The sequence below is a fragment of the Micromys minutus genome (genome assembly GCF_963924665.1).
Source record: "Micromys minutus genome assembly, chromosome: 2".
NCBI lineage: Eukaryota > Metazoa > Chordata > Mammalia > Rodentia > Muridae > Micromys > Micromys minutus.
Genome location: NC_137971.1, coordinates 21,192,680 through 21,299,240, shown reverse-complemented (window position 1 = coordinate 21,299,240; position 106,561 = coordinate 21,192,680). Strand labels below are relative to the sequence as shown.

Sequence of the window (106,561 nt, the reverse complement as noted above, 5' to 3'; positions counted from 1 at the left end):
TTTGTATAGAATCGACATAATGATTTTAATACCAAAATTTGCCACAGGGCTATCTTCTTACAATCTTAACTCTCCTTCACATGCTCTAAATAGACTATTTTATACTATACAAGTTCTGTGGCAGACCCTAAGGGGGAGGGATTCCCAATGTGGGTCCCACAGAGGCATCCGCATGCCTCAGCACATTTCAATGGAGCTTATCCCCTCCCTCTCTGTTCATCTTTTTCGTAACATTGGTGCCAAAACCTATGACATCTTATTTCTTTTTTATATATGCATCATTGGCCATGACTTGGACATCTCTTTTCTTTCATTTAGTGTCTGTATGTGGGTTGGATCCATAGCAAGGGCTGTCTCTGAATGGCCTTTCCTCAGTCTCACTATGGATTTCTACTCAAAATCAACTGCGTGGGTTATCAAAAGGTATATTGTGAATTAATACTTCATATTAATATATTTGGAATAATTTTTGTGAGATCAACACATAGGGCAGGTGAATAGGGATGTTGTAAAGAAGTTTATACCTTGCTTTTTCATACAACACATTTTGGACAAAACATAAAGCAACATTCTTAGAAAAGATGTCTAACTTCCTCAAATATATTCAAAAAGTGCCTGGAGTTCATAAAGATTTAAAGACCGGTGAGTAGGTGATCTAGGCAGCCAGGGAGCATAGAGATCTCTGCAGAATGTGCACGGAAAGTGCACCCCCATCCTGCCTGCTCCAGGGACCAGGAACACAACTCTGGAACCTCTGTTTCCACTCAGCAGCGACTTCCGGGCATAGAACAGAGCTCGGCCCATCTGCCACAAGGACCAGCAGTTCCTGAAGGTTTAAAGACTGGTGAGTAGGAGATCTAGGCAGTCAGGGAGCAGAGAGTTTTCTGCAGATTTCACATGGAAAGCACGCCCCCGCCCTGCCCGAAAGAAGGGACCAGGAACACAACATTGTAACTTCTTTTCCTACCCGGCAACTCTGAGGCGAAGAACAGGGCTCAGCCCATTTTCCACCTGGACTAGTGGAGATCCAGGGACACAGACCAGATACAAGGGAAAGGCAAGAACATATCACTGTCAACAAAATGGCAAGAGGAAAGCAAAAGAGTATATTCCATGGAAACCAAGACAACCTGGCAACAACAGAACCCAGCTCTCCCATAACAGCAAACATTGGAATGACAAACACTCCAGAAAAAGAAGACAAAGACCTGAAATCATACCTCAATAGATACGTAAACAAGAATGGGAGGAAAAGCAAAAATATTCAGAAGCTTTTAAAGAGGAAAGGAGAAAAACACTCAAAGAACTCAAAGAACTAGTTGAAAACACAACCAAAGAGACGAAGAAATGGAAGAGGGAATTTAAAACAGAAATTGACACCATAAAGAAAACACTAAAAGAGATAACCCTAGAGTCAGAACACTAAAAAAAGAAATCAGGAGTCAAAGAAGCAAGCATTTCCAATAGATTACAAGAGATGGAAGAGAGAATCTCAGGGGCAGAAGACAACATTGTAAACATAGACAAAACAGCCAGAGAAGATGCAAAAAACAAAAAGATCCTAACCCAAAATGTCCAGGAAATCTAGAACACAATGAGAAGACCAAACCTAAGAATAATAGGAATAGAAGAGGGAGAAGAGTATCAATTAAGAGGCACAGTACATATCTTCAACAAAATCGTAGAAGAAAACTTCCCTACCTTCAAGAATGAAATGACCATGAGCACAAAAGAAGCCTTCAGAACTTTAAATAGGTTGGACCAGAAAAGAAATACATATCGACACATAATAGTGAAAACAACAAGTGCGCAAAGCAAAGAAACAATACTAAAAGCAGTAAGGGAAAAAGGCAGACCAATCAGAATTATACCCGATTTCTCAACAGAGACTATGAAAGCTAAAAGAGCCTGCACAGAATTTATGAACACCCTAAGAGAGCACAAGTGCCAGCCTAAGCTGCTATACCCAGGAAAACTATCAATCACCATAGATGAAGAGATGAAGATATTTCAAGACAAATCAAATATACACAATATCTGACTACAAACCCAACACTACAATGAATTATAGGTGGAAAACACAATACAATGAGAGAAAATACATCCTAGTAAAAACAAGAAAACTCCTAAACAAGAAAACTAAATGAAGTAAAAGACAGAGTCACAACACAACCCACAAAAGCAATAATAGCAGGAAACAGAAACAACTATTCTTAAATATCTATTAATATATTGGACTCAACTCCCCAATAAAGAGACATAGGCTTTCAGACTGGATAAATAAACAAAATCTAGCATTTGGCTGCATATAGGAAACTCATCTCAGAGACAAAGACAGACACTATCTCAGAGTAAAACTGTGGGAAAAAAATGTCCAACCAAACAGCCCCAAGAAGCAATCTGGAGTGGCTATTCTATATCGAATAATGTAAATTTCCAACCAAAAGTTATCAAAAAAGATAAGGAAGGACACTTTTAACTCATTACCGGGGAAATCTGTCAGGAGGAACTCTCAATCATTAACATATATTCTCCAAATAAAAAAGCACCCACATTCAAAAAAGAAACCCAAATAAAGCTCAAAAATACATTTCACCCCTCACAATAACAGTGGGAGACTTTAATACCCCACTCTCACCAATGGACAGATCATGGTAACAGAAACTGAACAAAGACACTGCAGAACTAGCAGAGACTTTGAACCAACTAGAATTAATAGATATAAACAGAACATATCATCCTAAAGTAAAAGAATACACCTTCTTCTCATCACCCCATGGCACCTTCTCGAAAATTGATCACATAATTGGACACAGAACGAACCTCAAACGATATAAGAAGATTGAAATACGCCCATGCATCCTCTAAGATTACCATGGTCTACAGCCGCTCTGTAACAACAACAAACACAACAAAAAGCCCACATACACATGGAAACTAAACAATGCTCTGTTAAAAGATAGCAGGGTCAAAGAAGAAATAAAGAAAGTAATTAAAATTTTCTAGAATTCAATGAAAATGAAAACATAACATACCCAAACCTATGGGATGCAATGAAAGCAGTACGGAGAGGAAAACTTATAGCCCTAGGTGCTTCCAAAAAGAAACTGGAGAGAGCTTACATCAGCAACCTGACAGCACAGCTAAAAGGCCCAGACAAAAAAGAAGCAGATATACCCAAGAAGAGTAGATGGCAGTAAATAATCAAAATTAGGGCAGAAATAGACCAAATAGAAACAAAAAGAACCATTGAAAAAATCAACAAAACCAAGATTTTGTTCTATGAGTAAATCAACAAGATTGATAAACCCGTAGCCAGACTAACTAGATGGCAAAGAGAGAGAATACAAATTAACAAAATCAAAAGGAAAGTGGGGACATAACAACTGAAACTGAGGAAATTCAAGAAATCATCAGATCCTACTCCAAAAATTTATTTTCCACAAAATTGGAGAATTTTGAGGAAATGGACGAATTCCTAGACAGATACAAGATCCTAAAGTTAAACCACGACCAAGTAAACCAACTAAATTATCCTATAACACCTAAAGAAATAGAAGAAGTCATCAAAAGCCTCCCAACCAAAAAAAGCCCAGATACAGACGGGTTCAAAGCAGAATTTTATCAGACATTTATTGTGGATATAACACCAATACTCTCCGAACTAATCCAAAAGATAGAATCAGATGAAATACTACCTAACTCATTTTTTGAGGCGACAATAACATTCGTACCTAAACCACACAAAGACCGTACAAGGAAAGAGAACTTCAGAACAATCTCATTTATAAACATTGACGCATAAATATTCAACAAAATCCTTGCAAACAGAATCCAAGAACACATCAAAATGATCATTCGATCATTCATCATGACCAAGTAGGCTTCATCCCTGGGATGCAGGGATGGTTTAACATAAAGAAATCAATCAATGTAATCCACCATATAATCAAATTGAAATAACAAAATCACATTGTCATCTCACTTGTTGCTGAGTAAACATTTGACAGAATTCAACACCCCTTCATGTTAAAAGTCCTGGAAAGAAAAGGAATCCAAGGTCCATATTTAAACATAATAAAAGCAATATAGAGCAAACTAACAGCCAACAGTAAACTTAATGGTGGGAGACTTGAAGCAATCCCACTAAAATAAAAAACTCAACAAGGCTGGCAACTCTCCCCCAACTTATTGACCATAGTACTGAAAGTCCTGGCTGGAGCAATTAGAGAGCAAAAAAAGAGCAAGGGGATACAAATCGGAAAGTAAGAGATAAAAACATCACTCTTTGCAGATGACATGATAGTGTACTTTAGTGACCCCAATAATTCCACACAGAAATAGGCACGTTGATCAATGGAATAGAAGATCCAGAAATGAGCCCTCATGTATATGGTCACCTGATTTTTGACAAAGGAGCCATAAACATTCAATGGAAAAAGGACAGCCTATTCAACAATTGGTGCTGGTCCAACTGGCACTCAGCATGAAAAAGAATTAAAATAGACCCTTTCTTATCTCTTTGCACAAAGAACAAGTGTAAGTGGATCAAAGATGTCCACATTAAACCAGATACACTGAAACTATTAGCTGAGAAAGTAAGAAAAACCTTAGAACACATAGGCACAGGAGAAAATTTCCTGAACAAAACACCAATGGCTCAAGCTCTAAGGTCATAGATTAACAAATGGGAATTAATGAGATTGCAAAGTTTCTGCAAGGCTAAGGACATTGTCAAGAAATCATAATGGCAACCAACAGAATGGGAAAAGTTCTTTACACACTCCACATCAGATAGAGGCCTAATAGCCAAGGTATACAAAGAACACAAAAAGCTAGACACCAGAGAATAAAATAACCCTATTAAAAATGGGGTACAGAGCTTAACAAAATGTTCTCAGTTGACGAACATAGAATGGCTGAGAAACATCTGAGGAAGTGCTCGACATCCTTAGCCATCAGGGAAATGCAAATCAAAACAACCCTGCGATTCCAACTCACCAGTCAGATTGGCCAAGATCCAAAACTCAGAAGACAGCAGATGCTGGAGAGGTTGCAGAGAAAGAGGAAAGCTTCTCCACTCTTTGTGGGGTTGCAATCTAATACAACCACTCTAGAAGTCAGTCTGGCGATACCTCAGAAAATTAGATATTGTACTCCCTGAAGACCCAGCTATTTCACTTCTGGACATATACACCAGAGACACTTTAGTACACAACAAAGATACATGCACCACAATGTTCATAGCAGCTCTATTTATAACAGCCAGAAGCTGGAAAAAACTCAGATGTCCTTTAGAAGATGAATTGATACAAAAATTTTGTTACATTTACACAATGGAATACTACTCAGCCACAAGAAACAATGATTTAATCATATTCTTAAGAAAATGGATGCATCTAGAGAATATCATCCTGAGTGAGATAACCCAGTCACAAAAGAACAGACATAATATGCAGTCACTGATTGAGGGATGCTAACCCCAGAGGCTTGCACTCTTCCAGAAAGAATTCACAGACTCTTTGAAGACCAAGAAACAAAGAAAACAAAACAAAGCAAAAAAATCATTAAACAACAAGAAAACGTTGACTATTTACATGTTATATTTTGTTTTTCATGTAATTTATGCTCATTGTAACTATTAAGTAAACAATGCATACTTTAAAAACTTTAAAATAATCAAGTACTGACTAAAAATATATATTCATATAGTTTTATATAAAAATTATCTTAAATTCTGAAAAAAAAGTACTGAGAAAAATGTATTGTATAATTTTATGCAAAAATGCTTAAAATCTGTACATTTATCTTTGTTTTGTAAAATAAAGTTGTAAAAGAAAAAAAAAGAAAAAAATTCCACCAGAGAACTCCTACAGCTGATAAACAAGGTCAGCAAAGGGGCTGGATACAAAATTAAATCAAACAAATCAGTCGCCTTCCTACAATCAAAGGACAAATATGTGGAGAAAGAAATTAGGGAACAGGTACACTTCACAATTGTCACAAAAACTATGAAATACGTTGGTGTGACTCTAACTAAAAAAGTGAAAGACCTAACTCAGATGGAAATTGAGGATGATCTCAGAAAATGGAAAGATCTCCCATGCTCATGGATTGAAAGGATCAACATTTTAAAAATGGACATCTTACCCAAAGCAATCTACAGATTCAATGCAATCCCCATCAATATTCCAACCCAGTTCTTCATGGAATTGGAAAGACCAATGTGCAATTTCATATGGAATAACAAAAGACCTAGAATAGAGAAATTCATCCTCAACAACAAGAAAACATCCACGGGAATCACTATCCCTGACCTCAAGCTATATTACAAGGCAATTGTGTTGAAAACTGCATGGTACTGGTACAGAAATAGGCATGTGGATCAATGCAATAGAATAGAAGATCCAGAAATGAGCCCTCTGTATATGGTCACCTGATTTTTGACAAAGGAGCCGTAAACATTCAATGGAAAAAGAACAGCTTATTCAACAAATGGTGCTGGTCTAACTGGCACTCAGCATGAAAAGAATGGAATAGACTCTTTCTTATCTCCTTGTACAAAGCTCAAGTGTAAGTGGATCAAAGATCCACACATTAAACTAGATAAACTGAAACTATTAGATGAGAATGTAGGGAAAACCTTAGAACACATAGGCACAGGAGAAAATTTTCTGAACAAAACAGCAATCGCTCAAGCTCTAATTTGACTTAACAAATGGGACTTAATTAATTTGCAAAGTTTCTGCAAGGCTAAGGACATTGTCAAGAAACAAAAAGGAAGCCAACAGAATGGGAAAAGATCTTTACCAACTCCACATCAGATAGAGGACTAATATCCAATGTTTACAAAGAACTCAAAAAGCTAGACACCAGAGAATCAAATAACCCTATTAAAAATGGGGTACAGAGCTAAACAAAACGTTCTCAGTTGAGGAATATTGAATGGATGAGAAACATCTGAGGAAGTGCTCGACATCCTTAGCCATCAGGGAAATGCAAATCAAAACAACCCTGAGATTCCACCTCACACCAGTCTGATTGGCCAAGATCCAAATCTCAGATGACAACAGATGCTGGCAATGTAGCAGAGAAAGAGGAAGACTTCTTCACTGTTGGTGGGGTTGCAAGCTAATACAACCACTCTGGAAGTCTGTCTGGCGATACCTCAGAAAATTGGATATAGTACTACCTGAAGACCCAGCTATTCCACTTCTGGGCATATACCCCAAAGATACTTTAATACACAACCAAGATATATACACCACAATGTTCATTTCAGCTCTATTTATAATAGCCAGATGCTGGAAAGAGACCCAGGTGTCCTTCAGAAGATGAATGGATACAAAAATTGTGGTACATTTACACAATGAAATATTACTCAGCCTCCAGAAACAATGACTTCACCAAATTTTTAAGAAAATGGCTGCATCTAGAGAATATCATCCTGAGTCACATAAGAACAGACATAATATGCCATCACTGATAGTGGGATGCTAACCCCAGAGGCTCGCACTGTCCCAGAAACATCCCAAAGACTGTATGAACTCCAAGAAAAAAAACAAAACAAAACAAAAAAAAAATAGTCATGCTCAATCTTTACTCACCAAGAACACATTGACAAATTCCGGGTTGTACCCTGTGCTACATGTACGGTCTGCTTATTGTAAAAAAAAAAAAAAAAAAATTACACACCAAGAAAACTTTGACTATTCACAGGTTGCACCTTATTTTACGTGTACTTCATGCTCATTATTACTTTAGAGATCTTTTTCACACTATCAAAACTTAAAAAAAAATGTACTGACAAATATGTACTGTATAATTTTATGCAAAAAATGCTTAAAATCTGTACATTGTTCTTTCTTTTGTTAAAGTTGTTAAATAAAAAATAATAAAAATAATAAAAAAGAATAAAAAAGAAAAGTGCCTGAACATTTCTTTCTGTTAAGAAATTTCCAGATCAACATGGGTTGGTGAAAATATTGTATATATGCCATTTGCCCTGCAGTGACCCCAGGGAACCCCCTGCCAAATGTAGAGCATTAGCAAGGGATATTGGATGCATATGTGAAATATTTATGCTAACTGGAGACAGAGCTCCATTTCTTAGCTTTATCATCTTTATGAAAAATTAATAATATTCCTGGTTCTTTGAACACAGGTGTGATCAAACCTATTCAACTGGCAAGTATTTTAAATGATATGTCCTTTAATACCATATGTTAGATGAAAATATGTATGTCTTTGTCTTTTTCTTACAAGTTTTTCTTCACTCATCCATTTGTCTAACCACCTACACATTATCTAATCACAGCACCCAAGTTTTACCTCTGACCTAGGAATGCACACACTGTCTTCCTCTTTCCCAACACAAAAGAGAATGTGAAAGGAGCATGGTAACACTTTTACTGAGTGTTAACTATAGTCACTTACAGTATTTGTATTTGAAACATATGAACAGTGACCATTACCAGAGGCAGTCTATAGAAACACAGTGAAGACAAGTAACAGGGAGGAATAGACATGTAGATTGGGAGTAGTGCTAAGGTTTGATGTAAAAAACAACAAAAAGCTTTTTAATAATTCTTCTTTTTGTTTAATCATTTCTCTTGCAATACATTCTGACTGCAGCCTTTCCCCATTCCACTTCTTCCAATGCCTCTATGACCACTCTTCTTTTCTAGATCCATTGCTTCTCCACATCCCTACAGAGAATAGAAGGCCTCCCAGGGATATGGACCGAATATTGCATAAGAAGATATGATAAGACTAGGCACAAACCTCATATAAAGTTTAGACTTGGAAACCAAGAAGAAAAATAAAGGTCCAAAGACAGACAAAATATTCAGAGACACCCAGACTCTCACTGTTAGGAGTCCTCCAGAAAACACTATTCGAACCAACCACATCATATGTGCAGAGGACCTAATGCAGACTCATGCAGCATCTGTAACTGTGGCTTCAGTTTATATGAGCCTCTCTGAGCCCCAATGCGTTGATTCAGTAGGCTTTTGTATCATGATGATCTCAACACCTCTGGCTACTACAAATGAGAGAACTATTGAACATTACTCTCTGATTTTTGGTGGCTGTGGTTTTTTTTTTTTTTTTTTTTTTGCCATTGCCTGGAACATTATTGAATATAAAGTGGCATCACTCATACACACTTCTTGTTAACTCATACAATAAAAGAAATCACATGCTCTGACATTTTTTTCTTTTTACATCCAGTGTTTTTATTTTATTTTATTAATTTATTTTTCTTATGAATGTTTTGACAGAATGTATCTATGCACCAGAAAAGAACATTAGATTTCCAGACATCATGTATGTTCTGGAAGATAAGCTAGTGCTCTTAACTGTTAAAGCCATTTCTCCAGGGAGTTAGAGCACTATGATATAGAAACAATAAATCACTTCTTTCTCTGATGTAAATAATGAGCTTAATCATGACATTAGAAAACTGAAGTTCAGAACATCAGAGAACAAGCAAACTTCCTTGACATCAAAGTTAAATTGATGATATAATTATTAACTAGAGATTCATGTTTACTTTTAGTGATAGTGGTAGGTTATCATCAATATAGTACATAGTCATTCAATTGTGGATATAATTGTTATGAATGCTTCTGTGCAGAGAAGGGCAGAAAAGGCAAGAGCTGTAGTTTAAGATAGAAATATCTCCCTTAGTCTCAGGCACTTGAACACTAAGCATACAGTTGGTGCTGCTATTTCGGGAGATTTAGCTAGTATCAATTATTGTTATTTTCTCTGTACAAAATTGTGCTTAGCCATTTTCACATCTGCATTAGTGAAGATGGATAATTCTAACACTTTCCTTAAGAATCTATAGTAAAATCAGAGTAGTAAGCATGCTCAGTAGAGAGTCACAGTGAATTTTAACTTTCTCCAGCTATGAGCAGTGAGACACTGACAGGTCTTTTTGTTTCACCACCTTTAGAAAAAGAATAATGGCCTTTCATGGTTGAGGAAAATGTGTGACTGATATGTATACTTTATTTCCTTTGTTTTATATTGGCCAAGAGGATCTATAAAGCATACATTATTTAACAAGGTATGTTAGACTGTTTAACACAGAAAATAAATATTTTAATGAATGCATGATCTTTGTTGTGCATAAGAATATTTCTAGCTATTGAGACAATGTTGCAGAAGAATATTCATTTTGAGACCTACCTATGTTATACAATATGACTTGTTAAAATAAACATATTTCATAGAGTATACAAATATTCATAAGTTATATATGACATAACTCAAATATGATACCAGCTACTAACCCTAGTATTTAAAGTTTGAGGAGTTTTCTTGAATCTCAAAACAATATATTAATTTTGAAGACTCACTTAACATTACAATCTTGTTTGTTTATTTTACTATCAGTACTTGGACACCAATCTGTACTGTTCACCAGAAATTTAAATGGACATCCTGTAAAGATCAAAAGTAAAAACATCTTATTTTTGGCTCTATCAAATGATCAAAGTTTACTTGAGAGAGTGACATCAACAATTTTATAATCGATTAGTTAATGTTGCTCAAAGAGGAGCATGCTTTTTCAGTGTTATAAAAGCTCTGTGCTGCCTGATCATAACTTTATTTGTAAGAAGAGTCTCCATGGATTTTGTTACATTCCTGGTGCTTACTCTCTCCTCTCTCATTCTCTTCTCCCTATGGAGACAGAACACTGTGAGAGGGAAGCTCCCTCCTGGCCCCACTCCTCTCCCAATTATTGGAATTTTTTTTCCAAAAAAAATGTGAAGAACATCAGCCAATCCTTTACCAATGTAAGTATTCTATGTGCTTTTCTAATACCTTCATAGCAAAGATAAAATGGGAGTTGCTTTAAATGAAAATGTAGTACTGGAATTATTAAAGTTACAGATAACCAGAAAGTTATAACTCTTGCCAAGTTGCATATCTTATGCCCTTTACAGCTGGGGCTTGTCATGAATTAAGTAACAAGCATTATTTCATGTTGTGGAAATTTAGGTTATTTCATTTATTGCATTAATTATTTTAGTAACTGACATCCTGACTGAAGCTTCTTATTAGCTCTTCCAAATGTTTGGCTGTGAACTTCCATCTGTTTCAAACAGCACCTTATTAAATTACATCATATGACAGTTATGCTAGTCTCCTCTCTGTAAGTATAGCAGAAGATCATTAATAGTGTCAGGGATGGGCTCTCTTTTGAGGTATGGAACTCAAGTTTGGCAGGTTTTATTTGGTCATTCTTTCAAATTTTGTTTGAGCTTTTAACACCTAGTAGGCATGAGAAACTGGGTTTTGAAGATTTTGTGACTGGGTTAATTGTCACTGCCCCTCCACTAGAAGTCTTTTCTGGTCCTAGCAAGTGGCCATTTCATGTTCTATATCCCTTAATGTGGACAGTTTGGGCTGTGATCACCCTCACAGATTCCTGGGAGTTTCTATTTAATAGGTTTCTTGCTTTTCTCAGAAGGATTTCTTCTATTTTTTATTAGAAATTTAAATAAAAGAATCTTAGTTGTAAAGTGTAAGTAACACAGTAAATAATGTGAAAAATTAATACCATAAATTTCTGCGACTAATAATTACTGAGAATGGTGTTGTTGGTGTGATAACCCTGATTATTTGCCACATGGATGAATTTCCACCCTCTGTTACCAGGTCTAGGTGCAGCCTGGCCTCCAAGCACCACAGTTGCAGCATTGTCTATCTATAGTTGCCTTTTGTTGTAGTCGTTTATTACATCAACAGAAAAGTACAATCTTGGTCAAGATTGTTTTAGCTAACTAGCTCATTTTCATGTCCATACAGTTATTAAGATTATTTTTTTCCATTTAAAGTAGCATCAGGATTTAAAATATATATATATATATATATTGGTTATTTTGTTTATTTACATTTCAAATGTTATCCCCCTCTTTGGTTTTCCCTGCAATTTCTCAACATTCCAACCTTCTACCCCTTGCTTACATGAGTGTGTTATCCCAACCATCCCAATCCCTTCTGCTCCATCACCCTAGCATTACTCTATATTTGGTCATCAAGCCTTCACAGGACCCTTACCCACTGATCCAGACAAGGTCATCCTCTGTTTAACATGCAGCTGGAACCATTGTTCTGTTTGTTTGCATTCTTTGGTTGGTTGTTTAATCTCTAGGAGCTCTGAGGGGCGTCTGATTGGTTGATATTTTTGTTCTTCATAAGGGAATACAAACTCTTTCATCTCCTTCAGTCCTTACCCTAACTCCTTCATTGGTGTCCCCATGCTCAGTATAATGGTTCACTGAAAGCATCCACAACTATATTTTTAAGGCTCTGGCAGAGCCTCTCTTGAGAAATTCATGTTAAGCTCCTGTCAGCATGAACTTCTTGCCATCAGTAAGTGCCTGGGTTTGGAGTCTGTATATGGGATGGATCCCCAGGTTGAACAGTCTTTGGATGGCCTTTGCTCAATCTCTGCTCCACTCTTTGTCCCTGTACTTCCTGTAAGTAGAAGCTATTCTGGGCTAAACTTTTGAGAAGCGTGGGTGGCAACATCCCTCATCTGGGAACCTTGCCTAACCTCTAGATATGGTCTCTACATATTCTCTCTCCCCTCTGTTTGGTATTTCAGCTAATATTTTCCTCACTGGGTTCTGGGACCCCCTTGATGTTTTGCCATCTGTGACTTTCTGGTGGCTATTCCCTGTTCCCCATTCCCCATTCATTGCTACACACTTTTGTTCAGATTTCTGTCTGTCTGTACTTCTCTCCTATCTCTTCCCACACCAAATCAAACCCCTAAATTTTCTCTTTCCCTCCTCTCTTCTCCCTAAGTTCCTCCAACCCTCAACCTTCTGTGAGTATTTTGTTCTCTCTTGTAGGTAGGACTTATGCACCCACATTATGTTTTTTTCTTTTTTGACTTCATATGGTCTGTAAGTTATCTCATAAGTTTTCTGAGATTTTTTCTAATATCCACTTACCACTGAATACATCCTATGTGTGTTCTAATATCCAAAATATTCAATAAACTCAAAAAGCTACACTCTAGAGAATCAAATATACTTACTAAAAATAGGGTACAGAACTAAACATAAAATTCTCAATTGAGGAATCTGGTATGGCTGATAAACACTAAAAAAAAAATTTCAACATCATTAGCCATCAAGGAAATGCACATCAATAAGACCCTGAGATGGTACCTCACACCAGTCAGAATGGCTAAGATCAAAAACTCAGGTGGTAACAGATGCTGGCAAGGATGTTGATAAAGAGAACACTCCTCCATTGCTGGTGCAATTGCAAGCTGGTACAACCATTCTGGATATCAGTCTGATGATTTCTCAGAAAATTGGGCATAGGTCTACCTAAGGACCCAGTTATACTAGTCCTGGGAATATACCAAAAGATGTTCCAACATTGAACAATGACTGAGTCTCCACTATGTTCATAGCAGCCTTAGTTATAATAGCCAGAGGCTGGAAATAACCCAGATGTTCCTCAGCAGAGGGATGGAGAAAGAAAATGTGGTATATTTACACAATGAAAAACTACTCAGCTTAAAAAAAAATAACTTCATGAAATACCTAGGAAATGGATGGAACTATAAAATATAATCCTGTGTGAGGTAGCTGAATCACTAAAGAACACACACAGCATCGAGATTTTTCTTGTAACAATTTTTATTGGATATTTTTCATAGTTACATTTCAAACGCTATCTGTTTTTCCAATTTTCCATTCAGCTCTTTCAGTCTTTATTTCAGCTCATCCATTGCGGACCCCATTTTTAGTCTAATAGTTGGTTGAGAGCATCCGACTCAGTATTTCTCCGGCTCTAGCATTGAGATTTTAAATTGAAGTTGCTTTGGATATCTAGATTGTTTTTGGTAGGATGCCTATTTTCAAAATATAAAATTTTCTGAACTGTGATCATGGATTGCTCTAGTTCTGAACACATACTCATTTATTTGTTATGACTTTAATCGTAAAACAGCTTTAGTAGCATGTAAATCACAACTGGCAATAACCACGGTTGCATGTTACCATAATAGTCAAAAATGTTCTGGGCTTTAATTATATGGCTGAGAATTAATTAGAAGGATGATGCCATGATGAGAGACAGGTTTGTTAAAAAATTCTGACAGAAATGAATTTCAATGTCAATTAAAAAAACTTAGCTGCTACCATTACATCCTGGAGACTGCAGATGACATGAATTTGATCTCTGGGAACCCAAGTTAGAAGGTGAGTCACTCTTGAAAGATGTTTACACACCCTCACACACATACTGTGACATGCAGATTTGTGTGTTCATGCATGCACTTTGGTGTGCAAACACACACAGAGAAACAGACATATGTGTGTGCATATATATATGTATATATATATATGTATGTATATATTACATATAATGAATATTCTAATATAAAATGATTTTCACATAAGATTGGGTTTGATAGCAATATGATTTTTCTGTCTTATACATTAATAAATGGCATGTTTCTGATGTAGTCTAAACCAAGCACATGTACTAAATGGATTTAGCATTCTGTGAACATCTCTTCCTGGTGACTGTGGAAAAAATAATTGTAAGTGTAGTGTTTTTCTGTTAAACCTGTTGTCAAAAATAGGAGTAACTGCCTGTATATACTTTCTAATATGTGCGCAGGTGTGCACGCACACACACACACACACTCACCAAACGCATGGGGCCAAACACCTCCAGCAACATCTCTGTGTCCATAATACTAACCTTGGCTGAGAAGTACAGCTTCTTAGGAGACATAATTGTAACTGGTTAGGCTCTGATTTTAGCTGCATCTCTTGTTGAATGTTCAGAAAAAATAATTTTTTCCAACTTATTTTTTTCCCTTCCAATCAAACTGATATTCTCTCTCTTTTTTTTTTTTTTTTAGTTTATAGAATTTTTTTCCTTAGGTTGGGAAAGTTTTGTTTTATGATTAAAGTGAAAATATTATAATGTAATATTTAGGACTTAGAACTGACAGTTTAACTCTCTCTTGCTCTCTAGGGCTAGAGGCTGATAGCTTCTGGCAATTCATTCTTGCTGATAGCAGCAGGAGATAAAGAGACTTAAGTTACTTGGGCCTTTTACACTTTTTTGTGTTTTCAATAATGTTTATTTATTTATATTTACTTATGGTCTCTTTATGAAGCAGGGTTTCACAGAGCCTAGTTAGGCTTTTTTTTTTTCATCACTTTAATTTTTTTTCTCTTTTAGCTTTATTTTTTTAAAAAAGATACATGTACAGATTTTTAAAGGAATTTTGGCATAACACCATATGAATATATTTTTTCAGTACTTAATTCTTTCAAAAGTTTGATAGTATGCATTGAAATCTACTAGTTATCATAAGCACAAAGTACAAGTAGAACAGAGCGTAAAATGGAAACTTCTTGGTGTGTATAGATTAAACATAATAATTTTTGAATACCAAATATTTCCACAAGGCTATATATTATTAGCTCTTGGATTATTAATGATTTAAGGTCCAGGAGTAACATATTCCAAGAGGGTACTATATACTTATTTTTTTTCTAAGAAGGATTGAGGCTTTCTGTTTTGGCCTTTGTTTTTCTAGAGCTTCATATGGCTGGTGAGTTGTTTATGAGGTTTTCAGAGCTTTTTAGGGCTACTATCCAATTATCATTGACTACATATTATGTCTGTTCTTTTTGGACTGGGGCTCTTTTCACTTTATATTAGGTGCATTTCTTTGGTCATGTGATAGGCTAGCAATTCATTAGTTATTGGCTGGTTTTCAGTAGATGTAGGTAGCCTATGATTGATTGGAGCATTTCTGCTCAAGTTAGGAACTTGGACAATGTGAGGTGATTGAGCAGGGTGATTGTAGTTTGAGTGGGAAAGCACTAAGAATGTTACAACAAATGTTACCAGGGGGAGCAGTGGTGGTTCTTGTCCTCCTGAATGTCTTGTTATAAAAATTCATTGTAATCTTTGTGTAACAACTGCCTAAACTCTGAACCATTTGTGGTTCACTGCAGGCATTACCAATAATCTCTGTAATGTTATATAAATAGGCTTTAGAACTAGTTGAACTTATTTGCCATATAAGAATATTAAAATAGAGAGATAATATCAGTGTTAATGGGGTTTACACTATGTAGATTAAGGTTAAATATATTTGCTAGTATTTGTATTTTCTTTCCTGTTTCCAGTTCTCAAAAGCCTATGGCCCTGTGTTCACTCTGTATTTGGGCTCACAACCCACTGTCGTATTGCATGGGTATGAAGCAGTAAAGGAAGCTCTGATTGATCATGGTGGGGAGTTTTCTGGTCGGGGAAGATTTCCTGTAGTTGACAAAATTTGTAAAGGTCGTGGTAAGTGCACGTATTCATGTGTGTGTTGCATATTGTTTATGGTGATATAAGATTGAAAGAAACAGACAGGCATTGTTATTAGATACAGTGTGTCCTCTTTATGGTGTTATTTTTCATATGTTCCTACCACCTATGTCTTGTATCTTCTCCATTCTGTAGGCATTTTTTTAGCAATGGAAGATGATGGAAAGAAATACGGCGCTTCTCACTTGCAACTCTGCGGAATTTGGGCATGGGGAAAAGAAATATTGAGGACCGTGTTCAAGAGCAAGCACAGTGCCTTTTGGAGGAGCTGAGGAATACCAAAGGTAAATACAAGTCATACATTTGCATCTTAATTTAGATGTATATGCTTAAGTCATGGTGAGAATGTTCTATCTAAAACATTTTCATTATTTTTAATCAGAAATAGTAATATAGGTTTCATGTTAACTTTTTGCTGTTAGTTGTGAAATAATGCATTCTCATTAGCACAAATGTAGTATCTTCTTTTGGATCAATTCACCAGAGAATACTTGCTACTTATAAAGATGACTGAGGATATTTGTGTCCATTTTCTTTAACTACATATGTTTTCCTACATTATGGGGCACTATAGTTTTTTGCATTCATATTTATATTTCTGAGTATCAATGAGGTAGTTCATGCTTACCATTTTATAACAGAGGATATGGAATATTCATTATTTTGTCTGTTATAGCATGATATAAAATGCATAGGTTTTTATTTGAAAATTATTACAGCTTTGAAAATCTTGTATATGTGTTGATTGTGATCTCCCCTACTCTCCTATCCACCCAACTTTATGTTCATCAAATCCAGTTTCTGATAACATAAATGCTATTTTAGCTGAATTTATTAGTGGTTTTAGAATTTTGTACTTACTTTAAACATATTTTTAACTGAAATAGAATTATATACTTCATTTATTTTCTTTTTTCATTCCTTTCCAGATGTCTCCTTTTTCCAACCTCATGCCTCTCCCATCCTATAGTTGACAGCCTCTTTTTATTCATTATAGTGTACATGTACTTTCATGCTTACATACACATCTTCTTGAGCAGATCTTTCTTGTCGAATTTATAATATATGATTTCATGGCAGATTAACTCTGCCAAGGGCCAATATTGGAGGAAGGACCAATGGCTTTGGAACTTATGGAATGCAGCCCAACAGTTATCACAGCTATATAGGTGGAACTCTGCTGCAGTAAATATTAAAAAGAATTGGCTTAACCTTTTATTCACTCTGTGAATGCCACTAGAGAATGGAGCCAGGTACATGGACTAGGTCACAGGGTCTGCAGGTTGAACTCTCTACCCTATTTCCTTCCCAGGTGGTTCACATTGCCCACCCAGTTGCTGCTGTCGTGGGTGAATACAAATGCCCTGCACCTTCATTTTTCTTTCTTCCACTGCCTGACACAAACCTGGCATTAAAACTGGTAGCTTTTCAAGCAGGTTTATATGTTAAATTCTCAATCCACAAACCTTTTTAAAATAAGATTGCATTCAGTGGACAAAGATACAAGATGCCCTCCTATATGAGAAAAAATGACCTACAGAGACCCTTAAAATATGGATATTTACCTACTGCCCATTACGACCATTTGGATCTAAATCCTCCATTATGATTAACCCCTCAGCCTCCTGCCTCCACTTCCAATTCTCAACTTTTCCCTGTCATTTCACTCATGTACAATCATGTATGGCATTAACATAAATCTACAGGCCTCAGTGTGACATAGCCTTGAGGACTATGTGACCTAAGGCCTTTATACTCTTACGTGGTTGTTCTCTGCCTGCTGCATTCTTAATCTAAGAGTTACATGAAAATTTTAAAGGGGCTTTTTGTCCCTCAATATGGGGTCTTGGAAGTGATCAATATATTAGTGCTTGATCTCATTTGGGCATTGCTGCTGGAGCAGAGTATAATACTATCATTTCCTAATAAAAGAACTTAGAGATTTAGATTGTCAACAATAACTACCTCCCTTAATAAATGTTGGGAAAAATAAAGTTGTTAGTTAAGCTATGTTGAGGTGTTTTTTAATCTGATGTAAAAATCATAGGAAACAATATAAATTTCAGAAAGATACAGTCTTCTTTATGCTAGGGACCTTTTATGTTCAGGAAACAGGAACAGTGGCACTACTCTCTGTTGTGACTCTCACTGAGGCTACACAGGTGATAATTGATACTTTATACCCATTTTTCCCTCAGCTTCCTGAGATGATTTATTAAGAATTTTTGACACATAGATGTGCATTTTGAGGAACCAAGATTGATATGACTGAATTTTATATAAAGTTAAGATTTGTGATTAGGAATTTTACAAGATTACTTGTAAATAATATTATAATTACTTTCTTTCTAAAAACAAATTGCTGCCTGCCAGTAAAAGAAACAGCCTGAGAAAACTCTCTTGCTTCCTCCCACTTTGTTAATCTATAGAAGTTACATGCTTATGAATATATGTGGGCTTTTTAGAATAATTTGTCTTCTTTACCTGTACTATGTAATGTTCTTTTTTGCTAAAGGTATGGGAAAACATACTGTTTCCTCATAATCATTCATTTGAAGAAAACTAACATGTAATCACATTATAATTGTAAACTGTTTAAAGATTATGCTGGGATGTATTATTTGTGGAAGAAATAACAAAGTATAATATAGTGTGGCTGGTACATTATTTGTCCCATCCATCAACTATATTTGTGTGTGAATCGTTTTGCTGTGACATTGTCTTATCCATCCATTACTCTAAGTGTGTGTGCGTGTGTGTGTGTGTGTGCATATTTATTTATATATGTATGTGTGGAACACTTGAAGCCTGCTTGCTGGAGCTTTGTTCTTATCATTCTATGAGGGATTATGTATGTGTGTTCCTTATATCTGTATGCATGTGTGTATAGGTATATATATATATGCATGCATATTTGTGTTTATGAGGTTGGTGGATTCTGGCTTTTGTTTCTTCCATTCAAAGAGAGAGGGAGAGAACATTCTCTCTTTTTTTACTTTCTCTCTGTCACCAAAGAGTTAAGATTTCATAGTTTTTGTTTGTTTTTCTTTTGTTTTGTTTGATATTTTGCTGGCCACACAGAGTGCCAGTTCCAGTAATTAAGCTTTCTTCCTTTTCTCAGAAAATATGCTGAGTAACTTTTCTAATTTGCCTTTGCATTGCCCTAGTAGGTATCTGGAAACATCCTGGTCAGACACTTTAAGCACTGATTTGTAATGACTGTATGTCTCAGTTTACCCACTATGTGGATGTCAAATCCAGGTATTGACAATTAACCACATATAAAACCAATAAATAAACTCTTCACTGGCCAAGTATAAATATTCCAAATGTCATATGTAGCTCTCTGTGTATGGTAGCCTCTGAATATTTTATCTTCTCACATTAGCTTATATAATGATTAAGTAATTTTCCCAATCATGTTTGTAGCCATTTTTAGGAAAGGATTTTTCACTATATATTTCTAGATATTCTTATTCTTACAGTTTTGTTACCTCTGCTTCTGCATATTTCCTGAGATATGCATGCAGTTGTGATTTATATGAGTTTGCTGAGGCTTAGTATCCCCAAAATTTGTTGTTATAAACATTGTGGCTTTCTATGATGGATCCCCATTTGCTGTAAGAAGAGACATATTTAATAAAGGATGGCAGCTATACTTACTTTTACAGGAAATTGATCGTGCCCCTTCCAGAAACTAATAATTACAAATAATTCCTTCACCACCAATTTAGATTATTTTTTGACTTTGGCTTACACAGGTTTTGCTCATCCTGTCCATTTTGCTCTGAGTTCATATGAGTAGCTGTCCTGCTGTGCCCAGAACACATTGTTTTCTTGTAGTCATTTATTACTTTTCTCTTCCCTCAATCTCAATGGTCCCTGAGTCTTTCAAGGAAGGAGATATTACAAAAGTTAGATTCAGGTCTAACCATTTTGAAGTCTCTTATTCTCTGCAGTTTATCCTCAGTATTGTCTTAATGTTGCTCATCATCTACTGTAAGCAGAACATTATCTAATAGTGGGTAAGAAATATCCTGTATGTGTGGCTTTCTTCTGAAATATGGTTGACATATCATAGGCTATACTCTTAATGGAAACCAAATAATTCTGCCTTAAGAACAAAGAAGTGCCAGTATGCTGTTGACACTGTAGCTATCTCCCCTCTCCATACTGGAATTAGGTCTGGCTTTACCTTGGTTTGGTCTTATGAATGTTGTCACAGCCCTGGTAAATTTCACAATTTTCCTGTGTAAGAAGGCACAATTTTCATCACATTTCCCCCCTCATATGTAAACTTACCTGCAGTGTTTCCCTTTCCTCTTTCTTTGGATCAATAGTTACGTTTTTGGTTTATTGATTGTAGATACAGAACTTCCAGATATATACTTTTCTTTTTCCTTCTGTGTATCATATAGCACATAAGCAATGCAATAAGATATAATTCTTCCCTGAATTTCTTACATTTTATGATTATAATTTTTGTTTTGATTTCTTTCAATAAAAAACAAAGCTAAAACTGTTGAAGTGGTTTAATAGATATGCTCCCCATGAAGTTTAAATATGTCAGATTATACACATCAATATGATGCTACATATTAAGCATTATAGCAGCATAGAAATTTGATAATGATGATTTTGCAAAAGGTTTACAAATCTATAAATCTTGGTTTTCCTCAGAAAATCACAAGTTTAAGATCAAAATGATTTATCAATTTTATATAAAGCAAATGCTGAGCTGTTAGAAAAATTGTAGACAAGATATAGTTTAAAACTCCAAAAAAATTACCTGTTAACAGAAGCCTTGTGTGTCTTTTTTTTTCATTTATTTGTATTTTCCTAATTGTTTTCTAAATCTTCAGGCTCACCTTGTGACCCCACCTTCATCCTGAGCTGTTCTCCATGCAATGTCATCTGCTTTATTATTTTGCAGAATCGTTTTGATTATAAGAATAAAGAATTTATCACCTTGATGAAAAAAATAAATGAGAATGTCAAGATTCTGAGCTCCCCATGGTTACAGGTGAAGTCAGGATGTTTTCCATTTGTGAGAACACATATGGTGCTTTGTGGTCACAGATTAAATTTAATATGAACCAAACAGTGAGGTTAAAAAAGATACCTTAGTTCTGACCAATATATAATGGAAAGAGTATCTAGAAGGGAGGCTGAAGCTCACTGTTAGGACAATGGCTAAACAGAAGTACAAAGGCTAGGTTGGCTCAATCCTTCTAGCACCCTATTCATTGACCTTCCTAATGGTGTACACATAATTGTTGATAAAATGTACAGTATTTGCATCTAGAGGTATGAACAATCACTCACAAGACATTTTTCTATGCTATATTCTTGTTCTCTTTAAACTACTAAGCAATGGTCAACATATTTCTTGGCAGGTATATATTAGTTTTGAAGGAATATTCTCATAGTTTAAAAAATATTAGTGGTAATGAAATCTCTATTGAAATCCTGAGTATTTTCAGTGATTTTATATTTGAGTCACAATCCTAGTAGTGAGGTGACAAGTAGAAATGAGAATGTGGTGTCTGGAGCATAGATATTCTTACATGGTTGACCTAAGCTAAATTGGTATCTCCTGAACTTTGATTAATAACTGTGTCATCACTGAGAAACCTATAAGGGGTAAGACTTGACTTACATTTATATTCAAAGTCCTTAGAAGCCCCACCAACTTCTGAATATTCACTCTATTCTGAGGCTAATTTTCCAAAGTTAAATGTACCTTCTGGCTGCAGATCAAGTCACTCAACACTTCTCTTCTGCTATCACCACAAAACTGTAAATGACAATTATTTACATCATATCATATTTACAATAATTAATGTTGAAAACTTGTGATCTTTAATCAATTGGTGAGGAATTTTTCCACCAATATTTTCTACCATCACAGAGCAATACATTACTCCATGCAGAAATTAAAACATATTTTTTTCATATTAGATACAATTTTTATTAATGTCTGAATGTCTAAAACCTAGGTAGACATTGCAAAAATATTAGATATGTGATTTCTTCACATCTGTCCATTTATAAAGTTTTTTGGCAGATGTACAATGAATATTAATATCTATTTAAGCAGTAACATAGCACAGAGATGCTTTTTACTTATCCTAGCTAGTCCACCAATAATGACACAGAGAGATCAAGATAATTTCCAAGTTATACCACAATATCTAGGCATTACTTTCTATTCTCATTCTCTAATCGAATCTGGTTGCCTACCAGGAAAATCAAAAACATTTTCATTTTTGGGTTGGTCTTGGTCTCAGGACTTCAGATTTATAATGCTTTCAGGTCTCACTTGGTTCCTTCCTCATGTTGAATCCTCTCTATCTTTTTATTAATTATCCACTGGCTGGGGAAGTCCTGTTCTATACTTTCTATTGTCTAGTTATTTGGTTTTCTGCCTTCATGGACAAGTCAGCAAATAAATGGTAAACCTTGTTTACACAAACCTCATACAAGCGATTCTTAACATATGTGTTGCAATGCTGTGTCGCGGTGAAACTGAGAGTTGAATAGAAAAATCAGCATTTGAATAAAACAAAAATACATTTTACAGCATACAGAATATATTATCCCTACAGTCAGAAATTGGAGAGATACATCAGTGGTTAATTGTATTTGTTATATTCCAAAGGACCTGTGTCCAAACTTCTGCACCCATATCCGGTGGCTAACAATTTCTAGCTACAGAAAATCTGACATGTCTGTCCTTCAAAGGCAGGCCACACATATATAACGTGCATGCATGGGTATGTATACACACACAGAGATACACAAAAACAGACAATGTCACACAGAGACAGACACACACATTCACACACACGTACACAACTAAAATTAAAGCAACATGTCTTAACAAAATAAATTCTTGGTCTGATTGTAGGTCTGTAATCATTTCTCTTCACTCATTGATGATTGTCCTGGAAGTCATCAAAAGATAGCAAAAAATATTAATTATATAAAAAGTTTCCTGATGGAGAAAATAAAAGAACACCAGGAATCATTGGATGTTACAAACCTTCGGGACTTTGTTGATTATTACCTGATTAAGCAAAAGCAGGCAAAATTTCAATATAGACTACTTTATTGTTCCAGCATTTTATAGTTTGTTGAACATTGAAATGTTTGTCAGAGATGCTTCAAGTCATAATACTTTGAAATACACTTCTGTATATGTTAATGTTGGAATAAGCCACACAGATACCTGTAACATAAAGGGTATTTGTCAACCAGGTCACATTGATTTAACTGTAGTTGAGGAGAAAACAACCCAAAGTGTAAATAAGATGAGAAAAAATTAAAGTTTGGATACTACATTCCTACTCAGTAGAGAGAAGAATAATTGGTGGGAAGCAAAGGTAGAGAGGAACTTGGCGGGGGATGGGGGAGAGGAGAGTTAGGGAAATGTAATGGCAGTTCAGATATGGGAGGATATGGGAGAGAAATACAGAAGGTCAGGAATTGGAAAATATTTGTGTAGCAGTGGGGTAGGGTGAACTGGGGATAGCCATGACCCAAGAGATTTCCAGGACCAAACACAGAGAACATTACATGAGATACCCAAAAAGAGGAGATAGAATGTATAGAAACCATATCCAATGTACAAACACAACCCTCAGTTGAGTGATGAAGATAACCAGCCATCTCAGTAATATTTACTCAAAATTTCTCTTGCCAAAATAAAATGCCTAGACAAAGGGTGGACCAGAAACTGAAGGAATGGCCATCCAGATACTGCCCCACCTAAGAACTATCCTATCTGCTGACACCAAACCCAGGCACAATTGCTGCTTCTCCATCCTTTCCAATATTTTTTTCCAGGATTCTTGTTGTTTGGTGTGATTGTTATTTTGTTAATTTTTTTTTTTATTTTTTAAGGTTTGATATTCTGCATTAAGAACTTACAAGTTACAATGAGTAAAATGTACATGTAAACCAGGAGGTAACACAGAATTATTCAAAGTCTTCTTGGTGTGTAAGGATTGAGTATGTTTTTTTTTTTAAGTTCACACAGTCTGTGAGTTGATCTGGGGAAGTCCCAGCCTCTGAGGTTATCATCCCACTATCAGTGACTGCATATTATGTCTGTTCTTTTGCGACTGCTTTATCTCACTCAGGATGATCTTCTCTAGATGCAACCTTTATATTAAGAATTTGGTTAAGTCATTGTTTCTGATAGTTGAGAAGTACTCCACCGTGTAAATGTACCACAATATGTGTATACATTCATCTACTAAAGGACATCTGGGTTCTTTCCAGCTTCTGGCTATTATAAATAGAGCTGCTATAAACATTGGGTGCATGTATCTTTGTTGAATATTGGAGAGGCTCTGGGGTATATGCACAGAAGTGGAATAGCTGGATCTTCAGGTAGCACTATGTCCAATTTTCTGTGGAACTGCCAGAATGATTTCCAGAGTGGTTGTATCAGTTTACAAACCCACCAACAGTGGAGAAGTGTTCCTCTTTTTCCACAATCTCACCAGCATCTGCTGTTATCTGTGTTTTGGATCTTAGCCAATCTGACTGGTGTGAGGTGGAATCTCAGGGTTGTTTTGATTTGCTTTTCCCTGATGGCTAAGGATGTAGAGAACTTCCTTAGATGTTTCCCAGCCATTCCATATTCCGCAATTGAGAACGTTTTGTTTATCTCTGTACCCCATTTATTAATAGGGTTGTTTGATTCTCTGGTGTCTAGCTTTTTGAGTTCTGTGTATACCTTGGATATTAGGCCTCTATCTTATGATTAGATGTTAAAGACCTTTACCTATTATGTTGGCTGCTGTTTTGTTTTCTTGACGATATCCTTAGCATTACAGAAACTCTGCAATCTCATTAAGTCCCATTTGTTAGTCTTTGACCTTAGAGCTTGACAAATTGGTGTTTTGTTCATAAATTTTCTCCTGTGCCTATGTGTTCTCAGGTTTTCCCTACTTTCTTATCTAATAATTTCAGTGTATTTGGTTTAATATGGAGATCTTTGATCCACTTACACGTGAGCTTTGTACAAGGAGATAAGAAAGGGTCTGTTTTCATTCTTTTGCATGCTGCATGCCAGTTGGAACAAAACCATTTGTTGAATAGGCTGTCCTTTTTCCACTGAATGTTTACATCTCCTTTGTCAAAAATCAGGTGACCATATACTTGAGGGCTCATTTCTGGATCATATATTCTATTCCATTTATCCACGTGCCTATTTCTGTACCAGTACCATGCAGTGTTTAGCACAATTGCCTTGTAATATAGCTTGATATCAGAAATAGTGATTCCCGCGGATGTTTTCTTGTTGTTGAGAATGGATTTAACTATTATAGGTCTTTTGTCATTTGAGATAAAATTATGTATGGATCTTTCCAACTCAATGAAAACTGGATTGTAATTTTGATGGGGATTGCATTGAGACTGTAGATTGCTTTTGGTAAGATGGCCATTTTTAAAACGTTGATCCTTCTGATCCTTGAGGATTGGAGATGTTTCCATTTTCTGAGATCTTCCTTGATTTCCTTTTTTAGAGGTTTGAATTTCTTGTCATACAGGTTCTTCACTTGCTTAGTTAGAGTCACACCAATATATATCATAATTTTTGTGGCTATTGTGAAGGGTATCTTTTCCCTAATTTCTTTCTCCACCTGTTTGTCCTTTGAATATAGGAAGGCTACTGATTTGTTTGAGTTAATTTTATATCCAGCCACTTTTCTGAACTTGCTAATCAGTTGTAGGAGTTCTCTAGTGGAATTTGTGGGGTCACTTAAGAACACTATCATGTCATCTGCAAAGAGTAAAGTTTTTACTTCTTCCTTCCCGATTTGTATCCCTTTGATTTCTTTTTTCTGTCTAATTGTTCCAGGCAGGACTTCCAGTACTATCTTGGATAGGTAGGGGGGAGTGGGCAACCCTGTTGAGTCCCTGATTTTAGTGGGATTGCATCAAGTTTCCCACTGCAAAAATTGATGTTGTGTGTTGGTTTGCTGTATATTGCTTTTATGTTTAGGTATGGAACTGGGATTTCTGTTCTTCCCTGGACTTTTAACCTGAAGGGGTGTTGAATTTTGTCAAATGCTTTCTCAGCATCTAGTGAGATGATCATGTGATTTTTTCTTTTCCTCTACTTTTCTTGGGTGTATTTGTTACCTTTTCTTCTAGAGCTTTTAGCTGTGCTGTCAAGTTGCTGACGGATACTCTCTCCATTTTCTTTTTGGAAGCACACAGAGCTATGAGTTTTCCTCTCAGTACTGCTGTCATTGCATCCCATAGGTATGGGTATGTTGTGTTCTCGTTGTCTTTGAATTCTAGAAAATCCTTAATTTCTTTCTTTATTTCTTCTTTGACCCTGCTATCATTTAACAGAGCGTTGTTTAGTTTCCATGTGTATGTGGGGTTTTTGTTGTCTTTGTTGTTGTTAAAGACCATTCTTACACCATGGTGATCTGAGAAGATGCATGGGAATAATTTAGTCTTCTCATATTGATTGAGTCTCGTTCTGTGTCCAATTTTGTGGTCAGTTATCGAGGAGGTGCCATGGGATGCTGATAAGAAGGTGTATTATTTTACTTTAGGAGGATATGTTCGGTAGATATCTATTAATTCCAGTTGGTTTATAGTCTCTGCTAGTTTTAAAGTGTCCTTGTTCAGTTCCTGTTTCCATGATCAGTCCATTGGTGAGAGTAAGGTATTAAAGACTCCCACTATTATTGTGTGGGGTGAAATGTATTTTTTGAACTTTAGTAGGGTTTCTTATATGAATGTGTAAAAAGTGTCTTTCCTCATTTTTTTGATAACTTTTGGTTGGAAATTTACTGTATTCAATATTAGAATCGCCACTCCAGCTTGCCTCTTGGGGCTGTTTGCTTGGAAGTTTTTTTTCCCCACCTTTTACTCTGAGATAGTGTCTGTCTTTGTCTCTGAGATGAGTTTCCTATATGCAGCAAAATGCTGAATTTTGTTTATGTATCCAGTCTGATAGCCTATGTCTCTTTATTGGTGAGTTGAGTCCATTTATGTTAATAGATATCACGGAATAGTGGTTGCTGTTTTCTGCTATCATTGCTTTTGTTGGTTGAGTTGTGCCTGTGTCTCTTTCTTCTTTTGCTTTTCTTGCTTAGGAGTTTTGTTGTTTTTACTAGGATGTAGTTCCCCTAATTGTATTGGGTTTTTCACCTATAATTGGTTATAGTGCTGGGTTTGTGGTCAGATAGTGTGTAAATTTAGATTTGTCTTGAAATATCTTCATCTCTCCATCTATGGTGATTGATAGTATTGCTGGTTATAGCAGCTTGGGCTGGTACTTTTACTTTCTTAGTGTCTGCATGATGTCTTTCCAGGCTCATCTAGCTTTCATAGTCTCTGTTGAGAAATCGGGTGTGATTCTGATTGGTCTGACTTTATATGTTACCTGACCCTTTTCCCTTACTGCTTTTAGTATACTTTTTTTTTTTTTTTTTTTTTTTTTTTTTTTTGCTTTGGGCAATTGGTGTTTTGACTATTATGTGTCCGGAGGAATTTATTTTCTGGTCCAACCTATTTGGAGTTCTGAAGGCTTCTTTTATGCTCTTGGTCATCTTATTCTTAAGGGTAAGGATAAAACTCTGTTGAAGATATTTACTGTGCTTCTTAGTTGATATTCTTCTCCCTCTTCTATTCCTATTATCCTTAGGTTTGGTCTTCTCATTGTGTCCTGGATCTCCTGGATATTTTGGGTTAAGAGCTTTTTGGTTTTTGCATCTTCTCTGGCTGTTTTGTCTATGTTTACAAAGTTGTCTTCAGCCCCTGAGATTCCCTCCTTCATCTCTTGTAGTCTGTTGGAAATGCTTCCATCTGTGACTCCTGATTGCTTTTTTAGGTGTTCTACCTCTAGGGTTATCTCTTTTAGTGATTTCTTTATTTTGTCAATTTCAGATTTAAATTCCTTCTTCCATCCCTTCATCTCTTTGGTTCTGTTTTCCTCTAGTTCTTTGAGTGTTTTTCTTCTTTCCTCTTCAATAGCTTCTGATTATTTTTGCTTTTCCTTCTGTTATTGTTTACGGATCTCTATCATCATCTTGAGGTATGATTATAGGTCTGTGTCTTTATTTTCTGGAGTGTTTGACATTCTACTGTTTGTTGTGATGGGAGATCTTGGTATTGGTGTTGCCAGGTTGTCTTGGTTTCCTTGGGATATACTCTTTCGCTTTCCTCTTCCTATTTTGTTGTCAGTGATATGTTCTTGCCTTTCTTTTGTACCTGGCCTGTATCCCTGGATCTCTGCTGTTCCAGGTGGCAGATGGTCCGAGCCCTGTTCTATGCCTCAAAGCCACCCGGTGGGATCAGAGGTCCCAATACTGGGTTCCTGGTCCCTGGGTCAGGCAGGGCAGGGGCATGCTTCCAGTATGCACTCACCTCTGACTTCTGGCTACTCGGATCTCCTTCTCACCAGGTCTTTAATTTTGGGAACTGCTGGTACAGGTGGCAGATGGGCCGAGCCCTGTTCTGTACCCCAAAGCCACTGGGTGGGAACAGAGGTCCCAATGCTGGGTTCCTGGTCCCTGGATCAGGCAGGGCAGAGGTGTGCTCCCTGTGTGCATTCAGCAGAGATCTCTCTGCCCCCGTCTACTCGGATCAACTTCTCACCAGGCCTTTACCTTTGGTAACTGCTGTTTCAGGGCAACCGTTTTCTTAAGAATTTCATGAAGTCATTGTTTCAGGTAACTGAGTAACAGTCCATTGTGTAAATAAATAACAAATTTTCTATCCTTTCATCTACTGAAGGACATCTGGGTTCTTTCCAACTTCTGGCTATTATAAATAGGGCTTTTATGAATAATGTGGTTAATGTGTCTTTGTGGTATGTTGGAGCTTTTCTGGGGTATATGCCCAGAAGTGTAATAACTAGGTCTTCATGTTATACTATGTTCAATTTTATAAAAAATCTCCAGACTAATTTCCAATGTGGTTGTACCTCTTTAAAACCCCACTAACAGTGGAGAAATGTTCCTCTTTTTCTAATTCCTCCTCAGCATCTGCTTTCATCTGAATTTTTGATCTAAGCCATTTTGACTAGTGTGAGACAGAATCTTAGGCTTAATTTGATTTGCATTTTTCTGATGGCTAATGATGTCAAGCACTTCTTTAGATGCTTCTCAGCCATTCGATTTTTCTCAATTGAGAACTCTTTGTTTAGCTCTGGACCCCATTTTAAATAGGATTACTTGATTATCTTGTTTCTAACTTCTTAAGTTCTTAGTATACCTTAGATATTAAGCCTTATCACATGTGGGGTTGGTAAAAATCTTTTCCCAATCTGTTGGTTGCTGTTTGTTTTCTTGACAGTGTCCTTAGCCTTACAGAAACTTTGCAATCTCATTAAGTCCAATTTGTCAATACTTGAGTTTAGAGCAAGAGCCGTTTGTGTTCTGTTCAGGAAAATTTCCCCTGTTCTAATGTTTTCCCTACTTTCTTTTCTAATAATTTCAGTGTACATGGTTTAATGTGAATATCTTTGACCCACTTACATTAGAGCTTTGTACAATGAGGTAAGAAAGGGTCTATTTTCATTCTTCTGCATGCTGAGTGCCACTTGGACCAAAACCATTTGTAGAAGAGGCTTTTCTTTTTCTATTTAATGTTTGTATCTCTGTGGGGCGCCGCCTGCACATTCTCCATTACAAGATGGCACTGACATCCGGCTGGAGTTAGCAGTAAACAAGTCATGTGCGCATGTGTTGGGTAACTTTCCACTCCTTGAGCTCCGCCTCTCCTGTGGCATCATGGGGCCTGATGAGTTTCAACCAATCAGGGGGCTCCACGTCCAAGGTGAGGACTGATCCCTTTATAAGGGGATGGGCGAGACAGTTCGTGGTCTTCACTTCTACTTGATGTAAGCTTATGCTCTGCCTCTCGAGAGCATTAAAGCTTTAACGCAGAAGAATCCTATTTTTTGTGCTGCGTCATTCTTGCTGGCGAGACATTTGTGCGGGACATCTGGTGCCTGAACCCGGGAACTCGACCACTCCATCGTCTGCACCACAGAAGACACCCTGTCTCCGGGCAGGGAGAATCCAGAACTGCTGGGAGATAAGTTCGGCAAGATATGTCTAACCCTGGATCTTTCTTTAAAATTGGTTTAAATCTTCCACGGCCTGGGAAGGGTCTGTAGAGGCTCTGGTCTTTGTCAGTGCAGTTTTTATTCTCTTCCTCTTAATTTCCTCTTGTGTCCATCGGGGCTAGGGTTAGTTTTGTGCTTACTCGCCTTTCAGTTTCACTTTGAGCCTCAACGTAAATAAGCCTCAGCATCACATCACTGTGATGGGCCCTTCACACTCGACTGTTACAGCCCTGCAGTCAATTCTTAAGCAGAGAGATCAAAAATTGCCCACCCTCATCTTACAGCATTTTGTAAAAGAGGTAGAGTATGCTACCCCTTGGTTTGTGGTCTCTGGGTCTCTCTCACCAGCCTCATGGAAGCAATTGGGTAGAGATTTAGACTGTGTGCTGACTGCCAGAGACCTCGGGCCTAGGACCATGGCCATTTGGAGAATGGCAAAAAATTGTTTAAAAGATGATAGTTGTAGGCCCGCTATCGCTGCGGGGCAAGAGGCATTGAGTGAAGTCCAGGATAGACTATCAGAAGCTGAACAGAGCGAGAGGATGGGAGCACACAGAAAAAGATATTCCCCCCCCCTAAGGAAAAAGGACCTCCAGGTATGCTGCACAGCGGGAGAGTTGTTACCCACAAACATTCAGATTTTCATTCCCTTATGCCCTCTAATATTAAGAAAAGGGGAGCAAGCTTGTACCATGTAGAAGACTTTGAGGCTCATAACATTGATAGCCCTGAGATTTCAGATGATGATGATGAGTGAGAAGGCTTAGATCTAAAAGAAGCAGAGCTAGATAAAAAAAGCTGCTAGATATGAGGAAGAAAAGTATTACCCTGATGAGCGGTGCAGCCCTCTGAATGTGCCATTAGCCATTTCAACAGCACCTCCTTTACCGACAGCCCCTCCTCCTTATGAGACACGCTAACCTTTAAAAGACTTCTCATTCCTGCCAGAGAGTGTAAAGAGACATGTGTGTCTTGCATTATGCCACAAAAATTTGATGATTTGAAAAGAGGCATTTCCTATATTGTTACAGACCCTAAAAAGAAAGGGCCTATATATTGCAACAGAAAAGGTCCAGATTTCTGATACCAGCCAATTCCTTGGGTCTGTGGTATTCAGTGATAAGATTGTCCCTCAAAAGCTCGAGATAAGAAGAGATCACATCCACACTCTTAATGATTTTCAAAAATTACTGGGAGACATCAATTGGCTTAGACCTTTTCTTAAGATTCCTTCTGCTGAACTTAAACCCTTATTTGATATTCTAGAAGGAGATCCTCATGTCTCCTCACCTAGAAGTTTGACCCCGCAAGCAGAAAGGGCATTACAGTTGGTAGAAGAGGCTATACAAGTTGCACAATTGGCTCACATAGATTATGATAAACCTTTTTCATTATGTGTTTTTAAAAGGAACAGACTCCTACTGCTGTGCTTTGGCAGCAAGGACCATTATTGTGGGTCCATCAAATGCCTCGCCAGCTAAAATAATTGACTGGTATCCAGATGCTGTGACACAACTGGTGCTGAGGTGACTAAAATCTGCCATCACACATTTTGGCACTGAACCACATTTGCTAATTGTTCCCTATAATTCTATACAGGTTTCCACTCTTGCTGCTACTTCGAATGATTGGGCTATCTTAGTCACCTCCTTTTTGGGAAAAATAGATAATCATTACCCAAAAAATCCAATTTTACAGTTTGCTTTAACCCAACCTGTAGTTTTTCATAAAGTAACATCCTGTAGTCCCCTAAAAGAAGGGTTAGTGATTTATACTGACGGTTCCAAGACCGGACTGTGGTCTTTTGTGGTTAATGGACAGGTCTATTTGAGGCAGTATACAGAAGCCTCTCCACAGGTGGTAGAATTTCTAGTGGTTCTTGAGGTCTTACAACATTTCTCAGAACCTATAAATATAGTGTCTGATTCATCTTATGTTTTTAATGCTGTCAATCTGCTTGAGGAGGCTGGCATTATTAAACCGTCTAGCAGAGTTGCCTCAATTTTTGCACAAATTCAAAACTCCCTTCTAGTCAGAAGATCACCCTTTTATATTACTCACATTAGAGCTCATTCTAGATATCCAGGACCTATGACTCAAGGCAATGATTTGGCAGACAGGGCTACAAAAATGATTGTTATAGACATGTCTTCACCTCTAGAGGCTGCTAAAAGTTTTCACAAAGACTTTTATGTAACTTCTGAAACTCTGAGACGTCACTTTTTTATTTCCCAAAACAGGCTCGTGATATTGTTGTTAATTGCCAAAATTGCAGTCAGTTTCTGCCTGCTCCCCAGTCTGGAGTTAATCCTCGGGGCATCCAACCACTTCAAATATGGCAAATGGATGTTACCCATGTCTCCTTCTTTGGTAAGCTGCAATATGTACATGTATCCATTGACACCTCTTCAGGTGTAATTGCAGCCACTCCCTTATCTGGAGAGAAGGCCTCACATGCCATCCAACATTGTTTGGAGGCTTGGAGTGCATGGGGTAAACCAACGTTCTTAAAGACAAATAATGGACCTGCTTATACCTCACAAAAATTTCAACAATTTTGTAGCCAGATGGCTGTGACTCATCTTACAGGTTTGCCTTACAACTCACAATGGCAAGGCATCGTCGAGCGTGCTCACCGCACCCTTAAATCATATCTAATAAAACAAAAAGGGGGAATTATGCAGGCTTTTCCCCCTGTGCCTAGGACCGCAGTATCCATGGCACTATTCACCTTAAATTTTTTAAATCTTGATGACCACGGCCATACGGCGGCTGAAAGGCATAGCCTACCCATGGACAAACTAAGAGAGATGGTGAAATGGAAAGATGTCATAACTAATAAATGGAAAGGACCGGATCTTGAGTTGATCAGATCCAGGGGAGCTGTTTGTGTTTTCCCTCAGGATGAAAATAATCCCTTCTGGGTCCCCGAGAGGCTCACTCGAAAAATGGTCGAGACTCCTGATGACAGCCCTGCTCCTGATGCTTTGGAACCAGAGAGTCAGAGGAGAGGCAAGATGGGCGATTCTGTCAGCATTCCTGAAACCAATTCCAGTGGAACATGATGCTACAGTCTTCCCTAAGTTTTTCACCACTGATATCAACTTGGGTGGGGATTGGACTCTCTGGAGCAATCCTTTGCTGCGGATTTGTGTTGCTTCTCTGGCTGGTTTGTAAGCTCAAGGCCCAAACAAAAAGAGAGACAAGGTGGTTATTGCCCAAGCGCTTGTCGCTCTAGAACATAAAGCATCAGCCGGTATCTGGTTGTCTATGGTTAAGCAGTAGGTCGCCGGCCAGGCAGCTCTTGCACTCCTAGAACTTCGGTTCATTGCCCAGGATTAGAGTGTCTGGTTTGAGCAGCCCATGAGGGATGCTGAGCAAAGCATCGCACTGAGAGCCCCTTGTCACGGGGTATCTCTGGGAGATATATCATCTTGCGTGAGGGTTGCCTGTCCCAGTGTCCCTCCCTCAGAAAAATGGCAGAGTGACAGGTCAAGAGTACTACGGGCTACAAAAAGCCTAGCGGTTACTCCTGTACATGGTCTTTATACACCTTAATGAGGTTTTGACTTCTATCTCCGCCCTTTTAATATGGGTGTCCTACTTTGCTTAAAGAATAAAAGATAGGGGGAGATGTGGGGCACCACCTGTACATTCTCTATTACAAGCTGGCGCTGACATCCGGCTGGAGTTAGCAGTAAACAAGTTATTTGCACATGTGCTGGGTAACTTTCCACTCCTTGAGTTCTGCCTCTCCCATGGCGTCTTAGGGCCTGATGAGTTTCAACCAGGCTCCATGTCCAAGGCGAGGACTGATCCCTTTATAAGGGAATGGGCTAGATAGTTCGTGGTCTTCGCTTCTACTTGATGTAAGCTTATGTTTTGCCTCTCGAGAGCATTAAAGCTTTACCACAGAAGAATCCTATTTGTGTGCCGTGTCGTTCTTGCTGGCGAGATGGTTGCGCGGGACACATCTCCTTTGTCAAAAATCAAGGGACCACATATGTGAGTGTTCATTTCTTGATCTTTTCTTCTCTTCCATTGATCCACGTTCCTATTTCTTTACCAGTACCATGCAGTTTTTAGCACAATTGCCTTGTAATATAGATTGAAGCTAGGGTATAGTTATTCCTGCAGATGTTTTCTTGTTGTGGATGAAAGATTTCTCTTTTCTAGGTCTTTTGTTATTTCAGATGAAATTGTACATTTCTCTTTCCAACTCTATGAAGAATTGGGTTGGAATTTTAATGGGGATTGCATTGAATATGTAGATTGCATTTGGTAAGATGTCCATTTTTACAATGTTGTTCATTCCAATCCATGAGCTTGGGAGATCTTTCTATTTTCTGAGATCTTCCTCGATTTTCTTCTTTAGAGATTTGAAATTCTTGTCATACAGGTTCGTCTCTTGCAGAGTTAGAGTCACAGCAAGGTATTTCATATTGTTTGAGACAGTTTTGAAGGGAATATATTCCCTAATTTCTTTCTCAGCTTGTTTGTTCTTTGAGTAGAAGAAGGCTACTGATTTGTTTCTGTTAATTTTATATCCAGCCACTTTGCTGAAGTTGTTTATCTGTTTTTAAAGGACTCTCATGGAATTTTTGTGGTCACTTAAGTATTCAATTATGTCATATGAAAATTCTGATATCTTTACTTTTTCCTTTGCAATTTGTATCCCTTCGATTTCCTTTTGCTGTCTCATTTTTACAGCCAGGAATTCCAGTACTGTGTTTAATATGTATTCAAGAGTGGGCAGCCATGTCAATTGCCTGATTTAGGGAATAACTCAAGGGATAACTTCAGGTTTCCTACAATTACATTTGATGTTGGCTGTTAGTTTGCTGTATATTGCTTCTATTATCTATATGTATGAGAGTTGGATTCCTGCTCTTTCAAAGACTTTTAACATGAAGGGGTGTTGAATTTTGTCAAATGCTTTCTCAGCATCTAGTGAGATGATAATGTGTGTTTTTTTTTTAAGTTTGTTTATATGGTAGATTACATTGATGGTTTTTTGTATATTGAACCATCCCTGTATCTCAGGAATGAAACCTACTTGATCGTGGTGAATGATCATTTTGATGTGTTCTTGGTTTTGGTTTGCAAGTATTTTGTTGTGTGTTTTGCATCAATGTTCATAAGGGAGATTGGTCTGAAGTTCTCTTTCCTTGTAGGGTCTTTGTGTGGTTTAGGAACGAGGGTTATTGTAGCCTCGAAATATGAGTTAAGTAGTGTTACATCTGACTTGATTTTGTGGAATAGTTTAGAGAGTATTGGTATTAGGTTGTCAATAATGTCAGATAAAATTCTCCAATGAACCCATTTTGCTGGATATGGGCTTTTTTTGGTTAGGAGGCTTTTGATGACTGCTTCAATTTCTTTAGTGATATGGGATTATTTAGATAGTTTACATAGTACTGGTTTAACTTTATTGTGGTATCAGTCTAGGAATTCATCCATTTCCTCCAGAGTTTGTAACATTGTTGAGTATAGACTTTTGTAGTAGGATCTGATGATTTCTTGAATTTCCCCACTTTCAGTTGCTGTGTCTTCACTTTCCTTTCTGATTTTATTAATTTGTATACTCTCTCTTTGAACTCTAGTTAGTCTGGGTAAGGGTGTATCAATCTTGTTAATTTTCTCAAAGAACCAGCTCTTAGTTTTGTTGAATCTTTAAATGGTCCTTTTTGTTTGTATTTTGTCAATTTCTGCTCTGAGTGTGATTAATTCTTGCTGTCTACTCCTCTTTAATGTATCTGCTTCCTTTTGTTCTATTGCTTTCACTGTGCTGTCACATTGCTAATGAATGCTTTCTCCAGTTTCTTTTTGGAAGCACTCAGAACTATGAGTTTTTTCTCTCAGTACTGCTTTCATTGCATCCTGTAGATATGGGTTGTTACATTTTAATTTTAATTAAATTTTAGAAAATTCTTAATTATTTCTTGTTTTCTTCTTTGATCATGCTCTCTTTTAATAGAGCATTGTTTAGTTTCTTGTATTCATGGGCTTTTTGTTGTCTTTTATTAAAAACCTGCCTTAGAACATGGTCATCTTATAGGACACATTGAAGTATGTAAATCTTATTATATCTACTGAGCCTTATTTCGTCACCGATTATATGATCAGTTTTGGAGAAGGTGTCATGAGGTGCTGAGAAGAAGGTGTATTCTTTTGTTTTATAATGGTATGTTCTCTAGATGTCTATTAATTTTAATTGGTTCATAAAATCTGCTAGTTTCACTCTGTTCTTGTTCAGTTTCTGTTTCAATGATCTGTCCGTTGATGAGAGTGGGGTACTGAGGTCTCCCACTATTATTTTGTGGGGTGCAATGCATTTTTTGTGCTTTAGTAGGGTTTCTTTAATTAATATTGGTGCTCCAGTATTTGGAACATATATGTTAAGGATTGAGAGTTCCTCCTGACAAATTTTCGCTGTAATTAGTAAAAAGTGTCCTTACTTATATTTTTGATAACTTTCTGTTGAATATCTACTTTATTTGATATTGAAATGGCTATTCCAGCTTAATTCTTCAGGCTATATGCTTGGACATTTTTCCCCCAACCTTTTACTCTGAGATAGTGGTTTTTTTTTTTTTTTTTGTCTCTGAGATAAGGTTTAGGTGTGCAGCAAAATTGTGGATTCTGTTTATATATTCAGTCTGACCACCTATATCTTTTTATTGGGTAATTGAGTGCATTTATGTTAACAGATATTAAGAAATAGTGGTTGCTTTTTCCTGCTATTTTTGCTTTTAGAGGTAGAATTGTGCCTGTTTGTCTTTTTTATTTTAGATTTTTGCTTAGGTATTTTCTTGTTTTTATTAGAATGTAGTTTCTCTCCTTGTATTGGGTTTTCCACCTATAGTTTGTTGTAGTGCTGGGTTTGTGTCTAGATATTGTGTAAATTTAGTTTTGTCTTGGAATATCTTGGTGTCTTAATCTATGGTGATTGAGCATTTTGCTGGGTATAGCAGCTTGGGCTGGCACTTGTGCTCTCTTTGTGTCTGCATAATGTCTGTCCAGGATCTTCTAGCTCTCACAGTCTCCACTGAGAATTTGGGGTGATTCTGATGTATCTGCCTTTATATGTTACATGACCTTTTCCCTTACTGCTGTTAGTATTCTTTCTTTGCTTTGGGCACTTGGAATTTTGACAGTTATGTGTCGGGAGGAATTTCTTTTCTGGTCCAATCTATTTGGAGTTCTGTAGGCTTCTTTTAGTCTTTTGGTCATCTCATCCATAAGTATAGGGAAGTTTTCTTCTACAATTTTGTTGAAGATACATACTGTGCATCTTAGTTGATATTCTTCTCCCTCTTATATTCCTATTATCTTTAGATTTGGTCTTCTCATTATGTCCTGGATATCCTGGACATTTTCAGTTAGGAGTTTTTGGTTTTTGCATGTTTTCTGACTGTTTTGACTATGTTTTCAATGTAGTCTTCGGTCCCCGAGATTCTCTTTTTCATCTTTTGAAGTCTGTTGGAAATGCTTGCATCTGTGACTCCTGATTTCTTTTTTAGGTTTTTCTTTTTAAAAGTTTCTACTTCTTTATGCTTTTCCTCCTGTTCTTGTTAATTATCGCTATCATCATCTTGAGGTATGATTACCGTTCTGAGTCTTCTTTTTCTGGAGTGTTTGTCATTCTCCTGTTTGCTTTGATGGGAGAGCTGGGTTCTGCTATTTCCAGGTTGTTTAGGTTTCTCTGGGGTAAATTCTTTTGCTTTTCTCTTTCTTTCTTGGTGTCTGTGAATATTCATCATCTTGTTGTCAGTCATTGGTTTCTGTCTCTCCCCTGTACCTGGCCTGAGTCCCTGGATCTCCAGTGTTCCAGGTTTCAGATGGCCTGAGTGTTTGTTCTGCATGCAAGGGCCCTCCGGGTGGAAACTGAGTCCCTTTGAAAGATTTCTGCTTCCCTGGACCAATCAGGGAGAGTGCTTTTCGGGCAATCCACCCAGACCTCTCTGCACCCTGGCTATTAGCAGCACAGTCTCACCAGGCCTGTGTTTCTGGATCTCACCTGTTCCTTTTCTTTCCAATTTGTATCTCCTTGATTTTCTATTGCTGTCTGATTGCTCTGGCCATGATATCCAGTACTATGTTGAGTAGGTAGGGAGAGATTGGGTAGCCTTGTCTAGTTTCTGATTTTAGTGGTATTGCTTCAGGTTTCTCACCATTAATTTTGATATTGGCTATTTTTTGCTGTATATTGCTTTTATTATGTGTAATGTGGGCCTTGGATTCCTGCCTTTTCTGAGACTTTTAAGATAAAGGGGTGTTGAAATTTGTCATATGCTTTCTCAGTATCTAGTGATATGACCATATGGTTTGTTTTCTTTGAGTTTGTTTATATGGTAGATTACATTGATGGATTTTTGTATATTAAACCATCCCTGCATCCCAGGGATGAAGCCTAGTGGACCATGGTGAATGACTATTTTGATGTGTTCTTGGTTCAGTTTCCAAAAATTTTGTTGTGTATTTTTGCATCATTGCTCTATGGGAGTTTGGCATGAAATTTTCTTTACTTGTAGGGTCTTAGTGTGGTTTAGGAATGAGAGTTATTGTGGCTTCAAAGAACAAATTGGTTATTGTTCATTCTGACTTTATTTTGTGGAATAGTTTGGAGTTTATTTGTATTAGTTTGTCAATAAATATCTGATAGAATTCTGCCCTGAATTCATCTGGTGCTGATCTTTTTTGGTTGGTATGCTTTTGATGACTGCTACTATTTCTATAAGTTTTATGGGATTATTTAGATGGTTTATCTGGTCCTGATTTAACTTTGTTATCTGGTATCTGTTTAGGAATTTATCCATTTCTTCCAGTTTTTCCAGTTTTGTTTAGTATAGTATTTTGTATTTGGATCTGATGATTTTTTTGAATTTTTTCAGTTTCAATTGCTATATTTCCACTTTCTTTTCTGATTCTGTTAATTTGGATACTCTCTCTTTGACCTCTTGTGTCTGACTAAGGGTTTATAGATCTTGTTAATTTTCTCAAAGTACAAGCTCTTTGTTTCTTGATTTTTTGAATGGTTTTTATTGGTTTAATTTGGTTAATTTCTGCTCTGAGTTTGCTTATTTCTTGCCATCTTCTCCTCTTCGGTGTACATACTTCTTTTTGTTCTAATGCTTTCAGCTGTGCTGTCAAGTTGCTAGTGAATGCTCTCTCCAATTTGTTTTTGGAGGCACTCAGTGCTATGAGTTTTCCTCTTAGTACTGTTGTCATTGCTTCCCAAAGTTTTGTGTATTTTTTTGCTTTAAATTTATTAAATTCTAGAAAATCCTTAATTCCTTTCTGGATTTCCACCTGTTCATTTTTATAGTTACTCAGAAAGTCTTTCTTCTGATTCCACCCATATCTTTGCAGTTGTTTCTTCAGAGTTTTATAAGATTAATAGCCCAATTGAGGCAAAGAAGAGAACAAAGACTGCTGCTAAAAATTATGTGAGGCTCATCCCAACAACCTCAACAGACAACATCCTCTTTGATTTCAGATTGTTATTTTCTGATGAATAATTTTTTAACTGGATTAATTTTTTCCCTAAAATTTTGCTGAAATAATTCATCAGATTGGATTAATTTTTCTGTCTAGATTGCATATGCTTTTTTACATGTTTCATCATCCCTTTTTCATAAATTTCAGTGTATTGAATACTTCCCTATTTGGGTTCTTTATTTTGTAAGGTTTTTTGTTCAGATTAATATTTCTAGCAGTGTGGAAACTAGTTGAGAACATTTATTCTTAGATTTTATTTTCCTAATAAATTTAGTATAAACATTTTTCACATTATATGCCATTCATTATTTTCTTTTTTTTTTGAACAACTTTATTTTAAAAATGCAAAGATAAAAGAACAAATTTTAAGTGTTTTGCACTAAAGTATATGAAAATATTTTAGTCAGTGCTTGGCCTTTTGTTTAAAGGTTTGATCGTGTGCATTAAAGTCTTACAGTGTCAATGAGCAAAATGTACACCTAAAACAGGATGTAACCTGGAATTAATCAAAGTTTTCTTGGTGTGTAAGGATTAAGCATAATGTTGGTTTTTTTTTTTTTTTTTTTTTCTTTTTTTTTTTTTTTTTTTTTTTTTGAACTTCACACAGTCTGTGAGTTGTTTCTGAGGTGTTCAGAGATTTCTGGTGTTAGTATACCATTATCAGTGACTGCATATTATGTATGTTCTTTTGTGACTCCTTTATCTCACTCAGGATGATATTCTCTAGATTCAACCATTTTCGTAAAAATTAGGTTAAGTCATTGTTTCTGATAGCTGAGTAGTATTCCATTGTGTAAATGTGTCACAATTTTTGTATCCATTAATCTACTGAATGACATCTGGGTTCTTTCTAGATTCGGGCTATTATAAAAAGAGCTGCAATGAATGTTGTGGTGCATGTGTCTTTGTTGTATATTGGAGTGTCTCTGGGATATATGCCCAGAAGTAGAATAGCTGGATCTTCAAATAGTACTATGTCCAATTTTCTGAGGAACTGCCAGAATGATGGGCAATGTGGTAGTATTAAGCCAACAGTGAAATATGTGTTCTTCTTTTTCCAAAACCTCGCCAGCATCTGCTGCAATCTGAGTTTTGGATCTTGGCCAATCTGACTGGTGTGAGGTGGAATCACAAGTTTGTTTTGACTTGCATTTCCCTCATGGCTAAGGATGTTGAGCACTTCATTAGATGTTTCTCAGCCATTTGATATTCCTCAATTGAGAACATTTTGTTTATCTCTATACCCCAAGTTTTAATAGGTTTTTTGATTCTCTGGTGTCTAGCCTTTTGTGTTCTATGTATACTTTGGATATTAGGCCTCTATCTGATCTTGGGTTGATAAAGATCCTTTTCCACTCTGTTGGCTGCCACTTTGTTTTCTTGACAGTGTCCTTAGCCTTTCAGAAACTTTGCAATCTCATTAAGTCCCATTTATAGATTTTTGAACTTAGGGCAGGAGCCATTGGTGTTTTGTTCAGGATATTTTATCCCGTGCCTATGTGTTCAAAGGTTCTCCCTACTTTCTCATCTAATAGTTTCAGTGTAGCTGGTTTAATGTGGAGATCATTGATCCACTTACATTTGAGCTTTGTATAAGAAGATAAGATAGGGTCTATTTTCATTCTTCTGCTTGCTGAGTGCCAGTTGGGCCAACCCCATTTATTGAATAGGCTTTCCTTCTTCCATTGAATGTTTACAGCTCCTTTGTCCAAAATCAGGTGACCATATATGTGAGTGCTAATTTCTGGAACTTCTATTCTATTCCATTGATCCACGAGCCTATTTCTGTACCAGCACCACATTGTTTTTAGCACAATTTGTAATATAGCTTGAGGTCATGAATGGTGATTCCTCCAAGAAGTTTTCTTGTTAAGGATGAATTTCGCTATTCTAGGTCATTTGTTTTTCCAGATAAAATTGCACATTGCTCTTGTCAACTCAATGAATAATTTGGTTGGAATTTTATAGGGATTGCATTGAATGTATAGATTGCTTTTGGTAAGATGGCCATTTCAAAAATGTTGATCCTTCTAATTCATGAGCATGGGAGATATTTACATTTTCTGAGATCTTCATCAATTTCTTTTTTTAGAGGTTTGAAGTTCTTGTCATACAGGTCCTTCACTTGCTTAGTTACAGTCAAATCAAGGTATATCATAGTTTTTGAACTATTGTGAAGGGTATCTTTTCTCTAATTTCTTTCTCCACATGTTTGTCCTCAGAATATAGTAAGGCTACTGATTTGTTTGAGTTAATATTTTATCCAGCGACTTTGCTAAACTTGTTTGTCAGTTTTAGGAGTTCTCTGGTTAAATTTGTGTGGTCGCTTAAGTACACTATAATGTCATCTGCAAAAAGTGATGTTTTTAATTCTTCATTTCCAATTTGTATCATTTTGATTTCCTCTTTCTGTCTAATTACTCCAGCCAGGATTTCCAGTACTATTTTGAAAAGTTAGGGGGAGAGTGGGCAGCCTTGTCAAGTCTGTTTTTATTGGGATTGCTTCACATTAATGACCATTAAGTTTGATGTTGGCTTTTGGTTTGCTTTATATTGCTTTTATTATTTTTAGGTATGGTCCTTAGAGTCCTGTTCTTTCCAAGACTTTTAACATGAAGGGGTGTTGAATTTTGTCAAATGCTTTCTCAGCATCTCGTGTGATGACCATGTTGGTTTTTTCTTTGAGTTTGTTTATATTGTGGATTACATTGATGGATTTCCGTACATTAAATCATTCTTGCATCCCAGGGATGAAGCCTACTTGATCATGATGAATGATCATTTAGGTGTGTTCTTGGATTTGGTTTGCAAGTATTTTGTTGAATGTTTTTGCATCAATGTTCATAAGTGAGATTGTTCTGAAGTTCTATTTTTTTGCAGTGTCTTTGGGTGGATTGTGAACAATGGTTATTGTGGCCTCAAAAATGAGTTAGGTAGTATTTCTTTTATTTTGTGGAAAAGTTTGGAGAGTATTGGTATTATGTCATCAATAAATGTCTGATAAAATTCTACACTGAACCCACCTGGGCCTGGCCTTTTTGGGTTGGGAGGTTTTTGATGACTGCTTCTATTTTTTTTTTTTAGGTGTTATGAGATTATTTAGATGGTTTATCTGGTCCTGGTTTAACTTTATCTTTTATCTGCCTTGTAATTCATCCATTTCTTCCAGATTTTCCAGCTTTTTGAGTATAGGCTTTTGTAGTAAGATCTGATGATTTCTTGAATTTCCTCACTTTCAGTCATTATTTCTCCAATTTTCTTTCTAATTTTGTTAATTTGTATACTTTCTTTTTGCTCTCTAGTTAGTCTGGCTAAGGGTTTATTGATCTTGTTAATTTTCTCAAAGAACCAGCTTTTTGTTTTGATGATCTTTTGGATGGTCATTTTTGTTTTTAATTTAGTCTATTTCTTCCCTAAGTTAGATTATTTCTTGCCGTCTACTTCACTTGGGTGTATCTGCTTCATTTTGTTCTTTAGCTTTCAATTTTGCTGTCATGATGCTAGTGTATGTTCTCTCCAGTTTCTTTTTGAAAGCACTCAGAATATGAGTTTTCCTCTCAGTTGTGCTTTCTTTGCATTCTATAGGTTTGGGTATGTCCTGTTTTCATTTTCATTGAATTCTAGAAAATCCTTAATTTCTTTCTTTATTTCTTTTTTGACACTGCTATCTTTTAATAGAGCAGTGTTTAGTTTCCATGTGTATATGGGCTTTTTGTTGTCTTTGTTGTTATTAAAGACCAGTCTTAGAACATGGTGATCTCAAAGGATGCAAGGGAGTATTTCACTCTTCTTATATCGATTGAGGCTCTTTCTGTGTGCAATTATGTGGTCATTTTTTGAGGAGGTGCTGTGAGTTGCTGAGAATAAGGTATATTCTTTTGTTTTAGGATGATATGTTCTGTATATTAATTCCAGTTGTTTCATAGTCTGTGTTAGTTTTACAGTGTCCTTGTAAAGTTTCAGTTTCCATTATCTGTCCATTGGTGTGAGTGTGGTATTAAAGTCTTCCACTATTGGTGTGTGGGGTGAATGTTGTTTGGGGTGAATTTATGAATATGGGTGCTTTTGTATTTGGAGCATAAATGTTAAGGATTGAGGGTACCTCCTGACAGATTTCCCTGTAATGTGTAAAAAGTGTCCTTCCTTATCTTTTTTGACATGTTTTGGTTGGAAATTCACTTTATTTGATATTAGAATAGCCACGCCAGCTTGCTTCTTGGGAACGTTTGCTTGAAAGTGTTTTTCCCATCCTTTTACTCTGAGATAGTGTCTGTCTTTTTCTCTGAGTTGAATTTCCTGCATGCAACAAAATGTTGGGTTTTGTTTATGTATCCTGTCTGATAACCTATATATTTATTGGGGAGTTGAGTCCATTTATGTTAATAGATATCAAGGAATAGTGGTTGCTCTTTCCTGCTATTATTGCTTTTGCAGGTTGAATTGTGCCTGTGTCTCTTTGTCCTTTTTGTTTTCTTTCTTAGGAATGTTTTTGTTTGTTTGTTTGTTTGTTTTTACTAGGATGTAGTTACCCACATTGTATGGGGTTTTCCACCTGTAACTTGTTGTATTTCTGGGTTTGTGGTCAAATATTGTGCAAATTAAGTTTTGTCTTGGAATTTCTTCATCTCTCCGTCTATGGTGATTGATAGTTTTGCTGGGTATAGCAGCTTCGGCTGGCACTTGTGCTCTCTTAGTGTCTGCCCGATGTCTGTCTAGGCTCTTCTAGCTTTCATAGACTCTGTTGAGAAATTAGGTGTGATTCTGATTGGATTGCCTTTATATGTTACATGACCACTTTCCCTTACTGCTTTTAGTATTCTTTCTTTGCTTTTGGCACTTGGCATTTTGACTATTATGTGTCAGGAGGAATTTCTTTTCTGGTCCAATCTATTTGGAGTTATGAAGGCTTCTTTTATGCTCGTAGCCATCTCATTCTTAAGGGTAGGGATGCTTTCTTTTACAATTTTGTTGAAGATATTTACGGTCCCTCTTAATTGATATTCTTCTCCCTCTTCTATTCCTATTATCCTTAAGTTTAGTCTTCTCATTATGTCCTAGATCTCCTGGAAAATTTGGGTTAGGAGCTCTTTGGTTTTTACATGTTCTTTGACTGTTTTGTCTATGTTTTCAATGTTGTCTTCAGCCCCTGAGATTCTCTCTTCCATCTCTTGTAGTCTATTGGAAATGCTTGCATCTGTGATTACTGATTTCTTTTTTTTGGGGGGGGGAGTTTTCTACTTCTAGTGATGTCTCTTTTAGTGTTTTCTTTATTGTGTCAATTTCCATTTAAAATTCCTTCTACCATTCCTTCTTCTCTTTTGTTCTGTTTTCTTCTAGTTCCTTGAGATCTTTGAGTTTTTTTCTTGTTTCTTCGTTAAAAGCTTCTAATTATTTATGCTTTTCCTCCTGTTCTTGTTTAAGGATCTCTATCATCATTCTGAGGTAGGATTTCTTGTCTGATCTTCTTTTTCTGAGGTGTTTGGCATTCTGATGTTTGCTGTGATGGGAGAGTTGGGTTCTAGTGTTGCCAGGTTTTCTTGGTTTCCCTGTGGTATACTCTTTCACTTTTATCTTGCCATCTTGTTTTCAGTCATTTGTTCTTCCGTTTCCCTTGTACCTGGTCTGTGTCCCTCGATCTCCACTCTTCTTGGTGGCGGATGGTCTGAGTCATGTTCTGTGTCTCAAAGCTGCTGGCCGGCTGGAAACAGAGTGTCCTATTCTGGGTTCCTTGTCCCTGGATGAGGAAGTTTGGTGGTGCACTTTTTGTGCATGCCTGGGAGAGATCTCTCTGTCCCCTGGCTAGTTGGAACACCTTTTCACCAGGCTGAATACCTGGGTCTCTGCTGGTCTATAATGAAACTTTAATCTTTGGTAATAGGGTGTACTTTAAATTCTCACTTTTCCAAGATGGTCCTCCACATAGAATATGCATTATCTTCTGTCTTCATGTTCTAAGTATGTATGCTATCAAAGTTTGCATACACAATTTCAGCTTTAATTTTGTGTCTAATAGAATTTGCCATGTATTTTTGTTTGATGTAATCTAATAATGTGTTACATCATGGTGGCTGATTTTTTTAAAGTAAGTATTGAATTTGGGGATTATTCCTATTTGACCATAGTTTTTAACTCTTAAAGTATTTTACATTGTGCTGTTTACATATATTTTTTATTCTTTCATAAAGTTATCACATACTTTTATATTATATGCTTGGAAATATCAGTTCAACACAATTATGCATAAATGATTTACTAGGGAAGCACAACTGATATTACAGTGAGATTTAATGCTACCACAATCATTATGGCAGTTTATCAAAGAAGAACCTACTAGCCATAATCTCATGGAACACATATAAATCTAATATTGACAGAAATATCAATTATTACCAAAATTATGGAGAACAATGTCAGAGGTCATCTTGAAACTTTATTTCTCTCATAGTATACATGTACTTTACATTCTAGGTTCTATTCCAAGAAAATTAGCATATGTACAGCACATCTGCAGGTTCATGTGTCTTTCTTACTTTGGCTTTCACAATAGTTGAGATAATCAACCCAGAACTAACCAAAGATTAGACAGATAAGAAATGTGGTGTGCACACGCAATGATAGGTTACATTCTAAAAATAAGAGAAACTCTAATTATTAATGGATTAAGAAAGAATGGATTTATGTTACTCAGTAGTAAAAAATTATTACAGACATGACTTAGTTTGGCAGAAAGTCCCAAGAAAATAAGAGTCACATACCTTATATGGCAGTTCACTATACAGAGACTACAAGTAATTTTTATGGATGAATTTTCATATCCAAAAATCAAACTTAGCACACATTTTTCTTCATATTAATATGATAGCAGAAAATCGATAATGAATCAAATGTTTCATTTAGGTGTTTTTCAGGCATAAACCTACAAATACTTAAATACCTATAAGTAGATAATAACACCAATGGAAGACTCAGGTTAGTAAGAATTAGGATGAAATTGAAATTATGTATAACCCATAAATTTCTTTATTGGAGAATACAAATTAATGGAATTCATTGCTTACTGTAATACTTTCTCATTTAAGTCTGACCTATTATTTTTTCTATTGAAATTGTTTCTTAATTTTTTTCTTAGAAATTATATTCTTGCTAATTTTGTCCAGTTAGATCAGTTCTAAAAGTCAGAGCTTCATTTATAATTCTCTGCATCTCCCATTAAAAATGGCCATATTTTGAACATGTAATGAGAAATCAACAGATATTTGCTAATTTTTTCCTTCATTTCTGTCTCATTACATTGGCAGCTGCTGTTTATTAAGTTTCCAAGATGAAATCTCTTTAGAAATAGGAAAAAGAATATCACGAAATCTGGACCATCATCTCTGAAATGACACATTTGTTTTTCTCTTTACTCTAAATTCTAGGATTATTGTTACCAACAAAATAAAATTTAAAAAATTGTATAAGGTTTATTACAAACTAACATTGTAAATTAATATTTATATCATGTGAAAAACTATACTCAATGTCAATTCAACTCAGTTAATTTCTATGCAGTTATAACTGCTATTTGAAATGGAAGCTAGGTAGTTTCTCCTTAATTTTACAATTTCAATATCAAATATTCAACTATACTACTTGTAAAAACATACACAAGTCAACTGTAGATTCATTGTCATAAAATGTGTTTACCATAAATGGTAAATATTTAATTATTTTTCTCCATCAAATTATTTATAGGCAAACCATATTGAACAATCGGAATTTTCACTTGAAAATCTGGCACTCACTGCCGTTGATCTCTTCGGTTTAGGGACAGAGACAACAAGCACAACACTGAAATATGCTCTCCTGCTTCTTCTGAAAAACCCTCAAGTGACAGGTGAGGGCACAGGAGGTAGACCAAAGTGGTCATGTAAGATGCTTGAAAGATGATATCAGTGTCCTAAATACTGTTATTCTTGGAGCAGTCTCTGTTCTTCATCATCTGTGCTATTGATTGTAATGAATAGCATGACACATAAATAAACTCTGGTTACAGGATGACTACTCAAATCCTAATCAATGTCTGGGCTCCCTGGGAGAAATATTTTGGACAACATATATTGCTTGTGGATACATATTCTTTCTTTTTATTTTTACTTTCTTTTAGTTTTAATGCTGTAGTTTTTTTCCCTCCCAGTCCACACTCCGATTATTCCATATTCCATACACCCTTTCTTACTCCATCCCTTTTTTTATGAGGATGTCTCTACTTCACCCTCACCCCATCAGATTTTTAAAATCCCAGGAGCCTTTGGTCTTTTGACATTAAGTGCATCTTCTCTGCCTGAACCCAGACCTGGTAGTCCTCAGCTGTATAAGTAATGGGGGCCTCTTTCAGCTAGTGTATGTTGCTTTATTGGTTATCCATTGTCTGAGAGATTTCAGGGGTCCAGAATAAATTGAGATTTCTGGTCTTTCTACAAAGTTTTTTTTTCTTCATGTTCTTCAAAATTTCCCCAAATTGAACTACAGGGTTTAGCAGCTTTTCTGTTTATTAGTTGGATGCAAACATCTGTATTTGACTTTTTCGGCTGCTTGTTGGGTTTTTCAGAGGACATCCATAACAGGTCCATTTTTTTTGTGAATATTCCATAGCCTCAGTCTTAGGCCTTGAGCATCACTTTGATCTGGATACCCCGTTGGGCCTTTTGGTGGACCTTTTTTTCCTTCAGGTTTCACTCCATTTCCATCTCTGCAGTTCCTTCAGACAGGAACTATTATGTGTCAGAGTTCTGACATTTGAATAGCAACCCCATTCCTAAGTTGATATCCTGTCTTTCTCCTGGAGGTGGGCTGTACAAGTTCTCTCTTCTCAACATATGGCATTTCGTCTATGGTCCTCTCTTTTGAGTTTTGATACTCTAAGTTCCCAGTTCTCTGGTGCATTCTGGAGAGTTCTCTCAATCTCCTACCTCCTGAGTTCACCTTTTTCCATTCTTTTTCCTGGTCTACAGGTCTAAAATTTTTTTTCCCACTCAATTCAAAATCATGTTTTCTTAGTATCCTCTGTCCTTTTCCCTCGCTGTTCCCTCTACTCCTCTTCCCTTGTGGTTTCATTCTTCTGTCTTAGTTTGGACTGAGGCCCTTTATCTCGTTGACCTTTGAGGTTCTGTGGATTGTATCTTGGGTATTCAGCTCCAACTCCCAAACACCCACCTACACCTCAGCACCTTGGCATTCCTCCTACACTGGGAAATTAGCCCTCACAATCTGCTGTTATTCCATTTATTGAAAATAGTTTTTTCTTATATACTGTATCATGATTAGGATTTCTTCTCCTTCTACTCTTTTCTACTCCTCCTTACCTCCCTCAACATTAAGATCTACTTTTTTTCTACTTCTCATTAGAAAAGAAACAGACTTGTAAAGAACAATAATAATAAAGTAAAAGTATACTAAAATACAATTTAATAAGATTCAATGAATATTAAATAACACACTAGTATTGGCCAAAACAAAAGAAGGAAATGAGTCTAACCAAAGGCTCAAAAAGCAGAGACCTATTTATTTTCACACCAAGAATTCCATAAAAACACTAAACTTTAAGCCACAATATATATCAAAGGACATAGAACAGACTTGTGCTTACTGTTTCACTCTGTCTGATTTTATATGTCTTTTGGCTATATTGATTTCATAGTCTTGTTTTTAGTGTGTTCTCAGCTCTGGCTCTATGCTGGTTTCTTTGGAGATTTTCCTGGGAATTCTATTGCTACCCACTCAAATAGATGTACTGTAGCCCTGGAACTGGAAGTTTAATTTGGTGACAACAGATATATAATAGTTTTTCTGCTTCCCCATTGTTTTTGGAAATTTTACTTATATAATCTTCCTATATATTTTATGTATATTAAAAAAGTTTCTATCGTACCTTCATTCCATACCATCCTTCAACTGCTTCCTAAATTTAGCTTTAGCTTTCTGTATTTCCTTCCTTATCTGCCTTTTCCCTCCTTATCTGATGCCTGATTTTCTGCTCCCAACCATTTTATAACGTTTTATAAATTTCTATTTCTATAATTTCTGCATAATCTTTGTATTTCTATAGATTTTTTTAACTTAGTTATCATTTATTTGACAGATAATAACCACATATTAGGAAATAATCGAATATTTGCATTTTGGAATCAGGATTATACAATGATGATTTTCTATGTCCAATAATTTACCATTGAAACTATTTCATAATTTCACTACCTTTTTAATGGATGAGTAGTACACAATAGAGTTATTGTGTAAATGTTTCACTTTATAAAATTTATACTTTAGAGAATTCTACTTTGTTTCCAAAATCTGGCTATTATGAATGAAGTAGCAATGAACATGTTTGTGCATGTGTATTTATGTAGGAGAAAAAAAGTATTATACATATACAGAAGAGTAGAAGAGTAGGATCTCATAGAAGATAGACATTAATCTCTCTTAACTTATTAAAGTGCTATCTAACTGATATATATATATATATATATATATATATCATGGTCAAGTCTGCATTCCCAGTGTCAGTGGATAAGTGGTCCCTTTAATCAAATCTTCAACAGCATGAGGTGTCATTTTTATTGAACAAATTCATTTTAAAAAACAAAGATAAATGTACAAGTTTTAAGCATTTTTGCATAAAAGTATATGAATACATTTTTGTCAGTGCTTGGATTTTTTTTAAGGTTTGATAGCATGCATTAAAATCTTACCTGTTATACAGAGAAAAAAGTACATGTAAAACAAGATGTGACCTAGAATTAATTGAAGTTTTCGTGGTGTGTAAGGATTAAGCATAATGGTTTATTCTCTTTTTCTATTCTTGAATGTCACACAGTCTTTCAGTTGTTTCTGGGTTGTTCAGAGCTTTCTCGGGTTTGTATCCCATTAACAGTGATTGTATATTATTCTGTTCTTCTGTGACTGAGTTATCTCACTCAGGAATAGGTTCTTTAGATACCTCTATTTCCTAGGAATTTAATAACATCATTGTTTCTAATAGCTGAGCAGTACTTCATTGTGTAAATATACTACAATTTCTGTAATCATTCATATACTGATAAACATCTGAGTTTTTTCAGCATCTGGATATAATAAGGAAGGCTGCTATGAACATTGTGGTACATGTGTCCTTATTTTATGTTTTAGCAACTCTGAAGGATTTACCCAGAATTTGGGTAACAGGGTCATAAGGTATGACTATGTTCAGTTTTCTGAGGAACTGCCAGACAGAATTCCGCAGTGGTTGGAACCCCTTTCCAGCTTACAACCCCACGAGCAGTTGAGGAGTGTTCCTGTTTCTCCACATCCTCGCCAGCATCTGCTGTCATCTGAACTTTTGTTCTTGGCCAATCTGACTGGTGTGAGGTAGGATCACAAGGTTGTTTTGATTTGCATTTCCCTGATGGATAATGGTGATGAGCACTTCCTTAAATGTTTTTCAGCCATTCAATATTTTTCATTTGAAAACATTTGTTTAGCGCTGTACCCCATTTTTTAGTAGAGTTGTTAGATTCTCTGGTGTCTAGCTTCTTGAGTTCTTTGTATATATTGTATATTAGACATCTATCAGATATGGTGTTGAGAAAGATCTTTTGTATACTTTAGATATTAAGCCTCTATCTGATGTGTGATGGGTTATGGCTTTTCCCACTAAGTGGCTGCCATTTTTTTTTTTTTTGACAGTGTCCTTAGTCTTACAGAAACTTTACAATCTCATTAGGTCCCATTTCTTGATTCTTGGTCTTAGGACACAAGCCATTGGTGTTCTGTTCAGAAAAATTTTTCTAGTGCCTATGTGTTCTAAAATTTTCCTCACTTCCTCTTCTAATAGTTTCAGTGTACCTGGTTTTATGTGAAGATCTTCGATCAACTTGCACTTGTGCTTTGTACAAGGAGATAAGAAAGGGGCTATTTTCATTCTTTTGGATGTTGAGTGCCTGTTGAGTCAACACAATTTGTAGAAGAGGCTGGTTTTTTTTTTCATTGACTGTTTACAGCTCCTTTGTCAAAAATAAAGTGACCATATCTGAGAGTTTATTTTGGGATTATCAATAGATAATAATAGTTATTCTATTGATAATAGTTGTTCTATTGATCAACCTGCCTATCTCTGTAATAGTACCATGTGGATCTTTTTACACATTTTTCTTGTAATATAGCATGAGATCATGGATAGTGATTGCTGCAGATATTTTCTTGTTGTTGAGGGTGGATTTTTATATTCTAGTTTTTTTTTGTTATTCCAGATGAATTTGCAAATTACTCTTTCAGCTCTATGAAGAATTAAGTTTAAATTTTGATGGGGATTACATTGAATCTGTAGATTGCTTTTTTGTAAGATGATCATATTTACAATGTTGATTTTTCCAATCCATGAGCCTGGAATATCTTTCCATTTTCTTAGAACTTCTTCATTTTCTGTCTTCCGAGATTTGAAGTTCTTATCTTACAGGCCCTTCACTTGCTTAGTTAGAGTCACAACAAGTTATTTCCTATTGTTTGTGACTATTGTGAAGGGAATATTTTCCTTAATTTCTTTCTCAGCTTGTTTGTTCTTTGAGTAGAAGAAGGCTACAGATTTGTTTGAGTTAATTTTATATCCATCCACTTTGCTTATGTTGTTTTTCACCTTTACAGGTCTCTGATGGAATTTTGGGGTTCCTTAAGTATACTATCATGTCATTTGAATATAATGATAGTTTTACTTTTTCCTTTCAGATTTGTATCCAATTGATTTCCTTTTGCTACCTAATTAATCCGACCGGGACGTCCAATAGTATTTTGAATAGGTAGGGGAGATTGGGCAGCCTTGTCTTGTCTCTGATTTTAGTGGAATTGTTATAAGTTTTTTTAAGTTAAGTTTGATGGTGGCTATTGGTTTTCTGTATATTGCTTTTTTGTGTTTAGGTATGGGGCTTGGATTCCTGTTCTTTAACATGAAGGGGTGTTGAATTTTGTCAAATACTTTCTCAGCATCTAGTGAGATTATCATGTGGTTTCATTCTTTGAATTTATTTCTATTGTGAATTACATTGATTGATTTTGATATATTAAACCAGGAAGCCTATGTGATCATAGTGAATGATTGTTTGGTGTGTTCTTGAATTTGTTTTGCAAAAATTTTTTGAGTCATTTTGCATCAGTGTTCATAAGTGAGATTGATCTGAAGTTCTCATTCCTTTTACAGTCTTTGTGTGGTTTAGGAATGTCGGTTATTTTGGCCTGGAAAGGTGAGTTGGGTAGTGTTACATCTCACAATACTTTGTGGAATATTTTGGAGAGTGTTGGTATTAGATCATCAATATCTATCTGATAGAATTCTGCACTGAATTCATCTTTTCCTGAGCTTTTTTAGATTTCGAGGCTTTTGGTGTCTGCTTCTATTTTTTAGGTTTAATGGGATTATTCAGATGGTTTTCTGGTCCTAAATTAACTTTGGTATCTGGTATCTGGCTAGGTGTTCATCCATTTCTTCCAGTTTTATCAGTTGTGTTAAGTATAGGTTTTCGTAGTAGGATCTGATGATTTTTTGAATTTCCTAAGTTTCAGTTGTTATGTTTCTACTTTCATTTCTGATTTTGTTAATTTGGATACTCTCTCTTTACCTCTATTTAATCTGACTAAGGTTTCATAGATCTTGTTAATTATCTCAAAGAACCAGCTCTTGGTTTTGTTGATTCTTTGAATGGTCCTTTTTGTTTATATTTTGTTAATTTCTAGTTAGAATTTGATTATTTCTTGATGTCTACTCCTCTTGAGTGTATTTGCTTCTTTTTCTTTAAGAGCTTTCAACCGTGCTGTCAAGTTGCTTGTGTATGCCCTCTCCAGTTATTTTTGTAGGTACTCAGACCTATGAGTTTTCCTCTTACTACTTCTTTCATTGTATCTCACATGTTTGGTTATGATCTACTTTCATTTTCAGTAAATTTTGGAAAATCCTTAATTTTTTTCTTTACTTCTCCTTTGATTATGCTATTATTGAGTAGAACATTGTTCAGCCTGCATGGGTATATGGACTTTTTTATTGTCTTTGTTGTTATTAAAGACCATGTTGATCTGATTGGATGCATGGGAGTAATTAAATCTTTGTTTATTTATTGAGGCTTGTTTTGTCACTGACTATATGGTCAGTTTTGGATAAGGCTCAGAGAGGTGCTGATAAGAAGGTGTATTCTTTTATTTTAGGGTTATATGTTCTGTAGAGGTCTATTAATCTCAATTGGTTCATAACCTCTAGTAGTTTTCCCATGTCTTTATTCAGTTTCAGTTTCCTTGATATGTCTATTGATGAGAGTTAGGTGTTTACATCTCCCAAAATTATTGTGTGTGCTGCAATGTTTGTTTAGCACTTTAGGAAGGTTTTTTTTTTTTATGAGTATGGGTGCTCTTGTATTTGGAGCATATATTTTAAGAATTGAGAATTCCTCCTGACAAATTTTCCTGTAATGAGTAAACAGCGATTTTCCCTAACTTTTCTGATAAATTTTGTTTGAAACTCTACTATATTTGACATCAGAATGGCTACTCAAGCTTGTTTCTTGGATCTGTTTTTTGGAAGTTTTCTTCCCAGCTCTTTACTCTGAGATAGTGTTTGTCTTTGTCCTTTAGATGAGTTTCCTGTATGCAGCAAAAGGTTGGATTCTGTTTATGTATCCAGTCTGATAGTCTATGTCTCTTTATTGGGGGCATTGAGTCCATTTATGTTAAGTGATAGTAGGGAATAGTGGTTGTTGTTTGCTGCTCTTTTTTGCTTTTAGAGGTAGAATTATGTCTGTCTTTCTTCTTTTGGTTTTATTAATTAGTTATTTTCTTTCTTTTTCTAAAATGTAGTTTACCTCCTTGTGTTGTGTTTTCTATCTTATTTTTTTAGGGTTGGATTTGTGATCAGGTGTTGTGTAAATTTATTTTTGTCCTGGAATATATTGGTCTCTTTTTCTATGGTGTTTGAGAGTTGTGCTGGGTATAGTATACTGTGCTGATATTCTTTATCCCTTAGGGTCTGTATGATGGCTCTTCAGGATCTTCTAGCTTTCATAGTCTCTTTTGAGAAGTAGGGTGTAATTCTGATTGGTCTGCCTTTACATGTTACATGACCTTTTATACTTACTGCTTTTACTATTTTTTCTTTGTTTTGAATACTCGACGTTCTGACTATTATGTGTTGGGAGAAATTTCTTTTCTGGTTCATTCTATTTGGAGTTCTGTAGGCTTCCTTTATGCACATGGTCATCTCATTCTTAAGGGTAAGGGAGTTTTCTTCTACAATTTTGTTGAAGATATGTACTGTGCCTCTTAGTTGATATTCTTCTTTCTCTTCTATTCCTATTATCCTTAGGTTTGGTCTTCTCATTGTGTCCTGGATCTCCTGAACATTTTGGGTTAGGGGATTTTTTGTTCTTGCACTATCTCTAAATGTCTAGTCTATATTTTCATTGTTGTCTCCGGCTCCTAAGATTTTTTCTTCCATCTCTTTTATTCTTTTGGAGATGCTTGCATCTGTGACTCCTTATTTATTTTTTAGGTTTTCTATCTCCAGGGATGCCTTCTTTTCTGTTTCATTTATTATTTCTATTTCCATTTTCAAATATTTCATCTTTTTGCTTATGTTTTCCTGAAGAAAACTGCTTCCAAGTCTTTGGCTTTTAATGGGTAAGATTTGAGTTCTGTAATAAAGACTAAGCTCTGTCTTTGTGGGCTCTGGTGTGGGAGCTCTTGTGAGGCTCTTCTGGTAGCTCAGGCCTGTTCCCACAGGTCCTGTGCACTACTGGCAGGGACCTGTATCTTTCCCTAGGCCAAAATGTTCCCTTTTTTGATAGCAAAGTATTTTCAGATCTCTGCAAACTCCTGGTGTGCTCTGCATGGGCCTATATGCCAGACTCCCCACTGTTCCAGGTGTATGACAGTCTGTAGAGTTGACCTTCAAGCACTGCCTTTTCAGGGCAGATCCCAGCTCCCACTGACAAGGTCCTGTGCCTTACTGTGGTCTTGTGTGTCTAGTCTGTGAGCCCATGTTTTTTGGGTGAATTTCAGGTCCCAATGTCAGAGGATTGTCCTGACCCTGGGTGGCAGGGGACACATTTACTGCGTGCTCGGCTTAACTCTCTCTGATCTTTGGTCATTTACTATGTAGTATCACCAGGCCTATGTCTCTAGATCTCTTCTGCTCAGGTGGCAAAGGGTTCGAGAGTTTGGTTTGTTGCCATGTCTTTCCATGCAGAAACCAAGTCCCTATCCAAGAGGTCCAGCACAATGTGGGCTGCAGCAGCAAGTTTTCCGCATGCTCTGCCTAGCCCTCTCTGCACCTTAATTACTCACAGTGCAGTATCACTAGGCCTGTGTCCCTGGACCTCTGCTGTTCCAGGTGGCCTATACTTCATTTTTTAATAGTATTATTTGAATCTCTAGAGTCTAACTTCTTTAGTTTTTGTACATATTGGATATAAGACCTCTTTCAGATGTGGAATTGGTAAAGATTTTTTCCCAATCTATTGGTTGTCATTTATTTTCTTAACACTGTTCATAGCCTTATAGAAACTTTGCAATCTCATTAAGTCCCATTTATCGATTCTTGATTTTAGAGCACAAGCCATAGGTTTTGTGTTCAGGAAAATATTCCTGTGCCTATGTGTTCAAAAGTTTTCCCTACTTCCTCTTCTAATAGTTTTAGTTTACCTGGTTTTATGTGGAGACTGAATGTGATTTTAGAAGAATGTTGTATTTGGATACAGATTTAGTGTCTGAGATCACTTTAAACTTTTCAAAATATGATAGATGAGAAATGTTTAGAGTTACATATAAGTTTTATATTAGAAATATATACTCCATAGCCTGTTGTAATTTTTTTGTAATGACATTAATCTTCTTTTTATTATTTTATTCATAATTTTCTCTTGAATAATTTTAACATGTGACTATGAGGTTTTATTTTTTAGAAGAGAAAACATTCTGTAAGTGTATGAAAAGGAGTTAAGAGAAGATATGCCACTAAAGCTTGCCCTTGCTTCAAGGATTCTTTTTGTGTGTGAATGTTTGATCTCTCTAACTACAATAGACATTGTAAATATCTTGATCCACATACATCAGTTGCTAACAACACTGACCTCTCATCAACTGCCTTTCTCAGTTTATACTCTGGTGTCAAAGTTATTGTTTGACAAGGCAGAGTCAACAACACAGAGGGATAGAAACAAACAGACAACACAGACACACAGTGAGATACAGGCACACACACACACACACACACACACACACACACACAGAGGGAGAAAAAGAAAGATCTAAAATGACTAGATGGTTCTTTTATCTGATGCATACTCCTGTGTAACCTAGAGAAGGCATATGCTGACATAGCAATTGCTAGGTTTTTGAGTGCAAGGTGATGGAATGGTTTCTTAAAACACACTAAGAAAATGAGTTTTTCTTTTTTTTTCTTCACAAGAGATTTTAAAAAATCATTTATTTAATAAACTTTTTCTATGAGCCAAACTCTGTAATACTTATATAGTTATGTGAAGCACTGAAAGGTACCAGATATAGAGAACACATGGCAAAAAAAATGCACTAGTTATCATAGGAACCTAGGGATAATCCTAGAGTTTTTCTACCCTAGGGACAGCCTGAAGAGAAACTTTTCTTCTAGAGAATTTATATAGTTGTACCAGATTTTGATAGATAACCTTGCATGGGGGACTAGAGATAAGAAAACGGCGGTTTAATGTTGCAGCACAGTTTGAACAGGTCACTTAAACTATGCATATTTTTTCATTTACATAAATATAAGACGTGCCAGAACCCAAAATGTTGACTTGAGGTAACAGTCAATGGACCTTTGTTTTTTCCAAGCATTTTTATTTATTGGTGGAAGGAGGTTAGTATCCATGCTTTTTTGGAGTTTTTTTCAATATAGACACATTGGATAAATCTGCCTTTAATACCACCTATTATATTTTTGCTTGCTTAATGTAAAACACTGAAGATGCTTCAAACAAGTGGATAAATTTGGCTTATTAAGTCTGAACCCACGTTTTAACACTAACACTAGTTACAGCTCTAATAAGTGTTTTAATAAGAAAAGAATATAAATAGTTATGTATGAAAAATTGGAATAACACACAAATTTAAATAGGAAAAATGATGAGATATTGGCCTCCAAAACCTTTATTTACAATATATGTATTATCGACATCTATCTATTTTTGTATCTATCTTTTCATTTATCTATCTATCTATCTCTATCTCTATATCATTTGTCTATACATATGTGTGTGTGTGTGTGTGTGTGTGTGTGATGATCGTGTGTATATGTAATCCCAGTGTGTCATGCATGATAAGTATGTACTCTAACACTGAACTAATTCCTCAACAAAGTCCATGTTCACATTTAGAAACAAATTACATTTTTGTAAATGTCTCTAGCAATGAAACCAACTTTAAGGGAGAAGCATACAAGCAACAGCCATAGTGGGGTTCAGTCTGCCCTTGTCTTTTTAGAAAAGTTGAACTGTCCCTATCTATCTCTTAATTAATTATTTCATCAGTCATGTCATTCATTTACATCTCAAACCATATCCCAATCCCCAGTTACCCTTCCACAAGTCCCCATCCTACAAACTACCTCTCTTTCTTCCCCTTTGCCTCTTTGAGATTACTCCCACACCAACCCACACTCTCCTGCCTCACCCCTACAGCAGGACTAAGGGTCTCCCCTCCAATTGATGTCAGACAGGCCATCCTTTGTTACATATGCATCTGGATGCATGTATTTGTCTGTTTAAACTCCTTAAATGGTGATCTAGTCCCAGTGACCACTGGGTGTTCTGTCCAGCTGATATTGTTCTCTCTGTGGGGTTGCAATCCTCCTCATCTCATACAGTTCTTCAACTAGATCCCCACATGTGCCCCTGTGCACATTCTGATCCCTGGCTCCAAGCATCTACATTTGCAGTGATCAGCTGCTGGCTGTACTACCCAAGGAACAACTTCACCAGGTACCTCTTGATAATAGCAACAATGTCAGGTTTGGTGTAGACAATTAAAATGAGGTCCCTGGTTAGCCCTTCCTTTAGTCTCTATTCACTTTTTGCCCCTGTTCTTCTTTGGAAAGGAACATTTTTGGATTAAAGACCTTGAGATGTGTAGGTGGCCTAATTCCTCGACTGGGAGTTGTGCCTATCTACTGGAGGTGACTCTAGAGGTTATATCTTCCATTTTCTGCTAAAATCATTCTCATTGAGTCCTGGGAGTCTCTCATTTCCCTGGAAGCTGGGATACTCCAGTAGCTACCACATTTCCTCCTTCCCTCAAACTACATCATTTTTATTTGACCTTCTGTTCTTCTGCATTGCTCTTCTGTTCCCTCTTGTGAGATACTGGCTCTTCTATTTTCTCCTCCTTCTCTGTCCTAAACAGATTCACTCTCTCTTCACCTCCCACTATAATGCTATTCACCCTTCAATGCAGGACTGAAATATTCATACCCCGGTCTTCCTTCCTACTGAGTTCCATATAGTTTGTGGATTATATCCTTGGCATTGTGAGTTTTTAGACTAATATCCAATTATCAGTGTGTATATACCAAGTGTGTTCTTTTGTATCTGTGTTTAATCACTCAGGATATTTTTTACTTCCATCCAACTGCCTGCAAATTTCATGAAGTCATTGTTTTTAATATCTGAGAAGTAGTTCTGTCATTCTGATGAGGGACATCTGGGTGGTTTTCAGTTTCTTGCTACTTTGTATAAAGCTGTTATGTACATACTGAAAAAATGTGTCTTTATTATATATTGGAGCCCAGTAGTGGTACAACTGGGTCATCAGGAAGAACTATTACCAATTGTTTTGAGGAACTGACAAACTGATTTCTAGAGTGGTTGCAGCAACTTGGAATCTCACAAGCAATAGAGGATTAATTCTCTTTCTTCACATCCTTGCTGATATCTACTGTTACCTGAGATTTTTTATCTTAGCCATTCTGATTGATAACAGGTGAGATGGCAGGATTATTTTGATTTGCATTTCTCTGAAAACTTAGTAAGATCAACATATCTTTAAATGCTTCTCAGCCATTTGAGACTCTAGTTGAGGATTCTTTGTTTTGCGTTATTCGCCATTTTAATAGGAGTATTTGATTCTCTGGAGTCTATATTCTTAAGTTCTTAGTAAATTTTTGATATTAGCCCCATATCTGAGGTATAGTTGGTCAAGATCTTTTCCCAACCTATTGGTTGCCTTTTTGTTCTATTGATAGTGTTGTGTTTCTTACAGAAGCTTTGAAATTTTATGAGGGCCCATTTGTTGATTCTTTGTATTAGAGCATAAGCGATAGTTGTTCTGTTTAAGAATTTTTCTTCTGTACCTATGTGTTAAATGCTCTTTACCACTTCATGTTCTATTCGTTTCAGTTTATCTGGTTTTATGTAGAGCTTTTTGATCTACTTGGACTTGAGCCTTTTACAAGGAGATATGAAAAAAAACAACTTTCATTATTCTACATGCTGAGCTCCAGTTGACAATTGATTCAAAACCATTTATTGAAAATACTGTTTTTGCTTCAATGGATGGTTTTACAACCTTTTGAAAGTTCAAGGAACCATAGGTGTTTGGGTTCTTTTTTGGTTCTCCAATCTATTCAATTGATTATATTTCCTTTTTCTTTACTAATACCATGCAATTTTTATCGGTATTACAGGTTGAGGTCAGAAATGGTGATTTTTCCCGAAGTACTTTTATGGTTGAGAATAGAATTATCAATCTTGTGTGTTAGTTATTCCAGATAAATTTGAGAATTCCTCTTTTCATGTCTTTGAAAAATTGTGTTGGAATATTGATGGTGATTGTATTGAATCTGAGGCTTGATTTTTGTAGGATGGTCATTTATACTACATTAATCCCGTAAATCCATAAGCATGGGAGATCCTTTTATCTTCTGAGGTTTTCTTCAAATTCTTTCTTCAGGGTCTTTGACATTCTTGTCATACAGATCTTTCACTTGTTGGTTAGAGTCACATCCAAATATTTTATATTAGTTGTGACTATTATAGGTGTAGTGGTCTAACCTCTTTGATTAAGCTTTCATAAGTTGTAGGGACTCTCTGGTAGAAATTGTTGGATTACTTAGGTGTACTATTATATCATTTGAAAATAGTGATATTTTGCATTTTTCTTCTCAGTTTGTGTCCCTTTGATCTCCTTTTTTGTCTAATTGTTCTGGCTAGAACTTTTAGTACTTTATTGAAAAATTAGTGAGAAGTTTGATAGCCTTGTATTGTTCCTAATTTTAATGAAATTGCTTCAAGTTTCTCTCTGTTTACTATATAATGTTGAGAATTGGTTTGCTATGTATTGCTTTTATTCTCATTAGATATGGACCTTGAAACCCTGGTCACTTCAATATTTTTAAAGGGAAAGGACATTGTATTTTTCCAAAGCTTTTTTTAGCATTGATTGAGATTGTGTATTTTTTTTGAATTTGTATATATAGTGGATAACATTTACAGATTTCTGTGTATTGAAATATTTCTGCATTCCTAACATGAAGCCAACTTGGTCATGTTTAATGATTGTTTTGTCATGTGCTTATATTTGGTTTGAGAGTATTTTATTGTATATTTTTTCATAGATATTTATAAGAAATATTGGTATGAAATTTTTTTCTTTGTTGGGTTTTTTTGTGGCTTAGTTACCAGTATAAATGCGGCTTCATATACAGAATTGTGTAGCATTCATTCTCTTTCAATTTGTGTAATAATTTGAAAAGGTTTTCTATTTGATTATCTTTGAAAGTCTGATAGAGTTATGCCCTAAATCCATCTGGTTCCAGTATATATATTTATTTTTGGTTGAGAGACTTCTAATAACTGCTTCTATTTCCGTAAGGGTTATGGAACTATCTAGATGATTTATCAAACACTGATTTAAATTTGGCACTTGGGATTTGTCTAGAAAATCATCCATTTTATCCAGATTTTCTATTTTTTTGAGGGTAGGCATTTGTAGTAGGATCTAATAATCTTTTTAACTTCCCCAGTTTCTGTTGTTATGACTCTCATTTCATTCCTGATTTTGTTAATTTGGGCACTGTCTCTGTGCTCTCCAGCTAGGTTGGCTAAGGGTTTATCTTGTTGATTTTTCTCAAGAAACAAGCTTCTATTTTTTTGTTGATTATTTGTGTAGTTGAAATGTACTTTGTTGATTTCAGCTCTGAGTTTGATTATTTCCTGCTGTCTTCTCCTCTAGAGTGTATTTTCTTCTTTTTGTTCTAAAACTTTCAGATATGCTCTCAAGCTGTGATTGTATAATCTCTCCAGTTTCTTTCTGGAGTCACCAAGAAGCTATAAATTTTTCTTTTAACATTGCTTTCATGTGCCTCATAAATTTTAATATGTTGTGCCTTTATTTTCATTAACCTCTATAAATTATTTAATTTTGGTAGTTACTTTTTCCCTGAACAAGTCATTATTAAGTAGATTTTTGTTCAGTTTATATGTATATGTGGGCTTTCTTTTGATTTTATTGAAGATAAACATTAGTTTTTAGTGGTCTATTAAAATGCATTGGATTAATTCTATGTTCTTATTATTTGTTGAGATTTTTTTGGTGTCTGATTATATGGATTATTTTTGAGAAGGTACTGTTCTGCCTGGTTTTGTGTCAACTATACACAAGATAAAGTTATAACTGAGAAAGGAGCCATCTTAGTGTCTGTATGACATCTTTTCAAGATCTACTGTCTTTTATAATCTCTACTGAAAACTCTTGTGTAATTCTGATAGGTTTGACTTTATGTGTTATTTGATATTTTTCATACTGCCTCAATATTTTTTCTTACCTTCATGTAATTGGTGTTTCAATTATTATGTAATTGTTTTGTGGGTCTCTTATAAGTTTCTGGGCATCTTTATCTTTATGTTGGGGAGTTTTCTTCTATAACATTGTTGAAGATATTTGGTGGCCCTTTGAGTTGGGAATCTTCATTCTTTTCTATACCTATTATTCTCAGGTTCAGTCTTTTCATTGTTGTCTGTATTTCTTGAATATTTAGAGTAAAAAGTTAGGAGCTTTTTATTCTTTCCATTTTTGTTGACTATTGTGTCAATGTGTTTTGTGGTATCTTCTACACCTGAGATTCTCTCCACTTCCTCTTGTTTATTGCTAATGCAAGCATCTGTGACTCCTGTTCTCTTTTTTTATATTTCTAATCTCCAGATGGTCTTCCATTCCATTTCCTTTAATGTTTCTGTTTCCATTTTTATATCCTGGATGGTTTTGGACATTTCTTTACCTGTTTTTGTTTTCCTGAATTTCTTTATGGAATTTCTGTGTTTCCTCTTTAAAAACTTCTACCTATTTACCTGTGTTCTCCTGTTTTTCTTTAAGGAAGCTATTTAAGCACTTTTTAAATCCTCTGTCATCTTCATGAGATGAAAATTTAGATATGACTCATGCTTTATAGATGTATTGGAGTATTAAGGGCTTTCTGTGGTAGGAGATCTGGGTTCTGATGTTTTTAAGCAGTATTGGTTTCAGTTGCTTATGTTCTTGTCCTTTCCTTTAGCCTTGATATCTCTGAACACATCCTGTGATCCTGGATGGAACATAACCCTTTGGAATTGATCTGCTATTACACTGTGGGCTGAGTAGGTTGGAGTCTAGAGCAGAGGTTCTACTCCTGTTACAGCTAAAAACCAAAAGTATTGCAAGTTTCTGGCTGGGTGGGGTTCTTCATCTTAAGTTCTGGTGTCTGGGGTTCAGGATGCATGGTCCCTCTTCTGCCAAATACTAAAGTGGGGTTTCGGAGTCTCACCTCTGATGCTGGATATATCAGAATACCTGGGGAATCAAGCTTCCACAGGGTGTAGGTGAATGTATTGGGATCTAGAGCAGAAGCTTTGCTCCCAGCACAGGTGAAAATCAGAAAAAAATGCAGATCTGGAATGAGTTTTGAGTTTGAATCCTAACACTATGTCATACCTCAGTAAACAGATCACATACACTCAACTTCCTTAAGCATTTACATCATTTGCTGGTTCACTAATGCATCTTTAAAAATGGTAGTAGCCATCCAAATGCAAGGAGGTCTTGAGAATAACCTGATCTAGTGTATTGATTGTTTGAATTCTTTGGGCTTTGTCAGTGCCTGGTTTTGGTGTCATGACCTTTCCTTTGTACCTGGTAATCTGGTATAAGTCTCTTTCCTGCCAAGCCTCTATTCTTACTTATTATCAGGAACACAAGGTATGGTGGAACAGGTAGATTTTTTCATTCTGATTTTATTGAATATATTTTTATTTAAATTCAGAATGTATTCTCTTTCCTTCACTTATTTCCATATCACCTATTCCATCACCTTTCCCCCTACTTCTATGAGGGTGTTCATATTCCCACCCCTTCACCCTGACATTTCCTTACACTGTAGCATCAAGCCTTGGCAGGACCTCTCCTCCCATTGATGCCCAACAAAGCCATCCTGAGCTAGATGTGCAACTGCAGCCCTGGGTCCATCCAAGTGTACTCTGTAGATAGTGATTTAATTTCTGCAAGTTCTGGTTTGTTGCTATTGTTGTTCTTATGAGGTTGCAAGCTCCTTCCCCTTCTTCAACTGGCCTCTGGAAGGCTCTGCTTCTATCATTTTTTGGCTTTTTTGAGTTGTGACCAGATTACCCTCAACTCCAGCTGTTATGTTACCTTCCATATTCTCACTGTGATTCTAGCATATCACACACACACACACACACACACACACACACACTGAGAGAGACAGACAGACAGAGAGAGAGAGAGAGAGAGAGAGAGAGAGAGAGAGAGATATCCACAGACTTCAGTTTTTAAGTAACTATTATGGTTCAGTCAACAGCTTGGCCACTTAGCAGGCATAATTACATAGGTTTCAGGACACTTTTTATAGTTTCACAGTAAGATTAAGTCACTTGTCAAATCAAAAAGCAGTAGGAAGAACCCCCTTTGACCATTGGAACCTGATCTCAGAACCCAAAATGACTCAGACCAAAGCAAGTTAAGGGAGAGAGATACAGACAAAGATAGAATCCAAAGTTCTATCTGACAGATTGGGGTACTGGGTTTTTTCTAAGAACAAGGGTGGAGAGAAAAAAAAACACTAAAACTAATGACTTTAACCAAGGACTAAACTACGTTGACTGTACTGTTTTGTTTGTTATTTGAATTACCCATACTTTCTTTGCTGTTATGGTTACAATATAATAATCATATTTTGATCTGGTATAATAAGTATTAAGAAGGATAGCGATTTTATGCAGAACTCACTATTTCTGTATAAATGTATTTTTATATAGTTTTGTGCATGAACATGAAATCCCCAATTAAAATTATTTTGGAACACATATATTGAGCTACGTATGGCTTTACTTTATGATAAACATATCACATTTTCCCCATTTCTTTGCTTTTTACTATGACCAACCAGCTTAAGTCCAGGAAGAGATTGAGAGTGTGGTTGGCAGACACCGCAGCTGCTGTATGCAGGACAGGATCCAGATGCCCTACACAGATGCCATGATTCACGAAGTCCAGAGATTCATCGACTTCCTTCCCACCAACCTACCCCATGCAGTGACCTGTGATATTAAATTTAAGAACTACCTCATCCTGAAGGTAAGCTTGCTTCTTACTGTACCTCTTTGCTCTGTTTCACTGATTGTCCTAGGTTCACCGTGTGGTACCAGTCCACTGATATATTTGTATATTCCTTCAGGATCCAGAAGCAGCTCTACTACAGGCACTAATATATTTTGTATTAAAATTTCCAAATTTTCTGACCCAGCAAAATTCAATTTTGCAAAGCTTAAATATTTTTGTGTGAATTTTTCAATATTTTATCAATTTTCCAAGTCTTTTCTGAAATTTTTATTATTGTAAAAAAAATCTCTAATTTGAGAAAATATATCCTGAATTCTTCACTTTATCAATGCCCTTCCTTTATTTCTTAAGGATGTTCATTTTCTCTATGCCATGTTTGTTTTCCATAAAGCAGCACACAAATACCTTCGAAGATTTTACATAAATGATGAATATCTTTTTGTTATTATTACTCCAAGTACCTCTAACATTTATCTATCTGCCTAAAGGAAACAATTATTTATTCATCCACTTGATTTTATAGTTATCTCAATGTAAAATTATTGCTTTTAATGATGTTCATGTAAGTGTATACGAAATTTGAAGGTATTGTGTGAGCTGACACTCTTCTATGTACTTACTGAATTCTGTGTTTTTAGTTTCTCTTCATTGGGATGAATTACAAAGAGTTATGTGAAGACCCATTTTCAATGGTTCTTATTTCTCATTAGAATGAAGGGACATAATTTTAACATCTCCCTATAAAATTTGATGCCTTAAAAATACACAGTCATGTTGAACAGATGAACATTTTTAGTCTGATTTATTTAACTATATAGGAGACACTTATTTGGAAGCAAATACATATGAGTATTGCCAGGAATACATGTCTTTACTTTGATATATTTATTCACAAATCTTTACATTATTTTCCAAATTTCTCACTGCAGTATTTTAATGTTTCTATGCATTGTTCACTTTTTATCACCTGATTGTTTATGTTAGAAACATGTATGTACATCGGATATGTTCTGCCTTCCATTGCCTATGGCTTTTATGAAAAGAAATCTCTGTTCATACTTTTTCTTCCTCAAACTTGTTAGAATTTTGATACTAAAATGAATCTGTCTACTTTAAATTAATTTTAAACTGTTATGTAATGTGGTTCTGTTTTTACTTATTTAATTTTTATGGTTATATAGTATTACTTTCAAGACAATGAAAAACTTCAGATTGAGTATGTAGTAATACAAATAGTACATTAAAAATTCAAATTTTTATAATAATAACTCCATTCAGAGAGAGTTCAATGCTATCCTAGGAAGTCACTTAATTTTTAGGAGCTGGAGCAAAATGACACTGGTAGCATTCTAATTACTTGCATCATGTGGAGATTGATGGAACTAACTTGCCAGGTGGCAATGGAACTTGCTGTGGAGTGCCAGGTTTGGTATAAGTGTTAAGATACCAGTTTGCTCTCTTTAGCTAAATGATATTTTCTTGAGATATTGTTTTTACTTCTTACAGTTGAGATCTAGTTCTAATATTCAAAACATTTTTATCTTTATGTCTTTAGACTCATCTAAATCACAAATAGAATGAAAGAAAAGATAGGAATGGCTTATATCCAGACAGATTCCATGAATTTACAGCCTATCTTGAGGCTAGTGTTACATCAGCTAAACTTATCCTTCATACTGCTACTGGCTCATAATATTTGTCTAGAACTCTTGATGAATTATTCTTTTTGATGAATGACTTTTATGAGGTGTATGGAGTCAGATGTGATGAGGTATAATAGTCAATATTAAAAAAAAAGTAAGAGTCGGAAGTGTATGCAACAACACAAAAACCAGACCTGGCTAGATTCATCAGTACTGGCTTTTTGCCTGCAGTGAAAATAAAGATTCCCAAATGAAAGGTCCAGGAAATATCTTCAACAAAACTATAGAATAAAATTTCCCTAACCTAAAGAAAGGGATGACCACAAACATACAAGAAATCTTCAGAACCCCAAGTACATTGAGCTAGAAAAAAATTCTTCCCAACATATAATAGTCAAAACAACAAATGTTAAAAACAAAGTAAAAATACTAAAGAATAAGGGAAAAAACAGATAATTTATAAACCAGACCAATAAGTATTAGAATAGGCTTTTAAATAGAGTCTGGAAAAGCTAGGAGATCTTGGACTGAAGTCAAACAGACCCTAAAAGTACTAAAATGCCAACCCAGGTTACTATAACCTGCAAAACTCTCAGTTACCGCAAATGGAGAGGACATTTTAGTACAAAAGCAAATTTACACATTATCTTCTCAACAATCATGCACTATAAAAGTAATAGATGAAAAACTCCTCCTCTCTCGGAAAGTACAGCCCAGGAAATCAAGCAATTAATCTTCTTGGAACAAACTCCAATAAGAAAAGAACACAGACATAATTCTACTTCTAACAACAAAGAAATTAGGAAACAAAAATAACTACCCTTTAATATCTTTTAATATCAGTGGACTCAATTCTGCAATAAAAAGGCATAGAGTATCAGACTGGATACATAAACAGTATTCAGCATTTTGCTGCATACCTCAAACTCATCTCAGCATCAAAGACAGGTACTACCTCAAAGTAAAAAGATGGGAAAAATTTTCTAAGTAAATTATTTGATGAAATATGCTGGAGTAGCTATCCTAATATCAAATAAAATAGATTTTATACCAAAAGTAATAAAAAAAAAGCAAGGAAAGTTTTTGCTCATCAAGAAAAAATCTACCAGGATGAACTTTCAATCCTGAACATCTATTCTCTAAATACTAGGGCATCAACATTCATAAAAGAAATGCTACTAAAGCTCAAAGCATATATTGCACCACACAAAATAATAGTGGAAGAACTCAACATCCCACTCTCATCAATGGACAGGTCATGGAAGGAGAAACTGAACAGAGAAACAATGTAACTAACAGAAGTTATGAATCAAATGGACTTAACAGACAACTATAAAATATTTCATCCTAAAAGAAAATAATATACATTTTTATTCATCTCATGGCACGTCCAAAAATGACCATATAATCAGTCACCAAACAGGGATTAAAATTTACAAGAACATCATAATAATCTCACGCATCCTATAGGATCACCATGGACTAAGGCTGGTTTTCAAGAACAGCAAAAACAACAAAAAGCTCACATACATATGGAAGCTGAACAATGCTCTACTCATTGATAACTTGGTCAAGGAAGAAATAAGGAAAAAATCAAAGACTTTTTAGAAGTTAATTAAAACAAAGTCACAACATACCCAAACTTATGAGATACCATGAAGGCAGTGCTAAGACATAAACTCAAGTCTCTGAGAACCTCCAAAAACAAATTGGAAAGAGCAAACACTAACTGTTTGACAGCACACCTGAAAGCTTTTTTAACAAAAAAGAATCAAATACATCCAAAAGGACTAAATGGCAGGAAAAAATCAAACCCATAGGTGAAATCAACCAAACAGAAACAAAAAGAACTATGCAAAGAATCAACAAAACCAAGAGCTGGTTCTTTGAAAAAACCAAAAAGATCAATAAATCTTTAGCCATATTAAATAGAGGGCACAGAAAGAGTATCTACAATAACAAAATCAGAAATGAAAGAAAGATACAACAACAGAATCTAAGGAAATTTAAGAAATCATCAGATCCTACTATAAAAGGCTATCCTCAACAGAACCAAAAAATATAAAGAAATAGACAATTTTTTGGACAAATAGCAGGTACCAAAATTAAATCTATTTAAGGTTAACTATCTACATGGCGCCAAACCCCTAAGGACATAAAAACAGTCAGGAAAAGCTTTCCAACTACAAAAAAGCCAAAGACCTAATATTTATAGGGCAGACCTCTATCAGAATTTCATAGAAGACCTAATACCAATATACTCCAAAATATTCCAAAAAACAGAAGAAGAACTACTACCCAACACATTTTTCAAAGCCACAGTTAAGTTCATTCCCTAAAGCACACAAAGACTTTACAAAGGAAAAGAACTTTAGACTAATTTCCCTCATGAACATTGAGGCAAAACTATTCAATAAAATTCTTTTTTTTTCTTTTTTCCTTAAAATTTATTTTAAGAAACAGAAATACATATACAGGTTTTAAAGACATTTTGGCATTAATAACTCAAAATTCTTTTTTAACCACTCTATTATAAGAAACAAAGATAAATGTACAAATTTTAAGCATTTTTGAATGAAAATGTACAAATACATTTTTTGTCAGTGCTTGTATGTTGGAGCTTCTCTGGGGTAAATGCCCAGAAGTGGAATAACTAGGTATTCAGGTAGTACTATGTCCAATTTTCTGAGGAATCACCAGACTAATTTCCAGAGTGGTTGTAACAGTTTCCAACCACACCAAGAGTGGAGAAGTGTTCACACAACATTAGACCATATAGGCACTGGAGAAAAATTCCTGAACAGAACATCAATGGCTCATGCTCTAAAGTCAAATATTGACAAGTGGGACTTAATGAGATTGCAAAGTTTCTGTAAGGCTAAGGACACTGTCAAGAAAAAAAATGGCAACCAACAGAGTGGGAAAAGATTTTAACCAACCCCACGTCTTCAATGCCTAATATCAAGGTATACAAAGAACTAAAGTTGCTAGATACCAGAGAACCAAACACCCTATTAAAAATGGGGTGAAGAGCTAAATAAAAGTTCTCAATTGAGGATTCTTGAATGCCTTAGAAGCATTTAAGGAAGTTCTTGACATCATTAACCATCATGGGAAATGCAAATCAAAACAACACAGAGATTCTATCTCATACCAGTCAGATTGGCCAAGATCAAAAATTCAGATGACAGCAGATAAAATCCTTTACATGTTACATTCTGTACTACATGTATTTTATGCTTATGGTAACTAGTGGGATTTAAATGCATGCTATCAAACCTCTAAAAAAATTAAATACTGTCAAAACTACTCAAGTAGTGTTTTGCCAAATTACCTTTAAAATCTGTATATCTATCCATCTTTTTTTCAAATATATTTGTAAAGGAAAAAAATCTTGCAGTCTGAATACAAGAACACATCCAAATGATCATTCACCCATGATCTAGTATAGTTTATGCCAGTTATGAAAGGATGGATAAATACATGAAAATATATCAATGTAATTCACTATTATAAAAAAAAAAACTCAAAGAAAGAAAAACCCATAACCTTTTCTCTAAGATGCTGAAAAAGGATTTGACACAATTTTACACCCCTTCATGTTAAAAGTCTTGAAAAGATCAGTAATTCAAGGCTCATACTTAAACATAGTAAAAGCAATATCCAGAAAAACAGTAGCCAGCATCAAAACAAATGGTGAGAAACTTAAAGCAATTCTACTAAATTCAACGACTAGACAAGGCTACCCACTCTTTCCCTACCTATTCAATAAAGTACTGAAAATACTAATCAGAGCATCCAGACAGCAAAAAGTGGTCATAGAAATACAAATTTGAAAGCAAGAAGTTAAAATATCACTTTGTACAGATGATAGCACAGTATACTTAAATAACTCCCAAAAGTCTACAATGAAACTTTTTCAGCTGAAAAAACAAACTTCAGCAGTGTGGCTGTATATAAAATTAACTGGAACAATTCAATAGCTTTCCTCCAATCAAATAGGCTGAGAAAAAAACCTAGAGAATTAGCACCACTTTCAATAGTCACAAAGAGTATAAAATACCATGGAGTGACCATAACCACACAAGTGAAGGATCTGTATGACAGGAACTTCAAGTCTCTGAAGAAGAAAATTGATAAAGACCTCAGAAAGTAGAAAGATCTCTCATGCTCATGAATTGGGAGGATCATCCTAGTAAAATGGCCATCTTTTCTAAGGCAATTTAAAAATTCAATGCAAACCCCATCAAAATTCCAACCCAATCCTTCATAGAGTTAGAAATAGTAATTTAAAAGTTTATTTGAAATAATATAAAACCTAGAATATCAAAATGTATACTTGAAAATAAATACTGAGGGAATCACCATCCCTAACTTCAAGTTGTATTAAAGATCAGTTGAGATTAAAACTACATGGTATTGGTGCAGATTTAGGCAGGTAGATCAATGGAATAGTATTAAAGACCCAGAAATAAACTCACACACTTTGGTCACTTGATTCTTGACAAAGGAGCTAAAACCAATCAATGAAAAAAGGACAGCCTATATAAAAAGGTGCTGGTTCAATTGATTGCTGGTTAAAAGGCCAGTTAGCATGGAGAAGAATGCAAATTTACCCATTTTTATCTCCTTGTACAAATCTCATGTACATGTGGATCAAAGACCTCCATGTAAAATGAGGTACACTGAAACTAATTGAACAGAAAGTTGAGAAGAGGTTAAAACATATAAACACAGGGGAAATTTTCCTGAACAGAACACCATTGACTTATGCTCTAATATCAAAAATGGATGAGTGGGACCTCATAAAATTGCTAAGCTTCAGTAAGGCAAAGGACACTGTAAAATAGACAAAACAGCTATCAACAGATTTAGAAAAAATGTTTGACCAATCCTACATCTGATAGAGGGATAGTATCCAATATAAAGAAAGAACTTAAGAAGTTAGACTCTAGATAATCAAATAATCCAATGTAAATATGAGATACATATCTAAACAAACAATTCTGAACTTAGACATATTGAATGGCTGAGACACTTCTAAAAAATGCCTAACATCTCTAGTCATCAGGGCAGTGACAATTAAAACATTGCTAAGATTTCACCTCATACCAGTCAGAATAAATAAGATCAAAAACTCAGGTGAACAGCAGATGCTGGCAAGGGTGTGGAGTAAGAGGAACACTCCTGCACTGTTTGTGAGATTGTAAACTGGTATGACAATGTTATAAATACATCTGGTTGTTTCTCAGAAATTGGACATAATACCACCTCAGGACCCAGCTATACCACTCCTGGGAATATACCCTAAAGAAGCTTCAAAATCTACCAAGATACATGCTCTATCGTGTTCATGGGAGCCTTATAAATAATATACAGTAGTTACAAAGAATCCAGATGTCTTTCAAAAGAGAAATGGATAAACAAATTGTAGTATATATACACAACTGAGTACTACTCGGCTATTAAAAACAATAACTTTATGAAATTCCTAGGCAAATGGATGGAAATTGAATCTACCATCATGAGTGAAGTAACCCAGTCACAATAAAACACTCATGGTATGTACTCACTTATAAACTGATACTAGTACCTAATGCTCAGAAACCCAAGAAACCATTCACATAACTTATGAAGATCAAAAAAAAAAAAAAAAAAAAAAAGGAAGGCTAAAATGTGTATGTCTCAGTATTTCTTAGAAGAAAGAAGAAAACCTTCATTGCAGGAAATAAAGGGACAAACAGAGGAGCTGTGATAGGAGAAAAGATCATCCAGAGACTGCCTCACCTCGAGATACACTCCATGTGCACCCAATAAGCCCAAGCACTATTGGTGATGCCAAGGAGTGCTACTGGCAAGAACCAGAATGGAATCTTTTTTATCGACTCTGGAAGAGCCATACAGATACAGAGGAGAATGGTAGCAGGTAACCATCAGACTGAACATGAGGACCCCATTTAAAGAGTCACAGAAAGGACTGAAGGAGCTGAAATGTTCTGAAGTCCCATAGGAAGAACATGTTTTCAACTAATCAAACCCACCACAGTACCAGGGACTAAAATACCAACCAATGAGTACACATTGAGAGACCAATGGTCCCACATGCATATGCAGCGGAGGATAGCATTTTCAGACATAAATGGGAGAAGAGTTTTCTGTTCTGGTGAAGGCTCATTGTCCCAGTTCAGAACACCAAGGAGCTGATTTGGGATAGAGTAGTTTGGAGAGGGAACACCTTCATAGAGACAGTGGGAGGGAGATTAGAAACGAAATTGAAGAAATGGATTAACATCTGAAAAGTAAATGCTGAGAATATCCAATAAAAAGTTATAAAAAAAAAGAGACTCAGAAATTTCATTTCAACTTCTCTTGGTAAATGTCACTGGAAAGCCATCTGGCCACATCAATGTGACTGGCCTCAGACTTATTGTGCCTGTTCCTACTGTGTGCATCTAAATGTCACTGCTGTTCTTTGTATTTAGCCACTTCTGAGGAGAAGAAGGTGAATTAAGGTATGTTCCTGCATACTTCATCCCTACGGTTTTTAATATCTTGTTTTACTTTTGTGTGTTGTTCCAGGGAACAACAGTAATAACATCACTGACATCAGTGCTGCATGACAGTAAGGAGTTCCCCAACCCAGAGACGTTTGACCCTGGACACTTTCTAGATGCCAATGGAAACTTTAAGAAAAGTGACTACTTCATGCCTTTCTCAACAGGTAATAGAGACTCATTTCCATGGTTTCAGTGACATGAAAATCTGTGGAGACTTAACAGTGGCTCTGAATTGTGGGTAGAGTTGCAGTTTATGCACGATCAGCAGCATGCTTATCCACTTCTCAGTGTTCATCCTAGAAGGTAAACTTCATTTACACTTTACTCTGTCACCGTAGAAATGAATGCATCAGAATTTAAATCTATGTTTCTTTTGCTGTGACACTCACCTTCATGCTCACTTAGGACAATACTAAGTGTCAAAAATATAGAAAATCATCAGCAGAGAGCCTCAAGCACTCTTGCCAGTCACATTAGTGAACAGTACTTTTTAAATTGCCACTGGACAGGGCAATAAGTAATCCTCGCTTTTTCTGGGTTATTGAGAAGAAATTAGAAAATTTCTTGCTGAAACCTTAATATTTAAAATTGGAAAATATATTATCATTCTGATAATTGGCTTTACATTCAGTTCATGTCATGGATAACAGGGAATCATAAGATAAGGCTCATATCTCAGCGAAAACATTAGATTAGGACATTTCTATATGTTTTTAATGCAGAAAAATAAAAATCATTATGAAATGATGGAGACATTATATTTGTGCCAGAATGTCTTCAGTGATCACTGAGAGACACCTTCTTTTACAGTAAAGCTGAAAATAATGGATTTTGAATATTAACATGTGGTGTATGAACTGCTTTTAGATTTGTAGTTTCTTTCCTTGGATTTGATTTTCATAATAAATAGAGAGTTATTTTTCTTGAGTCTTCCACACAGTTTGATTATAAATGTAAACAACCACACCTTGCTAAAAAGTATTTTTGAACAATGTGATTCTCAAGATGATATGTTATCTAGAAAACAAATTTTTCTATATTTGACTGTTTAATTGTCCTTTCACCTATCCATCTGTGTAACCACATATACAAAGACTCATAATGCCCTCATGAATTTTTGTGTCAGTGGAAAGTACAGTGTTTTGCACATTTAATAGTCTGAGACAGTAATCCTCTATGACTGTTTTTTTTCTAGGAAAACGGATTTGTGCTGGAGAGGGCCTAGCCCGCATGGTGTTGTTTTTATTCCTGACAACCATATTACAGAACTTTAAACTGAAATCGCTTGTTCACCCAAGAGATATTGACACAACCCAGTGGTGAATGGATTTGCTTCTGTCCCACCAACTTACCAGCTCTGCTTTATTCCTTTTTAAAGAGATCAGACTTTCTGGACACTGTGGTGTTACTCTCTTCAATTTCATTCTCATCTTCATTCACCTTCTTCCCGATAACCTCTATCCTGGCTCAGATAACGCTCTTTTCTCAAGGTCCAGCAAGTACATGAAATTTCTAGAGTTGTAGCACAAATACTCTTTTTTATTTTCTATTTGATTTCGCAGATGCATGATCCCTCGTTCTAGGTTTAGCAATTCTGTAGTTAAAATAAAATTTCACCTTAAATTATAATTATCATAAAATAATTCCTAGTCATTTTTATTTTGCATATTTTCGATAACAATTATAATTGACTTGGGCAATTGTACTTTGATTCTAACACAACTTTGTGGGTCAAATAAAAAAGAAGCATAAAATATGCAAGAGGAATTTTTAGATGAATATTGTTTGCTTAAGTGCTTTCTTGCAAAGAAGAAAAATTGTGTATGTGTGTATGTGTGTGTGTGTGTGTTTGTGTGCTTGTGTGTGTAGGTGTGTTTGCATGTGTTTTTTTGTCTGTCTGTTTTTTATGACCAAACATGATATTGTGTTATTTTTATACAAACATTGAAGGGCATTAACAAGAGAGCACTGTTGCTTTATCAACACCCATACAAGATAAATTAGTGAGCCTCAAAATCATGTTTTCTTCCACCTCTAAAACAAAAACAACAGGAAACAACAGTCACTTTTCCTTTATATTGTTTAAAATCGGAGGACTTAATCCCAAAATAAAAAACATAAACTACATCACAAGACAAATAAACTGGAACCAGCATTTTGCTGCCCACAGTAAACACATTTCAGTGACAGAGACAGACAAGAAACTCAGTGTTAAATGCTGGAAAAATGTTTCCAAGCAAGTTTTTGCAAGAAACAAGCTGGAATTGCCATTCTAATATTGATTAAAAACAGCTTTCTACCAAACTTTATAAAAAGAACGTTAAAAAAATAACACATTATACTCATCAAAGGAAAAATCTACCAAGGTGAACTCTCAATTCTGAATATCTATGTTCCAAATGCAAGGGCACCAACATTCATAAAAGAAACTTTACTATTTCTTAATGCACACATTGCACACAATAAAATAATGGTTGTAGACTTTAATATTACACTCTCAAAAAAGACAGATTGTGGAAACAGAATCCACACAGAGACATAGTAAAGACTAAAAGAAATTATGAACCAAATGGGTTTAACAGATATATACAATTATTTTATCCTAAAACAAAAGGATATACAATATTCTCAGAATTTCATGGTACCTTCAATAAATTTGACTTTTTAATTGGTCACAAGAGAGGGCTAAACAGATACAAGGAAATATAATTAACCCAATGCATCTTATAAGATCACTGTGGATTTTGAGTAGTTTTCCATAACAATAGAAAAGAACACATACACATGAAAGTTGAAGAAATATCTACTCAATTATAACTTAGTGATTGAATAAATAAATTAATTAAAGGCTTTCTAGTATTTAATGAAGTTGAATGCACAACATACCAAAACTTATGAGACACAATGAGAGTAATGATAAGATGAAACTCATAGCTCTTGGTGTCTTCAAAAGAAACTGGAGAGCGTATACACTCACAGCTTAGAAGCACAACTGAAAATTCTAGAACAAAAGTAAGCAAATACACTCAAGAGAAATAAACACAACAATATATTTATATATACTCAGGACTGATATAAACTAAGTAGAAACAAAAATAACTATACAAGGAATCAACAAAACCATAGACTGATTCTTTATGAAAATCAGCAAGATAGATAAACCCTTAGCCAGACTAACCAGAGGGCACAGTTACAGTATCCAAATTAACAATATCAGAAATAAGAAGGTAGATATTACAACATAAACTGAGGAAAATTTTAAAAAATTATATGATCCTACTACAAAAGCCTATACTCACAAAACTGGAAAATCTGTATGAAATGGACACAATTCTAGACAGATGTCAGGTACTTAAGTTAATTCAGGATCAGATAAACAATCTATTCAATCCCATACTGTTAAAGAAATAGAAGCAGCCATTAAAATCACAAAACTAGAAATCCAAGAACCAGATTGGTTTAGAACAGAATGCTGTCAGATCTTCAAAGAAGACCTAATACCAATAGCCTTCATAATATTACACAATTTGGAAACAGAAAGCACACTACCCAGCTCTATGAAGCCACAATTATACTTATAAAAAATTACATAATACCCAACAAAGAATAACTTCAGACCAATTTCCCTCAAGAATATTGTTGGAAACAATCCATTATAAAATTCTCACAAACTAAATCCAAGAATAACAAAATAGCCAACAATACTGATCCAGTGAGTTTTATCCCAAAGATGCAGGAATTGTTCAATATATGGAAACCCATCAATGTAATATACTATGTAATGCTACTCAAAAAAATTAAATGAACTTCTCATTAGATGCTGAAAAAGAATTTTACAAAATTCAGCACTCCTTAATGGTAAATGTTTTGTAAATATCAGAAATTTAAGGCCCATACATAAACATAGTAAAAGAAATATACAGCAAACCAGTAGCCAAGATAAAACTAAAAAAGAGAAACTTGAGGCAACTTTATTAAAATCAGGGGCTAGACAAGGGTGCCACTATCTTTTTTTATAGTCTGCATTTAGTTTTCTTTTTATTGTTTTTAAAGATAGTTTTTTGTTTTGTTTTCTTTTTTTCTTGAAATTCACACAGTCTGTGAGTTGTTTCTGGGGCAGTCTGAGCCTCTGCGGTTAGCATCCCACTATCAATGACTGCAAAGTATGTTTGTTCTTTTGTGACTGGGTTATCTCACTCAGGAGAATATTCTCTAGATACAACCATTTTCTTAAGAATTTAGTTAAGTCATTGTTTCTGATAGCTGAGTAGTACTCCATTGTGTAAATGTACCACAAATTTTGTATCCATTCATCTACTGAAGTATATCTGGGATCTTTCCAGCTTCTGGAAATATAAATAGAGCTTCTATGAACATTGTGGTGCATGTATCTTTGTTGTATATTAGAGTATCTCTGGTGTATATGTCCAGAAGTGAAATCGCTGGATATTCAGGTAGTACTATGTCCAATTTTCTGAGGAACAGCCAGACTGATTTCCAGAGTGGTTGCATCTGTTTACAATGCCACCAATCGTGGAGAAGTGTTCCTCTTTCTCCACAACTTCGCCAGCATCTGCTGTCATCTGAGTTTAGGATTTGGCCACTCTAAATGCTGTGGGGTGGAATATCAGGGTTGTTTTGATTTGCATTTCCCTGATGGCTAACGATGGCGAACACTTTCTTAGATGTTTCTCAGCCATTCCTTATTCTTTGATTGAGAATATTTTGTTTAGCGCTGTACCCCATTTTTTAATAGGGTTGTTTATGCTCTGGTATCTAGCTTTTTGAGTTCTTTGTATACCTTGGGTATTAGGTCTCTATCTGATGCGGAGTTTGTAAATATCTTTTCCTTTTCTGTTGGATGCCATTTTGTTTTCTTGACAATGTCCTCAGCCTTACAGAAACTTTGCAATCTCATAATTTCCCATAAGTTAATCTTTGACCTTAGAGCTGAGCCATTGGTGTTTTGTTCAGAAAATTTTCTCCTGGGCTTATATGTTCTAAGGTTTTCCCTAATTTCTCATCTAATAGTTTTCGTGTATCAGATTTAATGTGGAGAACTTTGATCCACTTACACTTGAGTTTTGCGCAAGGACATAAGAAAGGGTCCATTTTTATTCTTGTGCATGCTGAATGACAGTTGGACCTACACCATTTGTTGAATAGGCTGTCTTTTTTCCATTGACAGTTTACAGCTCCTTTGTCAAAAATCAGGTGACCATATACTTGAGGGATCATTTCTGGATCTTCTATTCTATTCAATTGCTCTATGTGTCAATTTCTGTACCAGCACCATGCAGTTTTCAGCACAATTGCCTTGTAATATAGCTAGAGGTCTGGGATACTGATTCCTGCAGATGTTTTCTTGTTTTTGAGAATGGATTTCGCTATTCTATGTCTTTTGTTGTTCCATATAAAATTGCACATTGATCTTTCCAATTCAGTGAAGAACTGGGTTGGAATTTTGATGGGGATTGCATTGAAACTGTAGATTGCTTTTGTAGGATGACCATTTTTATAATGTTGATTTTTCCAATCCATGAGCATGGGAGATCTTTCCATTTTCTGAGATCTTCCTCATTGTCCTTCTTTAGAGGTCTGAAGCTCTTGTCATACAGGTCCTTCACTTACATAGTTGAGTTACACCAACGTATTTCATAGCTTTTGTGACAATTGTGAAGGGTATATTTTCCCTAATTTCTTTCTCCACATGTTTGTCCTTTGACTATAGGAAGGCTACTGATTTTTTTGAGTTAATTTTGTATGCAGCCACTTTTCTGAACTTGTTTATAAGTTGTAGGAGTTCTCCGATGGAATTTGTGGGGTCACTTAAGTACACCATCGTGTCATCTGCAAAGGGTGATGTCTTATTCTCTTCCTTTCTGATTTGTATCCCCTTAATCTCCTTTTGCTGTCCAATTGCTCCAGCCAGGACTTCCAGTACTATGTAGAATAGGTAGCGGGAGAGTGGGCAGCCTTGTCAAGTCCCTGCTTTTAGTGGGATTGCTTCAAGTTTCCCACCATTATGTTTGATGTTGGCTGTTGGTTCGCTGTATATTGCTTTCATTATGTTTAGGTATGAACCTTGGATTCCTGTTCTTTCCAGGACTTTTAAATTGAAGGAATGTTGAATTTTGTCAAATGCTTTCTCAACATCTAGTGAGATGTCCATGTGATTTTGTTTTTTGAGTTTGTTTATATGGTGGATTACATTGATGGATTTCCTTATATTAAACCATTTATGTAACCCAGGGATGAAGCCTACTTGGTCATGATGAATGATCTTTTGGATGTGTTCTTGGATTCGGTTTGCAAGGATTTTGTTGAGTATTTTTGCAACAATGTTCATAAGTGAGATTTTCTGAAGTTCTCTTTCCTTCAATGGTCTTTATGTGGTTTAGGAATGAGGTTTATTTTAGCCTCAAAAGATGAGTTATGTAGAATTTCATCTGATTCTCTTGTAAAATAGTTTCGAGAGTATTGATGTTATATCTGCAATAAATTTATCATAAAATTCTGTACTGAAGCCGTCTGGACCTGGGTTTTTTTGTGGGAGGCTTTTGTTGACTTCTTCTTTTCTTTAGGTGTTATGGGATAATTTAGATGGTTTACCTGGTCCTGGTTTAACTTTAGGATCTTTTATCTGTCTAGGAATACATGCATTTCCTTCAGATTTTCTAACTTTGTGGAGTTTAGGCTTTTTTTGTAGGATGATGATTTCTTGAATTTCCTCAGTTTCTGTTGTTATGTCTCCACTTTCCTTTCTTATTTTGTTAATTTGTATACCCTCTCTTTGCCCTTTAGTTAGTCTGGCTAAGGGTTTATCAATCTTGTTTTTCTCAAAGAACCAGCTCTTGGTTTTTTGATTCTTTGATGTTTCTTTTTGTTTCTATTTGGTATATTTCTACCCTAAGTTTGTTTAATTCTTGCTGTCTACTCCTCTTGTGTATTTCAGCTTCCTTTTGTTAAAGAGCTTTTACCTGTGCTGTCAAGTTGCTGATGTATGCTCTCTTCAGTTTCTTTTTGGAAGCCCTCAGAGCTATGAGTTTTCCTCTCAGTACTGCTTTCATTGCATCCCATAGGTTTGGGTATGTTTTGTTTTCGTTTTCATTGGATTCTAGAAAATCCTTAATTTCTTTCTTTATTTCTTTTTTGAAGCTGCTATAGTTTAACAGAGCATTTTTTAGTTCCCATCTGTATGTGGGCTCTTTGTTGTCCTTGTTGTTTTTAAAGACCAGCATTAGACCATGGTGATCTGAGAGGATGCCTGGGAGTATCTCAATTTTATATCTATTAAGGCTCGTTCTGTGTCCAATTATGTGGTCAGTTTTAGTGAAGCTGCCATGAGGTGCTGATAAGAAGGTGTATTCTTTTACTTAAGGATAATATGTTCTGTAGATATCTATTAATTCACGTTGGTTCATAGTCTCTGCTACTTTTACAGTGTCCTTTTTCACTCTCTATTTTCATGATCTGTCCATTGGTGAGAATGGGATATTAAAGTCTCCCACTATTATTGTGTGTGGTGAAATGTATTTTTTGAGCTTTAGTAGAGTTTCTTTTACGAATGTGGGTGCTTTTTTATGTTGAGCATATTTGTTAAGGATTGAGAGTTCCTCCTGACAGATTTTCCCTGTAAGGAGTAAAAAGAGTCCTTTCTTATCTTTTTTGATAACTTTTCGTTGGAAATTTACTTTATTCGATATTAGAATAGCCACTACAGCTTGCTTCTTGGGGCTTTTTGCTTGAAAAAATTTCCTCATGCTTTTACTCTGAGATAAGGTCTTGTCTCTGAGATGAGTTTCTTGTATGTAGCATAATGCTGGATTTTGTTTATGTATCCAGTCTGATAGCCTATGTCATTTTATTGGGAATTTGAGTCCATTTATATTAATAGATATCAAGGAATTGTCGTTGCTGTTTCCTGCTATTATTGCTTTTGTAGGTTGAGTTGTGTCTGTGTCTTTTTCTTTTTTTGGGTTTCTTGCTTAGGAGTTTTTTTGTTTTTACATTGGATGTAGTTCCCCACATTGTATTATTTTTTCCAACTATAATTTGATATATCGCTGGTTTTTTGGTCTGATATTTTGTAAATTTAGGTGTGTCTTGAAATATCTTCATCTCTCCATCTATGTTGATTGATAGTTTTTCTGGGTATAGCAGCTTAGACTGGCACTTGCGCTCTCTTAGGGTGTGCATGATGTCTGTCCAGGCTCTTCTAACTTTCTTAGTCTCTGTTTAGAATTCGGGTGTGATTCTGATTGGTCTGATTTTATATATTACCTGACCTTTTTCACTTACTGCTTTTAGTATTCTTTCTTTGCTTTGGGAATTTGGTGTTTTGACTAATATGTGTCGGGAGGAATTTCTTTTCTGGTCCAATCTATTTGGAGTTATGAAGACTTTTATGCTCGTGGTCATCTCATTCTTAAGGGTAGGGAAGTTTTCTTCTACAATTTTATTGAAGATATTTATTGTGCCTCTTATTTGTTATTCTTCTCCCTCTTCTATTCCTATTATCCTTAGGTTTGGCCTTATCATTGTGCTCTTGATCACCTGGAAAATTTGGGTTAGGAGCTTTTTGGTTTTTGCATCTTCTTTGACTGTTTTGTCTATGTTTTCAATATTGTCTTCAGCCCCCGAGATTCTCTCTTCCATCTCTAGTAGTCTATAGGAAATGCTTGCATGTGTGACTCATTATTTCTTTTTTAGGTGTTCTACCTCTAGGTTTATCTCTTTTAGTGGTTTTTTTTTTATTCTGTCAATTTCCATTTTAAATTTATACTTCCATTCCTTCATTTTTTGGTTCTTTTTTCCTCTAGTTCTTTGAGTGTTTTTCTTCTTTCTTTTTTAAAGCTTCTGAATCTTTTTGATTTTACTCCCGGTCTTGTTTAAGGATCTCTATCATCGCCTTGAGGTATGACTTTAGGTCTGCATCTTCTTTTTCAGGAGTGTTTGGCATTCCACTGTTTTCTGTGATGGGAGAGCTGGGTACTGTTGTTGCCAGCCTGTCTTGGTTTCCCTGGAAAAAGTTCTTTTGCTTTCCTCTTGCCATATTGTTTTCAGTGATATGTTTTTGCCTTTCCCTTGTACCTGGACTGTGTCCCTGGATCTCCGCTGATCAAGGTAGCAGATGGTCTGAGCCCTGTTCTGCACCCCAAAGCCACTGTGTGGAAACAGAGGTTCCAATGCTGGGTTCCTGGTCCCTGGATCATGCTGGGCAGAGGAGCGCTTTACGTGCGATGCACATTTGGCAGAATTTTCTCTGCCCCCTGACTACTCTGATCCCCTTCTCACCAGGCTTTATCTCTGGTAACTGCTGGTCCAAGTGGCCTGCCCACTCTATTCTCTCTATTTAATATAGTACTTGAAATTATAGACAAAGCAATTATAAAACAAAGTAAAGTCAAAGGGATACAAATTGAAGAGGAACAAGTCAAAATTATTTGCAGATGATATGACATTATATTTAAGTGACCCAAAAATTACAACAAAAAACACTAAAACCTAAGAACCAACATCAATAAAGTGGCTGGATATAAAATTATCTCAAACAAATAAGTAGCCTTACCCTACACAAAGAATAAACAAGCTGAGAAAGATATTATAGAAATGATAGCCTCCACAATAGTCACAAAGTATATAAAAGAACTTGGTTTGACTCTTACCAAGCAAGTGAAAGATTTTTATGAAAAGAACTTCAAGTCTCTGAGAAAGCAATAAAAAAAAAAAACCTCAGAACATGGAAAGATCCCCCATGCTTATGGACTGGTATTGTTACTATCGTAAAAATGGCCTGCTTTCTGAAAGCAATCTAGAGATCCAATGCAATCCCCATAAAAATTCCAACTCAATGCTTAACAAACTTTGAAAGAGCAGTTTGCAAATTCATTTAGAACAATAAAACCCGCAGGATATTAAAAACTATTCTCAGCAAGAATAAAACTCTGGACATCACCTTTCTTAAACTCAAGCTGTATTCCAGAATAATAGTGATAAAACTGAAATGTACTAATGCAGTTACAGAAGGAATATCAGTAGATTAGAATTAAAGACTCAGAAATAAACCTACACACCTACAGTGACTTCATGTTTGACTTAGGTGCTAAAAAAAATCAGTGGGATAAAGCCAGCATTTTTTTAACAAATAGTTTTGGTTCATCTTGTGGAGCGCATGTGGAAAATTGCAAATTGATTTATTCTTAGCTCCTTATACAAAACTCAAGCCCATGTTCATCAAGAACTTTGACAGAGGACTTCCAGATGCAGAGCAGAGCCAAGCCTACCTGCCAGGCAGAACGGCGGCTCATAGAGGCTGAGCAACTGAGACTATGAATGCTAGAAGAGTCTGGACAGACATCATGCACTCCTTAAGAAAGCACAAGTGCCAGCCCAAGCTGCTATACCCAGCAAAACTATCAATCACCAGAGATGGAGAGACGAAGATATTTCAAGACAAATCAAAATTCAAACAATATCTGACCACAAACCCAGCACTACAATGAATTATAGGTGGAAAACCCAATACAGTGAGGGAAAATACAGCCTAGTAAGAACAAAAAAACTCCTAAACAAGAAAACTAAAAGAAGAAAAAAACACAGACACAACTCAACTTAAAGAAGCAATAATGGCAGGAAACAGAAACAACTATTCCTTGATATCTATTAACATAAATGGTCTCAACTCCCCAATAAAGAGACATAGACTATCAGACTGGATACATAAACAAAATCCAGCCTTTTGCTGCATGCAGGAAACTCATCTCAGAGACAAAGACAGACACTATCTCAAAGTAAAAGGGTGGGAAAAAAACTTCCAAGCAAACAGCTCCAAGAAGCAAGCTGGAGTGGCTATTCTAATATCGAATAAAGTAAATTTACAACCAAAGTTATCAAAAAAGATAAGGAAGGACACTTTTTACTCATTACCGGGGAAATCTGTCAGGAGGAACTCTCGATCCATAACCTATATGCTCCAAATAAAAAAATCACCCACATTCATAAAAAAAACCCTACTAAAGCTCAAAAAATAAATTTCACCCCACACAATAATAGTGGGAGACTTTAATACCCCACTCTCACCAATGGACAGATAAGGGAAACGGAAACTGAACAAGGACACTGCAAAACTAGCAGAGACTTTGAACCAACTAGAATTAATAAATATATACAGAACATACTATCCCAAAGTAAAAGAATACCCCTTCTTCTCACCACCCGATGGCACCTTCTCGAAAATTGACCACATAATTGGACACAGAATAAGCCTCCATCTATATAAGAAGATTGAAATACTCCAATGCATCCTCTCAGATCACCATGGTCTACGGCTGGTCTTTAACAACAACAAAGACAACAAAAAGCCCACATAAATGGAAACTAAACAATGCTCTGTTAAAGGATAGCAGGGTCAAAGAAGAAATAAAGAAAGAAATTAAGGATTTTCTAGAATTCAACGAAAACGAAAACACAACATACCCAAACTTATGGGATGCAATGAAAGCAGTATTGAGAGGAAAACTCATAGCCCTAAGTGCTTCCAAAAAGAAACTGGAGGGAGCTCACATCAGCAACCTGACAGCACAGCTAAAAGCCCTAGAACAAAAGGAAGCAGATATACCCAAAAAGAGTAGACGGCAAGAAATAATCAAAATTAGGGCTGAAAGAGACCAAATAGAAACAAAAAGAACCATTGAAAAATCAACAAAACCAAGAGTTGGTTCTTTGAGAAAATCAACAAGATTGATAAACCCCTAGCCAGACTAGCTAGAGGGAAAAGAGAGAGTATCCAAATTAACAAAATCAGAAAGGAAAGTGGGGACATAACAACTGAAACTGAGGAAATTCAAGAAATCATCAGATCCTACTACAAAAACTTATACTCCACAAAATTGGAAAATCTGGAGGAAATGGATGAATTCCTAGACAAATACAAAGTCCCAAAGTTAAACCAGGACCAAGTAAACCATCTAAATAACCCTATAACACCTAAAGAAATAGAAGAAGTCATCAAAAGTTTCCCAACCAAAAAAAGCCCAGGTCCAGACGGGTTCAGTGCAGAATTTTATCAGACTTTTATTGAGGATATAACACCAATACTCGCCAAATTATTCCAAAAGGTAGAATCAGATGGAATATTACCCAACTCATTTTTTGAGGCTACAATAACCCTCATACATAAACCACACAAAGACCCTACAACGAAAGAGAACTTCAGACCAATCTCAATTATGAACATTGATGCAAAAATACTCAACAAAATCCTTGCAAACAGAATCCAAGAACACATCAAAAAGATCATTCATCATGACCAAGTAGGCTTCATCCCTGGGATGCAGGGATGGTTTAACATAAGGAAATCCATCAATGTAATCCACCATATAAACAAACTCAAAGACCAAAATCACATGGTCATCTCACTAGATGCTGAGAAAGCATTCAACAAAATCCAACACCCCTTCATGTTAAAAGTCCTGGAAAGAACAGGAATCCAAGGCCCATACTTAAACATAATAAAATCAATATACAGCAAACCAACAGCCAACATCAAACTTAATGGTGAGAAACTTGAAGCAATCCCACTAAAATCAGGGACTCTACAAGGCTGCCCACTCTCCCCCTACCTATTCAACATAGTACTTGAAGTCCTGGCTGAAGCAATTAGACAGCAAAAGGAGATCAAGGGGATACAAATCAGAAAGGAAGACATAAAAACATCACTCTTTGCCGATGACATGATAGTGTACTTGAGTGACCCAAAAATTCCACCAGAGAACTCCACAGCTGATAAACAAGTTCAGCAAAGTGGCCAGATACAAAATTAACTCAAACAAATCAGTAGCCTTCCTGTACTCAAAGGACAAACATGTGGAGAAAGAAATTAGGGAAAATGTACCCTTCAAAATCATTACAAAAACTATGAAATACCTTGGTGTGACTCTAACTAAGCAGGTGAAGGACCTGTATGACAAGAACTTCAAACCTCTAAAGAAAGAATTTGAGGAGGATCTCAGAAAATGGAAAGATCTCCCATGCTCATGGATTGGAAAAATCAACATTTTAAAAATGGCCAACCTACCAAAAGCAATCTACAGATTCAATGCAATCCCCATCATAATTCCAACCCAGTTCTTCATGGAATTGGAAAGATCAATGTGCAATTTCATATGGAATAACAAAGACCTAGAATAGCAAAATCCATCCTCAACAACAAAAATACATCTGCAGGAATCACTATCCCTGACCTCAAGCTATATTACAAGGCAATTGTGCTGAAAACTGCATGGTACTGGTACAGAAATAGGCATGTGGATCAATGGAATAGAATAGAAGATAAAGAAATGAGCCCTAATGTATATGGTCACCTGATTTTTGACAAAGGAGCAGTAAACATTCAATGGAAAAAGGACAGCCTATTCAACAAATGGTGCTGGTCCAACTGGCAGTCAGCATGCAAAAGAATGAAAATAGACCCGTTCTTATCTCCTTGTACAAAGCTCAAGTGTAAGTGGATCAAATATCTCCACATTAAACCAGATACACTGAAACTATTAGATGAGAAAGTAGGGAAAACCTTAGGACACAAAGGTACAGGAGAAAATTTCCTGAACAAAACAACAATGGCTCCATCTCTAGGGTTAAACATTAACAAATGGGACTTAATGAGATTGCAAAGTTTCTGTAAGGCTAAAGACATCGTCAAGAAAACAAAATGGCAACCAACAGAATGGGAAAAGATCTTTACCAACACCACATCAGATAGAGTCCTAATATCCAAGGTGTACAAGGAACTCAAAAAGCTAGACACCAGAGAATCAAATAACCCTATTAAAAAATGGGGTACAGAGGTAAACAAAACGTTTTCAGTTGAGGAACACCGAATGGCCGAGAAACACCTGAGGAAATGCTCCATATCCTTAGCCATCAGGGAAATGCAAATCAAAACAACCCTGAGATTCCACCTCACACCAGTCAGATTGGCCAAGATCCAAAACTCAGATGACAGCAGATGCTGGTGAGTCTGCGGAGAAAGAGGAACACTTTTCTACTGTTGGTGGGGTTGCAAGCTAATACAACCACTCTGGAAATGTGTCTGGCGATACCTCAGAAAATTGGATATAGTACTACATGATGACCCAGCTATTCCACTTCTGGGCATATACCCCAGAGACACTTTAATACACAACAAAGATATATGCACCACAATGTTCATAGCGGCTCTATTTATAATAGCCAGAAGCTGGAAGGAACCCAGATGTCCTTCAGAAGATGAATGGATAAAAAAATTGTGGTACATATACACAATGGAATACTACTCAGCCTCCAGAAACAATGACTTAACCAAATTCTTAAGAAAATGACTGCATCTAGAGAATATCATCTTGAGTGAGATAACCCAGTCACAAAGAACAGACATAATATGCAGTCACTCTTAGTGGGATGCTAACCCCAGAGGCTTGCACTTCCCCAGAAACAACTCACAGACTGTATGAAGTCCAAGAAATAACAAAAACAAAAAAATATACATATATTTACAAAACAAGAAGACTTTGACTATTTCTATGTTGCATTTTGTTTTGCATGTACTTTATGCTTATTGTAACTATTAGGTTTTCAGTGCATACTGTCAACCCCTTGAAAAAAATATATTTACATGGTTTTATGTAAAAATTATTTCAATGTCTGAAAAAACAATACTGACAAAAATGTTTAATTTTAAGCAAAAAAATGTTTAAAATCTGTACATTTATCTTTGTTTTGTAAAATAAAGTTATTAAAAAATGAACTTTAACAGAAACCAATAGAATAATAAGTGTGGAAGAGTCTACAACACATTGGTACAGGGTAAAGTTTCCTGAAAAGAACACCAATGTGTTATGCTCAAGCTCAACAATTGACAAATTGTTGTCTAAGGTCATAAAACTGCAACTCTTCTGAAAGGCACATATCACTGACCTTGGGAAAAAATGATAACCAACAGTTTAGGAAATGACCATGCCAATCCTAGATCTGATAGAGGGCTAGTATCTAATATATACAAAGAAATCAAGAAGTTAGAATCTAGAGTCTCAATGCCTTTAAAATGGGGAACAGGCCCTCTGTTTCAGTGGAGCCAGAAATCTGGCATAAGGCATATGAATTCACCTGGAAGGCCCATGGGTGTGGACCAAATGCTTTGGCTCTTTGGCACCTGGAACAGCAGAGATCCAGAGACATAGGCCTGGGGAGACCTTACTGTGAGTAACCAAATCACAGAGAGGGCTAAGTGGAGACATGGAAAACTAGGCCCTCTGGATCATTGTAACCAGAACTCTGGCATACGAACTCAATTCAACCAGAAGGACTATGAGTGGATAACAAATGCTCAGGTCCTTTGGCACCTGGAACAGCAGAGATCCAGGGACACAGGCCGGGTGAGACTGCATTGTGAGTAATCAAAGTTCAGAGAGGGCTAGGCAGAGTGTTTGGAAAATGCGGCCCTCTGGTTGGTTCAGTGGAGCTTGAACTCTGGTATAGGGACATGGGATCCACTTGATAGGGCAGAACAAACTCTTGGCCTTTTTGGCACATGGTATACCAGAGATCCATAGACACAGATGTGGTGAGACTACACTGTGAAAAACCAAACTAGATAGAGGGCTAGTGGAGCACAAGGAAAATGTGGCCATCCAGTGCAGTGGAGAATAAGTTCTGGCATAGGAAATTGGGATCTGCTCCAAAAGCCCTGGCTTAAAGATTAGAGTCACAGGCCCACAGTAAGGCAGAGACCCGTGTCAGTGGGAGCTGGGGTTTGCAAGGGAAGGCAGTGATTGCATTTCAGCTCTACAGACCCTCTTATACCTGGACCAGAGTGGAGTCTAACACATAGGCCCAGGGAGAGCACATCGAGAGTCCTCAGAAAGCAGAATGTACTGTGCTATCAGAAAAAGGATCAGTTTGGCCTAGAGAAAGAGCCTGGCCCATGCCAGTGGTACTCAGGACCTGTGGGTACAGGGTTGAGCTTCCATAACTGCTTCATAAGAGCTCCCATACCTGAGCCCACAAAGAACGAGCTGAATCACTGCTACCAGAACTCAGTATTGGCCCATGAAAAGACAAATACTCAGAAGAAGTTTTCTTCCTGAATTCCTGGACCCTCAGGTCAATGGTAGAGACAGGGACTAATCACTGAGAACAAAACAATGTTTAATCACAGACAACAAGACAGCAGAAGAAACAAAGAAAGAACTTAAGCAATGAAAACAAAGACAACCTGGCAACTTAAGAACTAAGTCTACCATTACAGCAAGTAGTGGATTGAAAAACACGATAGAAAAAGTAGACTTGGGCCTGGAATCATACCTCAAGATGATGATGGCGATCTTTGAGAAGAGCATGAATAACTTCCTTAAACAAGTACAGAAGGAAAGAAATAGAATCTTTTAAAGATGAAACACACACACACAAACACACACACACACACACACACACACACACACACACACACACACACACACACCACTCAAAGAAATCAAATAACTACAGGAAAACATAACCAAGGAGATGAAGGAAATGATAATGGAAATAGAAACAATAAAGAAAACACAAAAAGAGACAATCCTGGAGACGGAAAACCTAAAAAAAAAAATCAGGAGTCATAGATGCAAGAATCTCTAACAGAATACAAGAGATGAAAGAGAGAATCACTGGGGCCAAAGACAACATTGAAAACATAGACAAAACAGTCAGAGAACATGCAAAAACCAAAAAGCTCCTAACCAAAAATGTCCTGGAGATTCAGAACACAATGAGAAGACCAAACCTAAGGCGAAGAATATAAAGTAAGAGGCACAGTAAATATCTTCAACAAAATCATAGAAAACATCTCTACCCTTAAGAATGAGATGACCATGAGCATAAAAGAAGCATAAAAACCTCCAAATAGAGTGGATCAAAAAATAAATCCTTTCTGACACATAATAGTCAAAACGCCAAGTATTCAGAACAAAGAAAGAATACTAAAAGCAGTAAGAGAAAAATGCCATGTAACATATAAAGGCAGACCAATTAGAATTACACCGAACTTCTCAACAGAGACTATGAAAAATAGAAGATCCTGGAAAGACGTCATACAGACACTAAGTGAACAAAAATGTATGCCCAGGCTGCTATACCCAGCAAAACTCTCAATCACCATAGATGGTTAGACCAAGATATTCCAGGACAAAACTAAATTTACACAAAATCTGTCCACAAATCTAGCCCTACAAATAGTAATAAATGGAAAAAAAGTTAAACTACATCCTAGAAAAAGCAAGATAATAACTAAACAAAAAATCAAATGCAGAAAGACACACAGACATAATTCTAACTCTAAAAGCAAAATTAGCAAGAAACAGCAATGACTATTCCTTAATATCTGTTAACATAAATAGTCTCAATTCCCCAATAAAGAGACATAGGCTGTTAGACTAGATACATAAACAGAATGTAGCATTTTGCTGCATACAGGAACCTAATCTCAGAGACAAAGACAGACACTATCTCAGAAAAAAATACTGGGAAAAAAAAAAAACCCTTTCAAGCAAATGGCCCCAAGAAACAAGCTGGAGTAGCCATTCTAATATTGAAAAGTAGATTTTCAATCAAAAGTTATCAAAAAAGATAAGGAAGGACACTTTTTCTTATTACACGGAAAATTTATCAGGAGGAACTCTCAATCCTTAACATATATGCTCCAAATAAAGAGCACCCATATTCATAACAGAAACCCTACTAAAGCTCAGAAACTACATTGTACACACACAAAAGTCGAGGGACACTTCGATACTACACTATCATCAATGTACAGATCATAGAAGCAGAAACTGAACAAGAATGCCGTGAAACTAATAGAGGATATGAACTAATTGGATTTAATAGACATCTACAGAACATTTCACCCTGAAATAAAAAAAAAAAAAAAAACAACTTCTTCTCAGCATGTAACAGCACTTTCTCCCAAACTGACAACACAGTCGATTTCATAACAAGCCTTAATAGATACACTAAGATGGAAATACTCTCATGCATTAATAAGATCACCATGGACTAAGGCATGTGTTTAATAATGACAAGGACAAAAAAAGCCCATATATGTATGGAAGTTGTACAATGCTCAATTAAATGACAGCATTGTCAAAGAAGAAATAAAAAAAGAAATTAAGGATTTTCTAGAATTCAATGAAAACAAAAGTACAACATACCTAATATTACGGGATATAATGAAATGATCAACATTGTAAAAATTGCCAACTTACCAAAAGAAATCTACATATTCAATGCAATACCATCAACATTCCAAATCTGTTCTTCAAGTAGTTGATAAGAGAAATTAGAAAATTCATCTGGAATAACAAAAAAACCTAAAATATTAAAATCCATCCTAAACAACAAAGAAAACATCTGCGGGAATCACAATACCTGACCTCAAGCTATATTACAAGGCAATTGTGTTAAAAACCACATGGTACGGATACAGAGATAGGCAGGTTAATAATTGGAAGAGAATAGAATATCCAGAACTTAACCCTCACACATATGGTCACTTGAGTTTTGACAAAGGAACTGTAAACATTCAATAGATAAAGGACAGCCTATTCAACAAGTGGTGTTGATCCAAGTGGCACTCAGCATGCAGAAGAATGAAAAATAGACCTTTTTTATCTCCTTGTATAAAGCTTAAGTGCAAGGGGTTCAAAGATCTCCACATTAAATCAGGTACATGGAAACTATTAGAAGAGAAAGTAGGGGAAACATTCAAACACATAGGCACAGGATAAAATTTCCTGAACAGAACATCAATTGCTCATGCTCTAAGGTCAAAGATTAAGAAATGGGACTTAATGAGACTGAAAAGTTTCTATAAGGCTAAGGACACTGTCAAGAAAACAAAAGGGCATCCAACAGAATGGGAAAAGATCTTTACCAACCCCACATCTGATAGATGCCTAATATCCAAGGTATGCAAATAACTCAAGACGATAGACACCAGAGAATCAAACAACTCTATTAAAAATGGTGTACAGAGCTAAACAAAAAGTTCTCAGTGCGGAATATCAAATGGCTGAGAAGCATCTAAGGAAGTTCTTGACATTCGTAGCCATAAGGGAAATGTAATCAAAACAAACCTGAGATTCCACCTCACACCAGTCAGATTGGCCAAGATCAAATATTCATATGACAGCAGATACTGATGAGGATGTGGAGAAAGAGGAACACTTCTCCTCTGTTGGTGGGGTTGTAAACTGGTATAACCACTCTGGAAATCAGTCTGGCGATTCCTCAGAAAATTGGACGTAGTACTACCTGAAGACCAAGTTATTCCACTTCTGGGTTTATACGCCAGAGAAGCTCCAACATACAAGAAATACGTATGCACCACAGTGTTCATAGCATCTCTATTTATAATAGCCAGTACCTCAAAGAACCCTGATGTCCTTCAGTAAATGAATGGATACAAAAACTATGGTACATTTATACAATGGAGTACTACTCAGCTATCAGAAACAATGACTTTATGAAATTCTTAAGAAAATGGCTGCATCTAGAGAATATAATCCTGAGTGAGATAACCCAGTCACAAAAGAACAGACATAATATGCAGTCAGTGATAGTGGGATGCTACCCCAGAGGCTTGCACTCCCCCAGAAACAACTCACAGACTGTATGAAGTCCAAGAAATAAAGAAAACAAAAAAAAAAAATTTACAAAACAAGAAGACTTTGACTATTTCCATGTTTTGTTTTGTTTTGCATGTACTTTACGCTCATTGTTACTATTAGGTTTTCAATGCATACTGTCAAGCCCTTAAAAAATCAAGTACTGACTAAAAATATATTCACATAGTTTTATGTAAAAATTATTTTAATATCCGAATAAACAGTACTGAAAAAAATGTATAATTTTAAGCAAAAAATGTTTAAAATCTGTACATTTATCTTTGTTTTGTAAAATAAAGTCATTTAAAAAAAAGAAAGAAAATGGATGTATCTAGAGAATATCATCCTGATTGAGATAACCCAGTCACAAAAGAATAGACATAATATGCAGTCACTGAGGACTAAGGTATAGGAAACCTGAGACCATACCAAAAGATTCTCCAACATATAACAAGGGCATATGGTCCACTATGTTCATTGCAGCTTTATTTATACTAGCCAGAACTTGGAAAAAACCCAGATGTTCTTCAACAGAGGAATGGATAAAGAAAATATGGTACATTTACACAATGTGTTACTACTCAGCTACTAAAAACAATTATTTCATTAAATTCTTAGGCAAATTGATTGAACTAGAAACTATCATACAGATTGAGGTAACCCAGTCACAAAACAACACTCAGGGTATGCACTCACTAATGTGTGGATATTTGGTAAAAATCGTGAAATACCCAAAATACAAATCATAGACCTTATGAAGCTAAAAATATAGGAAGACCAAACTGTGCATGTTTCAGTCCTTCTTAGAAGGGTGAAGAAAATACTGATGGGTGGAAATAAGGAGATAAAGTATGGAGTAAATCATAAAAAAGGCCATCTAGAATGCATATTGTGTCTGTTCTCTTGAGATTGGGTTATCTCACTCAGGATGATATTCTCTAGATCCATCAATTTTCATAGGAATTTAATAAAGTCGTTGTTTCCAATAGCTGAGTAGTACTCCATTGTATAAACATACCACAATTTTTGTATTTATTCATCTACTGAAGAACATCTGGGTTCTTTCCAGCTTCTGCCTATTATCAATAAGGCTGCTTTGAACATGTTGGAGCTTGCATTCTCATTGTATGTTGGAGGATCTTTGGTGTATATGCCTAGAAGTGGAGTAATTGGATCTTCAGGTAGAACTATGTCCAATTTTCTGAGGAATCACCTGACTGATTTCCAGAGTGGTTGTACCAGCTTGGTTTGTGAGAATTTTATTGAGTACATTTACATTGATATTCATAAGAAAAATTGTTTTGAAGATTATTCTTCATTGAGTCATTGTATGGTTTATGTATAAGCATAATTATGACTACATAAAAGGATCTTGCTAGTGTTCCCTTCATTTCTACTTTGTGAAATAGTTTGCACAGTATTGTTTTTAGATTTTTTATGAAGGTCCATTCTACACTACACCCATCTGGGCTCAGGCATAAACAGAAAGCTTGTTTATTTTTTCTTTATTTTTGTTTTTCTTTTAGTTTTAGGGGTGATGCTGCCAGGGTCATTGAAGTATAAGAGGATATGGGCAAATGAGTGGGATTGGGATTCATGATGGTAAATTTACAAAGAATCAATAAAAATTTAAAAAGACAACATTTCAGTAAGAAGAAAAGAAGACCTAAAGATATCATATACTTTAACAATTAGAGATGCAGAAAATAACTGGGTATTGATCTAGAAACTTTATATTTAAGCTGAAGGTACTAGAAATATTGTTAGATGAGAAAAAGATCATTAGTCATATTCATATTTGTATATTGTTAGCTATAACAATGACAATTCAGAAAGATATTTCTGCTGTATCAACAAAGGGTTAGGTGTGATTTGAGTATCTAAATATTTTAGGATTAGATTTATGTCTTCTTTCACAAGAAGGAACAATACATGGCACATCAGCTAGTGCTGAAAATCTGTGACTTTGACAGATCCTAGGACAAGGAGAGAACCTATTACTATTACTCTGCCAGTGGAACATGATATTAAGACAATTCATAACACCTTCTCCTTATATCATTTTGAGTGAATATCTCAACCCTCATGAGAGAAATTACTTTTTGCAATAGAGGTCAGTAAATATAAAGACCTATAAGTGGAAAAATACAGATAATAAATTACAGTGTCTCTAAATGGGATACTCCTCCCTCTTCCTCTCTGTTTCTCACTGTGTCTCTCTCTGTCTGTCTCATTCTTTCTATCTCTCTCACACACAAAAATACAAAGATACACACAGACAAATATCTAGGTACCATGGCTAAGACATCATTTGTCATGAGAGGATAGAAATGGTGTAATAGCCAGGAAACTAGATGACCACAATGAAGCAAGATGTTGCTGACACAATAAGGCAGTGGCATGTATGAAAACAAAGTAGGTGTCCTAGCATAGACTAAGCTCCAACCAGTCAAAAATCTCAAAATGGAGAGAGGCAATCGGTATGAAGCCTCCCGTTTACCCTAGAAGCTCTAATAATTGATAGCTTCTCTAAGAGGGAGAGATAATTGTCTTTAAGAGTGCAGTAGCCTATCCCTACTCAAAGGACAAACATGCTAAGAAAGAAATTAGGGAAAATATACCTTTCACAATACTCTCAAACAATATGAAATACCTTGGTGTGACTCTAACTAAGCAAGTTAAGGACCTGTATGACAAGAACTTCAAATCTCTGAAGAAGGAATTTGAGTAAGGTCTCAGAAAATGGAAAGATCTCCCACGTTCATTGATTGGAAGAATCAACAATGTAAAAATGGCCATCTTACCAAAAGCAATCTACAGATTCAATGCAATCCCCATCAAAATCTCAACCTAATTTTTCATAGAGTTGGAAAGAGCAATGGGCAATTTCATCTGGAATAACAAACACCTAGAATATCGAAATTTATCCTAAACAACAAGAACACATCTGTGGGAAACACCATCCCTGACCTCAAGATATATTACAAGGCAATTGTATTAAAAACTGCATGGTACTGGTACAGAGTAATGGGCTCATGGATGAATGGAATAGAATAGAAGATACAGAAATGTACCCTCAAATATATGGTCACTTGATTTTTGACAAAGGAGCTGCAAACATTCAATTGGAAAAGAACAGCCTCATCAACAACTGGCACTAAGCATGCAAAAATGAAAATATACCCTTTCTTATCTCCATGTACAAATCATGAGTGCAAGCAGACCAAAATTTTCACATTAAACCAGATATATGGAAACTATGAAAAGTTAAAATAGGGAAAACTTTAGAACATATAGGCACAGGGGAAAATTTCCTGAAAGGAACACCAATAGCTTGTGCTCTAAGGTCAAAGATTGAAAATTGGGACATAATGAGATTGCAAAATCTCTGTAAGGCTAAGGACACTGTCAACAAAACAAAACAGCAGCCAACAGATTGGGAAAAGATTTATACCAACCCCACATCTGATACAGGTCTAATATCTCAGTATACAAAAAACTCAAGTAGTTAGACAACAGAGAATCAAACGATCTTATTAAAAATGGGGTACAAAACGTTCTCAATTGAAAAATTTTGAATGGATGAGAAGCAACTAAGAAAGTGTTTGATATCATTAGTCATCAGGGAAATGCAAATCAAAACAACCCTGAGATTACACCTCACACAAACCAAAAGTTCAGATGACAGCATATGCTGGCAAAGATGTAGAGAAAGAGGAACACTTCTCCACAGTTGTTGGGTATAAACTGGAAAAAGCAGTCTGGAAGTCAGTCTGGCTGTTCCTCAGAAAATTGGACATAGTACTACCCAAGACCCAGTTATTCTGTTTCTGGTCATATACCCCAGAGATGCTCCAACAGACAACAAAGAAATATGCTCCACATTGTTCATTCCATACCTATTTTTAATAGCCAGAAACTGGAAAGAACCAAAATGTTTTTCTGTAGATGAATGGATACAATAATTGTGGTATATTTACACAATGCCGTACTACTCAGCTATCAAAAACAATGACTTTATGAAATTCTTAAGAAAATTGATACATCTAGAGAATATTATCCTGAGTGAGGTAACCCAGTCACAAAAGAACAGACATAATTTGCCGTCACTGATAATTTGACACTAATCCCTGAAACCTCTGAACACTTCAGAAAAAACTCACAGGCTATATGAAGCTCAAAAAAAACATAGGCCAAAAATATAAAAAAAATAAAGAAATAAAAAAAGCCTCAGTCCTTCTTTGGAAAAATAATAAGTGTATAGCACCCTCTCAGAATGTGGTACACATGGACCTCAAATCCTTAATAATCCAAGAGGTAAGATAATAGCCTTGTGGTAACTTTTGGTATTCACAGATCATTATGCTCAATCTATGACGAACAAGAAATGAGTTTCTGTGTTATGTTCTGTCCTACATGTACTTCATTCTTATGGTAACTAGTGGAATTTCACTGCATGCTATCAAACTTCTAAAAAAATTAAGTGATGACAAAAATATCCACATAATGTTATGCCAAAATGCGTTCAAAATTCTGTATATACATCCCCCTTTTTTAATATACTGAGGTAAAATAAACAAACATACAAACAAAAACAAAAAAAACAAAAAAAGTGTGTAGGCCCTGGAAGGTCTAAGGCAGAGAATGGATTTTCACATATTGGAGCCTATAAAGGCATCATTAATTCAACTCTTTGGGTTAAAATCTACCATTAATGTGAATACAATATTTGACATGTTTGGAGCAAAGGGCAGATCTAGTAGAATATTGGAAGGAGTATATCATCAAATTATGTACAAATTTTTCAAATTATTAAAATATCTTTAAAGAAAGAAAAATTTGTCCTCTGGGTTGGAGTAATTTATCTGTTATCACACACAGTATAATTTTCTCTGGCAACAGACACAGTAACAGTGATAGGATCAGTTATAGATATAATAGGCCCTCAGGTCTTAGCACAACTGACCTCACGGTGGACGTGCCATTCTGGCCATAAATCCCAGTACACAGACAATAATATTTGACAAAATTAAAACAAACAAGCAAGCAAATATCCCCAAACAAACAAAAAAAAAAACACAACCTCCCAGAAAACCTTAATCATCAAAGTATAGTTCTGGGAAAGTTTCTACATGTATTAGCCTTGCTTTATCAGCTTCTGTAGTTCTGCTTCTGGCTAACCATTGTAAACTGAACTGTGTCAACTTTGAAAAAATTTGTGTGTGTGTGTGTGTGTGTGTGTGTGTGTGTGTGTGTGTGTGTGTGTGTGCATTTAAAGCAAATGATGAGAATGGTACAAGGCTATACTGGGATACTTAATACTGGTAATACTTGCTGGCTAATAGTCTCTCTATTGGCTTCAACATGTGTCTGAGCTGTCTTCCTTAGTGAGTAACATTCAAAAGTAAACTTTTATATTACAATTTGTTACCTACATCCCACATTCTTTTCTAAAGAGAGTTACTCTCAATTGAGCTTCTTGATATTGAGGGAACAATGGTTTGGGTAGTCCACTGGAAAAAATGTGGTATGTTGGTCCTCATTCCAAACCCATAACTAGACCAGTTCTTAGACCAGTTTAGAAAAGTGGAAGGACTAAGGTTATCCTGCTTATGAGCTGATACTTCTGAGAATTCTGTGTAGCTCAAGATTTTATCAGCCACTCAAAATGATCTGGTGGGAAATACAACGGGTTAGGACATATTTCTCCATCAATTCCATAGGCTTGGTCCTCAGCTAGTACTCTGAGCATTTAGGCCCTTAGAGTTATCAATTTAAGAGTTTGCCAACTTTCAATTTTAGTCTAGCCTCTGTCCAGTAAATGGAACTTGTTTCTTTGAGATTTTAGGTCTACATGAATCAGACTACAAATTCTGCTTACTTTGAATAAAACAACAGGGCAAGATGACTTTGGGTCACCAGAGGTCTAATGATCATTAACTTCAAACATTTTTGACCTCTGTCTCAGAAAATGATGATCTAATCATTAACTAGTTTCGAAAGATAATGAAAATCAAACCTTTCTGGCCTCTATGTCATGAATGTTGATGTAATTATTAATTAAACTCATGTTTGTTTTGAACAGGGTTGAGGTCTATATTGAATTAAAGTACACAGTAAGTCAAAGCTGGGGAATGCAATAGAACTGAGTGTCCATATGGAGGACAAAGGGATAAGGACTCAAATCCTGGCTCCACTACTTATAGTGTCTGTCTGCCTAGTGGAAAGACAGAATATCCAAGGCTCAGATTTTAGTCCCCAGTGGGAAAAATTTTGGCTTAGACAAAGAAATTAAAGAGAATCAGAATAAATAATGATATGAGCATTTTAAGAAAACCCCAGAAATTCTGTAATATGATTCATTAAATATTTTATAACATAGTCCTAAAGACAATTTTCTGGGGTTAGAGAGCTTAGCAATATCAGGTTAGTCAATTACAACACCTATGAGACCATCTATACAAATCAAGTCTATGTTCGAGCTTTGTCTTTATAATTAGAATAATTTAATTAATTCTATTAATATTTGAATCTTTATAAGATCTATGTCCTCACATTTCATTCTAAAGAGTCTGGTTATATTATACTATGCTTTCTAATATCCGCAATAACCTATGATTTACTAAAGCCACAGAAACTGCTGTTTATTCAACCTCCTTTTTCCTTAGTAATTACAGAATTATGATGATGACGTTTATGTCAACTTGAAACAAGGTAGAGTGTGTTTTGCAAAGAGGAAACTTTAATTGAGAAATGCCTTCCTAAAATCTGGCTTTAGACATATTCTTAATAAGTAATTTATTGTGCAGTGTCAAGCCCATGATGGGTTGGGCCATCAGTGTGATGGTGATCTTGGATTTTAGGAGAAAGCAGAATGACCAAGCCATGGGAAACAAACCAGTATGTGACATCCCTCTATGACTTCTGCATCAGCTTCTGCTTTTTGAATCCTGCTCTGCTTGAGTTCCTGTTTTGACTTCTCTCCATGAGGAATCATGGTGTGGAGTTTTAAACCAATTAAAGTTTTTCCTCCCCAATTTGCTTTTGGTTATAATATTTTACCACAGTAATAGTATCTATAAGTTAGATAAGAATAAAAACGTACAGAATATACATTTTTTGGGAGCAGACAATATATTCAAGGGCTTGTACTTCCTCAAGTACTTTCTTCTCAATCACTCCTAAAGTGATATAAAGGGGACAATCACAATACTTTTCTTAAGTAATCAGATAGCTGTTAGTTTTGTGATTTGTGGAACTCCCAACACAAAGTGGCTTTTTGCTTGATCTTGAACATTTCTCCCCTATTGTGTTGCTCTTTCAGCCTCAACTTGAGGGCTCTTGCCTTGTCATACTATATCTTCATTTGTCCAATATGGCTGTCATAACTTGGAGGCCTGCACCTTTTCAGAAATGAAAACATAGGGGGAGTAAATCTAGGAAAGAAGAGAGGTGAGAGGAGCTGTAAATAGTGTAGGGAGTAGTGGCCTGGATGTATAGTTTTAAACAAAAATATATTTTCAATAATAAATAAATTGTAATAAAACCTCTGTGAATAACTCTGGTCATAAAAAATCACATTGAATTCAACTTCTTTTTCTATGAACCGTGTGATACTGACAGTTCTTCTGTTTGTCTTTTCACCATTAGAACAAATCACAAAAGTTTTAATTTTACATGTCTTGTGTTTTATAGTTGTTAAGGACAAGATAATACATCATCTTAAATTCAAGATGTCTGACTAACACTAAACACACTTTATTTACTTTGTTGTATTTGTCATAATCTGTTAAATTCTTATAAAGATACTCTTATGCATGGGTCAATGTTTAAGGTAACAAATATATACATTTAAACTTGGGTATTGTTTCTCATACTTAGACTTTTAACCTTGGGAATGTAAAGCCGATGAGTAGATAGTTTGAGCTATATTATGATACTTTCTTTAGGCATGAAGAACATCTTGTTTTTGTCTTTATCACTAGGATAAGGACCATATTAAAGACAGATGTAAAACAGCAGCTAGATTTTTAGTCAATTGTAACACAATATTAATTCTGTAGCAACATGATAAAAGCTTCAGGCTGCCTGACCATAGCTGTATGAGTAAGGAAGAACTCAACGGAGGTGGTCATATTCCTAGTTTTCACACTCTCTTGTCTCATTCTCCTCATTCTGGAGACAGTGTTCTGGGAGAGGAAAGCTTCCTCCTGACTCTACCCAAATTCCAAGTATTGGCAGTTTATTCTGGCTTGATGTAGGTAAAGTCACCCAATTCATGACCAATGCATGTGTAAGTATGCTTTGTGCTCCTCTGGCACCTTGCAATGAAACACAAATTAAACTCTTTTTTATTTTTTTTTAATTTAAGACTATAAGTACATTATTATTTGTGATTATAATATATTCTTCTTTGTCTAACTTGGTGGATGATGTGATATGTGCTTTACCAGAGACCTTTAGCAAATAATAATAATAATAATAATAATAATAATAATAATAATAATAATAATAATAATAATGGTTGCAAACAACATTAAAATAAAAATGGGAAGAAATATACACAGAGTATGCAGTTTTGAAAATCCTCCCATATACTTCTTTTTATTGTTACTACATGTACTTATGTATATTTCATACACTTATTCCTAAATATAGCCTATATAGTCTGTATAATGTTATCTTGCATATATCTTCAGAACTGGCCAAAACAGTATTATAATCAATAATTATAAAGTTAAAAATCCATAAAAGTACATTTTTTGTTTTCTTCAGAAACTAAGTTACAAGTGATTCCTATTGTGAATCAAAGAACTTTTGGGACTTTGCATATTATAATAATCTTTGCAAAATGCAGAACTTGTGCATACGACCTCCTAACTTTATTTTATTGCCATTTTCCACATTTTTTTTGCTAAAGGTTATTACATCATTCACCAAGTGAGGTTGAACTTTAAAGATATGTTTTTATTGGATGTAGTGTTTGTTATGAAAATGCTCTGAATAACTCATGTCTTATTAAAAGAAAATATCTATAGATATTTATAGCAAATAATAGAACTTATATAATTGATGGTATTCAAATTGACTTTAAATCTGTGACTTGTATCATGAAGCCCCAGAATAAAAAACTCTTCTCGTAGGAGATTGCCATGTGGTGTGAAGCTTGAAGTAATGATAGAATGAATTTGAGGTTCTCACTGTGAATTTCTCTTTTTATTATTGGATATGTTGATTATTTATAAATCAAATGTTATCCCCTTTCGTAGTTTCCCTTCTTCAACCCTCCTATGATATCCCCCTCCTCTACTGTAATGAGGATGTTACTCCACATACCCACCCACATCCACCACAGAGCCCTGGTATTTCCCTACACTGGGACATTGAGCCACCACAGTCCCAAAGGCCTCTCTTCCCCTTCATACCAAATAATGCCATCCTCTCTACATTTGCAGCTGGAGCCATGAGTCCCTCCATGTATACTCTTTGGTTGGTGGTTTAGTCCCTCAAAGCTTTGGAGATCTACTTGGTTGATATTGTTATCCTTTCTATGGTGTTGCAAACCCCTTTGGCTCCTTCAGTCCTCTTCCTAATTCCTCCATTTGAGGTTTTCATGCTCAGTGCAATGTTTGGCTGGTGTATCTACATTTGTATTTGTCAGGTTCTCAGGAGACAGCTATATCAGGCTTCTTCAGCAAGCACATTTTAGCATCTACATCCATGTCTGGGTTTGGTGTTGGGATTCTGTGAACACCACCCCACAGTTTCCTGGCAATAGCCAGGTATGCTCCACTCCAGTTACCTGACACTATAAAAGGGTCTGCTTGCCCCTTTCTCTCTCTCTTGCCCTCTCTTCTCTTGCCCACTTGGTCTTACTCCCTTTGTCCCTCCTCTCCCAATTTCCTTCTCCCATGTTTCTCCATATGCTCATGGCCAGCATCTGCTTCTCTATTATTCTCTTTTTTTTCTCTTTGCATCTATTATCCTCTTTTTTGTCTTTTTCTTACAATTTTATTTAAAAGAGAGAGAGATATATGTACAGGTTTGATAGTATGCATTGAGATGGTATTAGTTATAAGCATAAAGTACATGTAAAACAAAATGTAACATGAAAATAGTTAAAGGTTTTATTTTGGTTTGTATAGATTAGACATAATTATTTTTAATACCAAAATTTGCCACAGGGCTATCTTCTTACAATCTTAACTCTCCTTCACATGCTCTAAATAGACTATTTTATACTATACAAGTTCTGTGGCAGACCATAAGGGGGGAGGGATTCCCAGTGTGGGTCCAACAGAGGCATCTGCTTTGCTGCCATGCCTCAGCACATTTCCATGGAGCTTATCTCCTCCCTCTCTGTTCATCTTTTTCGTAACATTGGTGCCAAAACCTATGACATCTCATTTCTTTTTTATATATGCATCATTGGCCATGACTTGGACATCTCTTTTCTTTCATTTAGTGTCTGTATGTGGGTTGGATCCATAGCAAGGGCTGTCTCTGAATGGCCTTTCCTCAGTCTCACTATGGATTTCTACTCAAAATCAACTGCGTGGGTTATCAAAAGGTATATTGTGAATTAATAATTCATAGTAATGTATTTGTACTAACTTTTGAGAGATCATCACATAGCACAGGTGAATAGGGATGTTGGAAAGAAGTTCATATCTTGATCTTTCAGACATCACATTTTGAAAAAAACATAAAGCAACATTCTTAGTAAAGATGTCTAACTTCCTCAAATTGTCACAAAAATATTCAAAAGAAAAGTGCCTGAACATTTCTTTCTGTTGAGACATTTCCAGATCACCATGGGATGGTGAAAACATTGTATATATGCCATTATGTCCTGCCGTGACCCCAGGGAACCCCCTCCCAAATGTAGAGCATTAGCGATGGATATTGGATGTATATGTGAAATATTTATGCTAACTGGAGACAGAGATCCATTTCTTAGCTTTATTATCTTTATGAAAAATTAATAATCTTCCTGGTTCTTTGAACACAGGTATGATCAAACACATTCAACTGACAAGTATTTTTAATGATAAGTCCCTTAATACCATATGTTAGATGAAAATATGCACTTCTTTATCTTGTTTTAACAAGTTTTTTCTTCACTCATCCATTTTTTAACCAACTACACATTATCTAACCATAGCACTCAAGTTTTACTTCTGGCCTAGTCATGCACACACTGTATTCCCCTTCCCTAACACAAAAGAGAATGTGAAAGAACATGGTCACACTTTTAATGAGTGTTAACTATAGTCACTTGCAGTATTTGTATTTGAAACATATGAACAGTGACCATAACCAGAGGCACTCTATAGAAACACAGTGAAGACAAGTCTCAGGAGGAATAGACATGTAGATTGGGGGTCGTGCTAAGGTTTGACGTAAAAAACAACAAAAAGCTTTTTAATAATTTTTCTTTTTGTTTATTTTATTTCTATTGCAATACATTCTGACTGCAGCCTTTCCCCATTCCACTTGTTCCAATGCCTCTATGAACACTCTTCTCCCCTAGATCCATTGCTTCTCCACTTCCCTACAGAGAATAGCAGGCCTCCCAGGGATATGAATCAAATATTGCATAAGAAGAAATGATAAGACTAGGCACAAACTCTCATATAAAATTTAGACTTGGTAACCAAGAAGAAAAATAAAGGTCCAAAGACAGAAAAAAAAATGCAGATACACAAAGACTCCCACTGTTAGGAGTCCTCCAGAAAACACTAATCTAAACAACCACATCATATGTGCAGAGGACCTAATGCAGACTCATGCAGCATCTGTAATTGTGGCTTCAGTTTATATGAGCCTCTATGAGGCCAAATGAGTTGATTCAGTAGTCTTTTGTCTCATGATGATCTCAACACCTCTGGCTACTACAAATAAGAGAACTATTGAACATTACTATCCGATTTTTGGTGGCTGTGTGTTTTTTTGCAATTGGCTGGAACATTATTGAATATAAAGTGGCATCACTCATACACACTTCTTGTTAACTCATACAATGAAATAAGCCACATGCTCTGAAATTTTTTTCTTTTTTTTTACATCCAGTGTTTTTATTTTATTTTATTTTATTAATTTATTTTTCTCTATGAATGTTTTGACAGCATGTATCTATGCACCAGAAGAGGACATTAGAATTCCAGACATCATGTATGTTCTGGAAGAGGAGCCAGTGCTCTTAACTGTTAAAGTCATTTCTCCAGGGAGTTAGAGCACTATGATATAGAAACAATAAATCACTTCTTTTTCTGCTGTAAATAATGAGCCTAACCATGACATTAGAAAACTGAAGTTCAGAACATCAGAGAACAAGCAAACTTCCTTGACAACAAAGTTAAATTGATAATATAATTATTAACTAGAGGTTCATGTTTACACTTAGTGATAGTGCTTATCATCAATATAGTACATAGTCATTCAATTGTGGATACAATTGTTATGAATGCTTCTGTGCAGAGAAGGGCAGAAAAGGCAAGAGCTGTAGTTTAAGATAGAAATATCTCCCCTTAGTCTCAGGCACTTGAACACTAAGCATACAGTTGGTGCTGCTATTTGGGGAGATTTAGCTAGTATCAATTATTGTTATTTTCTCTGTACAAAATTGTGCTTAGCCATTTTCACATCTGCATTAGTGAAGATGGATAACTCTAACACTTTCCTTAAGAATCTATAGTAAAATCAGAGTAGTAAGCATGCTCAGTAGAGAGTCACAGTGAATTTTAACTTCTTCCAGCTATGAGCAGTGAGACACTGACAGGTCTTTTTGTTTCACCACCTTTAGAAAAAGAATAATGGGCTTTCATGGTTGAGGGAAATGTGTGCCTGATATGTATACTTTATTTCCTTTGTTTTATATTGGGCGAGAGAACCTATAAAGCATACATTATTGAACAAGATATGTAAGACTGTTTAACACAGATAATAAATATTTCAATGAATGCATGATCATTGTCGTGCAAAATCATATTTCTAGCATTGAGACAATGTTGAAGAAGAACTGTCAGTTTGAGGCTTACCTATGTTATAGAATAT

At 35.8% G+C, this 106,561-nt stretch overlaps 1 pseudogene across 1 annotated transcript; it reads left to right on the top strand.

Annotated features, from left to right (window-relative positions):
* The first annotated feature begins 10,641 nt into the window (after positions 1-10,641).
* On the top strand, positions 10,642-75,202 carry LOC308417020 (cytochrome P450 2C29-like; annotated as a pseudogene). Its single transcript has 9 exons — positions 10,642-10,811; positions 16,200-16,366; positions 16,522-16,670; positions 21,249-21,409; positions 23,297-23,473; positions 47,729-47,870; positions 65,454-65,641; positions 73,849-73,990; positions 75,022-75,202. The product of its transcript is annotated as a cytochrome P450 2C29-like (transcript).
* The last annotated feature ends 31,359 nt before the right edge of the window (positions 75,203-106,561 follow it).